This window comes from Balaenoptera musculus, chromosome 15, assembly GCF_009873245.2.
Source record: "Balaenoptera musculus isolate JJ_BM4_2016_0621 chromosome 15, mBalMus1.pri.v3, whole genome shotgun sequence".
Lineage (NCBI taxonomy): Eukaryota > Metazoa > Chordata > Mammalia > Artiodactyla > Balaenopteridae > Balaenoptera > Balaenoptera musculus.
Window position 1 is genome coordinate 32,875,729 of NC_045799.1, and position 102,848 is coordinate 32,978,576.

Genomic DNA, 102,848 nt, shown 5'->3' on the forward strand with positions numbered 1-102,848 from the left:
GCCCCACCTTCACCCCAAGAATATAATTATGGGAGTTATTGTTTCCGTGTGAAGCAAGAGCAGAGCTGGCCCACCAAGTGGGCCATAACCCACAGGTATGAGCTGAGAGATCCTGAGAAGGTCCTTAACTGAAGTGGGTCCCTGGGGAACCTCTCGCTGTGTGTGACATGTACAATGTCATCATGGATTCTCTCCCCTTGGAGGTCTCTAGGGACAGGTTGCTCTGAAATGCCTCCAGGAGTAATGTTGGCTTGGTTTGGAGCCTCCCAGCATTCATTAGCGCTTTGTAATAGCACATTTTGTACAGATTACCACTTCACTTTTAGAACTGGTAAGGTGGGAGGTTATCAGGTACTGAGACAGGAAGATGATGGAAGCTGGGTCATCTGGATGCTTACTCTAGAGCAGAATGACAAGGAGACAGAGTGTGGTCCCCAAGTTACTTCTTCCTCACCTCCCAGAGTTCTCTTGGTGTCTCCCTTTCGTCTAGAGGGCCCGGGAGAAATGGAAAAGAGAGTATGGAAACGAGAGGCTTGGGGGCCATTGACTGACTTGTCATTTCAATGCCTTCTCTGAGGCTTTCATTGCCTCTTTGTGCCTTTTTAAAATTTATTTATTTACTTATTTGGCTGAGCTGGGTCTTAGTTGTGGCATGTGGGATCTTCGTTGCCACATGCAGGATCTTTAGCTGTGGCATGCAGGCTCTAAGTTGCAGCATGCGGCATCTAGTTCCCTGACCAGGGATCGAACCCAGGCCCCCTGCATTAGGAGCACAGAGTCTTAACCACTAGACCACCAGGGAAGTCCCTCTTTGTGCCCTTTTACCTCAAAACAAGAGGTAGCAGCATCCAAGAACACCCGTGTGTGGGTTTACTTAGAGCAGGGGGTAGGAACTTGTGTGTATGACACTCTGTCTCTTATATACTCTTCTTGTTTTCTTTCTTGCTCTACATTCCCACTGTCAAAACAGTGTTCAGTGTATCACAATAAAACACTTACTTATTATGCAAACAAACCATTGTTCTAGCTTTGAAGAAATATTGTCTATCCATTTCATGGCGTTTTGGGTGAATTCAGGAGTGGGGGTAATTCAAGTTCACTTTTCAGTGACTCAACCATTTCCCTTGAAGCAACTGCTGTCCTTCGTGCTGCTCTGGCCTTTCTTCAACCTCTCCTGGGGCTATAGATTCAGTGGGGCCTTTTGGATGCCCCTTTAATTCCTCTTCCACCTCTAGGCTAGAAACTGGCCCAAGATTCAGGTCTGATGAACCCTGAGACTTTTGCTTTAGTCTGCAGGAGCCGGGTACCACTTTGCCCCTTGGGTCATATGCCTGCAAAGGTTCTTTCTCCTTTCCTTAGTTAGCTATGAAGTCTGCCTTCACTTTACTTCTGGGGGGAAAAGACCAAATCCAGTAAGTCTTCCAATATTTATTTTCATACGTAATAGGATAATATGCCTTCTAAAAGACAAAATGTTGAGACTGGCCCATCCGTTGGTAATTTAGTTTTAGGCAGTACTGAATTTGTATAGCAGGATAAAATTATTCGGTGCTGTTTTCTCAGCTTTGTGAGTGAATGCAAAAGAAAGGAAAGCAGCTAGGAAAGTGGGAGAAAGAGATGGAGAACAATCCTTTAATAAAACTGATAAGTGGCCCACTATATATATACATGTTACCCAGAACAAAAATATGGGCAATTACAATCTTGGGAGGTTTCTGATTATGCATATTTACTTAATGGTAATGGCTCCTTGAGGACCATTATGAATTACTGAGAAATAAAATATTCATAGGTATAAAATTGTAATTAGCCTACATGGAGTTTTTCTGGAGTTTACATCTACAGAATACATTTTTGTAAAGGAGAGGCCTGCCTGGGAGTTGGTATGCTCTAATATTCGTCATAAATAATTTAAAATTCAGCACCACCAAAAGAATGCCTCCTCTCAGAGCAAAGAGTGCTTATGAAGTCCACCAGATCTCTCAGAATCACGAGATGGAACCAACTTACATTTCATGACTCCTGAGGATGAGCACAGAGAAAAAGGCCAGACAGAGTACACGAGGGAGACTTCAAAACAATCAGCACAGGACTGCTTCTGCTTTCCAGTATCAGATATGTTGGCCTGAAGTTACTGTGATTTCAAAGTCATGACCATTATTTCTGGCTTGTTGCTAGAAATTCCACAAATTGAGATACATATTTTGGAATGAAACCAAACTTCAAAAATCCCTATGAAGAGTGTCATATAGAGAAGGATTTTTCAGGAAAAGAGGAGAAATAGGCCCCTGGACATCAAGGCATCAGAGATAGAAAGAGGTTGCTCCTAAGAGGTGGAAAGAACCCAACGGAACAGGATGCAGGTCTTGACATCTCTGCTACTCACTGCTTGGCACAAGTGCTGGAAAAGGGGAGGACCACACCATCTGTGTGCTTCCACTAGGGACCCCACTCAAACTCCTCAACATTCACACCCACATTCCTCCCCTGCTTCTGGGCTTGACAGAACTCCAAACCTCCTCTGATCTTTTGCATTAGTCCTATCTTAGGAGCTGTGATTTTTCTCCTTCACTCTCTACCTATCTGCTTTTATCTCTCGAGGATTCTTCATGATTTCTGGTCCTATTGGAGCATTCCCCCTTATACTACAGTACTCATATGTGTAAACAATGTGCAAGCATTTTTCTATCCTATGTTACACATAAACCATTTGAACATGATGAACTTGGCAGGTACACTCAGGAAACAGCTTCAATCTTCTCTTACAACTGTCTGCAAGCATTTCTGTCAAAGCTCCTTTTCTGACCCTTGAACAACATCTCAGGCAGAAACAATAGCTTTTCATTAACTCTGGACTATTACAATAGTCCAAACTTCTATTTTTCACCCAATTCAAAGCCCCTCTAACTCCCAGCTGCTGCCTGTCCTGGAACAAGTCATGGGGAAGAGGGAAGGGCTCGCCTCTCCTTTTGTTTCCTTGTTTCTTTCTTTCCTATCCTACCCCTCCCTTCAGCTCCTTCAGGTCTGGACCGAAGAGGAGGATGACAGAGACGGAGGAGGGTCCAGAGATGGCCAGTGTCGTCTGTGGTCCTCTGTTGGTTTTCAATGCCCTCTATTGTGGCACACCTCCAGATGCTGGCTGGCCCTTTCACAGGGGACCTTTGTGGATTCATTAGAGTCCTCCATGGGAACCTCTTCACTCTCCCAGTCCCTGACGAGAGTGATGCTCTCTGACCTCTCACAACACCTCTCAGCAACCATTATCAGCACATCTCGGGGATCCCCTTGCTCCTTCAAGCAGGGGCTTTTGGGGGTGACTTGAGACCAGTAGCATTCTGTGGATGCCACTTAGCCCAGGGAAAACTCTGCACATGCAGATGTTCCAGCTACTGTCCTCTCCCCTTAACTTGCCATTGAGGCTGCTCCAGCTGACCTCCTGCCCACTCCACCTTGCTCACTTCACTCTCAAACTCTTGGGGACACAAATTAAATTGCCCTGTGATCTCCTTCCCACTCTCTTCTATTGGCATTGGAGCGAGTCTATGGGTTTCTGCAGCTCAGCAAGTGTCTGGCAAGGAAATGAGATATCAGTCTCCCTTCCTGCAGACAACTCCACTTTATGTTAGTTTCTTGCAGCCCCCAACTTGGCAGAGATAGGAAGAAGCATCATGAAACAGTACAGGGCTCCCTACAAACTCTCTTCAAAAAAGTTCTTTCTCCAACCAGTCCCTTTATAGTTTTGCATTTCTAGGTTTGTATCTGTAGTGTTCCCTTACACAGACTTGTGAGTGATACCCACTGTGCCAGTTTGGCCCCCTGTTAACAAGTCTTGTAGAAATGTGACTGGCTCCTCTCTTTGAAACATGTGAGTACTTAAAACCCATGTTGCCTAGCTTTGAGGCTTCAGTCAAAAGTCAGACATAATAAGAAAAATTCTATTTAACATCCTGCTCTATGTTTGTGAATGTATGTGTCATCATTCAACTTTCCCAAGAAGCAGACCCTGAGACAAAGATTTGACTGCAAGTAATTTATCTGGAGATAATCCCAAGAAACAGCAGTGGAGAGTAGAGAAGAAAAACAGGAAAGGAAAGTCAGCCATAAAGAGCTTGCTATCAAGAAAATTTCCACTGTGTGTAACTAAGCTCAGTCTCGCTGGGAAACTCTCAGGGCCTATGTAGAATACATACCTCTGAGGGAGCTGTGAATCTGGGGTGTTTATACACCTCATGTTTGGGTGAGGGCTGCCCCTGGGGGTCTTGATTCCTCAGCATTTCCAACTTGCCATTTGCACAGCTCTGTTTGCTCTGGTGACCAGAGAGAGCTATCGGCAAAGAAATGCAGATCTTGGCCATTGGAAATCAAGCCAGTGTGCTCCAAAAGGGTAAGAATGAGGGAAATTAAGGAAATGGGCAGAAAACCAGCAGCATCTGCTGCAGTGTGTGTGTGTGTGTGTGTGTGTGTGTATGTTGGGAGGAGGAACATATGAGAGACCAGCAAGCAGCCTTCATTCTAGATCCTTACCATGTGATATGTTGCTAACTATAATAGATTTGTCAAGCACCTAATGATCTTATCAACCCATCAGACCCAAATCATAGTTATCTCCCCTAGTTCTCAATATCTATTTCTTGCTTTCTCTCCAGTATATAAACAAATAAGTGCACCTGTTCATCTAATTTTCTGCAAGCCCCATTTGAAGAGGAATATCCCCTGTTTTGTCACACCTGAATGGTTGTAGCTCTATCTCTTGACCTCTTTTTTTTTTTTGGCTGTGTCATGCAGAATTCAGGATCTTAGGATCCCCAACCAGGGATCAAACCCGTGCCCTCTGCATTGGGAGCAAGGAGTCTTAACCACTGGACCACCAGGGAAGTCCCATCTCTTGACCTCTTTTTAGAAATGTTAATATATATCTTCTTGCAAGCTATATGGAGTTATATTACCCATAATTTAGTGGGTTAAAAAAATAGTTTCTATCTTCTCTTAAGATGAAGATTTGATTCATGATTTCTTAATTATGTCAAAATGTATTAGGAATCTAACCTGACATAAGAAACCAGGTACTAAATGTATTGTAGGATCATCTAAGGAAAACTACTTATTGACATGGTCTTTATTAGGAAAAAACCTTAAAGTCACAGAGATAAATGTTTATCTTATTGGCCACAAACACAGGGAATTCTGTAGATGTACATCTGCAGGGCAGCAGTTTCCATGGTAATGCCATTTTCCTGGCATGCCATGCTCTCTCACCCTCCTCTGTAGACCTGGAGTCTACCCTACACTTCTCCCATCTTTACTCTCTGACTAGTGAACTCTGCTAGAGCAGGGGGAGGAGTATATTTCCTTTTGCCATTAATGTTGGGATTAACCCTGTAATCTGCTATAGCCAGTGTAATAGGTATATACTACAGTCCTTGATATATAGTAAGCATTTATATATGCAAATGAAATGAATTCATAAATTTTGAGAGAAAAATCTAAATTCAGAACCTGTACTGCTAACCTGTGGTTTTGAACTATATGCCATTTTTTTGTCTGTTTGCTTCCTGATTCCTTCCTCTGTTCTGTATTGCTGGAGAGACTGGCCCTTGCAAACTATATTTTACAGTCTTCCCTGTCAGTCTTTCCCAGGTATGTTCAGTCACTAAGAGGTACTTGCACTGAAAGAAAGGAGAAGTCAGGGTCTTTATCCCCCTTTCTCTTCTTGGGAGGAAGGGGATGCATCTCTAGCAGTGGCTGTTTCTCTTCTGTGGTTCTAGCTCCCTTCCTCCATGGCCCCGTGGCCTTTGTAGCTTGTAAAGCTTCCCACTCCTACCAGGTGGTCCATGTTTCTGGGGTCCAGCAAAGACACATCCTTTCTTTACCCAGCATTCCCTCAGGGCGTAGCAGCTGCCTGCAGTTAACAAACACTGGGTCTCCTCATTTTCTTCTATTTGCTTTTCAGCTTTTCTAATCCTTGAGTATTATTTCCTGTATTAAATTCCCTCTGGTAGTTTCATTTTCCTGGCTGGGTCCTGATGGATTACCTATTTCAGGAGCCATGTGCAAAGCTATGTTTTTTTCTGAACCCTGGTTCCTAAGGGAGATATGCTTTCCTCCTTAATTCCTCTTTGAGAGCATTCCTGAGAAATGTTCTTCCTTATGGCTTCTTTTCTTTTCCTATAATAATAGTATTCTGTACAACTTGAGATAAAATTATATCCAGAACAACATCAGCAATCAAAAAGCTACGTCAGCCCACTATTGTAAAGATGTCATCTGTTCCCAAATTGATCCACAGATTAAAGATGCCAGCTGTTACCAAATTGATCTATAGATTTGATGCAATTCCTATCAAAATCCTCAGAGTTTTTCATGAAAATTGAAAACTGATTCTAAAATTTATATGAAAATGCAAAGGGCCAAGAATAACCAATAACATCCTAAAGAAAAACAAGGTGAGAAGACCTTTTCCACCAGATATCAAGACTTATTTAAAAGCTATGGTGATAGAGAAAGTATGGTACTGCTCCAAGGATAAACAAATAGACCACTGAAATGGAATGGACTGATATTCTAGAATAGTCCAGAAACATACCCGTACACATACAAAAAACTCCAGGTTTTTTTCAAAGTTAAACTACAGAGCATGTGGGAAATATTGTCATTTCAGTAAAAAAAAATTCCCAGAACAATTAGGTGGTGATATGGTTTAAAAAAAAAAAGTGACTGTACCCCTATCTCATACCATGTTTATTCTAAAGCCCTGTTTCCTAAGGAAAATATTGATTTCCTCTGTCATCCTGCTTTGAGAGAATTCCTGAGAAATCTTTTTCCCAAAGGCTTCCCCCGCCCCCCGCCCCGTACATGGTGATCTGAAATAATAAAAAGTTTATAAAATAATGAGAAAAAAGAAAAGTAAGTCTGAATGTAGGAACTGGCTGTCGACCAACTGACAACAGTGAAAAGACATACACAGCCTCAAACACATGTTTCTAGATATGGAGGTTGGGGGGTGGTGCAGTGCGGGGGAGATGAGAAATAAGCTTGAGCAATCTAAGCAGGACCTCGCTCCTCTCCCTCCGACTCATTTTAACTACCTCCCCTCACCCTTACACCCCTTCTTCTGCCTAACTCCCCACCCCCGCTCAAGACCCAGAGCACCAAGGCGACTGGACTGGCGTAAATTTCTTCCTACTTGCGCCACCGGCCCCGGGGCCGCCTCATGACGTCAGGGCTGAGCGAGGGGGCGCCGCCTCCTGGGTGCCCGCCCCTCCCGGCCCTGCGGCCCCGGCTTGCTCTTTAAAAGAGCGGGGCCTGCGCCAACCGCGCCACACCGCGGGGACCAGGATACAAGGCTATTTTCCCGGAGTATCTTCATCTCGCCTTCCGTCCACATCTGCTCACCGCCAGCCGCCGCCCTCTTCTCCTGCGCAGATTACGGCGAGCCGGGCCATGCAGCCCGCAGTGCTTCTCGGCCTCCTGGGAGCCACGATGATGGCGGGTGAGTGGGCACTGTGGGGCGTTCAGCACCGCGGACAGCGCCAGCCTCTGCCTCTCCGGCCGCTCTGGGCATCCTGACTGGCGGATACTGGGAGACGGGGAGGGTTGAGTGGATGGTGTCTCCCTCTTGCTTGAGGTTCTTACTTTCTTCTCTTCCCTGGGTATTTCCCTTCAACTCCCCGCCCGAACGTCTGACTTGGAAAAAGCCAGAGGGCTTCCTAGCCCAACCAAAAGAGTCTCAGTTTTAATAGATATAAAGAAGACGTGCCCGCGCCTCCAAGGAAACCCCAAATTTTGTGCTCACTTCTAAAATGTCACATCCTCTTTACCTGTTTAGAGAGGTGCTCTTATAGTCTTATTCTGTATCTGTAATTAAGTGTTTGTTTGGCTTTTTAAAGCCAGATGACCACGGAGAGACAGGAGTACATGTATTATATTAGTTGGCAACTGTATAATTTATTTTATTATTTTATTATTTAAACATGATTAGATAAAAGTAAGTCTCATGTATATATGTAGATAAGATATATCTTTTTTCTTAACACATTCATATATGTGTGTTCAGGTATATGTATGCACAGTTTTAGTGTAATATTTTTCTGTATTTTGTATTTCTGTCTCTGGGGAGAGGTAATTTCACATTCAAATTAATCCATCTTTAAGTTATAAATGGAAACTGCAAGAGATATTTTGACTTTTGTATTCCAGAAAAATAATGAGTATAAAATAACCGCAAAAAATATTTTTAGAGTAGTAAAAAAAAAAAATCGTTTTAGTCATTTTGGGAGGATAAAATTTTAAGTAGTAGATATTTGACAGTGCCTCTTTATGTGTGGAAAATTATGAGATTGATCTTTCAAACTACTCTGAATCTCAAAGAAATGATCTTTGGAGATTTGGAGATTTGGGGGAAAAGTGTGTGTGTGTGTGTGTGTGTGTGTGTGTGTTGATGTAAAATCCACGAGTCCATTGAGAAGTAAATATGCCACCACCAGACTAAATTGGAGGGGTTTTTTTTAGCTGTCTTAATGACCTCAGAGAATATTGTTCTTATCTGAGATTGAGATTCCTAACTAGAGTTGAGGCATTGCCATCCATGAATATGAGGGTTTCATTGACAGCAATTATGGGATCCCAAAGAGAAAATGAAAGCCACTGGTAATTTATTTTATTGCAAACTACATACATTCAGAATTTTCTAAAATTCTTGTCACTCTTACAAATTGCCTATAAATGTTTTCGATTTAATTAAAGAAAACCAAATGAATGTTTAGAGTCCTTCCTGGTCAAAAATATTTTCAGAAAGGAATTGCTTAACAAGCTAAATCTGTGCTATACATTGTGCTATAGACCACAAAAACAATGTCATTTATGAGACTTATTTAACTATAGTGGTAAAATATTTATGGCTCTTATGCAAGATAATATTTTAAGAAGGGTTTATATTTTAACAGCAACTAAAATCAAGATATTATATTCTTTAAAAAATTTTTTTACTGAGCTATAATTCACACACCATAAAATCCACACTTTTAAAGTGCATAATTCAGTGATTTTTAGTACATTCACAGATTATCACATTTCAGAACATTTTCATCATGGTAGAAAGGAACTCCATATGCATTAGCAGGCATTCCCTATTCCCACCTCCCCCAAATGCTTGGATATTAGACATGGTAGCCTTCAAGCAGAGTTTGTTATTTAGTAAAATCACAGGAAACCTGCAGAAACCATCTGGCTCATTTCCTACCATTATGAACTTCTGAAGGGAGATCTACACCTTTCTACAGGAATTGTGCACTCTAAAAATTAATATGAGTGAAGGAGCTACTTGCTATTCATATATACTAGGTAAGATGATTTCTGCATCCAAAAGCGTTAGCGAGGACTTCCCTGGTGGTGCAGTGGTTAAGAATCCACCTGCCAATGCAGGGGACACGAGTTCGATCCCTGGTCCAGGAAGATCCCACATGCCGTGGAGCAACTAAGCCCATATGCCACAACTACTGAGCCTGCGCTCTAGAGCCCGCGAGCCACAACTACTGAGCCCGTGTGCCACAACTACTGAAGCCCATGCGCCTAGAGCCCGTGCTCTGCAACAGGAGAAGCCACCGCAATGAGAAGCCTGCGCACCGCAACGAATAGTAGCCCCCGCTCGCCACAACTAGAGAAAGCCTGTGCTCAGCAACAAAGACCCAACGCAGCCAAAAAAAAAAAAACACAGTTTGCGTACCATGTTATTTTATAGCTGTATTTTCATTCTGGGATGAAACCTTAGTTTGGTAGTCTTATGGAATATTAATACTTTGGAAGTTATTCTCAGATTTATCATATGATATTATTTGAAAAATTTTCTGCCATTTGACTACTTCACTATTATCACAATTATTGGGTTTTCTTTTGTGCACCCTTAATGTTAACTTTTACAAAAATAAGTTAAACTACTTTAGGGGTATCAACATACCTTCGGTTATTACGTTGCTGCCACAAATTCTATTGGAAGAAATACAATGGAACTTAGATGTCTCACTAGATGCATAATATGCTTCCATAAGGAGACCTTAGTTCCTTTCCATCAAAAAGATGTCTGAAGAGCCTCAATTAGGAAACAGGATTGTTCTGTAAAAACAAACATGAGCTACAAATTGTTTAGAGTCACAAAAGAAAAATATTCCTGTCCCCTCAAATCAGATGACTGTTACTACTTTAGCAATATCAGTAGTTAATAATAGCACCTATTAAACATTTGTGGAAAAAGAAGAGAAAAGTTATTAGCAAGAAACTGCATTTACCAAAGAAAGTTTAGTAAAGCTAGAATTTTAAAAGGCACCTTCTAGTTTATGACAGAAGTAATTCTCTCAGTTATTTCTTTTCAGAGCATTTTACAGATCTCAGGTGGGAAGAGTAAGTGCCAAAGTGGGAATGTTCTCAAATAATAGCCATTTGGGGGATAAAATAATGGCCCAGCATATTGGACCCTGAGTACCAAAGGTGGCCATCCAGATCTTGTCTGAACTACATTTCAGGAAGATAGTGGGGTCATACCTTGTTAATCACTTCTTAAATATTTTACCAGTGATTTTAACATGCTGCATAACTTTGGGCCTCTTGAAACAATTGAAGTAGATCCCAGGCTGTGCTTTGAAAAGGAAAATTCAGTAAGGTGAACAAATGAAATAGGAGTTTTATGTCTAGATTGAGCCCTATGATATGTAATTGATTGGGAGGAGGTAAAGAGATTGGAAAGCAAATATTTGGGGAGGAAAGGTCAGGTTGCTGGTAATAAGAAACAGCATTTGAGCAGCTTCCATCTCTGATGTCTGAGAGTTTTGCTCTTGCTCCAAGTAGCTCTTCACTTATCTCAGAGACCTGGAAGAATCTTCTGCACTGAGCTTCTCCAGCCATAATAGCAGTTTCTCCTCTAGGGAGTGTCAGGAGAACTGTAGAGGTGGGCATATATGTAAACGCTTTGAGCTCCTCCAGTGGAAAGGGCTTAGACAAAACAAAGTCAAAGTGAAAGATAAAAGAATCAAAGCAACTTTGAAAAAAAAAAAAAAAAAAAAAGCACTGTAAAATTAAAAACACCTGAAGCATTTCCTAAGATGACAAAGGCACTTCGATCCCTTCAATCCCTGGTTTAAAATAAGCAGAATCTCATGAAATTTAATTTAAATAAATTAAAATTTATCTTTCTGCAATATCCTCATGAACCATCTGTTAAACACCTATTTGCATATGATATTACGGACTCGACAATGTCCTGGTAAAATTAGATACCTCCCATATTCTTTACATGGCTGCAGACAACATGGGGGAAGGGAAACAACACTGATAGAGACACATCAGCATGCTTGTCCAAGAAAAGGCTTGGGGGTAAAACGAGGTAATTAATTATATAAGATAATCATAACCACATTTTTGTAAAGGAAGTGAGTTTCAGGGAGAATATTTTCTTGGGGACAGGAAAAGGCAAAGGGAATCACAGATCTTTACCCATTTTGAGTAGGCAGAAGGGTTGAGGAGGGCACCCCGGTTTCATTTAAACTAGGTTTGTTTTAAACTTTTTATTGACATATAATATATGTACAGAAAACTTCATATAGATCATAAGTATACAGCTTCCTGAATTTTTCCCTCCTCAAGCACACCTGTGTAATCAGCACCCAGATCAAAAACAGAACATTGCCAGCATCCCAGAAGCTCCCCTTGTGTGGATTTGATTTATATTGGATATAAGATAGCATTCATTTTCAAATCATGTTTATGACATTGCTAGGGGAAACAGCTGTGTGTGTGTGTCTGTGTGTGTCTGTGTGTGTGTGTGTGTGTGTGTGTGTGTGTGTGTGTGCAACTGGGGCAATTCTGGTCCCTGGGACAGACATCCCCAACTCTCTCCACTCTGCTCAGCTCTGACTTTGCCCCTCCCTCCAAGTAATATGCTCGGGGTGGGGTGATTTTGTGAGTTTGGGGACACACAGCTTCCAAAAATCAACTCACTTCCCATTCTTTTTTTCTTTCAAAGCTGTCAGTTCTGTGCCAGTGGACATCAGGAACCACAGTGAAGAAATGGTAAGTTGAAATGGAAGTCTGGAATCTAGACTTATATCTAGACTCTGGATTCTCCCACCCTTTATCTCATCAAACTAAACAAAATAAAAAACAAAAATAGACAAACAACAATGAGGAAATGGGAGCAAGTGATGTCCCTCCTGCCCTGGGCTTTTACCTCCTTCCTGGATGTTTTAGTGCCCCTGAGGATAGCTCTCATCACACTGTTTTCCTTTGAATCTGTTCAGAAATGGGTGTTTATTTCTCTTCTCTGGATAGTCTTGACCCAGTGCCTTCTTGCATTGCTCTGTGGGGAGGCCTGGGAGGTTTCATTACAGTCCTATATGTAAGTCTACATTCCTGACCCAAGAGGTCTGCATCGGTACAGGTCACATAGCCAAGCCTCTCTTGACAGCAGTTCTGGGTTAAGTAGTCGGGCATCCCAGTGATACCAACTTTGCCAACCTGCTTTCTGGTTTCCCCCTAGGTGACTCGCTGCATCATCGAGGTCCTCTCAAATGCCTTGTCGAAGTCCAACACTCCACCCATCACCCCTGAGTGCCGACAAGTCCTGAAGAAGAGTAAGTATCCTCCACTGCAGGAGATCTTTGTCCCTTGAGTAGTTCTTTCTCTTGCTCCCTCTGTTTCACCTTCCAGTTTACCTCCATATGAACCAGGGGCATGATGCAGTAGAAAGACTACAGGCTAGATCAGTATCTGGGGAGATAACATATGGCTTCCAAACCCTGCTCTGCCACTTAATAGCTGTGTTACCATGGGGAAGACCCCTTGCCTCTCTGGGCTTATTTCCTCAAAATAAAATGAGGGAGTTGAACTCAATGATAGTCTGTGAGCTGTCTATATAGTTCTTAAATTCCTTGGTTCGAGAGTTTGGAATTTTAAAACAGGCTTTCATTTGGGTGGAGGGAGGTATGGGGTGTGCTTGTTTGTGATTAGACAGGGGGGCAAAGTGTTCTGGAAGCAATGAAAGATGAAAGGATAGAAGGAGACAAAAATTACTCTTCCCTTTACCTTCTATTCTTCTGACAATGAGGAGTTAGAAGTTTGGAAAGGTGACTGGGAAACTTCTGGCCTGTGTACATGACCGATTGGCTAAGCCATTTTAATGCATAGCTTGATAGAATGAGAGGTAATACCAAATGGTGTCAGGAGTTCCAGGCCTGAGAACTGGAAGGGGTGGGGGTAGACTTAGAGCATCCAAGGAGTCAGAGCAATGGCCTTCTGGGTCTAGATTGGAATGTTCCCCTATACAAAACAGCTTATGTTGAAAACAAAATTTGAACAGTGATACGAGCAGTATCCATTGGAAGTTGACATGAAGAGGTAAATTTTACAAAACTATGCATCTCTGGGACTTCCCTGGCGGTCCAGTGGTTAAGACTCTGTGCTCTCAGTGCAGGGAGCACGGGTTCGATCCCTGGTTGGGGAACTAAGATCCCGCATGCTGCACAGCATGGCCAAAACAAAAAAAAAAACTATGCATCTCTTTCAGCATGAAGTCAAACTGATTCAAACAAATCCGAAAAGCTCTGTTCTCTTCAACACCTTTCTCTGCTTTTAAATTTTTGGTCAGGCTGAGAAGAATGGATTTTCTTTTTTCTTTTCACCTTCAAAATCTCCTATTGCAAGATAATACTCTCTTCCTGTTGCTGCACATGAGGCCCATGCATAAAATTATAACAAGTATGAGTGACTAGCCCAAAGAGTAACCTGCGGGGACTCAATCCACTATTGGGGGCTTCAGGATAACCATAGTAGGTGTGGGGGCCTGAGACTGTAGGAGACCCATGCACAGTGGAAGGAAGCTTCTCTACCACTTCCAGCCTACCTGCCTCTTTCTGAATTTCTCCCCAACTTTCTTTTCCAGCAATTACAGGAATGATCTTGTTAGAATGAGCATATTAGCCATTGCAGGGAATGAGTGAGAGCAGGGTGGGTCTCCAGGCAGGGACTAAAGCCTGCTCCTTTGGGCAAACCCATCTCGTTATCTCCCTTCCCCTTTCTTTGTTTACCAGATGGATGCAGAAGTTTTGGGTCTGTCATACTAGGTCATCAAAGAACCAAGATTGCTTAGGAAGAGTTGTTCATTGTAGGGCTTTGCTAACTGCCAAGATCAGATTCTTAGCTCTCAGGTAGGATTCTAGCCTCTGCTCATCACTGATTGTGCCCTGGGGTCTTTTGAGTCTCTTGAGAGAGCCCCAGGAAAACTGGTAAAAATCAAATGACCCATGTCTATCAGGACCTTGGAGACATCATACCCAGAGAGCCATTAAATACTGAGATTAGGGATATTTGAGCTCCTTCGGGGTTGCAGACTTAAACACCAGCCGGGGCCAGGCAAACACATAAGAGAAAAGGAATAAAACAGGACAGGAAGTGACTCACGAACTGGAGGATACATGCCCCTTCTAAGGAGGAGTAGATTTTTCTCAGCTTGAAACCTATTGTGAGAGAAATATAGATTCTGTTACCAGATCTTGGGATTTTTCAAAAGAATTTAAAATTTGGATATCTAAGCAATATCTCCTAGTATTTAAGCATTGCCTCTGAATTCAAATTTACTAAAAATATTATTTTAGGCCAAATAGAATTCACCTTTGGGCTACCAGTTCATAACTTCTGTTGACTGAAAAAAAAAAAAAAAAGCACAACCTAAAATTTGAGATTTATATTTTATTCCATGGACATACTAAGGACTTAAGCTCAGGAGAAAACCTCTCAGATACAGTCTGAGGGACTGTTTTGACGAGGTAAGGGAGGAGCCAGGATATATAGGCGTTTTTGCAATAAAAACCAGATAGTCAGAACATCAAAATATTACTGTTAATTAAAGAAAACCAGACATCTTAAGTTAACGAATTTAGCACTTTTCTAGGTATGGGAAGATGCAAGAGTCTGGGCTTATTGAAGTCATTCCTTTGATATGCACGTTAATTATCTTGTTTTTTTCCATCCTGAATCCCCTCTGGGTACACAGTTAGGTGTGGCTGCAGTGCCTAGATGGCCAGGACATCCTTTGTTTACTGATTTGGCAGGCGACATTCTTTGTCCACACTTCTGTCCTATTCTGGTTTTCTCTCTCCTGCTGAAATGTCTTATGCTGATCACAGGACTGGTGGAGCTTTCTGCCAACAAGCTGGATGAATTCCTTCATGTAGCCTCCCTCCCATCCCCAGCCCATCTCTGTCTCCACTCCCACTCTCTCCAGCACATCTCTGGAGTGAGCACACGCTTACTGAGCAAACGAACATTTGGGGAGCAGGGAAGAATCATTGTTTCATGGCTTGAAGAGACCTTAGGGAATTCATAGTCCAATTTCTTAACAGGTATAAGAATCTCTTTGATCTGGTCATCTTTGCAACATCTTTGCAACAATTTCTTAACAGGTATAAGAATCTCTTTGATCTGGTCATCTTTGCAACATGATAGCTAGGGATGGAAGGTGCATTTTCCACTTTTTACTTGAAGTAAGAGTGAGCTTCACACCTTGGTTTTACAGATTGACAAGACTGTATGCTGCTAATCACAGCCCTCCTCAGATCTCACCTGAGGGGACTTAAAGCTAAATTTAGGAGGAAGTGCTAAGCCTCAGGCAAGCTGCTACAAGCAACACACATTTAACCTGGAAAAAATAAAAACACTTCTCTTCTTGACCAGCAGGCAGTAGGAAAGGGGCCACACAGCCTCTGCCCCGGGAAGCTGAGATTCTGTCTGGATGACATCAGTATCTGCTCAAAGCCTCCTTGCTTACCTGTGCCTACCTGGTCAGCCCTGCCTCAGTGCTGCACACACCACCACTGGCTCTTAAAAGGCAAAGGCACTGGTGAGGGGCCAGCCCTCAGGTGTCTGGGTGTGAAAGGTCAGGGACATTTCAGTTGCCTCATAAAACATGAAAATATTATCATGCCAGGCTGGGCTTTTAAGCAGAGAGGAATAGACTGTCTGCTATTTCTTGGACATTTTTACAAAACAGACCAATTTTTCCTATTTTGCAAATGTCAGTTCAAAATGACTCATCAAGAGCCATTCAATAGAAATATCATGTGAACCACAAATATAATTCCAAATTTTCCAGTAGCCACATTAAAAAAGTAAAAAGAGACAGGTGAAATTAATTTTAATAATACATTTAATGTTGTCCAGTTTATTTTATTCAATATATAATTTGTACATACAATATGTTTATAATATATATTATCTTATACATCCAAAATATTATCATTCCAACATATAATCAATATGAAAATTTGAGATATTTTACATTCTTGTTTTTCATCTGAAGTCTGAAATCTGGTGGTTTCTTACATTTACAGCATGTCTCAGTCTGGACCAGCCACATTTCAAGTCCTCAGTAGCCACAAAGTTTTGGTGGCCCCCACCATGGATGGCGCAGACGTCAGCCTAGAGCTGTGAGCAGCCTTGGCTTCAGGTGTTCTATATGAACTCAGTGACATCAGTTGAAACCCAAGCCCTCCCAGCTAACAACTCAGACAGTGTTAACTGCATATCTTCTTTCACAGGATGTCCTTGAGTTAAGGAGGATTTAGTGAAGATGCTGTCAACATTTGGAAAAGATGAGAAAAAACAGCATTCAATTAAAATGTCAGTTATACTGTGTACTGTTGATTTGTGCAATACAAAGATAACTCAGTTTACTGAAGTTCATTCTCAACATTTGAGAACATGTGGGGCAGATGGGACCTGAGTGAGGGAAGGACATGGTCCTTTCCACTGCTGTGCAGTTTTCTCAGGGAAGAAACAAACACCCTGCTTATCACCAATTACTAAGTTTTATTGTCACTTACTGCTAAGTTGCATCTACACAGTTGACTGGACAATAGAAGTCTGATAAACTAATTTAAAAATTTTTAATCCTTTGTTGAATCTGATATTTCCCATTTTGGGCATTTAACTTCATTTAGCTGGATTCTATGGGAACCATTTACACAACGCTAACTTTTAAACCCCTACTTAGAGCAAACATGGAAAGAATGGTCCTGAATTACACCTGTCTGAGCCTCAGTGTCTCTGTCCACAAAAAGAGGAGGTTGAAATACACAAATTCTAAGGTGTCTTCTGGTTCTAAATTCTAGTATTTTATAAACCTATATTTGGATTTCAATTTGGTCATTGAAAGATGCTTGTTGGGTGTTATGAAAAAATAAATATGCAGAGAATTTATTATCAGCTTTAAACACAGCTAAGGAGTTTTCATACCATTTCTTTCTTTCTTTTTTTTAATATTTATTTATTTATTTGGCTGCGCTGGATCTTAGTTGCAGCATGTGGGATCTTGGTTGCAGCAGGCGGGATCTAGTTCCCTGACCAGGGATCGAACCCTGGCCCCCTGCACTGGGGGTGTGGAGTCTTAACCGCTGGACCACCAGGGAAGTCCCCATACCATTTCTTTTAAAAATAATCTGAGTAAAAAAATAATAATAATAATAATCTGAATATATTCTTTATTAACTTAAAAAATTACCCAAGGATTTTCAGGATTTTTAGGATTTGTAGTGATCACTGAGGCTGTGCTTACTGAACCACAAACAATTCTGAAGTGATACTTACTCTTTTTTATTTTCATTACAGGTGGAAAACAGCTCAAAGATGAAGAGAAAAGTGAAAATGAAAACACAAGGTTTGAAGTGAGATTGTTAAGAGACCCAGCTGACGCCTCAGAAACCCCCAGGACCTCCAGTAGGGAGGACGCAGGGGAGGAGGACGCCCAAGGCCAGACAGTGGCAGACACAGAGGGTGGTGGGCACAGCCGAGAGCGGGCAGGCGAGCCCCAAGGCAGCCAAGTGGCCAAAGAAGCAAAGACACGCCATTCTGAGAAGAGCAAGGGACACGACAGGGAGGAAGAGGAGACAGAGGAATATCAGAAAAGGGAGCGTGTGGAAGACGGCAGTGAGGAGAGACACCCTGGAGGGCCAGGAGAGGCACAAACTGCTCTTCTCAGCCACAGAAACCAGACTCCAGCTAAGAAAGAGGAGTTAGTGTCCAGATACGATACGCAGTCTGCGGGGGGCCTTGAGAAGTCGCACAGCCGGGAGAGGAGCAGCCAGGAGAGTGGAGAGGAGACCGGGAGCCAGGAGAATGGGCCCCAAGAGCCGCAAAGCCACCCCGAGCGCCAGGAAGGACCCGAGGAGAGCGAGGAGGATGTCAGCCCCGAGGTGGACAAGCGACGCTCGAGGCCAAGACACCACCACGGGAGGAGCAGGCCCGACAGGTCCTCTCAGGAAGGGAATCCTCCCACTGAGGGAAGGGGGTACTCCCGGGAGGAGCCCCACGTGGGCACAGCCGGCTCAGGGGAAAAGAGAGCCCGCCATCCAACCCTCTCCAGGGCTTCAGAGGAAGAAGCCGAATACGGGGAGGAAGTGAGGAGTCACCCGGCTGCCGGGGCTCCCAGGCCTCCCAGCGAGGAGAGCCCGGAACAGGAGGACAGGAGGAAAGGCCTCGGCCTAGAGCTGAATAGCATGGCGCACGGCTATGACGAGGAGAGCGAGGAAGAGAGAGGCCAGGAGGGGGGACCCCGCCACAGAGCCCGGGGAGGGGAGCCGGGAGCCTACTCCACGCTACACCAAACAGAAGAGAAACGGTTCTTGGGTGAAGCACACCACCGTGCTCAGGAAAGCCAGACGGACAAGGCGAGGCGGCATCCACCAGGCGAGTTGAGAAATTACCTCGACTATGATGAGGAAAAGGGTGAGGAAGGAGCCCGGGGGAAGTGGCCGCAGCTGGGGGACCCGCAAGACGCTGAAGAGAACAGGGAAGAAGCTGGGCTTCGAGGCAAACAGCATGCTCCCCATCACATCACCGACAAGAAGAGATTAGGGGAGCTTGCCAGTCCGTACTACGGCCCTCCCCAGTGGAAGAGCAGCCGGTTTGAGAGAAAAGACCACATGGATGACAGTTTTCTTGAGGGCGAAGAGGAGAACGGGCTGACCTTGAATGAGAAGAATTTCTTCCCAGAATACAACTATGACTGGTGGGAGAAAAAGCCCTTTGAGGAGGATGTAAACTGGGGGTATGAGAAGAGAAACCTGGCCCCCAAACTGGATCTGAAAAGGCAGTATGACAGAGTGGCCGAACTGGACCAGCTCCTTCACTACAGGAAGAAGTCGGCTGAGTTCCCGGACTTCTATGACTCAGAGGAGCAGATGGGCCATCGCCACGCAGCAGAAAATGAAGAGGAGAGGGCTGGCCAAGGAGTTCTGACGGAGGAAGAGGTATGGTGTGGGGCTTTTGCTTAAAACTGACTTCCGGTGGTTAATTTTAATATGTTATACACAAGACTGTCTGATATTATGGGGAGACATGGATGGGAATTAATCACCGTGGGACTGGATGCCTAGTAACGGAGCGGAGACAACCTCTGGGTTTGATTTCCACCTGGCGTCTAGCCATCGTCCACATCCCTGTTCACTTCCTCCCACTGCAGTGCTGCAGTGCTGCAGTGCTTCTCAACCTCGGCTGCACGTTGTCATCACCTGGAGAGCCTGAAAAATTACTGGCATCTGGGACCCACACCCAGAGATTCTGTTTGGTACTGGATGCTGCCTGGGCATCAGGATGTTTTAAAGCTCCCAGGCGGTTTCCATGTTCAGCCAAGGTTGAAAACCACTGGTCTAGTGTCTTCTCCTTGATCATTTGACTTTTCATCACTATTTCCCAGGGTAGGAGAGAACAGGTGATACAGAAGTTAGTTGCTTAGTTCTATCTCTGTCATCTCCTGGCCTATAACAGTCAGACATCTACGTGTAGGAGAAGTAACATTACCAGAGCTTTACCTTCCTTAACAATGTTTTTTTCCCCCAATTTTGATTATGTAGGTTGGTGCTTCTCAGACTTGAATGTGCCTCAGAATCATGTGGGATTTCTAGCCTTAGAGTTGCTGATTCAGTAGGTAGGTCCCAGGTGGGGCCCAAGAACCTGTATTTCTGACGAGTTCCCTGGTGATGCTGATGCTGAAGGTCAAGGAACCACACTTTGAAAACCACTGATGTTGGGTATCTCCTATAGCCTCTAACATATCAAAAATCCCCCTTTCTGTTCATACTCCCTAAAAGTGCAAAGAGCTAAATTGATCTGGGACCTCATGCCTCTACTTCTCTGTATTTTCTAGGAAAAAGAACTTGAAAACTTGGCTGCGATGGATTTGGAACTACAGAAAATAGCTGAGAAATTCAGTGGTAACCGAAGGGGCTGATGGTCGTTGGAGCAAAGGGCAGATTTTAAAAGCAGCCCTCACATGATCTGTTTTCCACCACTTCACTGAAAGACCCCATTTATTTACCCAAAGGCAGAAAGTAGAATTTACCGTTCATCAAATGTTTGACACGATTGGAAATGTCCTTAATTTTTGCCAGAATGTTATTGAAAATATGAATAGCATGACTTGTAGCATATTCTTTATCAAAAAATAGATATATTAACATGCTTGTGACAATGACTGTGCTACTGTCCTTGAAAAAATGTCTCAGTTTGAAGTAATAAAAGATTCACCTGAGGCCAAGAGTGTCATGTTCTCAGCTTCCTTTGGGCTAATAGGGAGGAGTGTGACTTTTAGATCCATTCTTCAAAGTGAATTCTAAAATACAGCACTAAGATTTGTTGGTTTGTTGATGTTTGGATACAGAAACGAAAAAAAAAAAAGGAAAAGAGCAAACATCTGAAATAAAAGAATGTGGAGAGGGCTTCCCTGGTAGCACAGTGGTTAAGAATCTGCCTGCCAAGGCAGGGGACACAGGTTCGAACCCTGGCCCAGGAAGATCCCACATGCCGCGGAGCAACTAAGCCCGTGAGCCACAACTACTGAGCTCGCGCACCTAGAGCCCGTGCTCCACAACAAGAGAAGCCACCAAAATGAGAAGCCTGCACACCGCAACGAAGAGTAGCCCCCACTCACGGCAACTAGAGAAAGCCTGCGCATAGCAACAAAGACCCAACGCAGCCAAAAAACTAAATTAAAAAAAAAAGAATGTGGAGGATATAAAGAGAAAGAGATCAGGAAAAGAGATTGCTCCCCCAGGCTGGAGAAAGATTAAATAGGCTTGAAGAATCTGTTTCAAAAATTATTATAAGACATTACTTTAAAAATCCGATTATCTGGAGAGCTCTGGGAATAGCTGGCCAAGGGTCATTTTTCAGGGCTGAGGAGACAGCCTGGATAGTGGGAAGAACTCCAGACTGGGAATCACAACATCTGGGGTAGGCCAGACAGATCCTTGGACCTTCAGGGCCTGTCTCATATCTGCTCTATAAGAAGACAGGGCTCTTGACTCTAAGTAACTGTGTGACTTTGGGCAAGTTACTTTCCCCCTCTGGGCCTCAGATTCATCAGTAAAACAAGGATATCTGTTCCATTGGGTTGTTGTGAGGATGACTGAATTTAAGCAAAACACTCGGAGTAGTGCCCGGTGTAAGGCAATGGTGCAGGAAACGGTGGCTGCTACCATTTTTATGGCTGCAGCTTCTCACAGCAAGACCAACGGACAATAGCCCTTCTCCCTTCTTTTACCTGGCATTTCATTCCTCACAGATGGTGGCTTCTACTTGGTTGATTACTCCTGTTTTGGCAGTTCAGGTAAAGAGTTGTCCTCCGGGCATCACCCATGACTTTTATTCATCTGGAAGGCCTGGTTCTCCTCCTCTAAACTAAGTTAAGACTTGCCTGTGATAATTTAGCCAGATTCTTGTCAGGTTAACTCTTGGTGACATACTTCTCCAGGAGAGTGTCAGTTTATCATATGGAGAGCAAGCCAGTGTGATGAATCAGTGTGACGAATCTGACAGAAAATTGTTCTAAATCTGGGCACACATACACTTCTAAAAGGCTGCTTATTTTCTCTCTAGGTATTTTTTCTGGCCATGGGATCACGATGGGCTGCTCGCAGAGGCGAGTGGGAAGTGCTGGGGGTCATGGCTGCTGGAGGCAGTCCTCGTGGGACAAGGAGTTAGGATGCAAATGTCGTTCCGGTTTCTGGGGGCTGCCGTAACAAAGTACCACAAACTGGGTAGTTTAAAACAACAGAAATTTACTCTCTCACAGTTCTGGAGGCCAGAAGTTCAAAATTAAGGTGTTGGCAGGGCTACACTCCCTCCAGAGTCAGTAGAAGAATGTCCTTCCTGCCTCTTCCAGCTCCTGGTGGCCCCAGGAGTTCCTTGGCTTGTGGCAGCATCATTCCAATCTCTGCCTCCATCTTCTCATGACCGTCTTCTTTCTATGACCCTCTCCTCTTCACACAATGTTCTTTTTATAAAGATACCAGTCATGTTGGATTAAGGGCCCACCCTACTCCAGTATGAGTAATTACCTCTGCATCAATCCTATTTCCAAGTAAGGTCACATTTGGAGGAACTAGGGGTTGGAACTTCAACATATCTTTTTCTGGGGGCAAAATTCAAGCCATAACAAACAGGCCAGCTCCCGCACCCCTCAGGTGGATTAACTCTGAGCCGCATATTCTATGCCTCCTAGAACTCCCCAGGGGACTGAGCCCCAGGTGCCACAGGTGGCCTGCTCTCTAGTGCACCCTTTATGGGCTCTCTTTACCTCTCTGTCCTGCTCCTACTGGTGACCCTACTGGTGTTTCCTGGGATCACCTCCCAGATAAACTGATTGTCCTCAACTTCTCATCTCAGGGATTGCTTCTGGGAAAGCCCGACCTAAGAAACCATTCAACGGCAAGCTCAAACTCGTCTTATGGTAAATAAGGTAACCACACGTTGTAATACATTGTAGTTATAACCTCTTGCGTTACTGTGTCTTGACAGAAGATACTGGGAAATGCTTAACACGTTGCAATACATGCAATGCAATATGTCTCTCCCCTTCTCTACTGCAGTCCAGTAGAAAACAAAATCATTTCCTAAATAAAGAGAATTCAAGGGGCCCAGAATGAATAGGGATTTACTTACTGGATGAGAGAAACACGGCAATGCATCAAATGCCTGCCTGGCAAGTCACACACACACACACACACACACACACACACACACACACGGTGGGCACTGCTCATGAGGAGAAGCTGCTGGCAGATGGAGCACAGCTCTGCATGGTGCCCCAGGCTTGGAAATGGTTCACACAGCTTCCTCCTGGCCCACTGCCTGGTGAGGCCCTGTGCTCTAGCACAGCTTTTCATATTAGTTTGCTGACACTTCAGGGCAGGGGAATGTGCAGGCACGAATGACCTATCAAGGTTGCAGGAGACATCCAAGAGAATCCCACCTGAGCCGTGGTGCCCAGCAGAGTGCAGTTAGGACCTCTGGGTGCCACCATTTCTTTGAGGAGTCAAGGACTAACCGGGTCACTGTTTTTTCCCCCTTTAATCAAAATAATATATGTTGATGGCAAAACATTGAGTGAGTGTTATGAGTTGAATTGTGTGCCTCAAAATGATATGTTGAAGTCCTAACCCCTGGCACCTGTGAATGTGACCTTATTTGGAAATAGAGCTTCTGCAGATGCGATCTATAATAGTTACGATGGGGTCATTAGGGTGGGCCCATATCCAACATGAAGAGGGAAATTTAGATACAGACACATACAGAGAAGAATGCCATGTGAAGACAGACATACAGGGAAGAAGTCCATGTGAAGACAGTGGCAGAGACTGGAGTTATGCTGCCACCAGCCAAGAAATGCCTGGGGTCACCAGAAGCTGTAAGAGGCTAGGAAGGATTCCCCCCTAGAACTGTCAGGGGGAGTGTGGCCCTGCTGACACCTTGATTTGGAACTTCTGGCCTCTAGAATTGTGAAATAAATTTCTGTTTTAAGTCACCCAGGTGTGGTACTTTGTTAGGGCACCCTATGTACCTGATACAATGAGAAACAAATGGCCTCTGCCCCCCTCCTCCCAAATCCTTCTGCAGATGTAGCCATCTATAGTTACTTTGCAGTTTTTTTTTCTTACTTGAGTATTTAATTGTCACAGTCTCTAATATTTTATCAAGTGATGGGACAGGAGGGGAGAAAGTGTCCTATCCTTACAAAATGAAAATACACAACATACCATTGTAACATATAGTATAATTGGGAGATCTCAGGTACTAAATAATTAACTAAGTGCAACAATTACTATTCTTAGCTCAGGAGCTAAGCATTTGTTGCTTGGACACATAACAGGCCTCAATGAGAAAGTAAAGACCAAAAGGAAGCTGGATGAGCCACGTGGACACCTGGGGAAGGACACTTCAGGCGGAGGGAACAGCAGGTGCAAAGGTCCTGAGACAGGAATGTGGTTGGCACGTTTGAAGAAGAACAAGCAGGCAGCATAGGGGACAGTCATAGGGGATGAGGGTAGAGAGGTGGAAGGGTCCAGATCATGCAGGGCTTTGTAGGTCCTGGTAAGGACTTTTGCTTTAGCTATTGGAGAGTTCTCTGGAGGACTGACATGATTTGCTTTACATGATAAAAACACTGTGGCTGCTAGGTTGAGAGAAGGCTGTAGGGGAAGTGAGGGCAGAAACACAGAAACCAGCAAGGAGGCCACTGCAAAACATCCTGGCGGGTCATTGTGATGGCTTGGACCAGGGTGGTGGCACTGGGGGTGGGGAAAAGTAGTCACACTCAGGATCTGTTTTGGAGGCAGATGACAGGGAGGGCCGATGGATTTGGTGTGGCAGGAGGGAAAGAGAGGAATCAAGGATGATTCCAAGGTTTCAGTCCTGAGCAACTGGGAAGAAGGGAGGTGGGGAAGGTTGCAGGAGGGACTGGCTTAGAGGGGAGGTATGTGGAACTCAGGTTGGGATTTGTTAAGTTTGAGATGTGACTAGACACCCAGTGGAAGTGTTGAGTAGTGTGTATGGGCCTGGAGCTCAAGGAAGAGGGCGGCTAAAGACACGGTGTGGGAGTCACCATCACAAAGATGGTGTATAAAGCCTCAAAATGGGGTGAGATCACCTAGTGTTATATAAATGAGCCAAAGATGGCCTCTGTATATCTGCCCCAAAGTTGTTTATTTCTTCACTGTAGGCTGAGAACCGTTAGCTCAAAAGCCTGTCAGTGTCAGACTCAAAATTTATACATCCATTCATTTTAACATAGCCCAAAGGAGCACATTTTTGGACATTCAGGGCCCATCTGCTTTGCATACCTCTGCCAAACTATACTTAGCATCTGCTGGCCATTGATAAGATAGAGCCATGTGACTACAAGACAGACCTCAGTCCTTATAAGCTGTGAGACTCCTGCCCCTTGGACCTCTCTGACTCAGCGACTCCCTGCCGTGCCGCTGAGCGGCATTACCTAGACACCAAAGGCACCACCCCGACTCCCCTCTCCCTGGGAGTTCTCTTGCCCTCCTCCCCGTGAGTAGCAACGCCCTTGGTGCAGCTTCTGGACAGATTCCTGCTATGAGGAACATCCCTCCCTCCCCGCCCTTGCAAACCTGTCAGAGCATCGTCATCACCCAATAAAAGTAGGTATGCGCTCCTGCCACTTCATGGTTCTATCTTTTTCTTTTATCAGTTCCCAAATCCCTTGAACATCCTACACCCAGGCAGCAAGTATAGACAATAAAAGGGAAGAGGTGCAGTTGCTGAGCCCCGGGGCACACTGATATTTTCCTAAACATTCATATCAGAGATGAAGAGGAACCAGCAACAGAGATGGAGGAAAAAAGGCTAAAAAGGAAGCAGGGAACCAGGAGAGGAAAACTGTCACACGGAGAGGGGTCAAATGCTACCAATAGGTTTAGAGGACTGAGAAAGAGCTTTGGATTTCACTTTACATCTTTTTTTTTTCCTGTAAATTCACTTACTGCTTTAAAGTTTTTAACTGTTTCAGCAGTTACAGGAATTTTTTTTTTTAATCAGAAAGAAAAATATTTACATTTTAAATACAAAAGAAAAATTTTAATTATTCTTGGTTTACCTCTAAAACCCAACCACTTACATGCTCATGATTTTTTTTTTTTTTTTTTTTTTTTACTAACCTATCTATACAATGTGTGCATCCTGTGTGATTACTAAGCATTTATTTACCCTTGGATTTTCTGTGTCAGGTTTACTTTGTTGTGGAGTTTCTTTAAAAAAGCTAACTGAATTTGTCCAATAAAAAGTCTCACATTTTTTGGAAAACCAGTGATGCAACATTGTTTCCAGATCTGCCTCCAAAGCTGAACTTGGGTGTTGGTAGCTCTTTGAGAAGTTCAAATCCTTCACTGAATTCATTTAGCAATGATTCCTTGGTTAAATTATATTAGGTTATTAGAAAAAAGTCTTTCACTTTTCAACATTCTGGAAAGAGATTTCACATAATGCTTCACCTCCTCAATTGCATTGTTAGGATTAAGGCTTACGGCATCAATAGTCCCTTTGGCAATACTAGTATGAAATCGAGGCAGCTTTGCAGAAAGATTCAAAAAGTCTTCTACCTTCAACTTAATAAAACTTCTTTCTCTATAATATTTCTGGAAAGCTCTATCAATTCCAGTAATGTTAGGGAAACCAAGTTCTGCCATTTCCAGTTTCACTATCAAGTACTAAAGCATCCAGTAGAATCTTGTGTTTTTGCATCTACCTTAGTCGAGCCATACCCTTTTCTCCAAATGAGATTAATCCTGTATCTCCATATTCTTGGAGAGTTTGCAGTTCTCTCACTGATAATAGCATCCCAGTGCTCTTGGGTCCCCAGCCATTGGGACGAAGCCATCCCCTCTGGAACTGCCCCCTGACTGTGCCTGGGGCCCCAGCGCCACTGCTCTGTTCGTTCCCACCACGCTCCGAAATGCTGCCCTCCTGTTCCATTCATCGCTTCACTTAAATCTGTGATCACCACACTTTTCCTTAGAGGGCCAGATGGAACATAGTTTAGGCTTCGAAGGCCATATGGTCTCTGTCACAACTATTCAGCTTGGCTATAGCAGAAAGCAGCCATGGACAGACAATACTTGAACAAATTAGCCTAGCCATGTTCCAAAAAAACTTCATTTATGGGCACTGCAATTTGAATTTCATGTAATTTTCACATATCACAAAATTATTCTTCTTTTGCCTCCACCCCAACATTTAAAACCGGAAAAACCAGTTTTTAGCTTGAGGCCATACAAAAAAACTGGCGGTGCACCAGATTGGGACTGTGGGCTGTGGCTTGCTGACACTTGGTTTAAAGCAGGCATATTCTTTCTTATTTTTGTCTCCTCTATTCCTTGAGTCTGTCGCCTTACAGCTACTTTGTGTCACTCACAGGTGATGGAAAAGAACTGTGAGAGGCCACCTTACTTACACTTACTTGTTTGTGGAAAGTACTCCCAGAAGGCAAACAACTTTTCACTCTCACTTCCTCCACCCTCTGGATTAATTTCTCTTTTTCCTCTTTTTCCAAGTGTGCTGGTTTAGAATGATAACAACATACAACATATTGAGGCCACCCACATTTTGAAACAAGTTTTCTTTAGTACCTTGTTAACTTTCTGGCAATGTGAAAATGAAATGTCTAAATCTTTCCAGTCCTGTTTTAATATCTCATTTAAATGCCAGAAGCCCAGGTTACTAATGAACTGTAAGAGGCAAAAATAAAAGGAGGGGGGGAGTACATCACATTAATTTCCTATGCTTCAAAGATTTTGCACTTCCTCAGAAAGGGTCAAAAAACAGTGGGTGCCTAATAAATGTTAATGGGGGTAATTAACAGCTTATCAGTTGCTCTTCAGGTACTCACATTTCTTGCCATCTGACCTGTATTACATAAGGCCAAGAAAAATCTGTAATTTATTTTACAAAAATTAATATTAGCCCAGAGGCAACATTCTATTTCTAGTAAAGATATCAGATGTAATTGGATCCTTTCTAGCACTAGTTAAATAGAGTCCAAAATCAGGACCATTTAGAACAACATGAATTTTAATAATCAGATTTTTAGGACACGCTTCTTAGTATTTACTATTGCTATTGTAATATTTACAATCAATGCTTTATTTTTTTAAATTAATTTTTATTGGAGTATAGTTGATTTACAATGTTGTGCCAGTTTCTGCTGCACAGCAAAGTGAACCAGTCACACATGAAAGCCACTCTTTTTTAGATTCTTTTCCCATATAGGTGAAAAGCCACTCTTTTTTAGATTCTTTTCCCATATAGGTCACCACACAGCACTGAGTAGAGTTCCCTGTGCCACAGAGTAGGTTCCTATTAGTCATCCACCTTATATATAGTAGTGTGCATATGTCCGTCCCAATCTCCCAATTCACTCCCCCTTGCCCTTTTCCCCCCTGGCAACCATGAGTTGGCCCCCTATGTCTGTGACTCTCTCTCTTGTCCTGCAAACAAGTTCACCTGTACCATTTTCTTAGATTCCACATACAAGCAATATCATATGATATTTGTCTTTCTCTGATTTATTTCACTCAGCATGACAATCTCCAACAACAAATGCTTTAAAACAAAATGCACACGCCCTACTTTTTCTTCAAAAGTTTATACATATTAAAAAAGAATATATTTTTGGCTTTTCCATATACAACCAATAAATGAATGATTACCCATTAAGATCTGGTTCATATGAGGGAATTCCCTGGCGGTCCAGTGGTTAGGGCTCCTAGCTTCCACTGCAGGGGGCCTGGGTTCGATCCCTGGTCAGGGAATTAAGATACCGCAAGCCGTGCAGCGCAGCCAAAAAAAAAAAAAAAAAGATCTGCTTCATATGAGAGAGGGGACCAAGATGGCAACATAGAAGGGTCCTGAACTCCCTCATCCCTCATTCGGATACACCAAATGTACAGCTACACACAGAGCAATCCCCTCTGAGAGAAATCCAGAAACTAGCTGAGTGATTCCTACACATCAGACAGATGAGAAAAGCCACATCAAATCCAGTAAGAGAGGCTGAGACACTCTCCACTTCATCCTTGGCACAGCACTGTACAGTTGAGAGGGAAATGCCAACCCCAACTCCCAGCCTCTCCCTGAGGAGCACAGGGTTTGGACCACAACATAGCACCCCAACATTTAAGAGTCCCACTCAAGGAACGAACGGGCCTCCTAAAGACCTAGCTCTGAAAGCCAAGGCAGTTTAGGTCCGTAGGACCCACAGGACTGTAGCAAACAAAGTAGCAGTTCTTAATGGCAACCAAACACTTGCTGCTGTGGCCACCCCCCGGGGCTCAGTGCAGAAGTAGCGGAGAACAACACCCATCTCCCAGCCTTTCCCTGAGGGTGTGACTACACACTTTACAAGGTGCTGCTTGAGCGCTAGGCTTCTAATTTAGCACACATTTAGGGACTGGCTGTGATCCAGGGCCACGGGAGTCTATGAGCACTTTCCCTACTTTCCACCTCTGGTTTGCCCCAACATTATCCGATTGCCAACCTCTCCGGAAGGAGCTTGTACACATGTCTGGCACCCCAGCTGCCACCCAAGGAATAGAACCCCAAATCTAATAGCCAATGAGAACTGCATTCACGAGTCCCACAGGACTTTAGCAAATAAGTTTTTATATGGGTGCAGGAGCACCCCCTGCAGCTATACATCTGGGTTCAGTGTAGAGGGAGCAGGCAAAATTGCTCACCTCCCAGTTTCTCCCTGGAAAGGGCATAACTACAGCTTTCCCAGCTGCTGCCTGTGGATCCACTTCTAATCAGCCTGCATCTAGGTGTGACAGCAATCCTCCCCTTTGGGATATTGATGGGTCTTGGCACACCCTCAATTGCTGGGAGCCACTAAGAACAAAGTCAGGGGTACTTAACAGCTTATCAGTTGCTCTTCAAGTAGCTTGGAGATCAGAAAGTCTTGAGAGACAACCAAGAGCTCAGACTGGGCTAATTGATGAGGTTTATCTCCTATATGAGACCATTCTGTCAAGACTGTGAGAGGTGGCTATTGTATCTAATGTGCAGGCACCAAGACTGAGAGTGAAGGAAAATAAACAGAGGAATATGTTCTAAACAAAAGAACAAGCAAAATCTCCAAGAACAGATCTTAATGAAAGAGATAAGTGATTTACCTGATAGAGTTCAAAATAATGGTCATAAAGATGCCCACCAAGGTCAGGAGAGCAATTCATAAATAAAGTGAGAACTTCAAAACAGATAGAAAATAAAAGTACCAAACAGAATAACTGAATATTGAATAATACAATAACTAAACTGAAAAATTCGACAGAGGGGTTCATAGCAGGCTCAATCAAACAGAAGAAAGGAGCAATGAACTCAAAGACAGTCCAGTGGATTTCATCCAGTCAGAGCAACAAAAAGAAAAAAAGAATGAAAAAGAGTGAACATAGCTCAGGAGACCTGAGACACCATCAAGTGGACCAATATACACATTATAGAGGTCCCAGGAGAAGAGAGAGAGAAAGGAGCAGAAAGCTTATTCAAATAAATAATGGCTGAAAAGTTCCCTAACTTGGAGAAAAAAAAAACAGACATCCAGATAAAGGAAACTCAAAGAGTACCAAATAAGATGAACCTATACTGACACACATTATGATTAAATTGTCAAAAGTTAAAGGCAAGGAGAGAGACTTAAAAGCAACAAGAGAAAAGCAACTTGTTACCTACAAGAGAACCCCCATAAGACTACAAGTAGATTTTTCAGCAGAAACTTTACAGGCCAGAAACAAGTGGGATGATATACTCAAAGTACTGAAAGAAAAAACTGCCAACCAAGAATACTATATGCAGCAAAGTTGTCCTTCAGAATTGAAGGATAGAATTTTCCAGACAAACAAAAGCTGAAGTTTATCACCACTAGATCAGCCTTACAAGAAATGCTAAAGGGAGTTTTTCAAGCTGAAATGAAAGCTACTAATAAGCTATTTAGTAACATGAGAACATATGAAAGTATAACATTCACTGACAAAGGTAAAATATATAGTTAAATTCAGAATACGCTAATATTGTAATAGTGGTGGGTAAGTCACATATAAAGACAAAAGTATTAAAAATAAGTATAACTACAATAATTTATTAATGGACACACAACATGAAAAAGACAAAACATCAAAAATACAAAATGTAGGGGGAGTGTAAAAACGTAGACTTTTTGTATGTGAATATATATCCAAAGAAAACGAAATCAGTATCTTGAAGAGATATTTGCACTCCCGTGTTCATTGTAGCATTATTCACAACAGACAAGATATAGAAACAACCTAAGTGTCCACCAACAGATGAATGGATAAAGATGTGGCATATATATACATTGGAATATTATTCAGCCATGAGAAAGAGGGAAATCCTGCCACTTGTGACAACATGGATAGACTCTGAGGGCATTATGCTAAGTGAAATAAGCCAAAGACAAATACTGTATGATGTCACTTATATGTGGAATCTAAAAAAATCAAACTCATAGAAACAAAGTAAAATGGTGATTGCCAGGGGCTGGGGGGTGGGGGAAATGGGGAGATACTGGTCACAAGGCACAAACTTTCAGTTATAAGATGAATACATTCCGGCGATTTAACGTAGAGCATAGTGATTATAATTAACCACAATTATATACCTGAAAGTTGCTAAGAGAGTACATTTTTAATGTTCTCGCCCCCAACCCAAATGGTATGTCACAGGTGGAGGTGTTAGCTAATGCTATGGTGGTAATAATTCTGCAATATATAACTGCATCAAATCAACACACTGAACACCTTAAATTCACACAATATTATATGTCAATTACAACTCAATAAAACTTCATACAATTTTAATGTACCTCTATGCTAAAAAATCTTCTAACTGGCACCACTGTATATTTCCAAGTACCCTAATCCAATGGAGAAGTAAGATGGACATTACATAATGATTTTGTCTTTACTTTTTGATGGCCACTCATTAAAGTCCTATTTCACATAGCTCTCCTGGTGACTGGATGTCTAGTAGTCATAGAATTACCCACTCATCTGCTCCAAAGGTGGATATCCAGTTTATAAACAAGACACTCTTGATGTGTGTGTATACACAGAAGTGTTTCTCAAGGAGTGGGTCCCGGTCCAGCAGCACTAGTGTCACCTGGAAACTTAGAAATGCAAATTTCCTGCCCCATCGCAGACTTAATACTTAGAAACTCAGTGGAGCCCAGCAATCTGTGTTTTAATAAGCCCCCCAGGGGATTCTGGTGCACACTAAATTTTCAAACCACTGAATTAAATCATCAGTACTCAAAGATGAAGTAAATTACATGAATGAGAAAACATAACAAGTAAAGGTTAACTCTGAGTTAACCTGGTGCAAAAGTCCACAAGTCAACTCCAGGGGCAGCTATATGGGTGCACAGGGCCTTGGCAGTGCAGACCCCCACACTGAATGGAATGAGATGGGACTTGAAAACTGGTTGAGTTTCAAGTAGGAGATGGTTCTAACAACAGTGACCAGTGGAGACCAGCCACTACTGAATCTAGTCTGTGCATATATTGTGTTCTCTTTGACCAAACTTGACTGGTTGCATGTTGAGTGACAACTGTTTGCAAGGACACATTCAGTGACGTGCCAACCCAGGCATGTTTTCTTACAAAGACCATGTGTCACAATCAGCTGAAAGCCAATGAATGCGGCATCACTGAGAGCATCATTCATGTAAGTCAGACGGATCATTGTAGGAAATGCTTTTATTCTTTAAAAGCAATTGTTTTAAGAAAAAGGAATCAGAACTGTAGTTGTTGGTTATCACACTGGCCATTTTTAGAATAGTACATGCTATTAGGAAAAAGCAATTTCTTTTTTTTCTTCTGAGATGCTCCTTGCTGGATGATCTGCATCTATTCTATAACAACATGAACAATACACACGATGAGCATGTTTAGTGAGCAAGACTCAGACTCTCAATGGGCAAGAGCCGTGGCTTCCTCTAAACACTTTTCTTGGCTGCAGATAACCAAATAATTTAATTACACTGTTTCAGAGCTTAGAAAGGCTAACCACCTAGTCATGCCAGAGCTCAACAAACCAGCATTAATAATCACCAAAAAAAGGCACTTTAAAATACATTTGACAAGGAGTGACACTAATGCTATGAGGACTGGTCTAAGCCCTGCACTAAACTTTGTTACAGTTCATATGGACAGTGTGTTCTCTCTGTCTCCATGTGGATGTGTGTGCACATATAAATATATGTATGTATGCGCATATACCAACATCCATATACATGTATCTATCTATCTCCATAAGTCTCTGGGGAGGGAAAAAACCATTTGTTTCCTTTAATAGTACACAAAAATTCTAGTCACTTTATTTGGAACAAAGAATGAGAGGACTGGCAAATTAATTCAAAAAAGTACCCTACAACACCTTTCTACTGACAAAAACAGCAGTAAAATAAATACTCAGAGCTTTTCTACGTCATCAACTATTAAAATAATAGAACATAAAATTTTTTAAAGTTTATTCCACTGGAGGGAAAAGGGTGGACATTTTTGGTACTGTTAAGTCTCACACACATTCATATTGCTTAGGTTGAAGAGAACATAATGAACAGAGGAAATTTCTTCCACAGACTCCTTCGTTTCAGTACTCAAGTTTCACTGATGGTGTGTTATTCCACTTGGCTTAACATATAAACAAAGTTTTGTATAAATATATTTCTTTGATCTCTAAATTCTCAAGATATTTGCGCAGAGCACTAAAAGTACTTAAGAAGATTTTTGTGAAGTAAACACAATTGGCCATATACCAGTCTACTGCTTACCCCAGGCTTGGGTATTCTGGCTCGAGGTTTTGACAGACGGAACCAATCTGTGTCAGAGGAGGACAAAAGGCTTACTTGTCCTTCCCACGAACAGGGGTATAGACATGTTCTCATTCTTAGGATATGAAAACACAATTAGTAATGGCATTTAAAGCTTACTTACTAACTGCATAATGTCTGAGAACAAAAATCAGAGCAATTTTTGAAAGGTTGAGTCAGACTCTGGGCACTTCCGTTTTTTAGCTGCTGGCTCTTCAGTCTTGTGTGATTCTAAAGTGCTGGTGCTGGATTTGAGACTGGGGTCTGCTTTAAGGTTGTCCATGGCAACAGTGAAGCCTGAGAGAAGGTACCCCCCACCTCCACTCATCAGTAGTTTGGGATGACTTCGATCTGGCAAAACCTAATCAAGACAGAAAGACAGACATTCATGTTTTCCTAAGCAGATAAAGCCATGTTAACAATACACATGCCAGAAATGAGAATTTAAACGACACAGATTCGCCTGAAGAGCAACCAATTTAATCAGACCAATTCCTAAGGAGGTCCATCTTTCACATGACAGTGCAGATAAAAGCGCAGAAATTCGTTTAAGTGATTTTCTTTTGAAATATAAAACTGAAACCATTTCTCTTAAACCTGAAGCAAGTTTCTGGTGGTGAAAGGGCAACTGGTTTGTGTAGTGCTCTGGGCCTGGTTTTCTCCCTCTTTCTTCATGGTCAACAGTGGAGCTGGGTCCATGGAGAAGTAGCTACTGGACATATACCCAGAGCCTTCCTTCTCCAACACTCTATATAAATTCTGTCAAAAATTCTTCTCTCCTGTTCCCAGAGCTAAATAAGATGACTACCATGAAGCACAGGGTTTCCCAGGTCTGCAGAGTGTCCTGGATTAAGTAAGATGTCCAGGAAGCAGGGCAGGGCCTGTGACAGCCATGGAGGTGCACCCCCAGATCTCTAAGAGGGAACTGGCTGTGAGCTGAGGCAACAGAAAGCCTCTAGCTGCTGCTTCTTTGAGATTCACACCCAGAGAGGCTATTCCAAGTTGATAACTGAGCATGGGTACCACAACTGGACCATTTCTGTCCAACACAGAACTCCTTTAATGGGCAATTTTTGCTCTGGGGCTCCTCGTCATCCTGGCTGAGACTTTCTCAGAGCAGCACTGCATGCCCTTCCTCCCCTCCCATCGTTCCTCCCACTTGTCACAGGCATCAGACCTGTATCACGGTCTGACAGCTCTCCCTGCCTAATCCCGCTCCCTCTTATCTTTCACAGGCATTTCTCTTACACTTTTAATTCTATCTTCGCATATACATTCCAGAGGACCTGAACTGACACGGAGCCCACCAGGAACTCTCGAACACTTGCTGCAAAGACATCCCAGCAGAAAGGAACGGGTCACTTTCTTGTCAGCCTAGGGATTGCTATTATCAGTTATTCCCTCTACAGTGATCTCAAACCACAGTCGTTTGCATTTTAAATGTCTCTGGACTCAGGTATCTGAGTAATAGACCATGACGTGAAAAAAGAAAAAAAGGGTCAGGAAAGGTCAGGGCACTTTCTCTGAGTTACAGACGTGAGACTCTTTCATCTCTATAGATAGAAACAGGGAGATCCCTATTTAGCAGCTTCTGGCACTACTGTGCAGAGCCAGCGACCCAGGAGAGCAGCTCCCAGGGACTGGTTGTGAGAACACATACCTGGTAATTTCTGAGCCAGGTTTCAGACAGCCTGAGATTGATGACCCCTCCTCTTTCCCGCAGTTTTGTGTAGCATTCCAACAGAGGCTAAAGGCATAAACAGAGTTTTGTTAATAATTATTTTGAGGGTGCAATTTGAGAAACAACATTCAGATGCAAGAATTCCTGTCCACTCTGTTTCAGTATTACCTCTTTATATTGACAGTAGACCACGAACGGCCTTGAAGGAGCCACAAAGTCCAGCAAAGACAGCAGCAGTGGAGTGGGATGGAAACGACTAGCTACAATTAAACTGCAAGGAAAATGTTAGACAAATTATTTCTCTATGTCCCCAAAGCAGAGCATAGGTTTTAAAATGCATTTAAAATATCATGTATTTATTTGCATGACTCACACAAGGAAGCACTTTAAATACAACATTCTAGAGATTCCAACAATAAAATCACGAGCTATTACTTTCTAAGAAACACAAACTGGATTATAAACTCTCGTGGTGCTTGGCAACTCTAAGTGGCCAACTTAGAGTTGGCAACTCTAATGACAGCCTTGATTTAAAAAAAAATCTGGAAGCAAATCCAACATTGTAATACTGGCTTTGCAGATACCTGAATCTGCCTTTCCTGTCAGGTTTTCCTTAGCCCATGCCCTTAGGCAGTATCACATCAACTGGAATGCCCCCCAACCTGCACCTAGCGGGACTACACAGCCCAATCTGATGTGCCATCATTGGAGAAATTTCAATTTCTTCTAAAACTCTGAAATCAGCATAATCAATTTCCCATCTCTGCCAGATGCAGCCTCCTTTCTTTAAAAACCCAAGACAGAATCATCATGTTTGCCCTCACTACAACCAAAATAGACAAGCAGACAGAGAACACTAATCTGCTTGAAGCAGAGCCCACGAGCACCAAGATGTCGCCTGTGTTCTTTCATCAACACACCCGTCTGCGTTTCTTTCACTCAGCAGAGCAGCAGCTTCTAAATGTCTTTTCTTCTGCTCTTCTTGTCTCCTCTGCTTTTCCTGAATCTTCAAGAAGAAAAATAAGATACCAACATACTGAGGTCATTCAGTCGGGTTTATGGAAACACTGGTCTGTCAAAACATTTTAACAATATTTATCAACTTGTACTAAGGCAACAGAAGGAGATCATTTATAAGGAAGCTGAAAACACATAAGAGAGCCCTTTGGTTATAAAACCACCATGCAGCCACCTATACAATGCTTCTGTATCCTAAAGCTCCATCCCAAAGATTAAATCACATGTGTGTACACTCACACACACTTTTTCTCTGTCTGTTTTGATATCTGTTATCTTGGGAGCTGATGCTCCAAAGCCAAATCAAATCTCAAGGCTTACATGAAGTTAAATGAAGCCCTGAGGAAGATATTGAGGGTAGTGGGAACTCTTAACATTCTTACATAATCCTTTCTGTTTCCTCTCTCTTTAGGCTCCTTAGAGTCTGGATCTTGAGATACAATTTCCATTGTTTCTTGTTCTTCTGGGTGATTGCTCTCTGGGGCCTCTGGCATGCTGTCTTCGTTCTCTTGCTCTGAAGTCTGTTTTTCCTCCAGTGTACCATTACTTTCTTCAACCGAAGCACTGTCTTTTGGCTCTGAAGATAACATCTCAGCAGAAAATGTTCCATTTAAGAGACTGTCCACTTGGTTGAGGGGGAATTCATAAAGACCACTGAGGAAAGATTTTGGAAATCCAAAACATGCTGTTGCTGCCCGAACAGGTCCACCTCCAGGGTACAGCTGAATAATGGAGCCAAAACCTGAACAGACAAAAGAAACAAATATCTGCTCAATGGAGGCGGCTCTAGACTATGCAACCCTCGGGGTACTCCACAGTAAGGAGACTGAAGGTCTCTCTGCTTTACGCTGTTCAGAGGTTGAAGGTGATGCACCTCCTCTGGGGGTCCATCTGGAGTCCATGCGTATTCCCAATGGGGGGTAACATAATTCTAAACAGGTACACAGGAAGTCTTAAAGAAGTGTACCCCCCTTGACACTACAGTAAAACCCTGTGATCATACAAATTTTGTATGTCACATGATTGGTGATTGGTTCTCAGCATCCCCCAAGTCCAATCTTTAAACAGGGCAGTTAAAAGTTCTTATCTTCAATGGGGTCATAAAAAGGGCAGTTAAATCAGGCTGTGTTGTACTCTTCTAGTACAGAATACATCCCTAGTATTCTTCCCACCCTATACTCTCAATTCAGGCCATTAAAATGAGCACCAGCTATCCAAGAGTTTAACTGAAATCACGGTCCTGGAGGTCCTAGCCAGTCACAGGCTTCAGAACCATCTCCACTGACACAGAAGTTGGAAAGGACACTGCGTCGGGAGTGCCAGCACAGCTCAGGCTGGGAGATGTGGGCTACGGAGGAAGGTCCCAGAGACTGGAGCTGTGCAGGCACACCCAAGTCATTTCATTCGCTTCCAGTAACTCAACCTCACTTTCCATGAGTTTGAATATTTTAGACCCCTCGACTCAAATTATGGTAGGGTTTTAATGAACTTGAAAACCTTAAATCTTACCTCCCATTCGTTCCATCATTGCACCCAGCACCAAGCCTGCACATGTTTCCATCACAATCATTTTATTGCCAGCACGGATATTTCCCAATGTCAGCATCTGGGCTAGTGTATCGTATCTCATGTGGCTAAGGAAAAAAAATGATTCATTCATTTATAGCTAAGCAAAGTCTGCTATTTTAATCATAATTTTTCAAGTTTTGTTTGTTTCATAAAAATGATGTTGATAAGATTATTGATTGCTTTGGAGGCAATAGTAAAAAAGGACTTACAATTTATGAAGTAGGAGGACACTTTATGCAGATGAGCAAGATTTTCATTTTACTTAAAATCATGACTTTCTTAAAGATATACTTTCCCCCAATTATACTTTTGAAAGGAAACAAAGCGTACTTAATTTTTCCAGGTTCTCTTGCATAATACATAACTGAAAGAATGCGGGTGGATGGCTTCACAACAGTAATCATGGCTTCATATCTGGGGGAAGGAAAAACAGAACATCAGTTTTAAAAAGCTAGTTTAAAAATATTTTATTTTTAATAATATATTTCATAAATCTATAAAAGATTTTATATTTTCATTTTTTTAAAAACAAAAATTACTTACTTCTTTTTCTTCTTTTTTATATATTTATCTTGAGCAAATTCTGTCTTGTCTCGGAATGTTGTACTATTTTCAATTAATTGCTGAACTATTTCCTATAAGAAAAGGAGCAAGCAGATTTCCTGAAACTTTATTTTCACAGCACAGATAACTTCAAAGGTTTCTTACCCCAGAATGTATCCAAAGGTCTGATTCTCCAGGCCCTTCTCCACAGAAGTCCAAATGGGTGAACTTTGTATTTTTATACTCTATCTAGAATTTGTATTAAAATGTAAGTACTTTAAACTCCATTTAAGTCAAAGTAAAAGAACAGACATATACAATAAAGGGAGAAAAGAGGTAAAGAAAACTGTCAGTCCTGAAGACACTGGCTGAAAACATTAATGAAAATGAACAAAGTTAAGCTCTGAGATGCACTAAATTATCAAATTCCCTTTTGCTAACACTATTAGTAATGTCATTCATTTACATTCCTGCCTGTAAGAAACAAAATCTTTGATATACTGAATTGCAATATACACTTCAAGCTATTTTTAACAGAAGTGTACAGTATTTTTACATTTTACCTTAGGAGAAGTCTGCTTTAAAATGCAAGCAATTTCCTAAATACCAAACGAAAACAAAACAAAAAATCCTTTGAATTTTACCTCGCCTTTAATGCCTTTGTCCTTTAAAGCTTTTATGTCATCTTGAGTAAGTTTCTGAGATTTCCCATCATCAATTATATTTCGATTATCAGTGCCCGCTTCTTTGGTCTCTAAGGAAGAAAATTGCTCTATGACACGTATGATCTGAAATTATTTAAAAATCTTTCCTATTCTAAGTTCGTATCCACATCCAGCCCATCAGCCACTTAAATCTGGCCTTCCAGTTCCACTGCCCCCACCCCAATCCACTATCCTTTCTTGTCACGACTACTCCAAGCCACTCACTCATATTCTTGTTCCTGCTCTTGTCCCCTTACAATCTACCTGACACCAAAGTTCTCTTTTTAAAATGCAAATTGGCTCATCTATTCCAACGCACAAAACCACAGTGGTTTCCAGTAGCAATTCAAAGATGATCCGCAAGGTTGTATATGACCTGGCCCCTGGCTACCTTTCCAGGGCTCATTTCTCAACCCCTGTACTCAGCCACATTGCCCTTCTTTCTGTTCCTTAGACACAGCAGCATGGTCTCAATGCGGGGCTTTGGCACTTGCTGCTCCCTCTGTCTGGAATGCTCTTGTGAGATCTCCAAGTGGGTGGATCCTTTCCATCACTCAGGGCTGAGCTCACCATCTCAGCCAAGTTTCACATCTTTCAATCAGCCTTCAGTACACCTCCCTGCTTTATCATCTGCACAGCACACATCACCACCTGAAATTATGCTGTTTGCTTATTTTTGGTGTCCCCCACTGCTAAATAAATTTTATGGGATAGTCTATCTAAGGAACTGCTGAAATTGCACTGCTTAATCATGTCTGGAACATATCTGGTGCTTAATAAAAACACGAATGTTGATTTAAAAGTATTTAATAAACTGGTTTGAACCAGAACTTCAATAGTGTTTTAATTATTTAATTTTAATAATTAAGTATTTTAATTTTATTAATAAAATATTTAAGCACATTTATTTTGATAAAAATTTAAGTATTTAATTTTAATTAGCAATAATACTAAAATTATGGGGTCGTTACTCTAACAGGCAAGGCACTGTTAAGAACTTCCTATGTGTCATATGATTGAACACTCACTACAGCTTGGGCATTAAACATGTTTATGGCCCTATTTTACCGATGAGAATATAAAACTTAGAGAAACTAAATAACTAGGTCAAGGTTACAAAGTAAGTGATGAAGCTGGAACTTAAACCTAGTCAGTTGAATTCAAAGCCAGATCTCTTATCCTTACCCTATATGCTAACTACCTCAAGAGCTGGTAACTTCTAGACACCAACAGGGCTCCACACCCACTCTTACAATGAAGCTGCAAGGATTCATGGCATCAAATACCTGGCCCAAGGTCGAAGAGCTGGTTAATGATGGGCAGGAGTCAGAACCCAGGTATCTCAAAGCCAAAGGCAGACCCTAATTCATTCCACCAAGCTACAGTTCTTAGATTATGAGTTTAGATTTCTTTGGGGACAGCCTGGGCTAGCATTCTAGAATTAATTCGAGTTGACAGGTTTCTGAGTAGCCAGCTCAAGAGCATCTATTTCATACATCCTAAGTAGTACAGTGCACCTGAAGTAGGCTCTTCCTTCTTCTTCTTAGGCTGAAGACTTCCTCCACTGGTAACTTCAAATGTGGTTCCATAACTATGGCCAATGACGTTATCCAGATAGAACCACTGTTTTTCAAAAGTTACTTTTCTGGGGAAGAAATGCAATCAATTAGCTGAATCTCATTTGTATTCAGTACAGGAACGATTCGTTCAACCTAGGTTATTTCATAATCAGTCTCTCTAAAGGATGATCAGCAGCATTATCTCTGACCATGAACCGAAAAATGAACTAGAGAGGATCGGGTTGGGGCCAGAAACACAAAACACTGCACAAAATTAATAAAGAAGCCACAAAAACACTGAATTTGGAATGAGGAACAAAGACAGAAGACATTCCTCTTCTGAGGCATTGGTCTGGCTCCAATTTGCACTGTTTGACAGGATGTCCAAACTCGCAGACTTTGGATTTCCTGAGTAGCAAGATTGCCATGCCACTGAGACACACACTGTGACGCCTCTTGTAACTTACACAAGAAAATCTCAAAACTGAACAATCATTGGGATGACAGGGATTTAACAAATTCCCTGGCCTAACTGGCCATTTTCTTTGAAAATCATCCAGGAAAAGCAAATGATATATACATATGAACATTATTGACAATCTACACATTTGTAAACAGTGCCTAACACTGATGAGGCTCTACTGAGGCCCAGGCAATCTTAGCTTTTCCCATTACCCAGATTTTTATCTTCTTACAATTTAAAAGGGAAATCCCACAAAAACAAAAAACTTTCCTTTCAAAAGACAAAAACTAACACCCACTGAGTGTCAATCAGGGGTTAGGTAGTATGTGCCAGGTGTTTCATACTTTTTGATTTAATTCTCAATTATGTAATCCTGGGACACAGCTCTTTCCAGATGAGCAAACTTGAAACTGAGGGAAAAGTGTCTTGCCCAAGATTCAGTTACACAGTAGGAGCTGGGATTCAAATCCAAGTCTGCCTGACCTAAAAGACTGGTTCTTTCCACTGCACCACACGATCTATCCAGCAAAGAACAAATGGATCTCGGGAAGCCCTGCTTAGCTTCAGGACATGGCCCATATCAACAGAACTCTGAATTCTGAAAGATGTACACTGGTTAACTTTCTTTATGCCCCATCCTACACCTTCTCTTTCTTTCTCTGTGCCCCAAGAGGCCGACCATGACAGAATGCACAGACCACATCACACAGGCTCCCTTGCTGAAGGCTTCCCACAATTCTAGACCCTTGGATGCATCACCAGTCTCTACTGGTTCTCTAAACCTTGTCACATCTCTGTATGTGTATGTGTCACATCTTCATTAAGTCTCCTTACTTGAACCACCTGAGTGAATTTCTCCAAGGTCCTAAGTATCCAGGCAGGGCCAATTCTTGCTCTTTGCTGGGTCCTCAGTGATTAACACATAACAGACACTCTAAATATTTGCTGACATGAATCCCCTCAGAGAAGCTGAAACTCAGCTCAGCCCAGATGTGTACCCTCCCCTGCCTCATCCTTTGAGTAGCCCAGTGCTAGCAAAACACTGTGTCTGAGCTGGGTTGGGTTTACCCTCTGGCAGCTGGTCTGATATGCAAAGAAGGGTATGTCACTCAAACTGATTGGCCTGACAGGAGGTCACTGCCCTAGTCAGGAAAGTGGGACCCAGTCAGAAGGACATGGAGCTACACCTTCCTTGGAGAAGAGGGGGATGTGCAGAGTCTGCTCACAGAGGCAGGATTGCTTCTGCTCAACCAGATGAGTGCAGCCCCGAGGAAAGAGTGAAGGGAGAGTCTGGCCTGGGATGTAGTTGAGCTCAAAGAGTCATTTTCTAAACAAAATGGAAACTAATGCTATGGCTTCTGCCAAGAAAACTGTTGAAAAGTGTTTCAAAATAAATGTCTAAAGAATACTTTTTAGAAATAAAGATGTTACTGTCTGTCTCCTTGGGAACGAAAAGCTCTTATCTAAAAGAGCACATTTGTAAGAAGCACACTCAAACAACCACATCTCACGATAAAGCAACTTAAAAGGACAATACGAGAAGGAAAAACCAAAGGTTCACCTGCACATGGAATCGTTCATCGAACTTATAACCTAAGGACTTTGCTGCACTGCTATACTTCAATTAAAAAGCTTAAATAATTAGTATTAGCACTTTACACATTTCTAATCAGAAATTCTGAAAAGAAAAAAGCACTCGTTTCAAGAATACAAAATAAAGTTGTGATGAGGGGGGCTCTGGAAGGCAAGAATGAGACTAGAGGGTGAAGGGTGGGTTCTGTGAGAAGACGAGAGAAGAACTCAAAACCTGGGGAAAGAACCCCAGGACAGGGGGTGGGGTGGGGGCCTGGAGAGAGGGGCGGAGCACCTGAGGGCCAAGAATGGGAAAAGGACCGTGGAAAGAGTAAGTGAGATGCTTAAGATAGAGGGCCAGTATGAGATCACGGAGGGGGGTTCTGTAGGAAGACAGAGGAGTGAGGGAGATCTCGAGGGCCAAGGATGGGATTCTGGGGGCAAAGGCCTCTGTGGGAAGATCCGAGAGGAGATGACGAGAGAGAGGACTGGGAATCCAGAATGGATTGGGAATCCAAGAATGGAACCCTGGAGGGAGAGGGTGTCCAGAAGATGGGGGCGGAGAACCCCTAAGGCCAGCGACCTGACTTACTTTCTCCGCTGGACTTGCACTGCTTTAAACACATCTTCCCGTTTCAGCACCACGAAGTCGCCGTCGCGGATGCGGTGTTCCCCGGGATGCGGTGGCCGTGGGCCCGGTTGCTCCTCAGAGCCCTCCATGACGCTCAGCCGGTCTCCAAGCTCCGCAGCGTCTCTCCAGTTCCCCGCGCTCTGCCCCTGGCCCTGGGCTGTAGCCGCTAGCAGCCTCACCTCCCACAAACCAAGAAGACTCAAAGCCCTCCGACCGGCACCGCCCCCACGTGCTGCGCGCCGCTTCCGCTTTCTGGTAAGAACCTCAGGACAGCTTCCGGGAGCCTCAAGGCTTCCGTCAGGCCGATCTTCTTGATTGGCTGCCCTCCGTCACGCCCCTCCGGTCTCGCCGCAGCTTCGGGCGGAAGTTGCGTCACAGAAGCGCCAAAAAAGAACTTGGAAAACTGGGCTTTGGTTAGCCGTGCTGTTGTGGCGCCCTGCTCTAGACATTTTCCGGCTCCCCTGTGCGGCCTCGGTGGAGAAGCTGAGGTCCCCAAGACGCTCCTACAGACGAGCTTCGATCCCGCGCGGGGACGTCAGGAGAGCTGAGGGTGAAGAGTCTGCGGGGCTTGGGCAGGGTCACCTGAGGAGCTCGGACCGCGGAGTCTCCTCTCTGCCCCGTCGTGCTTCCCCCCATGAACTAAGAGAGTTTTGGGACCTCCATCTTTTGCAAGTAAGAACTTAGTCTTGAGGAGACGTAAATGAAGTGGGGTATTTAACCAAGCATAGAAGCCCGACGGGTGGCTTTTACCCATTCTCCAGTCCTACCTCTTGCATTTATGTTGGAATTTTTACTAGTTGTTCTCACCATATTACCTCGTTTGAAAAAGATACGGCACGTAGCATTGTCGAAGGAGCACTTCAGCTTGGGAATGTGGGGACGAAGTTTGAGCTCAGTACTGTCAACAGACAACTTTGATCTTGATCAGTTCGCTTAATTTCTCTGGACTTCAGTTTCTTAACGTATGGTGTGGTCTAGATGATTATCAAAGCCCTGTTAGTGCCCATAACATGAACTTGTTATTAACTTATTTACGAATTTAAATCGCTTTAAATAAAGATGCGGATACTCTGTCTTGTAATGAATTGCACTACAGTCTATGGATATATTCTTATTTATTTTTATCCTTAGGATATGAAGTATTTTCTTTTATTGAGGTATAGTTGATTTATAATGTTATGTTAGTTTCAGGTGTACAACATAGTGATTCAATTTTTATAGATTATACTTCATTTAAATTTTTTTGGGGGGGCTGTGTCGGATCTTAGTTGCGGTGCGAGGGCTCTTCGTTGTGGTGCGCAGGCTTCTCTCTAGTTGTGGCGTGCGTGTTTTCTCTTCTTTTCAGTTGTGGCGCGCGGGTTCCAGAGCGTGTGGGCTGTGTAGTTTGCGGCATGCAGGATCTCTAGTTGAGGTGCGCGAACTCAGTAGTTGTGGCGTGGGGGCTTAGTTGCCCCGCGCCATGTGGAATCTTTGTTCCCTGACCAGGGATCGAACCCGCGTCCCCTGCCTTGGAAGTCAGATTCTTTACCACTGGGCCACCAGGGAAGTCCCTATTTTTAATTTCTTGAGGAAGCTCCACACTGTTTTCCATACTGGCTGCACCAATTTACATTCCCACCAACAGTGTACTAGGGTTCCCTTTTCTCCACATCCTCCCCTGCATTTATTATTTGTTGTGTTTTTGACGATAGCCATTATGACAGGTGTGAGGTGATATCTCATTGTGGTTTTGATTTGCATTTCTCTGATGATTAACGATGTTGAGCATCTTTTCATGTGCCTCTTGGCCATCTCTAAGTCTTCTTTGGAAAAATGTCTGTTCAAGTCCTCTGTTCATTTTTTGGATATTGAGTTGTATTAGTAAACTATTTTCTTCAGCAGACTTTATTTTTTAGAATAGTTGTAGGTTTACAACTATTGTTGTAAAAATTGCACAGAAAGTACAGAGTTCCCATATAGGTCCTCTTCCCTTCCCCCACCCCCAGTTCCCCCATTATTAGCATCTTGCATTAGTGTGATACATTTGTTGCAATTGATGGACCAAAATTGATACATTGTTATTAAAATCCATAGTTACATTAGGATTCACTCTTTTTGTTGTATAGTTTCGTGGGATTTGACAAATGCATGATTTCATGTCCACCCTTACAGTATCATACAGTATGGTTTCACTGCCCTGTGCTCTACTTATATGAATTATTATTTTTTTTTTTTAATTTTTTATTTATTTATTTATTTATTTATTTTTGGCTGTGTTGGGTCTTTGTTTCTGTGCGAGGGCTTTCTCTAGTTGTGGCAAGCGGGGACCACTCTTCATCGCGGTGCGCGGGCCTCTCACTATCGCGGCCTCTCTTGTTGCGGAGCACAGGCTCCAGACGCGCAGGCTCAGTAATGGTGGCTCACGGGCCTAGTTGCTCCGCGGCATGTGGGATCTTCCCAGACCAGGGCTCGAACCCGTGTCTCCTGCACTGGCAGGCAGATTCTCAACCACTGCGCCACCAGGGAAGCCCCTATATGAATTATTTTAAAACCCATTTAAAAAAATTTTTTTTTGGCTGCGTTGGGTCTTCATTGCTGTGCGCAGGCTTTCTCTAGTTGCAGCGACCGTTGCATTGCGCAGGCTTCTCATTGCGGTGGCTTCTCTTGTAGGGCACAGGCTCTAGGCGCACAGGCTTCAGTACTTGTGGTGCATGGGCTCAGTAGTTGTGGCTTGCAGGCTCCAGAGCGCAGGCTCAGTAGTTGTGGCACACAGGCTTAGTTGCTCCGCAGCAGGTGGGATCTTCCTGAACCAGGGCTTGAACTCGTGTCCCCTGCATCGGCAGGCGGACTCTCAACCACTGCGCCACCAGGGAAGCCCCTTAAAACCCATTTTTAAAGATCACATATTTTGATTTATTGCTTCTCAACCAGGAACTATCTTTATGGGTTTGAGTTTAATAAAAATGAGTATCTTGGGAATTCCCTGGTGGTCCAGTGGTTAGGACTCAGCGTTTTCACTGCTGTGGGCCTGGGTTCGATCCTTGGTCAGGGAACTAAGATCCTGCAAGCCACATGGCAAGGCAAAAAATAAAAAAAATTTTTAAAAATGAGTATCTCACCATGTACAAAGTAGAAAAAAGCAGGAAGGGATAAATAGCCCCCAAAATGATATTAACAAATATGGATATGCTTTCAGAAAAACTTTATTGCATTTCAACAAATTTATCTAAAAATTGCAAATAACCCATCTATCAGTATTGGCCTAGAAATGATCTTGCTTTCATTGTCGTTTTAGCACAGTCGTTCTAAATCTGGAAAATTAACTTTTTTTCCATTTTGGCCCCTACAGGAAAAGAAAGGTTGAAACATGTATGTACCCGTCCCACTCCTGTGCTTCCCCAGAAAGATCTGTCTTAGATGCCTATGTAAGAATATCCAGGGAGTTCCCTGGTGGTCTAGTGGTTAGGATTTGGTGCTTTCACTGCCGTGTCCTGGGTCGGGAAACTGAAATCCCACAAGCCACGCAGTGTGGCCAAAATAAAATAAATAAATAAATTTTTAAAAAAAGGATATCCATGTATCTCTGATAAAAGTGGATATGGCACAGCTGGATTGTCTATATATAAGGAGCTATGATGATATATTCCTAATGTCACAGGTCAGGATAATGTGCAGCCAGTGCTGCCCTGTAATAAGTCTCACAACACTACAGAGGTATCTTAGAGTTAATTATCTGTCTTATTTTCATTTCTATTGTGGGAGTTCCATGAAAACAGGTATGGTACCTTTCCTTATACCTTTTCTTATTTTTATCCCATGATAAATCCCATGACAAAAATAAGAAAAGGCATAAGCATTCAGTATACTTGTTTAAACATCTGTGGTATGCCTTAAAAAGAGATGAGGATTAGAAGAATTACTGCAGAGTGTTTGGGGTTTGTACCATGCTGTGCAACATTGCTGGTCTCAAACTAGAATATATATTAATTTTTCTTAGTAATATGTTAATACATTTTTAGGAGCACTATTTCTCCTATAGTTTTGATGAGGACTTTCCTAATCTCTATCTTTTAAAAGACATGAATGGAGAGTACAGAGGCAGAGGATTTGGACAAGGAAGATTTCAAAGCTGGAAAAGAAGAAGAGGTGGTGGGAGCTTCTCAGGAAAATGGAGAGAACTAGAGCACAGACCTGACGTGAATAAAGCCACAGGAAAACATCCTGGTAGGGGAGGCCAACAGTAGTGCAATTTTTTTTTCCTTCGTGAAGGAATCTGTTCATGCCTGTCATGAAAAGCAGTTTAACTCAAATTTGTCTGTCTTTTATTTGACATTACCCTTAAGGTAATATTTGGATGTTAATATCCAAAATTCTTACTGAAATCTGTAACTTAGATATTCTATTAATAACATGTCAGGGTCTCATTGTTATAAGGAGAAGCAAATAGGAAAGAAAAATGTTCTGTTTCTATTAACCTAGTATTCTGTTTTTGTGGTTTTGTTTGTTTGTTTTTTTCAGAACAAACCCCACAGTCTTTGCTACTACAATCAACGTTGGATCAATTCATACCATATAAAGGCTGGAAGCTTTATTTGTCAGAAGGTAGAGTTAAAAGTGCAAAAAGTACCATAAGTCTTATTTTCCTTAACTTTTTTTGGATGCTACATCTCATATTACTGTTCATTTGGCTTACATATATATATATATCTCCCCTCTTCTTTAATCTTAGTTCACCCAAACAATTGAATTATGTTTATGTTTCAAGAGCATAATTTTTCATTTTCTATTGGTCAGAAAAACAAACCACACTAGGTATTTCAGAAAGAGGATTTAATACAGGGAATTGGGTATACAGATAGAAGACTGAAAGACCAAAAAGGGAACACTGAGATAAACTCCCAGATAGTGTTAACTTTGGAAAGCAACAACCACCCTTATGCCTGAGGGAACAAAAGATAAGTAGTGCTGAGGTTATCAGAACCTAAGAATTCAAAGGAGGAGCCACAGCATAGCTGTGGCTTTGACCTTTGAGGGGCACCCCACAAAGCTGTGCTTGGACCTCTGAAGGATATCTTTCAGAGCTGTGCTCAGACCACCAAGGCGAATTAAGCAGGTTGCTGCTGGTAGTTCTGGCAGGAGAGTGGCATGGTTGGTGCTTAGTGCTGGAGGCTAGAACTGTAGCTATCCTCTGTAGCTGGAGAGATGCTGAAAAGAATTGGAAACAAGAATAAATTCCTTCCTGCCTGCTGCCTGCCAGTCTCTAAAGTTGCCTCTAATTGGCAGAATCTTACAGGAGTCTGGGAAATGCCTTGTGCAGATCTTGATCAAAGAATCACAAAGCTGAAAATAGAAGAGTAGGCTTGGAACCAAGAGACAATGACCAACACAGTTTGTGTAGAAACATAGTTAAGGAATCTCCTTTTTGTAATCCAGAACATCAGTTAACATCATACATCTGTCTGTATGGGTTTAGAGAATCATCTTTCCTGTGCTCTGATAGTATCATATGCTTGTTATGAGATATGGGTTTTGTGTTTATGTATATCTGTGTTTTTTTTTACCCACTGGACTGTACTGCTTAAGGGCAAGGATCTTGCCCCATACCGGGCAGTCAGTATTCATTTTGTGAATGAATGAAGTGCTTTACAAATGTTTTCTATATTGAGAGTCTGTTTTTCTCTGGTATATAGAAATGTTATGTTTCATAGTTGATGTGTCTTTTGTTGCTTTAGGATGCATTAGCCACCAACACCCACAATACTTCCCTAGCAGTTAGCTCAGAATACTAGAAGTGATCTTTGGACTGGTCCTAAAAATGGAGTTCACAAGTTGCCTTTGGCCAGTTGTACTTCCGAACTGCTTCATTGTACTGTTTCTCTGTGGGAGACCAATTCAAAAATGTTATAGAACTTCACAATGTGGAAGATAACTTTACAGTTTTGGGACCAGAGTCGAGTGGTAGTCTGCCTCTCCTGATCTCAGGAAAGGATTTGACAAATGGCTATTTGGACTAGTAGGATTTTCTTTGCAAAGAAGTAAGAGTTTAGTTAGTGTGCTAAGATTTGGCTTTAAAAAAATTTTTTTAAACCTCAACATATTTTATTTATTTATTTTTTAACATCTTTATTGGAGTATAATTGCTTTACAACATTGTGTTAGTTTCTGCTGTATAACAAACTGAATCAGCTATACGTATACATATATCCCCATATCCCCTCCCTCTTGCGTCTCCCTCCCACCCTCCCTATCCCACCCCTCTAGGTGGTCACAGAGCATGGAGCTGATCTCCCTGTGCTAGCGGCTTAAGTTTTCGCTTTATTATGTAAGCTGTTTGAACTAGTATATCTTACTAGGTGTCACAGCTCAATGTAAAGATTTTCAGATATTGGTGCTTTTAGAGAGAGACACTTCCTATCTGCATTTTAGATTATGCAGACCTAAACTTGTTTTAGAATCTTATGTTTACATTCTATACCAGTTCTTATCTAAATGTAATCAGACTGTACAGCAGTTAGAAGTCATCTACCATGTATATACTATTTCTTCTGTCTCATGAAAAATATACTTGTACGTGTGTAATTTTTATTAGTGCTGATGCCATATTTGTTGGATTAGTTTACAGTGACAGCTCTCCTTTTATTGAGAAGATTCAAGCATTTGAAAACTTTTTCACAAGGCGTATTGATTTATACGATAAGGTAAAGTTCTTGCATAACAAAGCTACTAGTCCACCTTTATGTGTCATCTTATTGAACAATGTATTTGAGGTGCTAGTGATTGTGGTTATAGACACTGGACTGCCTTGGTCCAGCTGCTAGCTTCCCACTTACCAGCAGTGTGGACTTTGGTGAATTACTTTCTTTTGTGTGTTTTCTCATCTATCATTAGAGTATGAGAGTATTATTAATACCTACCACAAAGGGTTGTTAAGAGACATAAATAAGTTAATACATTTTAAATATTAGAACTGTGCTTGGCACAAAACTTATAGTACTTATTATCACATATTCTTTTTTTAATTTTTGAATTTTATTTTATTTATTTTTTATATAGCAGGTTCTTATTAGTTATCTGCTTTATACATATTAGTGTATACATGTCAATCCCAATCTCCCAATTCATCCCACCACCACCACCCACCCCCGCCACTTTCCCCACCTTGGTGTCCATATGTTTGTTCTCTACATCTGTGTCTCTATTTCTGCCCTGCAAACCGGTTCATCTGTACCATTTTTCTAGGTTCCACATGTATGCGTTAATATACGATATTTGTTTTTCTCTTTCTGACTTACTTCACTCTGTATGACAGTCTCTAAATTCATCCATGTCTCTACAAATGACCCAATTTCGTTCCTTTTTATGGCTGAGTAATATTCCATTGTATATATGTACCACATCTTCTTTATCCATTCGTCTGTCGATGGGCATTTAGGTTGCTTCCATGACCTGGCTATTGTAAATAGTGCTGCAGTGAACATTGGGGTGCATGTGTCTGTTTGAATTATGGTTTTCTCTGGGTATATGCCCAGTAGTGGGATTGCTGGGTCATATGGTAATTCTATTTTTAGTTTTTTAAGGAACTTCCATACTGTTCTCCATAGTGGCTGTATCAATTTACATTCCCACCAACAGTGCAAGAGGGTTCCCTTTTCTCCACACCCTCTCCAGCATTTGTTGTTCGTAGATTTTCTGATGATGCCCATTCTAACTGGTGTGAGGTGATACCTCACTGTAGTTTTGATTTGCGTTTCTCTAATAATTAGTGATGTTGAGCATCTTTTCAGGTGCTTCTTGGCCATCTGTGTGTCTTCTTTGGAGAAATGTTTATTTAGGTCTTATGCCCATTTTTTGATTGGGTTTCTTTTTTTATTACTGAGCTGCATGAGCTGATATTATCACTATATTAACATTATATGCTTCCTCAAAGTATGTGATTGAATGCTCATACATGGTAAAAAAGCAATCATTATTTTCATACCTTAATATTTTATAGGATGAAATAGAAAGAAAGGGAAGTATTTTGGTGGATTTTAAAGAACTGACAAAAGATGACGAAATAGCTAAATTGATACCAAATATAGCAAATGAATTAAGGGATACACCTGAGAAAACCCTGGCTTGCATGGGTCTGGCAATACATCAGGTAAGTGTTGATTTTGTGAGACTGTTGTCAAAATTTTAAAGGAAGATTTCACAGTAACAGTACCTTCTCTAAAAGATTCTTAGTTTCTACCAACAGACCTTTGCTAGAACTGAAAGGTTGCTATCCTGTCAGAGGAAGACTTCATAGGCGTGGTGGGGTTTAGGGTGGGTCTTAAAGTGGTACTGAGGACTGGACATAGAGCAGAAGAGGTCAGGGTATCCAGGTGAGGGTTTATTACAAAGATTCGTTGCAAAGATGTATACACTGCTAGTGACCCAAGGCTGGGAACCTTGGCTGTTGTCTTCAGACTCCTCTTGCTCATTAGTTTTTTTTTTTTTAATTAATTTATTTATTTATATATTTATTTTTGGCTGTGTTGGGTCTTCTATGCTGCGCACGGGCTTTCTCTAGTTGTGGCGAGCAGGGGCTACTCTTCGTTGCGGTGCATGGACTTCTCACTGTGGTGGCTTCTCTTGTTGCGGAGCACAGGCTCTAGGCGCACGGGCTTCAGTAGTTGTGGCGCGCAGGCTCAGTACTTGTGGCTCGCAGGCTCTAGAGCGCAGGTTCAGTAGTTGTGGCACACGGGCTTAGTTGCTCCGCGGCGTGTGGGATCTTCCCGGACCAGGGCTCGAACCTGTGTCCCCTGCATTGGCAGGTGGATTTTTAACCACTGCGCCACCAGGGAAATCCCTCTCATTAGTTCTTCATGTCTAAACTACCACATCCTTTCACTTCTATTTCTAAAATATCTCTTAAATCCACCTCTTTTCCATGCTTACAGCCTCTGTCGTAAGACTTCATTATCTTTCCTTAACTGTTGCCATACATGGTAAAACATGATTTGTCCTTGGAAACTGTGGTGACTCTTTCCTGCCAAATGATATCCAAACCCTTTGTGTGGCATTGAAAGCCTTCCATAACCTGGTTCAACTTCCTCTCCCTGCTCTCCTAAATTCACTGCCATCCAGCTAAACTAAGCTCCCTCTAGGATGCTTACACGTGCTGTCCATTTGGCATAGAACACCCCTTGCCTCACATGTCCAAATGTCTTGGGCCTAACTCAGTTGTCACTCTGAAACCTTTCTCATGACCCCTTTTCAAAACTCACATGGTTTTTTGTCTGTAAATCTTTATGGTAGCAATTATAGCTGCATATTTGCATCTCATTTTTTCAGACTGGCAGCATACTGCTTTGTATACAAGTAGATGTTAAATATTTATTTTACTTAATGTCAAATGCCAAGGAAGTAAATATTGGTTATTTCAAAAGTCATCTTTATTTTCTTTATCTTAATCACTGAATTTGGAGAAGTAGAAAATATTTTTTCACCAGAATCCATCCAGAATAGCTTTGGGGGTCTACTGTAAGGACTTTTAATACTAGGTTTAGTTGACACAGAAGGGAGCAGACAGGGATGCTGGAGTTTTCCAGTCCAAGGACAGCAAAACCCCAGGTTAAACATAATCCACTATAAAATAAGTAATCATAATTAAATATCAGAATTTTAAAGGGCAGTTAGAGTTCTGTTAATATGCTGTTCTGAACTGTTTCTATTCTTTTTTTTTTAAATCAATCATCAATTTTATACACATCAGTGTATACATGTCAATCCCTATCGCCCAATTCAGCACACCACCATCCCCACCCCACCGCAGTTTTCTCCCCTTGGTGTCCATACGTTTGTTCTCTACATTAGTGTCTCTATTCCTGCCCTGCAAACTGATTCATCTGTACCATTTTTCTAGGTTCCACATACATGCATTAATATACGATATTTGTTTTTCTCTTTCTGACTTACTTCACTCTGTATGACAGTCTCTAGATCCATACACGTCTCAACAAATGACTCAGTTTCGTTCCTTTTTATGGCTGAGTAATATTCCATTGTATATATGTACCACAAATTCTTTATCCATTCGTCTGTTGATGGGCATTTAGGTTGCTTCCATGACCTGGCTATTGTAAATAGTGCTGCAGTGAACATTGGGGTGCATGTGTCTTTTTGAATTACGGTTTTCTCTGGGTATATGCCCAGTAGTGGGATTGCTGGATCATATGGTAATTCTATTTTTAGTTTTTTAAGGAACCTCCATATTGTTCTCCATAGTGGCTGTATCAATTTACATTCCCACCAACAGTGCAAGAGGGTTCCCTTTTCTCCACACCCTCTCCAGCATTTGTTGTTTGTAGATTTTCTGATGATGCCCATTCTAACTGGTGTGAGGTGATATCTCATTGTAGTTTTGATTTGCATTTCTCTAATAATTAGTGATGTTGAGCATCTTTTCATGTGCTTCTTGGCCATCTGTATGTCTTCTTTGGAGAAATGTCTATTTAGGTCTTCTGCCCATTTTTGGATTGGGTTGTTTGTTTCTTTCATATTGAGCTGAATGAGCTGTTTATATATTTTGGAGATTAATCCTTTGTCCATTGATTCGTTTGCAAATATTTTCTCCCATTCTGAGGGTTGTCTTTTCGTCTTGTTTATGGTTTCCTTTCCTGTGCAAAAGCTTTGAAGTTCCATTAGGTCCCATTTGTTTATTTTTGTGTTTATTTCCATTACTCTAGGAGGTGGATCAAAAAAGATCTTGCTGTGATTTATGTCAAAGAGTGTTCTTCCTACGTTTTCCTCTATGAGTTTTATAGTGTCCGGTCTTACATTTAGGTCTCGAATCCATTTTAAGTTTATTTTTGTGTGTGGTGTTAGGGAGTATTCTAATTTCATTCTTTTACATGTAGCTGTCCAGTTTTCCCAGCACTGCTTATTGAGGAGACTGTCTTTTCTCCATTGTATATCTTTGCCTCCTTTGTCGTAGATTAGTTGACCGTAGGTGCATGGGTTTATCTCTGGGCTTTCTATCTTGTTCCATTGATCTATGTTTCTGTTTTTGTGCCAGTACCATATTGTCTTGATTACTGTAGCTTTGTAGTATAGTCTGAAGTCAGGGAGTCTGATTCCTCCAGCTCTGCTCTTTTCCCTCAAGACTCCTTTGGCTATTCAGGGTCTTTTGTGTCTCCGTACAAATTTTAAGATGATTTGTTCTAGTTCCATAAAAAATGCCATTGGTAATTTGATAGGGATTGCACTGAATCTGTAGATTGCTTTGGGTAGTGTAGTCATTTTCACAATATTGATTCTTCCAATCCAAGAACATGGTATATCTCTCCATCTGTTGGTATCATCTTTAATTTCTTTCATCAGTGTCTTATAGTTTCCTGCATACAGGTCTTTTGTCTACCTAGGTAGGTTTATTCCTAGGTATTTTATTCTTTTTGTTGCAGTGGTAAATGGGAGTGTTTCCATAATTTCTCTTTCCGATTTTTCATCATTAGTGTATAGGAATGCAAGAGATTTCTGTGCATTAATTTTGTATCCTGCAACTTTACCAAATTCATGGATTAGCTTTAGTAGTTTTCTGGTGGCATTTTTAGGATTCTCTATGTATAGTATCATGTCATCTGCAAACAGTGACAGTTTTACTTCTTCTTTTCCAATTTGTATTCCTTTTATTTCTTTTTCTTCTCTGATTGCCGTGGCTAGGACTTCCAAAACTATGTTGAATAATAGTGGTGAGAGTGGACATCCTTGTCTCATTCCTGATCTTAGAGGAAATGCTTTCAGTTTTTCACCGTTGAGAATGATGTTTGTTGTGGGTTTGTCGTATATGGCCTTTATTATGTTGAGGTAGGTTCCCTCTATGCCCACTTTCTGGAGAGTTTTTATCAGAAATGGGTGTTGAATTTTGTCAAAAGCTTTTTCTGCATCTATTGAGATGATCATATGGTTTTTCTTCTTCAATTTGTTAATATAGTGTATCACATTGATTGATTTGCGTATATTGAAGAATCCTTGCATCCCTGGGATAAATCCCACTTGATCATGGTGTATGATCCTTTTAATGTGTTGTTGGATTCTGTTTGCTAGTATTTTGTTGAGGATTTTTGCCTCTATATTCATCAGTGATATTGGTCTGTAATTTTCTTTTTTTGTAGTATCTTTGTCTGGTTTTGGTATCAGGGTGATGGTGGCCTCATAGAATGAGTTTGGGAGTGTTCCTTCCTCTGCAATTTTTTGGAAGAGTTTGAGAAGGATGGGTGTTAGCTGTTCTCTAAATGTTTGATAGAATTCACCTGTGAAGCCATCTGGTCCTGGACTTTTGTTTGTTGGAAGATTTTTAATCACAGTTTCAATTTCATTACTTGTGATTGGTCTGTTCATATTTTCTGTTTCTTCCTGGTTCAGTCTTGGAAGGTTATACCTTTCTAAGAATTTGTCCATTTCTTCCAGGTTGTCCATTTTATTGGCATAGAGTTGCTTGTAGTAGTCTCTTAGGATGCTTTGTATTTCTGCGGTGTCTGTTGTAACTTCTCCTTTTTCGTTTCTAATTTTATTGATTTGAGTCCTCTCCCTCCTTTTCTTGATGAGTGTGGCTAATGGCTTATCAATTTTGTTTATCTTCTCAAAGAACCAGCTTTTAGTTTTATTGATCTCTGCTATTGTTTTCTTTGTTTCTATTTCATTTATTTCCGCTCTGATCTTTATGATTTCTTTCCTTCTGCTAACTTTGGGTTTTGTTTGTTCTTCTTTCTCTAGTTCCTTTAGGTGTAAGGTTAGATTGTTTATTTGAGATTTTTCTTGTTTCTTGAGGTAGGCTTGTATAGCTATAAACTTGCCTCTTAGAACTGCTTTTGCTGCATCCCATAGGTTTTGGATTGTCGGGTTTTCATTGTCATTTGTCTCTAGGTATTTTTTGATTTCCTCTTTGATTTCTTTAGTGATCTCTTGATTATTTAGTAACGCTTTGTTTAGCCTCCATGTGTTTGTGGTTTTTACGGTTTTTTCCCTGTAATTCATTTCTAATTTCATAGCGTTGTGGTCAGAAAAGATGCTTGATATGATTTCAATTTTCTTAAATTTACTGAGGCTTGATTTGTGACCCAAGATGTGATCTATCCTGGAGAATGTTCTGTGTGCACTTGAGAAGAAAGTGTAATCTGCTGTTTTTGGATGGAATGTCCTGTAAATATCAATTAAATCTATCTGGTCTATTGTGTCATTTAAAGCTTCTGTTTCCTTATTTATTTTCATTTTGGATGATCTGTCCATTGGTGTAAGTCAGGTGTTAAGGTCCCCCACTATTATTGTGTTACTGTCGATTTCCTCTTTTATAGCTTTAGCAGTTGCCTTATGTATTGAGGTGCTCCTATGTTGGGTGCTTATATATTTGTATTGTTATATCTTCTTCTTGGATTGATCCCTTGATCATTATGTAGTGTCTTTCCTTGTCTCTTGTAACATTCTTTATTTTAAAGTCTATTTTCTCTGATATGAGTATTGCTACTCCAGCTTTCTTTTGATTTCCATTTGCATGGAATATCTTTTTCCATCCCCTCATTTCAGTCTGTATGTGTCCCTAGGTCTGAAGTGGGTCTCTTGTAGACAGCATATATATGGGTCTTGTTTTTGTATCCATTCAGCAAGCCTGTGTCTTTTGGTTGGAGCATTTAATCCACTCACGTTTAAGGTAATTATTGATATGTATGTTCCTATGACCATTTTTTTAATTGTTATGGGTTTGTTTTTGTAGGTCCTTTTCTTCTCTTGTGTTTCCCACTTAGAGAAGTTCCTTTAGCATTTGTTGTAGAGCTTGTTTGGTGGTGCTGAATTCTCTTAGCTTTTGCTTGTCTGTAAAGCATTTGATTTCTCCATTGAATCTAAATGAGATCCTTGCCGGGTAGAGTAATCTTGGTTGTAGGTTCTTCCCTTTCATCACTTTAAGTATATCATGCCACTCCCTTCTGGTTTGTAGAGTGTCTGCTGAGAAATCAGCTGTAAACCTTATGGGAGTTCCCTTGTATGTTATTTGCCATTTTTCCCTTGCTCCTTTCAGTAATTTTCCTTTGTCTTTAATTTTTGCCAATTTGATTGCTATGTGTCTCGGTGTGTTTCTCCTTTGTTTTATCCTGTATGGGACTCGCTGTGCTTCCTGGACTTGGGTGGCTATTTCTTTTCCCATGTTAGGGAAGTTTTCGACTATAATCACTTCAAATATTTTCTCTGGTCCTTTCTCTCTGTCTTCTTCTTCTGAGACCCCTATAACGTGAATGTTGTTGCATTTAATATTGTCCCAGAGGTCTCTTAGGCTGTTTTCATTTCTTTTCATTCTTTTTTCTTTAGTCTGTTCTGCAGCAGTGAATTCCACCATTCTGTCTTCCAGGTCACTTATCCGTTCTTCTGCCTCAGTTATTCTGCTATTGATTCGTTCTAGTGTAGTTTTCATTTCAGTTATTGTATTGTTCATCTCTGTTTGTTTGTTCTTTAATTCTTCTAGGTCTTTGTTAAACATTTCTTGCATCTTCTCGATCTTTGCCTCCATTCTTATTCCGAGGTCCTGGATCATCTTCACTATCATTTTTCTGAATTCTTTTTCTGGAAGGTTGCCTATCTCCACTTCATTTAGTTGTTTTTCTGGGTTTTTATCTTGTTCCTTCATCTGGTATATAGCCCTCTGCCTTTTCATCTTGTCTGTCTTTCTGTGAATGTGGTTTTTGTTCCACAGGCTGCAGGATTGTAGTTTTTCTTGCTTCTGCTGTCTGCCCTCTGGTCGTTGAGGCTATCTAAGAGGCTTGATGGGAGGCTCTTGATGGGAGGTGGTGGGTAGCTGTTTATATTCTTAACTTCATATTCTCTATAAAAGAGTTCTGCTTCAAGAAGATATCTTGTTTTCAAACTTTTGAGTAAATGTCTGTGTTGTCTAGGTGTTAACTAAGGATCTTGAAAGGCATGCAGCTGAGTTACAAGCCCAAGAAGGATTGTCTAGAAATGGGGAAACAATGGTAAATGTGCCACACATTCATACAAGGTGAGGAATTTGCTGATATTGAATTATTATTCAGAAAAAGGCATTAAAGACTAAGAGTGAGAACCTCATTTTATAAAGCCAAAGAAATCAGTAAAAAGCATATGAGTTTCTTGCTAACTCATTGGTCATCACACCCAAGTGAACCTGCTGAATTTGAAGAGATTGTGATAGAAATAAGCTTTTTCTGCCTAAATAAGTTGATTTGTGAACCTGCAAATTTTTGTAAGCATTGATTTTGGATGTATGCTTATTAAGACCCTGCTATTTACCTTCAATAATCCATGTGATACACTAAGTGGTGTGATTAAATTTTGTTAAAATTATTAGATTTCTATTAAACACAGAGAACAAATGGAATTTTTTCTTGAATTCAACTTTTTATTGTATTATAAGATTTTAAATTCTCATTAGAAGAGATGAATAAAGTAATCATCAAGGTTGTTTGTTTTTTTTTCCTTAGAATTTAAAAAAGACATTTCCTAACATTTCTTGAAAAAGAAGTTGGAGACTCAGAAGTTGCTGAATCTGAGACTTTCCTTTTGGCATTATTTTTTTCCTTTTTCCCTAGAGAACAGCCAATGAGACAAGAGGAAAAGGGAAGATTTAACTTTTTTTATTTTTAAGAATGATTTAGTACTTGTAAAATTCCTGATATATATGGGGGTGATATGGTTTGAGAATTCCATAATTGCTTCTAAAAGGGACTTGTGAAAATGCAGACAACCTCAGCTTTCTGCTCATTGTAAATGTATAGATAAATATGTTCCTGTTTTTGTTTTTAGGGTATACAACTATGAGCCCTTAACACAGCTCAAGAATGTCCGAGCAAATTACTATGGAAAATACATTGCTCTGAGAGGGACAGTGGTTCGTGTCAGTAATATAAAGCCTCTTTGTACCAAGATGGCTTTTCTTTGTGCTGCATGTGGAGAAATTCAGAGTTTTTCTCTTCCAGATGGAAAATATAATCTTCCCACAAAGGTGATACCATGTTCTTTAACTACTTCCTTCTTTATCTTGGTAAAGAAGGCAAATCAATTTACAGAAAACATTTCCCAGTGTTTCTAAATACAGAGCTTATTTTTATTGTTTATTTTCAGTTTTTTAATTATAAAATACTTCAAGGTACAGAAAATAAATAATTGAAACATCTCTACCCACCACTCAGAATTTACATTTTTCCAGTTCCAGCTGTATCTTGAAAGAGGTAAAGCATTACTGGTACAGCTTTTGTCTTTTTTTACCCCTTGCTTGTACCATTCCCAGAGACAGTCATTATCCTGAAGTTAATTTGTATTCTTTCCATTCATATTTTTATATTTTGACTTAATAGGTACACATATTGTTTTCTTTCCTTTATTCTGCTGTTGGAAAGTGATGCATTCCTTTTTTGTTAACTTTTTTTTTAAACTATAAATTTTAAAACTATAGAAAAGTGTAGAGAATAATGTAACTAATATCTGTATACTACCATTATGAGTTGGCAAATATTTAGCTAATTTTTTTAACAAAAAATATTAAGTGTTATAAAGGTAAAGTCTCTTTGTTTCCCTCCTCTGTTCCATTAACTTTGTTCCACCCCTAGAGCCACTATTCTGAAATCAGCATGTATTCCTCAAGTCTACATTTTCATACTTGACTATATATGTAGGATTTGTTTTGTTTATGTTTACGTAAATGATATACTGAATGTAACAAATTACAACTTTTTTTCATTTGGTTATTTTGGAGTTCTACCTATCTTAATACATATCTAATTCTTTCATTTGTTGGGTGGAGTAAATGAATAGCCACTGTTTATCCATGCTTTTGGCAGACATTGTGCTGTTTCCAGTTTTTCATAATTTCAAATAATGCTGCAGAGAACATTCTTGTACATGTCTCCTTAGCAGAGGAATTTCTCGGTTATATGCTATGCTTATTTTTAACTTTTTTAGATGTTGCCAAAGTACTTTCCAGAATGTTGGTGTCAACTTACACCCCTGCTGGTGGTGTCAAGTGATTACCATTTCCCCATATTTTCATTAACACTTGGTATTGTTAGGTTTTTAAATTTTTGCCAGACTGGTGGGTGTAAAATGGTATTTCATTTTTAATATTAATTTCTGTGATTTCTGTTATGTTTGAGCATCTTTTCACATCTTTATTGGCCATTCAGTTTCTTTCTTTATTGAATTTTCTATTCATTTTTCTGTTTATACTATTGATAGGAGTTCTTTATGAATTCTAGATACTGAGCATTGATTTCTTACATTATAGATATTTTCTCCCAGTCTTTAGTTTATCTTTTAACTTTGTGGTACATTTTTTTTTAATTTATTTATTTATTCATTTATTTAACTTTTGGCTGTATTGGGTCTTTGCTGTTGCACGTGGGTTTTCTCTAGTTGCTGAGAGCAGGGGCTACTCTTTGTTGCAGTGCGCGGGCTTCTCATTGTGGTGGCTCCTCTTGTTGGGGAGCACGGGCTCTAGGTGCACAGGCTTCAGTAGCTGTGGTTCCCGGACTCTGGAGCACAGGCTCAGTAGTTGTGGCGCACGGGCTTAATTGCTCCGTGGCATGTGGGATCTTCCCAGACCAGGGCTCGAACCCGTGTCCCCTGCATTGGCAGGCAGATTCTTAACCACTGTGCCACCAGGGAAGTCCCTACATTTTTTGTTTTAGAGTTTTATCAATACATTTTGACATGGTTAAATTGATCAGTCTTTTTCCTATGACTTTTACATTTTCTGCATGGCTTAAGAAGGCCTCCTCCCTCACTCACTCATTATAAACATCTCTCTTACATTTTCTTCCAATACTTTTAAGTCTTGTTTTTTCTATTTAGATTTTTCGTCCATCTGAAATTTAATTTTTTGAATGGCATAAAGCTAAGGATCTAATTTTATTCTTTTAGGTGGAAAGCCAGTTGTCACCATTTATTAATTAAGCCCTCTGTTTCTACTGATGTGTAATACATCATCTGTAGTACACTGTGCTCCTGTAGACATGTGAGTCTGTGTTATTTCACTGGTCCTGTACCAGGTCTACACAATCCTATTTACATTGACCTTATTAAAACTTTTGATAAGGTAGGAAGACTTGCCATACTGATTCTTCTTTTCCAGAGTTGCCTTTATCATCCTTAGACTTTAATAAGTTTAACATTTATTACATTTTTACTCAGATTGAAATTCCTAAGGCTTCCTTCTCTTTTAGGAAGAACAGAATATGTTAGATTCAGCTATTGGTTCTGAATAATCAATGGTGTTGGTAAATGGGTGTCACCTACTATTTCGGCTTAAGATTCAGGACTGCCTTTAGGTCAGAGAGGCCAGATTTTTTTTTTTTTTCCTCTGGCCACACTGCTCGTTTTGTGGAATCTTAGTTCCCTGACCAGGGATTGAACCTGTGACCTCAGCAGTGAAAGCACAGTCTTAACAACTGGGCCTCCAGAGAATTCCCTGGCAAGGACAGAATTTAAATCCTGATTTAAATTGGATATTTTCTGTAAACATTATTTTGTCAAGGTATTTCCACGCCCTCTAATACAGTAGGTAGTAACGCTGACTTGATTACTCGTGTCTGAACCTCAGTGAATCAAAGTGATCAGAAAGACAGTTGTTCCAGTCACTATTGCTGCATAACTAATCACCCTACGGCCTAGTAGCTCAAAATAACAACAATCATTTTATTATTTCACATGGTGTCTGTGGGTCAGGAGTTTGGAAGAACTGGTTGTCTGGGTACTTCTGGCTCTTGGTCTCTTATGGAGCTGGAACAACAAGCGACTGGACTGACTGGGCACTGGCCAGCATCTCTCCTCCGCGTTGTCTTTCTGTGTGGGCTGGTTTTGGCTTCTTGCACACAGTATGGCAGCTCAGGACGCTCATTCTGCTCACGTGACTGCCAATAGCTTCAAGAGACAGAGGTCCAGCTGACAGGCAGAAATGGCTTTGCCTCTTTTGAGGCAGCCTCAGAGGTCAGGCAGCATTACTCTGTCACATTCGGTTGGTTACAGAGTGAGTCACAAGCCTGTCCACATCCCAGGAGGGGGAAATTAGACTCCAGCTCTTTATAGGGGAGTGGCAAGGTTCTAGAAAGGTTTGAAGGGAGATACTATTACAACCGTATTTGGAAAACACAGTCTGCCACAGTCTCTGTATTTATAAATGCATCTTGAGGTACAAACAGCAAACAAATGACTTACGAAAACTTGAACACAACTGACTTACATGTTGAGGACTGCCTGTGTGGTACAATAAATATTATACTATACAAACAGTGCAAAAGGAGGTTAGATAGGAGAATTGGGGATTAAAGAAGACCCAGGAAAGGCTTTTGAAAAGGAGAGGATTGGGGCTGGGTATGTGGGACAGGATACAAGGGGATGTTCAAGGATTGGGAGACTACTTGGGCACAAAGGAAGGAATAAGTGCTTGGTGTGACAGGTGTGTAAAGAGACTTGCATACCCACAGCAGAAAGAATAAGAGCAGTCATCAAGAGGGACCAGCTGAAAAAGTGCCTCAAAAACAAAATCAGTACAGAAGGAAATAGAAAGTCATTGCAGCTTTTAGTTCATCTTCCTTTAATACCATTCTGGGACCAACTTTTAAACCAATACTAAATGAAGCATTTTAACTTGAATTTTCCTGAGATATGATTGTAGTTTATCAAAATTTAAATGTGAATTAATCTTGTTGCAGTGTCCTGTGCCTGCATGTCGAGGGAAGTCATTTACTGCTCTCCGAAGCTCTCCTCTCACAGCTACGATGGACTGGCAGTCAATCAAGTAAGCAATCAGACTATTAAATAAAAGGCAGGTTTTAGAGCTCTCATACTGCCAAGTAAATCTACAGTATTCCTGTATTATACTTTGATTCTTATCTGTAGATTGTGATAAAGTATATAGTAAAAGGTTTACTTGGTGCAGAGTTATGTGTTGGAGTGACAATTGTCTTTATTTGAGATTTGTTTTCTATCAGATTCCAGAAAGGATTTAATGTGCAAGTATTATGTCCTTTTGCTATTGGGAAATCATTTTATATCTCATTTATGTGACTCATTGAATTGGATGTATATATAAGCAAAGCTGTATGTTTCGTTCCATAATGTGATATCCTAGAAATAATATTGTTTTGAAGTTTTAAAATAGAGAATCCCTTAGAAATAGATATGTTTCATTTTATGTTCACAATATCCATGAGACATTTTCTATAGGTGATTAAAAAAAACTGGGTTTTTTTTAAAGTCAGATAGTTTTCTCTATGTGTGTATATTTTTAACAATTTATTCCATTTTTTTCTGGCTGTAGTCCCATAACTTATCCCTAAATATAAAATAATGGGTAGTTTTGAAGTCAGGGTGCTATCCAGGAAACTTGGCTGAAACAGATGGTCTTTGAAAACTAAGAACATAGGGGAAAAGTGAAGTAGATTGCTACCAAGCCCTGTCCTAGCTTGACCTCCTAATGCCCTATAAAAACCAAGACCAATATATACAATAATTAACTGTGCACTATGCTGAGATCTTTACAGACACTCCATTTTATAAAAGATGAAATGTTTAAAACTCTTCAGTGTGATCATGTGGGGGAGCCTGGTTTCCAGCCCATGTCTATAGCACTTTCACCACTGAAGGGGGTGGTGAGGGCCTTAAAGGTGCTATAAGGTTCACAGTAGATGCATAGAAGATTCGGAGTGACTTAATTATTTGAACAAAATTTCTTTGTTTTCAGGTAAAAACAGACTAAAAATAGGCTTAAATATTTTAACTGGATTTGAATGATCATCTCCTAATATTAGGAAATCAAACTTAGGGGTAGATGACTGAGAAAAGGAGGACATTTAAATCCTTTTCTTGAGTTTTTAAAAGTAAGGTATTGCTCAGGTTCATTTTAAATGAGTTAGTTATAGTAAAACTTTGTTAATGCAATATTAGCTTACATAATTAATTGTTTTATTCTATTACTATATAGGTATATAAAATGATTTTTTGCCCTAGAAGAAAGGCCTCCTTCCTGCCATATACAGTAAATTCAGTTTCAGTTTTTTCTGAGCCCTAGCTTGGATGGCCATAAGGAATTAAGTTATTGTTTCTCAACTAGTGCATTGAAATGTTTGGATGAGTCAAGGTGACAGCTTTATTGTGTATATCAGAATCAGAAGCCTTAACAGTTGCAGCAGTCCCAGTTCTAGAAGTTCACCTGATGAAGACAGTCACAGTATGTGCAGAAATAGCTTGCTGAAAGTATGTTTTCACAGTGTTGATAACCAAAAATGGAGAATAACCTAAACATCTGAAGAAAATATTATAAAAAGGATGATACTATGAATTATTGTGTAGCCACTAATTATGATGATGTAGGAGAGTGTTTTGAAATGACATCCAAAAATGTTTACAATGAAGTTAGTGATAAAGCAGGTCACAGAATGTTCTCTACTGTACAATACTGACTTTATTTAAAAAAAAAAAAACACTGGTAAATACAAAAACATGTTGAGAGTATACTGTCTGGGAGGTGAGATGAAAGTAATTGTTATTTTCTTCTTTCTGTTTATCTGTGTTTTTAAATTTTTACAAAGGTGACACATAGAAATATGTGTTCTTTTAATAAGAAAAGTCAAAAAGTATACTGTTTTTCCTTTTTTTTCTTGACTGCTTTGGGTCTTTGTTGCTGCGTGCGGGCTTTCTCTAGTTCTGGCGAGTGGGGGCTACTCTTTGTTGCAGCGTGCCGGCTTCTTATTGCGGTGGCTTGTCTTGTTGTGGAGCACGGGCTCTAGGCATGCGGGCTTCAGTAGTTGTGGCTCGCAGGCTCTAGAGAGCAGGCTCAGTAGTTGTGGCGCACAGGCTTAGTTGCTCCACGGCATGTGGGATCTTCCCGGACCAGGGATCGAACCCGTGTCCCCTGCATTGGCAGGTGGATTCTTAACCAGTGCACCAGCAGGGAAGTCCCTAAAAATATACTTTTTTAAAGCAAGGTGACCTTAGCATGTTGTGTCACTCTGACACTTCTCATTGCAGTTCGCCAGTGTTTAAATATGCATTGAGGGTGAAAGTAGTGGGTAACCATGGAGCAGGGTTTGTACTTACATTCATCATTTAAGTGATTAAATTAAAAAGTTTTAAAGTAATGTGTATGTTTTTAAAAAGTCAATCAGCATAGAAGGCCACAGTTCCCACAACTTCTTGTTGCCTTATACATAATTCTAGATAACATTCTTATGTCTATTCTTTCACTTTACTCATCCACTCTGTGAGCTGAGGATGTTAGAGACATGGTACCTGCTGTCCCTTCTCCCCCTTCCACCTCTAGACTTTTTTCTGTATGACGTTACTTTTAAATTGTCCAGGTTTATTTCTGTTTTCTAATGAGAATTATCTTCCATGTTTTATTCATAGGTCGTATCTAATGAAACCAACAAACAGCACTTACATTTTTATGATAACGTAAATATTGTTCAACAAAGAATCAAGTCAGGTGATCAGATGCCAAGAGAAAGAAATGTAATTTGTGTCACTGGGTTGTTTTGTTTTGTTGGCTTTTTGCCCCTTAAAGGAAAATGATCCAAGCATCAAAATCAAAATGGATTCTTTTCTTATACTCCACTGAATTATCCCATATTTTAATATGCTTCATATTTGTACTATAACTTTGTTGTTTAGCACTTTTCCTACTCTTCGTCATCTTTTTATCCATGGTGTTCTGAAAACGTCTGAGTCTATCTAATCGTATCTTCATCCTGCTTGATACTGATTGGCCCTTCAACTCTAGAATATCTATTTTCTGTTTTCTCTCTTTGGGCTTCTTATCAGGTGTATCCATTAAGTTGTTTGTCCTTCACCCTTTGTTTTCTTTATGCTCTTTTCTAGACTTTTTTGGCTTTTGCTTGTATCCCTTCTATAAGTGTTTGATTTTTATATACATGTCTTTAATTTTTCTGATCTCACACTTGTTTTCCAATAGTTTCTTTTTCATAGCAGCTCATTCTTGTTTTATGATGGTAACATTTTCTCAGAAACTCTTAAGCAGTTTTTTCTTTGTTTTTAATGCTCTTCTCCTTCTTTAATTATTGCCATTTCATCCCCAAATATCTGATGAGGAATGAGAAATTATTTGGAGTAGGTAGGATAGGTTTCCTTTGCTATTTTTTTTTTTAATTTATTTATTTATGGCTGTGTTGGGTCTTCGTTTCTGTGCGAGGGCTTTCTCCGGTTGCGGCAAGCGGGGCCACTCTTCATCGCGGTGCACGGGCCTCTCACTATCGCGGCCTCTCTTGTTGCGGAGCACAGGCTCCAGACGCGCAGGCTCAGTAGTTGTGGCTCACGGGCCTAGTTGCTCCGCGGCATGTGGGATCTTCCCAGACCAGGGCTCGAACCCGTGTCCCCTGCACTGGCAGGCAGATTCTCCACCACTGCGCCACCAGGGAAGCCCTCCTTTGCTATTTTTTAGGTAGGAGTTTTTCTTCAAAAAGCCTCATCCCTGGATAGAGGGTAGGGTTTTGACTACCAGATTTTGCTTTATGAATGTGTTTTTGAATTTGGCTTGGGCTCCTCAAATGCCAGAATGAGGAGGCTTATGCTGGAGCTCTGATATCCTCTCTGGACACCTTAGTTCCCCTCATAGAGTAGATGGCTCTGTTTCCTTAAAACAGTGCTCTGGTTTTTGCCAGGTGGGGAAGCCTGATGGCTTTCCTGGGATGCCCTCATTCTTCTCCTACCCACCTATCCACCCACCTTCCAAATAATTTCTGAACAGCTATTCTGCGACTTGTCTTTCAGTTGATTATCCTGTTTTGTTTCAGCCATCTGCTCCCACTCTCCATTCCTGCCACCTCCAACTTAGAAGCCTCTCTAGGGCTGAGAACATTGGCTCCCACTTCTCTTGTACCCTTGTAAATTTTTCCCGTGTGTATTCTGGAATTCATTTTATTTTGTCCATCAATACTTTCCCATTTGCTGTTTTATAAAATTTCATTAATAGCTCTTATTTGTTGATGGCACCTCTGCATGCCCCAAAACTTCTCTTCACTCTTTTAGTGACTGTTATTTTGGTGGACACTTTAGAGGGAAGGTAGGCAAATGCATGTGCCCATTCTGCCATCTTTAATTGGAAATTGCTGAAGTAGTTTTAGATATACCATTGAACTTTTTCTCCTGAATAGTTAATATGTTGACAAAATAACCCAAAGTCAGTATATGTACTGACTGAAAATTGTTTAACTTTTTAGAATCCAGGAGTCGATGTCTGATGATCAGCGAGAAGCAGGTCGGATTCCACGAACAATAGAATGTGAGCTTGTTCACGATCTTGTGGATAGCTGTGTCCCAGGAGACACAGTCACTATCACTGGAGTTGTCAAAGTCTCAAATGCTGAGGAAGGTGTGGTATAACTTTCCTCAATTCGATTGTCCCTCAGTAGTTTGTCAGCATTCATCTTTTCCCTTTTTAAGATACTTCTGAATTTCCATTAATTTAAAGAACTTGATTCTTATATAGGTGAAACTTTTCCTCTAAAATAAAAGTTTATTTATAGCTCACCATGCCTTTCTTCTACATTCTACTTGAATCTTTGTAGGGAAAATGAAAATACCAATTACTGTGTATCATACTTTGAAATTTACAGGTTCTCGAAATAAGAATGACAAATGCATGTTCCTTTTGTACATTGAAGCAAATTCTGTTAGCAATAGCAAAGGACAGAAAACAAAAGCTTCCGAGGATGGATGTAAGCATGGAACATTGATGGAGTTCTCACTTAAGGACCTTTATGCCATCCAGGAGATTCAATCTGAAGAAAACCTGTTTAAACTCATTGTCAAGTATGTATGAGGTTATCTCAAGTTTTATTTTATCATGTGCATGTTGGGAGTGCTCTTGGCTACCAGTAACTGAAAACTAGTCAAAATGTTTGCAAATTACAATTCATTAGACATCTTTAGACCTGTGCAGCCAAGTCATTGAAAGAAGGAGACTAAGGGGTGAACTGCGTACATAATATTTAAAGAAGGGATAAAATTTCATTTTTTCAGTTCAATTCAAAGAATCAGAATAAATAAGGCCATATATGAATATATGAAGTATTATGTTGAATATAAAGAAGTATTTTACATTTGTCAATTGTATAAATAGGAACAAACAAAAAGGACAAGGTGGAAGAGATATAATCCAGCTAATCACCCATTTTTGTACAGCCTGTAAGCTGAGTGGTTTTTACATTTTTTCATAGCTGAAAAAAATTAAAAGAATATTTCATGACACACAAAACTACATGAAGTTCAAATTTTGCTATCCATAAGTAAACTTTTATTGGAACACAGCCACACTTGTTCATTTACATAGTATCTGACTGCTTTTGAGCTACAGGGGCAGAGTTGAGTAGATGCGATAGAGAATGGCTCACAGATATTTATGTGTTTGTACCTTTACAGATAAGTTTGCTGATCTCTAGTTGAAACAATAAGGAAAATTTACTATATCACACAATCTGGTTACTTAACAGAAGAGTCATGGGACAGTGAATTACAAAGTCATTTCAACTACTTGTGTGTAGGGGGTTGTTTGTTTACTTTTAAAAAGCAAGAAATAGATTCACATCGAAGTCACTTACTATTGATAAGTATTTCAGAATATTTTTTTATTTCCGTGTTATTGCCCTGCAGTAGAGGAGAAGCAGTGTAGAGGCGTTTTTGCTTTAGTGATGACGAGCCTTTTCTAGAAGATAAACCTGAGTTAGAATCTTGCTTCAGCCACTTCCAATGTGATCTGGGGCATGTTAATTTCTCCTTCATTTTTATCTTCTTAAAGTAGAAATAATAATACCTGCCTCAGAATGTTGTTCTGAAGATTAAATGAGATTTCATGATGTACTTAACATAATTAACACAATGTGCTGTTATTTTGAAATATTTTGACAAATTTTTGGATAATTTTGAAGAAATAGGAGAAAATGAGAGAGACCGAATAGTAGCTGTACCAAACAGGTAAAGAACTGAGGTTTTGAAGTTCATTGTATTAGAAAAATTGATCTTGTCACACTTTTCTCTTCACCTAGGCTTTGGGCTTGAGGAGAATTTAACAGTTTTTCTTTCTGCCTTTAATATGTTAATTAGCAAGCTGGGAAAAGTATAGCGTTCCTCAGAGGTTCTTTGTCCTTAAACCCTCAGAGATGTCCTTTGAATAGATGGCCATCCAAACCCACCCTGGGAGAGAGGGTGCTCTGAGCTAGGGTGGCGATGTGATCTGGGGATAAATGATGGAGTGGTGAGTGGTCTGTAGCAAGTGGCCAAGGAACACCCTGGTTGAGGACCAAAACACCTCTTTGATTGGTACCTCTTACCGGTCATAAACAAAAATGAACATTTGCAGTGGTCCTTCTTCTGTCATACTTAAGGAAGATAAGTTAGTATGAAAAACCTGGGTTTCCTTCCTACAGTTTGCTTTTACCTTTTAGTTCTAAGTTTGTGGTTCCAACATCAAAACTTGAATTTTTCATGGTCCTCCATTTGTGAATCTTGCAGGGGTTGGCAAACTAGACAGGCTGCTTGTTTTGGTAAATAAAGTTTTTATTAGAGCACAGCCCCACCCATTTATTTACAAATTATTGATTGTTGACTTTGACAAAAGTTGGATAGTTGTGACCCAGACAGTAAAACTGAAACTATTTACTTTCTGGCCCTTTAGGAAAAATGTTGTCAACCCTTGCTAGATTAACAAATTGAGGCCTATGAAAAGAGAATGGAGAAGACAATAGAAGGCTGTTTTAGTTTAGGTTTCTTCAGAAGCAATGATTTGCATAAATGTAGTTTCTTTGGGAGGTGATCCCCAGAAATACTGGGAGGGGAATGAAGAAGTGAGACAGAGAAGGGAGGGCAGTTAGTGTATGATACCTTAATGGAGGCTTAATAAAGGCTTAATCCTTCTGAGGCCTCTGGGACACTTGACTGTAGAGCTAGCCTCAGTATTTTTCCATCTAAGGGCCTAGATTTGGGGCTGCTCCTGAGAATATTAGACACCCTAGCACTTCTGGCCTGCCCAGCCTGCCTGCTGATGATGCTTCTGCGGCCAGAGAAAGCCCTTTGGCAGACAGGTGCAGGTGCTTGGTAGGAGGCCAGCAGTGATCATGCAGGAGCACGCTGAACAATGACTGCCAAGGGGAAGTGGCAGGACACCAACTTCTGTGTTGACATGTATTAACAGGGATAATGATTCACAGTTAACTCTGATTATATCTCTTCCTCCCTGTCCTTTTTGTTCCTGTTTATACAATTGATAAATGGGAACTACTTCTTTATGTTCAATATAATACTTTATATATTCATATATGGGCTTATTTATTCTGATTCTTTGAACTGAAAAAATGAAATTTTATCCCTTTATTATGTACTCAGTTCACCCTTTAGTCTCCTTCTTTCAGTGACTTGGCTGCACAGGTCTAAAGATGTCTATTCATGTAAAATATAATATAATTCTGTATCCTAAAGCCTAAAGTAGAAGACCATGATTATGATCTTTTTTTTTTTTTTTTTTTTTGTGGCGCTCCATGTGGCATGAGGGATCTTAGTTACCTGACCAGGGATTGAACCCGCACCGCCTGCATTGGAAGCGTGGAGTCTTAACCACTGGACCGCTAGGGAAGTCCCTATGATGCATTTTAAAGGCTAGTAATATAAATGCTTTACAAGTGTCCTGTCTCCCTTACACAGGCACACTTTTTAAAACATTCTTCCCTTTGTAGATTCACCAAGAATTTTGATAAATTTACTGTTAGAATAAAATTTCTTGAGTTGTTTGAGGAGATGTACATTTTTTATTTTTTACTATTTAGATGCTAAAGAAAGCAAGTTAAGCAAATTGTAAAGTAGATCTTCTAGTGTATCACTGAAATGTAAGTTAGAATTTATAAGTCGTATTCTGTTTTTCAGCTCGCTTTGCCCTGTCATTTTTGGTCATGAAGTAAGTATTTTACTTCATCTTTGCTCAAAAATACATAAATTTGGCAAAAATAGTATATAGAGATTTCACAAAAAATAGTCATTTCTGTTGGCCAGTTATTCATATTTTATTTTTATTTATTTATTTAAAGCAATAAAGTTTAGTATTTTTTTAAATTAATTTATTTATTTTTGGCTCCGTTGGATCTTCATTGATGTGCACGGGCTTTTCTCTAGTTGCGGCGAGCAGAGGCTACTCTTTGTTGCGGTGCGCGGGCTTCTCATTGCGGTGGCTTCTCCTGTTGCAGAGCATGGGCTCTATGTGCGCGGACTTCAGTAGTTGTGGCACGTGGGCTCAGTAGTTGTGGCTTGCGGCCTCTGGAATGCAGGCTCAGTAGTTGTGGCGCACACGCTTAGTTGCTGCATGGCATGTGGGATCTTCCTGGACCAGGGCTCAAACCTGTGTCCCCTGCGTTGGCAGGCGGATTCTTAACCACTGCGCCACCAAGGAAGTCCCTCATATTTTCATATGAATCATTATTCTCCATAAATGGATGATATGAGAGATAAACTACAGTCCCTTGTAGGAATGGTCTTTTTTTAAAGTGACTCTGGACACTGTAAATGTTAAAGCAGAACTAACAAAGATTTCTCAGTTTTGTGGAATGGATTCAATGCCTGGCAAGGTAGGTCTTCACTCAGTGACTTTTAAGATACCTGATTTTATATGCTTTCTAATTTTCACTTTTTAATCATTTACATTAAAGAAGTTTATATTTTTAGACTTACTTTTCTTAGGAAAAGAAAAAAAACAAAGTTCAGTCATGCTTTTAAAAAAAAGAATCCACACACAAATGTTGTAAACATAGGAGGAGCACCCCTTTTGCTAGTCATCTTTATGTTTTTCTCACTTGTTTTTGTTTTTTCTCTCCTTTCACATCTGAGCTTGTTAAAGCAGGTTTGGCATTAGCACTCTTTGGAGGAAGCCAGAAGTATGCAGATGACAAAAACAGAATTCCAATTCGAGGAGACCCACATGTCCTTGTTGTTGGAGACCCAGGCTTGGGAAAGAGTCAGATGCTACAGGTAGGAAATCAGACATTTAGTATTTGACCTTTTGCTTGTAAAATGCATGAAAAATTCACAAGTGAATTTTCTTTAAACATGCAGTGTTTGTGTTCCAGAGGGTATTATTTGTCAGGTAGTGTGAGTTGGGGTTTGTGTGAGTAATATATAATTTGTATCTGGCCATCCTTTCAAATCGAGCCAGTCTCCTGTCACTCAGGCTGCACAAGCATGCTGCTCTGTTAAGATGTCAACTATTGTGAAATATTAACCATTTCCCTAACCCCCTTTTTTGTATCCAGCATTGCTTTGCTAGTCTTTGTTGTTGTGACCTCACCTATGAAAAGAATAGTTAAAGAAAGTAAAGCAGGGTCACCCGTTATCTCTTCATACAACTACATAAACACTGTATTGGGCTTTAAGAATAGTCTGATAAAGGTAAGAGATCTGTCCTATCCATCTCCACTGCTTCTTTCTGAGTCTAAAACAAGGAAACTTCTATGACCAGTCTGTTGTTGGTCCCCAAGATGATTTTGGCTGTGCCAATCAGAGCCTAGTAGTTCTCCCCTCCAGGGCTTATTCTGGCCCTAGAAGATGCAGCTGGTTGGAGTGCTTGTGGTTTCCTTGGAGTGACACCTGGTAAGCCAGCAATGCATATCACTATCACCTTTGGAGCTTTTCGAAAATACCGTGGCCTTCCCCAGTATTAAGAATTAAGAATCTCTGGGTTAGGGTCCTAGCATCTACCTGTTTATAAACACAGGTTATTCTGAAGTGCAGCCAGGATTGAAAACTCTCGATCTCATTGTATTATAAACCTACTGTCCTTCATGTCAGAGGACATGCTTATTTATTCCCTATGGCTGAGTGTTAAATCAGTTATCATTTTAATTCCTAATCTGATATTTATTTAATCCTGTGTTTCCCAGTTTTGTTCATTTTGGCCAATTGGGTCAACTTTTTTTAAAAATTCTGTTCTGAACCCATGCTATAAGTCTGACAACTGAGGCACAGAGTACCCAGTTATAGGTGAAACAGAGTTGATAGTAAAAATGAAAACAGTATACTTGGGTAGAATATGCATGTAAAAGTGCATGTCGGGATCTGAATTGCATGTAAGTCTGCTAGCCCCACTAAGCCAAGGTTTTTAAAAATTAGGCTAACACTAACAGTTATGAGTTGTTTATATTTTTTTTTTTTTTTTATATTTTTAAATTATGTTTTCCTTTGACCATTTAGCAAGCCATCATACTCTCAAACTAACAACTAAGGAATTACAAGTAACAAAAATAATGATAGCTAACATTTCTTTAGCTAGGCACCGAAGCATCACTTGGGTTGTGTGCTACGCAAGTCCAGAGCGCACTATTGACATAGATAACAGTGTATAGAGTGCTGTCTCCTAAGGTGGTGGGGTGCACAGCTGTGTACAGCGGCCTTGCACGGGGCATGTATTGTATGCCAGGTACCAGGTTAAGTGTCTTGCATATACGATCTCATTTATTCCTCAAGGCAGTATGTGATAAAATGTAAGGAAGCTGAGGCTCAGAAGAGGTTCAAGAGCAGCACCACCAGTAGATGCGTGGTAGAGCCAGGACTTAAACAGGTCTGCCTGACTCCAGAGATCCATGCTTATAGCTGTTGTGTCCTTTATTCTGTCGTGCCGTATCTTGTTTACTCAGAAGGTGAGCACTAGTGAGCCATTTTATTACCTGATGTTTAAAGAAGCATTGGAGTCTCTGAAACTAAACTTAGTACTTACATTTTTTCTATTTGAACTTGAAAATGAAGCATAAAATGGAATTGTGTAGAGTATTCACATGACCACAGACTTCAAAATCAGGCTGCCTGGGTTCGATTGAATCCTGACGTCACACCTTCATAGCTGTGTAAGTTACTCTCTTCAGACCTTAGTTTCTACATCAGTAACAGAAGTGTTACCTTCGTCTTACTGTGGTGGTGAAGATTGTACAGTAAAGCTCTTAGAAGAATACCTGGCATATAGCTAATATTTGTGAGCAACTACTATAGCTATTATTTCCCTTTTACTTTGGTTGATTCTCTTAAACTCTTTGTTTCATTAGGCAGTGTGCAGCGTTGCTCCACGTGGCGTGTATGTTTGTGGTAATACCACAACCACCTCTGGTTTGACTGTAACTCTTTCAAAAGATAGTTCCTCTGGAGATTTTGCTTTGGAAGCTGGTGCCCTGGTACTTGGTGATCAAGGTAAGAGGCCAAAGCAAATAATAATTTTAGGACTTTTTTTTTTTTTTAAGCCTTTTCCTTTTCAATTAATTTCTTTACAGTCTGTTCCAAGAGTCATTTGGACAGCACTGTCCCAACCAGTGAGTTGAGAATGAGTGCCAGAAAAACTAGAAATACACATCTCATCATTTTGTTTGTTTGTTTTTTCAGGATATGATGGATAGTTTATAAGAAATCTAGTTGGAAGGCTCAGCAGGAAGAGATCGCCAGTTGGGCTTTGCTACCTAAATTTCTCTTTGTGATGCTTTAACCCTATTGGGAAAACATATTCCTGTGCATGTATCAGGCAGTGCCTAGGTTCCAGTCCAGCTGAGGTCATTCATTCCTTCCAGTTTGCCAGTGACATCACATTTCTAAATCCAGTACCTGTCAGCCATGTTTGACACAGCTGATCACTGCTGCCTCAATGAATACTGTATCTCCTTGGTTTCAAGGACACTGCACTCTTCTGGTTTTCCTCTTACTTTTATTCACTGTTCAGTCTCAGTCTTTACTTGTTCTTCATCTCCCCAACGTCTTAACTGGTTGGCTCCTCAGGATACTTAGTTTTTGTACTATTTTCTTCTCAGTCTGTACTTACCTTCTTGATGATCTTATCTAGCTTCATGGCTCTTTACCTACGTATATCCTGAAAATTTCCAAATTTATGTTTCCTCTCCCTTGAACTCCAGGCACATATTTCTCCTTGCCTATGCAGTATCTCTACAGCTTTCTCAAACTTAGCATGTCCAAAACCAAAGTCTTGATCTTCCCCTTTAACCTATTCTTCTTACAGTTTTTTCCCATCTTAGTAAATGACACTTCCATCCTTTTATTTGCTCATATCAGAAAACGTGAAGACATTCTTGACTTTTTCACATACCTCACATCCAGTCTGTCGGCAAATCTTGTTGGCTCTACCTTCCAGATATAACCAGCATCCAACCACTTCTCCACTGCTGCTACCCCAATCCAAGACACCATCATCTCTCACATGTATCATTACTGTGATCTCCTAGTTGGCATGCCTGTGACCACCGTTGCCCTTCCTATTGTTTTTAACAAGGCAGAGCAATCCCATTAAAACTTAGATCACATTATTCTCCTGTTCAAAACCCTCCAGTGCCTTCCCATCTCACAGAGTGGAAGCCCAAGTTTGATAGTGGCCCAGGCACCTTTTAATCACCTCTTTTGCCTCGTTACCTGCTACTTTCCTCTTACTTCCTCTTCCCCAGCTACACTGGCCTCCTTGCTATACCTTGAATACCACCAGCACTCCAGGCACATCACATTCCTGCATTGCAGCCTTTGTACTTTGGAACCTTCTTACCCCAGATAGTCTGCAAGGCTTATTTCCTTTCCTCCTTCAAATTTTTGTTCAAAAGTCCTGACCCCAGTGAGGCCTTCCCTTAGCACCACATTTTACACTGTAACCACCACCCCCCACCACCAGCAGACCCTGTTCTCCTACCCTGCTCTACCTTTCTTTCCAGAGCATTTCTTACCTTCTAATATACCATATGGTCTACTTTTTTTATTGTCTGCCGCCCAACACTGAATAGAATGTAACCTTCACAAGGACAGAGAATATTGTCTTTGCAGTGCTATATCCCGCATGCCTAGAACATAGTATTGATATATAAAAAGCATTCAGTAAATATTTGATGAATGCATAAATTCAACAAACATATATCTGGTTATTATATAGCTCATTAGAAGTGACAGTATTTTTGCTAGGTTACTACGTGAAGAAAATAATAAATAGGAAGAGGTTACTCATTGTTAAGGTGTCACACTTTCCATTAAATAGAAGTTGAAGGTGATACAGGGTTTAGCTGTGCAGATGGCTAATGTGATTTAATAAGATGCACAGTGTTAAAAGTCCATGGCCGTATGAAGAACCTAGTGGCAAGATGGGAATAAAGACACAGACCTACTAGAGAATGGACTTGAGGATATGGGGAGGGGGTGGGGTGAGATGTGACAGGGTAAGAGAGTGTCATGGACATATATACACTACCAAATGTAAAAAGATAGCTAGTGGGAAGCAGCCGCATAGCACAGGGAGATCAGCTCGGTGCTTTGTGACCACCTAGAGGGGTGGGATGGGGAGGGTGGGAGGGAGGGAGATGCATGAGGGAAGAGAAATGGGAACATATTGTATATGTATAACTGATTCACTTTGTTATAAAGCAGAAGCTAACACACCATTGTAAGGCAATTATACTTCAATAAAGATGTTTAAAAAAAAAAAAAGTCCATGGCCGTGGCTTCCCTGGTGGCGCAGTGGTTAAGAATCCGCCTACCAATGCAGGGGACACGGCTTCGAGCCCTGGTGCAGGAAGATCCCACATGCCGCGGAGCAGCTAAGCCCGTACACCACAACTACTGAGCCTGCGCTCTAGAGCCTGTGAGCCACAACTACTGAAGCCTGTGCTCCTAGAGCCCGTGCTCCGCAACAAGAGAAGCCACTGCAATGAGAAGCCTGTGCACTGCAACGAAGAGTAGCCCCCGCTTGCTGCAACCAGAGAAAAGCCTGCATGCAGCAATGAAGACCCAACGCAGCCAAAAAACAATAAAATAAATAAAATAAAGTAAAAAAAAAAAAAGGTCCATGCCCTTCTCTTTCAAATCTATGTAGATAAGCCAAGCACTATGATGGTAAAAATATCACTGTTAAAATACAAAAGAATATTAGTCAGCAGAGACCAGATTCTAGAAACAAATAGAATCCTACTAAATAATAAATAGGATCCTACTAAAATCTTTACTGAAGACTTTCAGGGGAAAAAAATGAGAAATAGAGCTGTTTTATAATATTTCCCTTCTTCGATATCTAATGAAATGACCAAAAAATTGTGTGGAAAAAAAAGCAACAAGATATACCAATTGTAGCCAAACAAGAAAAAGAGTAAAATTTTCACAACTTAAACTTTATGCTTTAAAACCAGGGGTTGGCAAAGTTTAGTCCACAGGTCAACCCACCTTCAGCCTATTTTAGTGTAGTCCACAAGCTATTTTAAAGTATTGTAAAGGACAAACAAAAACCCAAGAATACGTGACAGACTATATGTGGCCCACAAAACATAAAAAATTTCATCTGCCTGTTTATAGGAAAAGTTTGCTAGCCCCTGCTTTAAACTTTGAAAAGTGGCAAAGAGGTAGCCTGACTTTGTTCCTACCCTGTCCACACCTCTGAGGAACTGTACTAGTAATCTTGAGAATTTCCAATAATACCATCAATTCCAGAGAGTCCTGGACTGATTGATCATAGAGTAGATATAGAAGCGTTTAACCATAGCAAAGCCCTCAGGACATGACCACCAAATTGCTCATGGTATGGGGAGAAGGGGAGGAAAAATATTACAAGGTAATGTTAGAGGGCCTCCAGTAACCTGCGGTTTAGACGTAATACAACTGGCACATAAAATGTTTTATCTAGGATGGACCTAGATACGATCATACTAAGTGACATAAGTCAGACAGAGAAAGAGACTTATTGTATGATATCACTTAGAGGTGGAATCTAAAAACTGATACTCCTTACCACCCCTCCTCCCCGTTCAGTGGTGGGTCTTCATATGATGTTTAAAGAGGTTAAGTGTACAGTTAACTCTACAGTTGTACAGTCAACACCTGGCATTGCTGAGAACTGCACTCTAGACTTCTGACTTTAGAGGCTTTGTGTTCCTTCCCAAATCATGCTGTCCACTGTTCCCAAAGGACCCAGCTCAAATAGCACCTTTTTCTTGAAACCTTTCCAGATTCCCCTTCCTCTTTTAACTCCACCCCACCCCCAGAAAATTCATATGATTATGAATATCTATTATAGTTGTTAAAATATACTATCTTAAATGTGTATATATTTTATCTCGTCTGTTCAAATTTAAGTCTTTAAGCTTTTTGAGGGTCACTCATATCTTCATTTTTGTAACCCTCACAACATAGTGCCTTGCCTAAGGAAAATGCTAAATGAGTAAATATTATGTAACAGTTAAATAAGATAAATATTTTATTTGCTGTAAAACAAGCACAAATTTTGTACTGTATGACATTTTATAATTTTAACTGTTGGAAACTAATGGAAATATGCTTTATTGTGGAATAATTTCTATCTTGTCAGGTTTGAAACTTGATGAAAGGAATATTTTTTGTCTGAATTATTTTACTGTGGTTGTAGGTATCTGTGGAATAGATGAATTTGATAAGATGGGGAATCAACATCAAGCCTTGTTAGAAGCCATGGAACAGCAATGTATTAGTCTCGCTAAGGCTGGCGTGGTTTGCAGCCTTCCTGCAAGAACTTCCATTATTGCTGCTGCCAATCCAGTAGGAGGACACTACAATAAAGCCAAAACAGTTTCTGAGAATTTAAAGTAAGTCTCTTCAAATGTTTATACTTTAATATTGAATCCCTATAGATATGAAGACGACAACTGAGGACATAAATGGAGAGTTCACAGAAGTTGCAAGTTTCCAATAAATGGACAAAAATGTGTTAGAACACTACACGTTAAAACAGTGAAGTGCTGGGACCTCCCTGGCAGTCCAGTGGTTAAGACTCCATGCTCCCAATGCAGGGGGCATGGGTTCTATCCCTGGTCAGGGAACTAAGATCCTGCATGCCACACAGTGAGCCCAAAATAAAATAAAATAATAAAACAATGAAGTGCTATTGACATCTACCAGATTGGCAAATGTTTTAAATATTAATCATTATTGGCAATGGGGTGGGGAAATGGGTTCTCACGTACATAGTTTAGCATTTTGAAGGACAGCTTGACATGTCTATCACTATTTTAAATGTATATTCTGTTTGTTCCAGCCAATTCTTTTAGGAATTATACTCACAGAAATAGGCACAAGAGTGCACAAAGATATGTTGACAGGGTGGGTCTTACGGCATCGTTTATCACTGCCAAAGATTGGAAATAACTTGAAGTGCCCCCATCGATAGGGAAGTGCTTGAACTATATAATAAGACTGTACTGTGGAAAGTAGCAGTTAGGAGAATGAAGGTAGCTTTGTATGTACTGTGATAGGGGAACATGTCTGTGCTTTATGGTTAAGTGACAAGAGTACATTACACACTTATCTGTATATGTGTATCCCACTTTTTTTCCAAAACCAATGTTTCTATCTGTATGCATGTATGCTTTCTCTTCTAATTTGTTCTGTACGGGTTGGACAAAATGTATGGGGAGGGGAAAATAGACTCAAATGATGCGTAAGTGAGAAAAAGACAAAAAGATGCCTCATGTGAAAAATTGGAACTTTAAATTCTAGTGGGAAACAAAAAGCTAATTTTCTAATATTTAATAATAAATACTTTTATTGTAGGAATGGTACATAGTAAAAAACACAATTGTACTTTGAGATTCTGGGTATTTCTGTACTACCACCACCAAAAAAGCCATCTGCTAGTGTTTCTTAGTAAAATGACAAAGTCCTGTATTGGAAAGATCAGAAAGATCTTATTGAACAAGGATCCAGGGAACTTGGATTCTGGTTTTTAGTGGTACCACTAGGATGTTGGTCAAATTCTTTAACCATTCTGGATTTCAGTTTGTTGGTCTCAAAGGAGTTATCTGGTTGGTAAATTTAGAAATGACTAAGTAAAACACAGCACTTTTACTATAATGACTAATAGACATATAAATGCCCCTTTAAGAAAAAGTGGTATTTTTGCTTCTAAATGGGCATAGGTACTTTGAGAGACTCAGTGTTTTGGTGAGACAGAAAATATAAAAGATTAAGAACTACTCATCCAGATAACCTTCGATGTATCATGTAGCATTCTAGCTTACAAGTTCAATGGTCCTAAATCATAGGGAGTGATATAGAACATAGAGAAGAATTTAGTGGTTTTGATGGTGTGAGAAAAGACTGCATCCTCAACACACCGATATAGGTACATATAAGGCTGTGTACATGTGACCTGGTGTGTCTCTGGAGTTGGTGGGTATATTGAATCCAGAAGCTATTGCTTGTTTCTTTAACCTGAAGCTTCATTTTCTTTTTTTAAGTTCTACCTGGAACTTGATTGGTAAGCAAGTGAGTAAACAGTTTTCTAGGTTTTCTGTTTGTTTTAATTCCAATCACTGTTTCTTCTTTCTTTCACACCTTTAGAATGGGGAGTGCCCTACTATCCAGATTTGATTTAGTCTTTATCCTGTTAGACACCCCAAATGAGGATCATGATCATTTACTCTCTGAACATGTGATTGCAATAAGGGCTGGAAAGCAGAGAGCTGTCAGCAGTGCCACAGTAGCTCGTATGAATAGTCAAGATTCAAATACTTCTATACTTGAAGTGGTTTCTGATAAACCACTATCAGAAAGACTAAAGGTATGTTTCTTCTTAATCGTTCAGTTCAGTTTTGTTTGAATGTCAGAGTTCAGTGTGTTGCTTGTTGTAGAGCAGTAGTATGTAAACTTTCATAGCAAATACCTTTTATATTACAATACTAGAGTTTATATAAAGTTCAGTTGAAATAATCTAAGTCAACTAGACCGAGAGCTAGAACTATAGTGTTTGGCTTATTTGGTCTATTTATCTAAACAAGTTATTTTAGCAGAAAGATTTTATTTGCTACTTATCCTTGTAATCTTGGGCCTTTTTATCATGCTTTAGGTGGTTCCTGGAGAAACAATAGATCCAATTCCCCACCAGCTATTGAGAAAGTACATTGGTTATGCTCGGCAGTATGTCTCTCCAAGGCTATCCACAGAAGCTGCTCAAATTCTTCAGGATTTTTACCTTGAGCTCCGGAAACAGAGCCAGCGGTTAAATAGCTCACCAATCACTACTAGGCAGCTGGAATCTTTGATTCGTCTAACAGAGGTTCGTTGATTTTAAGTTCACATTCTTTTGGCTTAGAAAGGGAGTAGAGGGTAATAACATTTCTCTCAATTTTGTGTGTAATGATTTGCTTTTCTTCCTACTGAGAGACATTAGAAATGGGTGGATACATTTTTTTTAAAGGGTTGTCATATACGTAACATATCAAAGTTTAACCATTTTTTTCAAAGCAGGACCAGTTACTTATGCAATGGTTTTTTTTTCCTTTAATGACACTTAGGAGACTCTTGAAGTTTGAAGATTGCTTAGGTTAACTAAGGTTTTGGGGATTCAAAAGTGAGCATATGGGAACATGGAATGTGTCAAATATCTTAGGAGTATTTGATTTTATACATGACAGGTCTGTAAGTGCCTGTTTTTCTAACAGCAGTAACATCTATTCACAATTATGGAATGCTAAGAGAACTCTGGCAGTTAAAACTAGCTGGATCAGAGTTTGAGCTTTTTTGCTCCTAGAATCTGATTAACTCATCTTTGTTGTTTTAACAAATTAGTTAGGCATGATTTCCTGAAAGTACAAGGCAAGTCTATTTCAGAATCAAATCTTCTAGAATGAACATTCAGAAAGATGTTCAAAAAATTTTTATCTACTAAAATCTATTTTACTAGATAAAAATAGATTTTAAAATGAGTGATAATTTTCATACTCAAGTTTTCAGATAATTTTTTTAAATTGTGACTTTTCATACTACAGCCCCTCCTCCCAAAAAAGTTTAGTGTAAAATGAATAAATGAAATAAACTTAGACATACTATACCTGCTCAATCAATGTTAAATATATTTATCTTTTGTTATCTGAAGATGGTTGTTTTCTTTCAAAGGCACGAGCAAGGTTGGAATTGAGAGAGGAAGCAACCAAAGAAGATGCTGAGGATATAGTTGAAATTATGAAATATAGGTGAGATTACATTTTAAATGCTGTTTTAAGTGAAATACCGGTCATCTTTTCGTCTCAAATTATATATTTAACTGGGACAAGCAAAATTATTTTTATTTAGCCCATTTGATCACTGATTTTCCTCGGAACAAATTGTACTTTCCTGGTTTAAAATATTCCTGTGTAAATAATCTTTACATTAAAAAAAAGGTTTCTTTGAATGGGTAATACATTCACATAGTTCTAAAATCAATTCAAAAACATACTTTGAGAAGGCTTGCCTCCATCCCGTTTACCATCCACCCTTCCTCTCTACCAGGACACCCATTACTTTTCTTGTAAATAGCATATGACTTACTCTGTTCTGTACCTTTTTTTTTTTTATAAATTTATTTATTTATTTTTGGCTGTGTTGGGTCTTCGTTTCTGTGCGAGGGCTTTCTCTAGTTGCGGTGAGCGGGGGCCACTCTTCATCGCGGTGCGCGGGCCTCTCACTATCGCGGCCTCTCTTGTTGGGGAGCACAGGCTCCAGACGCACAGGCTCAGTAGTTGTGGCTCACGGGCCCAGTTGCTCCGTGGCATGTGGGATCTTCCCAGACCAGGGCTCGAACCCGTGTCCCCTGCATTGGCAGGCAGATTCTCAACCACTGCGCCACCAGGGAAGCCCTGTACCTTTTTTTTTCAATTGAGATATAATTGACATATACCATTATTAGTTTCAGGTGTACAACATAATGATTTTATATATATATGTGATATATGTATATCAAAATGATCACCATAGTAAGTCTAGATAACATTCATCACTGCACAGTTACAATTTATTTTCTTGTGATGACAACTTTAAAGATCTCCTCTCTGGTGACTTCCCTGGTAGTCCAGTGGTTAAGACTGAGCTGCCAATGCAGGGGGCGCAGGTTCTATCCCTGGTCAGGGAACTAAGATCTCACATGTTGCGTGGTGCGGCCAAAAAAAAAAAAAAAGAATTGACAGCTTTTAATTTTTTATTGCTGTCCCCAGAGTAACTAACTGCCTCATAATGAATAAAATTATTAACAATTAATGACTACCAACCCTTTCGACCAATTCCTAACATATTACCCTCTATGTCTTAATATCTTACTGGTTTAGCATCACACAGCACTTGAACCATCAATTTTCTCTTTTACATGACTCAGTACTAGGGTTCGAGGGGTCTTGTAGGTGAAAATTTTACCAGGCTGGCTTCATTGTGCTGGAGACCCTCCAGTTGATCATTTATAAGCAAACAGGTAGGAATTACTAGACTTTCTCATACTACATGCTGCCAGGGCTCAGTGTACCAGCATATGAAGTAAAGGTATGACCACAAAAACCAGTTGCCTGCCTGACTTCTAGTAGGTCTAACTTCCTGGGAGACGAGACCAATAAGAAACTGAGAGTCCTAATAGAGATCCTTTTTTCATAGGAAAGTAAGTCACTGAACCCAACTAAAATTCTAGAAATCGTGGATTCTAAAATTTTTTCCTAATTGAAAACAAGCACCAACAACAGGGACTTCTCGTTTAACGACAAGAAGCTGCCTCTTTGCTCACAATCTTGAGTATGTGTATCTTTCTCTTTCTGTGCATTCTACCCTTAAGTGCTTCACCTTTGGGAGTGGAGCCAAGATTGCCACTCCTGGTTTTCTTTTCTTTTTAATGCTCTCGCCCTTTCTTTGGGTTTTCTGGTGCCTGGCTCTACTGAAGAGTGTCATGTGCTTCTACCTCATAGACTGTTGGCAGTCAAGCAAATCAAGGGTCAGATTACCCCAGCCACTCTCCTTCACCTGTAGCATTTGGTTTTTGAGGCTTTACCCTTTGTCACTTTCCCAAGGCCTCAGACCCCAAACTTTGCCTCAAGCAGCCAATCTGGTGTTTCTCTACAATAAATCCACAGGTCTGTGGACACCATGGATTAGTTCTCATATCTGAGCATTATACTTAAGCAAGGTATATTATGCTCTAATTGCCTTTTCAATAAAAATACTACAGTGCTCATTTATGAATATTCTGCATGTCTGAATACTCATGTCAGACAGTGTTTACATGTGCTTTTCCTTGTGGAACTTGTATTTGTTTCTACTTCTCAAAGTTGCCTTGCTGGTAAAACTGAATTAGCTTCAGGCTGTCCATTTTCTTCAGGGCTCCTGAAAAAAGAGTTCTCATTATTAAGTGTAAATAGCACCCACATGAGAGTTCCAGTTTGTTTCCCTGAATTGCTTGAGTGTTTATTAACTTTTATAAAAATTTTCTGGAAAAAAAGAGACTAGTTTGATTCCAAATGATTGGAGTTACCTGGCATTATTTCCATGGTAGAGATCAAGACCCATTTAAACACGTTGAGACTAGATCATGAATTATGTGCTTTGTGATACTTAACATGCTTTCTGTTCTCAGTCTAAACTCTGAGAGAAGGGACCTTATCTGTTGCATTTACCACTGTACTCCCAGGGCCCAGACTGATGCCTAGCACACAGTAGGCCCTCAGTAAATGTACTGCATTAATGGTAAGGTTGATCTCAGTAATCATTTTTCATTCATTAAACCTTCCATTTGAGAGTTTCTTTTGTTTTTGTTTTGTTTTTTTGGCTGCACCGTGTGGCATGCGGGATCTTAGTTCCCTGACCAGGGATGGAACATGTGCCCCCTGCAGTGGAAGCACAGAGTCTTAACCCCTAGACCACCAGGGAAGTTCCCATTTCAGAGTTTCTGTCTCTTCAACTTTTGAATGTTTGCCCTTAACATGGTTTGGAACCTGTAAAATTACATTTTGACTGGGAAGCAGAAGCCTAAATAAGAAAAATCTAAACTGTGACAGTACATCACAATTATCAGAGCACATAGCTATCAAAACCACGTATTTATGGGCAACAGTTCACATAAGCTTTCTCTTAAAATTGGAAATAAACTAGGAAGCAGAAGAGAACAGAGCCACCTTCAAAGGTTAAGAGACCATTGTGAGAGTTTTTTCTATTTAAGGAAAGTAACTCATATTTTACATACTTTTCTTCAAATCACAGATATGCCACTCATTAGCTGTGTAACTTTGGCAAGTCAGTTAACCTTCCAAGACTTTGTTTCTTCATCTATAAAATGGGAATAAGAATAGTCTCTAAGTCATAGGTTGCTGGAAGGACTAAATAAGATAGCACATGGTAAATAAATATAATTAAGGTAAATATTAGCTATTATAATTAACATAGTAGCCTAAAGCATTTGTGACAACTGTTTTATGAGAAATGAAGTATATGGTAAATTATATGGTAAAGTAGTTAATCATAAATAAGATTATACTATATTTCTAGGGGAAACACACATTCATCAAATTGTTTTATCAATTATTACAATCTTGGATGACTCATATTCCTATTTGTACAGTTCATTCTCTTTCATGTGGGCTCCTATCTATTCAGGGAACAAAATGAAGCTGTGTTTTTAGTAACCCTTTAAACTCATTCCTGTGAGCTTCTTAAAGGCAGGGATTGCACCTACTTTGTTCACCACGATAAGCCTACTGCCTCAGAAGTGACCAATTTATATTTGATTAATTAATTCCTGATTAAATAACATCTTTGCCTAAGAGCCTGGCTGTGAGACTACATATGTCTCATTTACAGGCAGAGAATTCAGGCAGGGAATCAGCAACAGGGCTGGCTAATTGTACGCCTAACTAGTACTTTCAGACTTCTGGCTAAAATTTACTGTCAAGTACATATTTCTTTCCTTGATGATACTGTGAAAATAGGAGGAAAGCAGCAGAGAGCTGGAGTAATAGGCATATTTTTTAATATCTAACCATCATTACTGCAACTCAGCAGAACCTTTCTAGTTCATTTTCCAGAGTATTTTTCAACACCTTTTATTTGCCAGATGCTGCACTAGGAGCTGGAACACATCTTTACCAAGTGAAGCCTAAATTTAGTATGTTTAGAATTTCTTTTTTCATGAATCAAAAAGAATGTTCCAAGTATTTATATTGTAGCCTATCAACTTTGTATTTTTATGCATTTCTCTTTGCAAATATAGGGAGTTTCTTAAAAGTGGTAACTGTGTCCTAAGTATTTTTATCCCCAAACTGTTCATACACAGTGAATTACACAGTGGCCACTCAATAAATACATGTTTAAATCCTTGTTACGTGAGCCTCAGGACTACTTCCACATTTTTCTTCTTATAACCTGGAGACCTGGGACAAAAATTTCTCTAGCTGTGCCACATTGGGTAACTTTGTTTTTCTTCCCTCCCATAAGCATGTTAGGAACTTACTCTGATGAATTTGGGAACCTAGATTTTGAACGATCCCAGCATGGTTCTGGAATGAGCAACAGGTCAACAGCAAAAAGATTTATTTCCACTCTCAACAACATTGCTGAAAGAACTTACAATAATTTATTTCAATTTCATCAACTTCGGCAGATTGCCAAAGAGCTAAACATTCAGGTATGATAAACCAAATAATTAGTAAATCTTTTGATAATAATTTCAGGAGGCCTTTATTAATATAGTAGAACATTTAAATATCAAAAGATTTGGATTAAAAGAACAGAATAGGTGTTTTTGGAGTATTTAAAAATACAGGCTTGTTTTCTTTAAGATATAAAATTAGTTGCTCAGAGCTTTAAAAAAACAGTTGTGTTTTTTTTTTTTTTTTTTTTTTATTTATTTTTGGCTGAGTTGTGTCTTCGTTGCTGCACACGGGCTTTCTCTAGTTGCAGCGAGCGGGGGCTACTCTTCGTTGCGGTGCGTGGGCTTCTCATTGCGGCGGCTTCTCTTGTTGCGGACCACGGGCTCTAGGCACACCGGCTTCAGTAGTTGAGGCTCACGGGCTCTAGAGCTCAGGCTCAGTAGTTGTGGCTCACGGGCTTAGTTGCTCCGCGGCATGTGGGATCTTCCCAGACCAGGGCTCGAACCTGTGTCCCCTGCATTGGCAGGCAGATTCTTAACCGCTGCGCCACCAGGGAAGCCCAAAAAAAAACAGTTTTTATCTAAAATTCATACCTACTAAAGAGTTTTCAACATCTTGATAGGGGAAAACATCATAGCAAGACTCAGTTTCCATGTCATTCTGACAATCCCTGTGGGCAAGTCATCCTTATAAATCGTTGAACCTCAGTTTTCTCATTTGTTAAATGGACATGATTCCACCTGCTCTACCTACTTAAAAGTTTTAGTGAAAATGGGTGTAATAGCACTTTAAACACGTAAAACAGTTTATACGGAAAATTGCTCACTCAATTTCAAAAGTTAGTCTAATTTTTGTTTTGAAGCTAAGCTAAAAGAAATATAAAAGATTCTCTGCCAACTGGAGTTATTTTTGACTAGCTAGGCATTATAGAATCCAAGGTTTATATGTAGGCATTTTTTTCAGTAAGAAGTACAAATAATTTTATTTACATAAGAAACTTGACAGTTGTATATTACTGTTTGAGAGATTGATTTTAAAAATCATATTTTTGTATATTACTTAATGAGCTAACTCTTTTGATATTTTTTTCCAGGTAGCTGATTTCGAAAATTTTATTGGATCACTAAATGACCAAGGTTACCTCTTGAAAAAAGGCCCAAAGATTTATCAGCTTCAAACTATGTAAAAGAGCTACCAAGCCAGGCCCTCCTGGGTTTATTATGAAGAATATGCACCAAAAAAAAAAAAAAAAAAAATGTTATCTGAAAAATGACATCCCAAAAGTAATGTAATAGGAAAAGAGTGTTGAACTAATTTAAGAAGTGATAAAGTCATGTGTTAATTTTTTACTTCTCCAAAAGGCTAAAAATAAATTGTTTATATTTTATCTAAATGATGTAATTAGAAATTATTTATAGTTTTATTTTTGACCTGTCTTTCATTCTTATAAATATTTCATAGTTTTGCATATCACATGTGCATCTGGGTAAGCATTCACAAAGTTACATTTAAATGTTTAAATAGTTCTGACACACAAAATTGAATATCTTTTAGAAAAAAATTGAAACCAACTTTCAATTCCCAAAAAATTTGGAAATTTTTATATTGACTTTTTTTTGACTTTGGTTTATAACGTTATGTAAGTTTCATGTGTACAACATTATAATTAGACTTCTGTATATACTACTGCAAGCTCACCAGAAGTCTAGTTTCCATCCATATATTGACATACTAAGCTTAACATCTTAGCTACTGAAAAAAATTTTAAATAAATAGCTGTGCAAGACTAATATTTTTTTCAAAGTATGTTTTATTTATTTATATTAAAAAAAAATTTTTTTTTTTGGCCATGCTGTGCATCATGCGGGATCTTAGTTCCCCTACCAGGGATCAAACTTGTGCCGCCTGCAGTGGAAGCGTGGAGTCTTAACCACTGACCACTGGACCGCCAGGGATGTCCGTTGTGCAAGACTAATATTAAAACCTAGCAGCGTCTGTTCCACTCTTCCACATGCCCTATTTTTCTGTTCAGTCTCAACTATTCTCCCATTTACCTCCATTTTTCTAAAGGACACGCTAGTAATGCTAATTCTTTTTTTTTTTTAATTGAAGTATAGTTTTACAATATTGTGTTAATTTCAGGTGTACAGCAAAGTGATTCGGTTATACATATATATGTATATATTATATCCTTTTTCTCTATTCTTTTCCATTATAGTATATTGTAAAATATGAATATAGTTCCCTGTGCTATATAGTAAATTCTTGTTATCTATTTATAGTAATGCTCATTCTTGAGTTTTCAGTTTCAAAAATTATATTGACTTTTTACCTTAGAAGATAAGAACGTGGTTCTCTTAAATCCTTCTACATACATACATAAATACATACATACATACACACTTCCCCATTTCTTTCCAATTTAGTTATATATCATAATTGTTAGTTAAATCTGTATTTGGCTTTAATCTTATTATGACTGTTGAATATATTCATCTCCTTTCTTGTACAACTTTGTGTTTTCCTTAGAATTAATAATTTGTTTTTCAGCTACTTAGCTTTGACCCCAAGGCTCCACTGTAAGTCTGAATCTCCTCTTAGAATACGCAGACAAATCAAATAGTCTATTTTAACTTCTTGGAGACACCTCTTCTGGAGTTCTCCAGCCTTTTCCATTCTGAACTACACATCTGTCATCATGAGATGTCTCATTTTCTCTCCCATTTCCTGGCTCCTATGTCTTTCTTGTTTTACTCCTTTATTTTGGTGGAATCCATTTTCTAGTAGCTTCCTGAGGAAGATTTTATAAGGCACATTCTATCCTTAGTCATGGATTGATAGTTTGGGCATAGAATTTTAGTTTGGAAATCATTTTCACTCAGAATTTTAGATATTACTCTATTGCTTTTAGTTTTCAGTTTTGCTGTTTGGAAATCCAAAGCCATTCTGATTTTGATTCTTGGTATGTGACCTTTACTTTCTCTTGACAGGCTATTTGTACCTTCCCTTTTCCATGGTGTTCTGAAATTTTATAGTGTTTAAAAACTCTATCCTGCTGGTTTCTTATGCCAAAAATGTTGGAGTTATCTTAACTCTCTCTCTTATCCGCTAATCAGTCCATCAACAAATCCTCTCAGCACTATCTTCAAAATGTCTGAAATCTGATTACTTTTCATTACTTCCAGTTCCACTATTCTGGCTCAAGCCATCATCTGTTGTTCAGCTTCATAAGGACAAGGACTTTGCTTTATTCACCACTACTGTCCTAGCATGTAAAACAGATTTTGACCACATACCCCTATGAGGTAAACACACATGAAGTGGGTGATTATACCACTTATAAATGAGGACACAGAGTGGTACAGAACTTAATCAGAGTGGTTAAGCAACTTGATTTAAGAATATAGAAAAAGAACAAGAGAATAAAAGAGAAAGGAGTTTCTAGTTACAAGAAGGAGGCATTCTCCCCTGTTTCCCCCGGGAAGTTGCTCAAAAGCAATGAGGAAACTGAAGAACAAAAATATATAGTCCATCTTCTGTGAACTAGGAAACAACTTGAGACCCCAAACCCCAACACTAGGAAGAACTGTCAAGAGCTGTCAGGATGACCCAGGCAGCCTTGCATGAGGGAGGAGGCAGAGATGATGCCTATGGCTGAAGATTTACAAAGGAAGCAACGAAGTGTTTCTCAAAGTGTACTTTGCACACCTCTTGGAGCAAAAGGTAAAACCCCACCGTTGCAGTAGTGTGAATATGGCATACAGATTGGTGGCAGCAGCTTCTAAGGAGAGGTTAAATGAGAAGTTACACAGATGCCACTTTGAAGGAGAAAAAAAATCTGGCTGTCCTCAAATTTCTCCAAAATAACACTCATCACTGAAACATGTAGAGCAATGCCTACAAAAAAAATTTTTTTTTTTTTTTATTTTGGCTGCATTGGGTCTTCGTTGCTGCGCGCGGGCTTTCTCTGGTTGCGGCAAGAGGGGGCTACTCTTTGTCGAGGTGCGTGGGCTTCTCGTTGCGGTGGCTTCTCTTGTTGTGGAGCACGGGCTCTAGGCACATGGGCTTCAGTAGCTGCAGCACGTGGGCTCAGTAGTTGTGGCTTGCGGGCTCTAGAGCGCAGGCTCATTAGTTGTGGTGCATGGGCTTAGTTGCTCCTCAGCACGTGGGATCTTCCCGGACCACGGCTCGAACCCGTGTCCCCTGCATTGACTGGTGGATTCTTAACTACTGCGCCACCAGGGAAGCCCACAGAAATTTTTTAAAAAGAATTTTATACCCAGATGTTTAGGTCAGGTTTCTTAGTTGCAAACCAGGAGTTAACAAACTTTTTCTGTAAGGGACCAGATAGGAAAAACTTTAGGCTTTCTGGGTCATATGACCTCTGTCACAACTATTCAACTCTGCCATTGTTACACTACATAAACAAATGAGTGTGGCTGTGTGCCAATAAAACAGACACTGAAATTTTAATTTCATAAAATTTTCATGTGTCTAGAATGATAATTAATTTTTTTAATCCATTGAATAATGACAGATAGTGGGTCCAATTTGGCCCATGAACTGTGGTTTGCAGACTCTTGGTTGCAAACAGTAGAAACTGACTCACTTGATTAAGCAGAAAAAGGAGGTTTTTGAAAGAATTTTAGTTAGCTCACAGGATTGTTGGAAGGCTGGTGAGTTAAGAGGATAAGCTTCAAGGAGCAATTTCTAAAATTGGCCTTAAGAGGAAGCTGCTACAACCCTACTGCCTCACAAGGCACTAGAGGAAAGTGCCGTTGCCTCCATGTCTCATGAATGTCACTTCTGTACCAGAGACATGGGGAAACCAAAATACAACTTACAGCAAACTAGATGAATGGAAAATTAAAACCAAAAAAAAAAAAAAAGGCAATGTACACCGAACGTTTAACTGTAGGACCAATAAATGTGATTATTGCCATAGAACAGAATGTAAATATTAAGTCCTGATTTTAAAAAAGGAAGGAAGGAAAAGGTAGATAGTAGTGTAAATATGATGTCTTTGTGGGATAGAGGGTTAAAAGGTATTTAAAGATGTTCTATTAATAGTATAAAAAATACATTTCACAAAAGTCAGCACAGATAACATCAAACAAAGTAAGGTGATAGACGAGAGAGAGAAGGAAGAGGAAATATACTACATAAATAGTATACACATATACTATATGTTTATATAATATATACTTATGTAGTATAAATATACTATGTTCACATACATTGTTCAAAGAGGAAAATAATAGATACTGTTTAAAAGGTCAGATGTTAAAACTATTAGATGAAATTATAAAAACAGATGATATAAACCTAAATTATCAGAAGAAACTCTTCTGTGTTTCTTAGATCCTCTGTTGTCTACTTGGCATCCATTAATCGCAAGGCCAAACTAATGTCCAAAGTTGTTTACATCTCTGCTGGGATCCAGCTTTCTCTGATTACAAACCTTCCAACAACAAACGCCAGTATCTATGTTTCACTTCGTGCCCAATAGGGGACATCCTCACCTCACCAGTTCCTGCAACCACAGCAATAAACACTTAGGCTTCCCCCTTGCTCCCGCCTTCTGACTAGCCTTCATGCTTCCCCCTGTGGCCCTTTGTGGTGTGGTATTGCCCCCTTCTCTTGGGAAGTGTAAGTAATAAATTCTTTCAAAGGCAGTTGTCTCATGTCTGTCAGCTTACCATTCCTGATTAAAATAAATCCCAGGTACAAATTTTAGAACAGAAACATACAAAGCAAAACAAGAAAACATATCGTGGAAAGTTTTAGAAGTAAGAAAAGAGCCTAACATATTCATGACAGAAGTAAACCTAAACCTAAATACGTCAAATCAATAAATGCAAATGGGCTAAACTCACATATTGAAACAAAAGTCTTTCAGATGGGATCACAAACTCTTGTATGCAAGATATACCTGAAACAGTCAATTAGAAAGTTGAAAATAAAAGTATGGACAAAGGTGTACCAGGAAAATACAAACAGAAAGCAAGGGTGTCATCTTAATATAAAAGAAGACTGAAGTCAAGGCAAAGCTTTATTAAACAAAGAATATTTTCTATAATTCTAGGCAGAGAAGTTCATAAAATTATATAATAATTATGGCTATGTTGCAAATAGCATTAGGGAGCAGAAACTATAAGAGAGACCAGGAAATGCAGAAGTCAAGTAGTAAGAGACTCTGGTTTACTTCTCTCCATTCATGGTAGTCAAGTGGACAAAAATTAAGAATAAAGAAGACATTCTCTAGTAACACCATATACAAAAATAAACTCAAAATGGATTAAAGACCTAAATGTAAGACCGGAAACCATAAAACTCCTAGAAGAAAACATAGGCAGTACACTCTGACATAAATCATAGTGGCATTTTTTTTTGGATCTGTTTCCTAAAGCAAAGGAAATAAAAGCACAAATAAATAAATGGGACCTAGGGACTTCCCTGGTGGTCCAGTGGTTAAGACTCCACACTCCTAATGCAGGGATAACAGGTTCGATCCTTGGTCAGGAAACTAAGATCCCGCATGCTGTGCAGTGTGGCCAAAAATATATATATAAATAACTAAATAAAAACAGGGACTTCCCTGGCAGCCCAGTCGTTGGGACTCCACGCTCCCAGCGTGGGGAGCGGGGATGCGGGTTCAATCCCTGATCAGGGAAATGGGATCCTGCGTGCCCCATGGGGAGGCCAAAAATATATATGTATATATAATGGAATACTACCTAGCCATAAAAAAGAATGAAAATTTGCCATTTGCAACAAAATGGATGAACTTCGAGGCTATTAAGCAGAATATCACTGTAGATTACAGTTGAGTGGAGGGTGGGGTGTAGCTATTGGAGTCAGGTAATAAATAGAGTTTGGGCCCAAGTCCATCTTACAGTGGACCAATGGGTCCCTGAACCTACCCTATAGTTACCTCAGTTCCTGAATGCCTAATTGGAGCAGACATACTTAAATTAAAAAATCTCCACTTGGCTCCCTAATTTTTGGATCAAGGCTATTCTGATAGGAAGGCCATATATTATTATCATAGTATCGTAAGGCCAAAATAGTAAACCAAAGGCAATGCTGCATTGCTGGAGGAATCACAGAGATTACTGCCACCATTTCTTTTGGAAGATAAAGTGCACTATTTAATTCACTTTATTGTAGAAGATGTCTTAGAAAGACAGCAGTAGAATGTTTTAAATTACTCTAATTGCAGCTGCAATTCCAATTGTAGCCTCTTTACTAGAGCAAATCAGCATAGCCCCTAGAACTTGGCAGGAAGCTATACATTTGGCAAATGCTATGTTCTCTATCTCATTAATAAGAGAACACTGGCAGCAGTTTGCTTTCACCTGTCAAGAACAATATTTCTTCATTGTCTTATCTCAGGTCCGTGACAACTCTGACTCTCTGTCATAATTTAGTGTACAGAGACTTTAACGATCTCCCCATCCCATGGGATGCCAATTCTTGTCCATACACTGAGGACATCATGCTGATAGAATGATAAGTGAGCGGACTATACTGGCTACCCTAGATACCTTGGCAGGTCATCCATACCATAACCTTGGAGGTAAATCCCACAAAAATTCAGGGGTCTGTCTCCTCAGTGAAGCTTCTGGATTCCAGTAGTTAGGACCATATCAGAATATACCCTGCAAAGTGAAAGACAAGTTGCTGTACTTTGCACCCCATTACATTCTGAAAGAGTCACAATACTTGTCCTGCTTCTTTGGATTTTGGAAGCCAGATACAACACACTAGGTGTGCTACTTATACAATAAGTATAATCCATGATACTTTTAGTTTTGAGTGTGGCTCAGGGATACTGTGATTTATGAATTATATATTCATCCCTGTTTCTGGCACAGAGCTTCCCAAACCTTTGGAATCTCCTGAGCAATAAGCAAAAAAATGGGAACATTTTTTTTTGCCATAATACTTGGTCTCTTGTCCTCAGTTCCTGAAATCACTTCAGAGCCATACAAGTGAAATGGGTGTCTTATCACCTTTCCATCATTACGGTGTTTATGTTACTGAAGTGACTTTTGGAAAGCACCTAAGGGTTACTAGGGAAGCAACTACACAATCGGGGGTTGGAACTTTCAGTCCTACCTCCTGATTTCCAAAGAGGGGAGGGAGTCTGGGGGTTGAATCAATGGCCAATGGCTAATGATTTAATCAATCATGACTGTGTAATGAAGCCTCCATAAAAGTCCAAAAGGAGAGGGTTAGGGGCGCTTCTGCATTGGTGAACATGTGGAGATTTGGGGTGAGGACATGGAAGCTCCACATCCTTTCACCATACCTTGCCCTATGCATCTCGTCCATCTGGCTGTCCCTGAGTTATATCCTTTTACAATAAACCAGTTATCTAGTGAGTAAATGGGTTTCTGGAGTTCTGTGAGCCGCTTTAGCTAATTATTCACACCCAAGGAGGGGATTTGTGGGAACCTCTGATTTATAGCCAACTAGAAGCACAGGTAACAACCTGGGCTTGGGATTTGGATCTGAGGTAGAGGGCAGTCTTATGGGACTTCACCTGTGGAATCTGATACTATCTCCAGGTTGATAGTGTCAGAATTGAGTCAAACTGTAGGATACCCAGCTGATGTCCAGAGACTTGCTTGGTGGTGTGGGAAAATTCCACCCCCCACACTGGAATTTGGTCCAGGACCCAAATAGGCTCAGAGCAAGAGAAGGCTCGCCCGTTGGTTCAGGCTGCAGTGCAAACATCTTAGTGATGTTGGTGCTGTAAGTTTCTGTGTCAGATTACTCGATGGAACCTGGTCCCAGCAGGTCCTCATAGGCCAATCACGACATAGGCCTCCAGGACTGGCAGAAGTCCTGGTTCTCTTCAGCCAATAACTACTCCTCCTCTTCAGAAACAGCTCCAGGTCTTCTACTGAGCCCTCATCTACTGGCCACAGGACACTAAGAGGTATTCTCCGATCCACCAAGCCATAATGTTGAGTGGGTGTAGCGGCATTCATCATAAAGTGAAAGGGGTGTATGGAAGAACAGGCTTGAATTGGTCGCAAAGGCCCAGTATGTTTTCAGGAATGTGACTCACACTCCCAGTGAGTCTGGTCCTGTCATACTGCTCTCTCCCTTCCATATCTGAGGCTTCATGGGGTAGTTCAGCTGAGAAAGAAACATTTTGAACCTGGCTGGCAGGTGGTTCTGCATGACATCTGGCACTAGCCAAAAGTGGCGTGCTGCTATATTACAGAATCTCTAAGGAGAACACAGTGTTCTGAAGAACACAGTGTTCTGAAGAACACTGGGAAAAGGATTTTTTCCCCAGTGGGCATAACTTCAAGCGTACATCATGTGGCTTAGCCAGTCAAGAAACAACAGTCAAGAAACAAGATGGTCAAGCCTGTGCTTAACTTAGAGCAAAAGCAAAAATACGTGAAATGGCTTACAGTGCCTTTCATATCTTGCCCCATGTTCACACTCTAACCTCAACTCCTACTGCTCTCATTCCTCTCACTCACTCTGTTTCAGCCACACTGGTCTCCTTGCTGGCCCTTGTACAGACCAGGCACATTCTACCAGAGGGCCTTTGCACATGCTGTTTCTCCTCTCTGATCTGCTTTTCAATCAAAGGGCCACATGGGTCATCCCCTCAACTCCTTTGGGTCATTACTCAAATATCACCTTCTTAGTGACATCTTCCCCGGACATTGTTTAAAATTGCACTTCCCCAACCCTATCTTCCGTCTCTGTTTCTCTGTTGACAATCTAATATACTATATAGTTTATTCATCTTGTTTATGTCTATTTCCTCATCCCACTAGAATGTAAGTTCCATGGGGATAGGAATTTTTAACTATTATCTTCACTGTTAAGTCCCCTGTTCCTATAATAGTACCTGGCACTGACAGTCACTCAATAAGTATTGCTGAATGAATGAACATCAGTCTGGGGAAGAGGCTTGTGAATAAGTTTCTAAGAATGTACTCTGAGTCTGAGAACACCTGGGTCCACATGAATGCGCACCAAAGGAGCTTTGCAACTAAACAGATATCACCTATTCCGTGGATGCCAGTTAGTCTCTTTCTCCAGCCACCCCAGCCCTTGGCCAATGAGTTCATGAACAAAGTGACCACGGGGCCGGGGGTTGCAGTTAGGCATGTGCTCAACAACATGAACTTCACTTCACCAAGACTGACCTAGACTATCACCATTGCTGAGGGTCCAAGTTGACAAGCAGAGCAGCTTATCTGAGACAACACAGTGCCAAACTTCAGCGGGATGAGCTTGCCACTTGGTGGCAGATCAATTACTTTGGGCCGCAAGAGGGCAGCAATTTGTTTTCTCTGGAAGAAGTGAGCTTATTTTGGATAGGTCTGCTCTTGCTGCCTTACTTCTTTCAGCAATGCCATATGTGAATTTATTAAACTTATTTACCGTCATGATATCCCACATATTACTTCTCACTAAGGAAGTCATTTTACAACTGAAGAAGTAAGGCAATGGGTTGAAGTTCATGGGTACTGTCTTTACCATGTACCCCATCACCTAAGAGCATCTGGCCTGAGGGAACACTGGAATGGACAATGAAAAATCAGTTACAGTGCCAGCTAGTTGATAATACCTAGCAAGTCTGGGGTACTGTCCTACAGAATGAATTATTTTCTCCAAGCCAGTGACCACTTTATGGTGCTGTTTCTTACACAGCCAGAACACATGGGCCTAGGAACCAAGGTGTAAGAGAAACACCTTGTCACTGTTACTTCTAATGATCCATTCATAAAGTTTTTGCTTTGCATGCCCATAAAATTGGGCTTTACTAGCTAGAGGTCTTACTATCCAAAGGAGGAATACTTCTACCAGAAGACAGGACAATGACTCCATTGAACTGATGTTGAAACTACCACCTAAACATTTGGGATCTTGTGCCTATGATGTAGAAAACATAAAGAGAATTAGTGGGCTTCCACTTGATAATTAGGAGAAAACTGGGTCACTGATATAAATTGGGGCATGGAAGACATTTCCAGAACTTAGAGGGTCTTCTAGGGCAGTTCCTAATATGTTCACATCCACTAATAGAAGGTGGTGGAAACTATAGGCAGGATCGTTACGGGCTCAGTTGCCTCAGGATGAAGCTTTGACTCATCCTACCAGGTAGAGAATCCAGACCAGCTGAGATGCTGACCGAGTAAAAAGGGAATACAGAACGGGAATGGAGGAAGATATTTCTAAATATTAACTAGAACCTCAAGACCAGTTGCAGAAAGAAGACCTGTATTTGTACATTAAGCAATTTGCCTCCCCCCTTACTTCCCCTATTATTTGAAATAAAATGTATTGGTAGTAGTCAACTTGATAATTTAGTCCTTTGGATAGAGGTTATCAAGCAGAGTGTAGGAATAAACACCACACAGTGAGTGATAGATCTTCGTAGCTTCCGTTTATAGAGAAGGGAAATATAGTTTTTGCGTTGGAATGTTAAGTTGCCATTGTTATACAGATGTTTATGAATGGGTAGAATGAACATGTATGCATATTGACTAGCCAAAGAGGTGGATGGTAGTAAATAAAGTGATTTTGATACCTGACACCCAATCCATCCTCCTAGTGTGCTTTCCTATAATGCAGAGGTTGGAAAGCAAAGAAACATTTCCCAAAGTTTTTCTTTTTTTTTTTTGGCTGTGCCGCGTGGCTTGTGGGATCTTAGTTCTCCGACTAGGGATGGAACCCTGGGCCCATGGCAGTGAAAGCACGGAGTCCTAACCACTGGACCTCCAGGGAATTCCCTCCCAAAGTACTTTTGCCGCTTGAATTCTGAGTGTGAATTGGAGTCCACTGATTAGATTTGGAAGGTAGAATTGGAGAGCCATCTTCCTCCTGCTTGCTGTTTTCTGCTGGCACATGTAGTTGAGGAGACATTTAATTTAATTTCTCTGCAGCAGCATTCTAGCAGTTGTTAAGAGGCAGTTGTGTGACGTTGGCAGGCCCCAATTCTCCATCTTTCTTGTTGTGGGGGTAGAAGCTCCCCTGGCAAGCCAGACCTGTAGTGTTTTTCTGGGAGTCAGCCCTGGAGACCCAGCATGCAGCCCACTCCTCCAGCCCTTCCAACAATATTACAATCATCTCTGTTTTACAATCCTTCTTTTTAATGTGCCAAGAATGGTTTGCATTTCCCGTAACTAAATCCTCACTGATATACCTTTATCCAAAGCACTCTACCCAGCTCACCTACTATATACTTAAAAAGTTATGAGGCAATATTAATTCACAAAAACTACATACTAGCTTTATTTGAAGTTATGGAGGTCACTATCAGAAGAACTAAAAAAAAGCTATACCAGGTTTGCTCTGGAGCATGGGCCTAGGGGTAGAAAGGTAGAGTGTACATATTTATTTTCATCATCAGCTTTTCTACACAATGGAATTAGTTACCGTGTATATATATATATATATATATATATATATATATATAACTACATGTATATACAACTTGATAAGATAGACATAAAAATAAATGAAAAGGTTAAAAAATTGAGTGAGATTTTGACATTTAAATTGAAACTATTCTTAATACACAGACTTGCAAAGTCACTGAATAATTCATTAAGGCTAGAGAACCTTAGCCTTACCTCCATATACGAATAATAATTTCAACAGACCTCTTCTAGATATATTGAAAACACTGGATAGCCTGAAAACTTCTTTCTCAAAGATGGTCTATTATCTAAAGTATTGAAAATGGCTCTCCTTCTCAGTCCTGAGAAGCACTGTATTCACAAATTTGGCAGAAAAAATGTCATCCCCCCTCCATGACATCCACATCCTAGTCCCCAAAATCTGTGAATATGTTAGGTTATACGGCAAAGGAAAATTAAGATTGTTGGATGTGGGAAGGCGCCTATGCTAGCCCGATGGTGGAGTCGTGGAATTGCCTGGGCCCACCTCTCTGTGCAACCAGCCCTTATGTCCTCTCCATGACCTCCTCCAGCTGCATTTTAGAACAATATCCCAGTCATTATTATTCATAAGTAAGTTAAGTACCTGGTGAGGCCACAGCTGAGTAATAGACAATTAAACAATGCAGGCTGAAATGCTTCTGTAAGTAGTTTGCTTACACTTAAAGAGGCAATGGGAGAAGAGAAACAACTGAATAAATAAGAGGCCGAATATTCGTTCACTTGGCTGGGCTCCTCTCTCAGGGAACAATAAGATGTCATTGAAATATTTGCACCTGAAGAATGAGATGATCAGACTGGCATTTGAAAAAGCCTGATTCAGTGTAGCATGATTGTGAGAGGATCAGCTTGGTACCTGGGAGAACAGGAAATGAAAATGTCTCTTTCTTAATCAGGCTCTGCCTCAACCTACCCAGACCAACAACACCTTATGCTCTTTGATGACAACTTTCAACATGCAGAGTGCTAACACCACTCTTTAGCTATAACCTGGTGATAGCCTAAGAATTGCAGTACCTGGATCGATGATAAAAATATGGATGGCACATAAGACGAAGAAAAGAGTTGTTCCAGCATCATATAGATCATCTTTGTTCCATGGTACTGCATTTCCCCCTTTGCTGAAGATCAGTTGACTATATTTATTTAAGACTTCCTATATGATGTTGAAAAGGAATGATGAGAGGAGACATCCTTGCCCTGTTACTGATCTTAGCAGGAGAGCTTCTAGTTTCTTCCTGTTAAGTAGACAGTAGCTATAGTTTTATTTTTAAATTTATCAAATTTGAGGAGGTTCCCCTCTATTCCTGTTTTACTGGGAGTTTTCAATCATGAATAGGTGTTGAATTTTGTCACATGTTTTTCTGCATCTATTGATATGATCATTTGATTTTCTTCTTTAGCCTGTTGATGTGATGAATAACTTTAATTGGTTTTCAAATGTTGAGTATGCCTTGCATAACTGGGATAAATTCCTCTTGGTTGTGGTGTATATTTTTTATAGTTTTATGGATTTGTTTTAAAAAAATTTTGTTGAGAAGTTTTGTATCTATATTCATGAGAGATATTGGTTTGTAGTTTTCTTTCCTTGCAGTATTTTTTGTCTGTTTCTTTGTGTTAGGGTAATGCTGATCTCATAGAATGAGTTAGGAAATATTCCCTCTGCTTCTATCTTCTTAAAGATATTTTAGAGAATTTGTATGATTTCTTCCTTAAATGTTTGGTAGAATTCACCAGTGACTCCATCTGGGCTAGAACTCATTTTTACAAATATATTCTCAGTCTTTGATAAAGATAATTTTGTAGATCTATTCAAGAAAACTTAAGGTGCTTAAAAAAGATTGTACATATTAAACATACTTCCACACCCAAAAAAAAAAAATTAAGATTGTTAATCAGCTGGTCTTAAAATTGGGAGATTGATTATTCTGAATTATTTAGGTAGGCTCAACATAATCAGAAGGAATTTAAAAGTAGAAGAAGGAGGCAGATGGAGTCAGTCAGAGGAAGATGTGACTATGGAGAAAAGGCACAAAGAGATGCAACCCTGGTGGCTTTTTAGATGGAGGAAGAGGGGCATCAGGCAAGGAATGTGGGTGGCCTCTAGAATCTGGGACAGGCAAGGAAACAGATGCTACCCAGAGCCTCTAGAAAGGACCACAGCCCTGTCAACACCTTGATTTTAGCCCAGTGAAATCCGTGTTAGACGTCTGACCTTCAGACCTGTAACATAATAAATTTGTGTTAAGGCACTAAGTTTGTGGTAAGGTGTTGCAATAGCAATAGGACAGTGATACAACATCGTATAAACAGTATTCTCACAAAAGGAGCTGATACCTAGTCATGACACTGAAAACCAGCTGTGTAAAAAAAAAAGAGGCAAGTCATGCATTTTGTTGTCTCCTACTCACTGAATGTTTGGAGAACCTCTCAGTGAAAAAGACTGTTAGCTAACATTTCAGTTGTGGAAGTTTTTCACGTTTTGTTATTGACACCTTCACTGTGAGACAGTAAGAAAGATGCCTTTTTTGCTATAGTTTCTGTATCATCAGAGGTTACCCAAACAGCATCTGGACTATGAGAGGTTCTCAGTGAAGGGTCTGGGATGAAGGACCCACTCCTTCACCAAGGTGGTGAATAAAGAAGAGTGAGGCACTGAAATTTCTTGGTTGCTAGGTGGACACCTTTAAAAGCTGAGGTGTTATCTCCTTTTCTTCTCTGCTTATTATGTTAAATTAGGGGCCATAGAGAACAAGCACAAGATGTGAACATGGCAAAGAGCCCATAATACCCCCTGAGCTCTGAACACAGAGGTGTGAGTGAACATTGCCCACAATGGTTATGACCATGGGGTTGGTGAGTGGGTCTCCTGGGCTATAGAAATCCCTTGAAATTTTACCAAAATTTGTATTGCTTATTTTTTATAGCTTTCATTGGATTATATAGGAAGTCTGCAAAACATTCCATGGAAGATGCTTTTGATCTTTTAGGGGCTGGAGTCCAGACAGCTTGCAATGTAAGCTCTCTGAGAACAGAGACATGTAGATTCCCTAGAATCTAAACATGAGTGGTATAGAATAATTTTCTAATTGTGGAGGAAAGGAAATAACATGTTTAGTTTAATTTGCTTCCTGGGAAATGGGCTTGGAATTGACAAAAATAGAAGAGGTGGAGGTAGCCAAATATCAGAGGGTGGTTTTAGTATCAGAAAACCTATTCCAAACTGTGGCTGATTTGTATACAAGTTGATATACTTTGGTAACAGCCAGTTTTACTGGGTAAAAATCTCAGTTTTAGTGAGTGGGTAAAGACTGAAAAATATTTCAAAAGGGATCTAGCCCTGTATTTTGCTCAAAATATAAGAAGAGTCATAGTTTAACTCAAATTTTGCCAAGAAACACAACTGTTTTTTCTACTAGTACTGAGCCGCTCAGCCCTATACCACCTTTTCCTAGATATGAACACGTGCTCCAGAATTAAAGTTATTAAACAACCTGATTTAACTGAAAAAAAAAATTAATGCTGGGAATTCCCTGGTGATCCAGGGGTTAGGACTTGGTGCTTTCACTGCCAGAGCCCAG

General features: G+C 40.3%; 3 protein-coding genes, 1 non-coding gene and 1 pseudogene across 7 annotated transcripts; 2 read left to right on the plus strand and 3 right to left on the minus strand.

The window, feature by feature from the left end:
- Positions 1–729: 729 nt before the first annotated feature.
- On the minus strand, positions 730–802 carry TRNAR-CCU. Its single transcript has one exon. It is a non-coding gene; the product is annotated as a tRNA-Arg (tRNA).
- A 6,638-nt stretch (positions 803–7,440) lies between these two features.
- On the plus strand, positions 7,441–20,561 carry CHGB (chromogranin B). The gene is made up of 5 exons (XM_036824257.1): positions 7,441–7,489; positions 12,011–12,057; positions 12,524–12,617; positions 17,647–19,286; positions 20,183–20,561. Exons 1-5 carry the CDS (start codon positions 7,441–7,443, stop codon positions 20,264–20,266), a joined length of 1,914 nt encoding a protein of 637 aa, XP_036680152.1. The 3' UTR covers positions 20,267–20,561.
- A 5,561-nt stretch (positions 20,562–26,122) lies between these two features.
- Positions 26,123–29,353, minus strand: LOC118881603 (annotated as a pseudogene).
- Positions 29,354–31,408: 2,055 nt separating this feature from the next.
- On the minus strand, positions 31,409–43,779 carry TRMT6 (tRNA methyltransferase 6). Of its 3 annotated transcripts, none has more exons than XM_036827178.1 (11): positions 43,412–43,714; positions 40,747–40,874; positions 39,170–39,279; positions 38,526–38,617; positions 38,313–38,396; positions 37,923–38,047; positions 36,797–37,155; positions 36,317–36,402; positions 35,565–35,667; positions 35,376–35,462; positions 31,409–34,076 (listed from the first exon to the last, which is right to left on the minus strand). In XM_036827178.1, the coding sequence occupies exons 1-11, from the start codon at positions 43,447–43,449 to the stop codon at positions 33,867–33,869; spliced, it is 1,422 nt and encodes a 473-aa protein (XP_036683073.1). In that variant the 5' UTR covers positions 43,450–43,714; the 3' UTR covers positions 31,409–33,866. The 3 variants fall into 3 exon arrangements, with proteins under 3 accessions (XP_036683073.1, XP_036683075.1, XP_036683072.1); XM_036827177.1 differs by having other exon boundaries at positions 33,816–34,076; positions 43,416–43,779; XM_036827180.1 differs by lacking the exons at positions 39,170–39,279; positions 40,747–40,874 and having other exon boundaries at positions 43,416–43,490.
- A 74-nt stretch (positions 43,780–43,853) lies between these two features.
- MCM8 (minichromosome maintenance 8 homologous recombination repair factor) lies at positions 43,854–88,217 on the plus strand. Of its 2 annotated transcripts, XM_036827256.1 has the most exons (19): positions 43,854–44,126; positions 47,511–47,657; positions 47,952–48,035; positions 50,049–50,131; positions 51,427–51,576; positions 58,337–58,440; positions 59,223–59,421; positions 63,125–63,210; positions 67,649–67,800; positions 68,045–68,240; positions 71,343–71,373; positions 72,297–72,437; positions 74,501–74,642; positions 78,841–79,036; positions 80,790–81,009; positions 81,295–81,504; positions 82,344–82,420; positions 86,670–86,859; positions 87,918–88,217. In XM_036827256.1, the coding sequence occupies exons 2-19, from the start codon at positions 47,513–47,515 to the stop codon at positions 88,008–88,010; spliced, it is 2,499 nt and encodes an 832-aa protein (XP_036683151.1). In that variant the 5' UTR covers positions 43,854–44,126; positions 47,511–47,512; the 3' UTR covers positions 88,011–88,217. The 2 variants fall into 2 exon arrangements, with proteins under 2 accessions (XP_036683151.1, XP_036683152.1); XM_036827257.1 differs by lacking the exons at positions 58,337–58,440; positions 59,223–59,421.
- Positions 88,218–102,848: the final 14,631 nt, after the last annotated feature.

Coding starts and splice junctions, on each gene's coding strand:
- MCM8 (XM_036827256.1), top strand. CDS start 47,513: ATGAATGGAGAGTACAGAGGCAGAGGATTTGGACAAGGAAGATTTCAA. Junction 67,801..68,044: donor AGTCTCAAATGCTGAGGAAG/GTGTGGTATAAC, acceptor TGAAATTTACAG/GTTCTCGAAATAAGAATGAC. Junction 71,374..72,296: donor CTGTCATTTTTGGTCATGAA/GTAAGTATTTTA, acceptor TTCACATCTGAG/CTTGTTAAAGCAGGTTTGGC.
- TRMT6 (XM_036827177.1), bottom strand. CDS start 43,543: ATGGAGGGCTCTGAGGAGCAACCGGGCCCACGGCCACCGCATCCCGGG. Junction 40,875..43,415: donor GTGCAAGTCCAGCGGAGAAA/GTAAGTCAGGTC, acceptor TTTCTTCCCCAG/AAAAGTAACTTTTGAAAAAC. Junction 37,156..37,922: donor AATGATGGAACGAATGGGAG/GTAAGATTTAAG, acceptor TTGTCTGTTCAG/GTTTTGGCTCCATTATTCAG.
- CHGB (XM_036824257.1), top strand. CDS start 7,441: ATGCAGCCCGCAGTGCTTCTCGGCCTCCTGGGAGCCACGATGATGGCG. Junction 12,058..12,523: donor GGAACCACAGTGAAGAAATG/GTAAGTTGAAAT, acceptor GTTTCCCCCTAG/GTGACTCGCTGCATCATCGA. Junction 19,287..20,182: donor GAGTTCTGACGGAGGAAGAG/GTATGGTGTGGG, acceptor TGTATTTTCTAG/GAAAAAGAACTTGAAAACTT.